This window comes from Pecten maximus, chromosome 1 (assembly GCF_902652985.1).
Source record: "Pecten maximus chromosome 1, xPecMax1.1, whole genome shotgun sequence".
NCBI classification, from domain to species: Eukaryota; Metazoa; Mollusca; class Bivalvia; order Pectinida; family Pectinidae; genus Pecten; species Pecten maximus.
Window position 1 is genome coordinate 12,252,900 of NC_047015.1, and position 134,277 is coordinate 12,387,176.

At 35.6% G+C, this 134,277-nt stretch overlaps 5 protein-coding genes across 5 annotated transcripts; 3 read left to right on the top strand and 2 right to left on the bottom strand.

Moving 5' to 3' along the window:
* Window positions 1–5,313: 5,313 nt before the first annotated feature.
* On the bottom strand, window positions 5,314–30,524 carry LOC117325191 (testis-expressed protein 2-like). The gene is made up of 8 exons (XM_033881216.1): window positions 30,483–30,524; window positions 26,418–27,725; window positions 23,365–24,261; window positions 22,349–22,572; window positions 21,936–22,025; window positions 21,194–21,403; window positions 18,735–18,855; window positions 5,314–10,635 (listed from the first exon to the last, which is right to left on the bottom strand). The coding sequence occupies exons 2-8, from the start codon at window positions 27,687–27,689 to the stop codon at window positions 10,540–10,542; spliced, it is 2,910 nt and encodes a 969-aa protein (XP_033737107.1). The 5' UTR covers window positions 27,690–27,725; window positions 30,483–30,524; the 3' UTR covers window positions 5,314–10,539.
* Window positions 30,525–30,756: 232 nt separating this feature from the next.
* Window positions 30,757–52,977, top strand: LOC117325197 (serine/threonine-protein kinase/endoribonuclease IRE1-like). The gene is made up of 22 exons (XM_033881228.1): window positions 30,757–30,937; window positions 33,809–33,917; window positions 34,205–34,241; window positions 34,617–34,762; window positions 35,621–35,749; window positions 36,471–36,513; window positions 36,977–37,035; window positions 38,076–38,135; window positions 38,582–38,771; window positions 39,197–39,278; window positions 39,650–39,761; window positions 42,008–42,267; window positions 44,826–44,946; window positions 46,690–46,780; window positions 47,240–47,369; window positions 47,644–47,803; window positions 48,077–48,270; window positions 50,134–50,275; window positions 50,563–50,690; window positions 50,959–51,082; window positions 51,230–51,297; window positions 51,527–52,977. Exons 1-22 carry the CDS (start codon window positions 30,866–30,868, stop codon window positions 51,722–51,724), a joined length of 2,655 nt encoding a protein of 884 aa, XP_033737119.1. The 5' UTR covers window positions 30,757–30,865; the 3' UTR covers window positions 51,725–52,977.
* A 12,445-nt stretch (window positions 52,978–65,422) lies between these two features.
* LOC117325198 (protein fem-1 homolog B-like) lies at window positions 65,423–70,005 on the bottom strand. The gene has a single exon (XM_033881244.1). It carries the CDS (start codon window positions 69,671–69,673, stop codon window positions 68,702–68,704), a length of 972 nt encoding a protein of 323 aa, XP_033737135.1. The 5' UTR covers window positions 69,674–70,005; the 3' UTR covers window positions 65,423–68,701.
* Window positions 70,006–70,010: 5 nt separating this feature from the next.
* On the top strand, window positions 70,011–80,082 carry LOC117325200 (intraflagellar transport protein 27 homolog). The gene is made up of 7 exons (XM_033881260.1): window positions 70,011–70,179; window positions 74,754–74,833; window positions 75,854–75,913; window positions 76,206–76,265; window positions 78,431–78,548; window positions 79,279–79,388; window positions 79,872–80,082. The coding sequence occupies exons 1-7, from the start codon at window positions 70,143–70,145 to the stop codon at window positions 79,971–79,973; spliced, it is 567 nt and encodes a 188-aa protein (XP_033737151.1). The 5' UTR covers window positions 70,011–70,142; the 3' UTR covers window positions 79,974–80,082.
* Window positions 80,083–89,657: 9,575 nt separating this feature from the next.
* On the top strand, window positions 89,658–112,844 carry LOC117325201 (ionotropic receptor 25a-like). Its single transcript, XM_033881274.1, has 14 exons — window positions 89,658–89,929; window positions 96,955–97,122; window positions 99,586–99,666; window positions 102,209–102,442; window positions 103,108–103,280; window positions 103,524–103,661; window positions 106,967–107,059; window positions 107,610–107,675; window positions 107,981–108,079; window positions 108,494–108,685; window positions 109,059–109,374; window positions 110,214–110,781; window positions 111,899–112,115; window positions 112,512–112,844. The coding sequence occupies exons 2-14, from the start codon at window positions 97,020–97,022 to the stop codon at window positions 112,674–112,676; spliced, it is 2,445 nt and encodes an 814-aa protein (XP_033737165.1). The 5' UTR covers window positions 89,658–89,929; window positions 96,955–97,019; the 3' UTR covers window positions 112,677–112,844.
* The last annotated feature ends 21,433 nt before the right edge of the window (window positions 112,845–134,277 follow it).

A 134,277-nucleotide genomic window follows, 5' to 3' on the forward strand; every position in this document is an offset into this window, starting at 1 on the left:
TTCATTCTGTTACCACAAAATGTTCATATGACAGTGAAAAGATACAAAATCTTACCTTAGACATTGACCCAGTGACCTTGACAGATTACTTTAATCCTGACCAGCTTTGCTTCATAATGTCATAACAAAATGTAAGTCAGTGAAAAGATATAAGATCTGACCATGAACTTTGACCCAGTAACCCAGTTATAAGTAATTCCAAGTCAAGGTTTATACAGATTCAGGTCAAATATTGACAAAATCCTTTCATTTCTACAGAAGAAGGATTATAAAGAATTTCCTGTATTTCCCCTATTGAGCCCTGTTCCTCAAGCCCTTGGGGCAACATATCCCCCTCAGGCCCCTTGGGGGCCAGACCTGCTGTTTACACAATATCACTTCCACTCTGCTTCAGACCAAATCCTTTCTTTCTTACAAAAGAAGGATTTTTAAGACCAATCGTTTATACAAAATTGGTTTCCCTTCACTCAAGCCATCCTTAAATAACCTTAGCTGTAGATAGGAATTAAACAACGCAAAACAAAACCGAAACCTTCCCCTAAGGATGCTTCAGATCAAATCAGTTCAAAAGCTGGAGCCGTTTCTGACTAGTAGCCAATTTTAGGTAAAGTTGACCAACAACAGACGCAGTGCCACAGCATAAAAATTGAAAACAAAAAACAAGTTCAGTCAGAAATGATTACAGACATTTTATTAGCAACAATATGACTCTGAATGACATGCTTAAATTACCTACTTGGCACTTAATGGTATTGTCACTGCTCTGACAGGGTAATAACTGGTTACTGTATAGTTGACAATGTTTAGGGTATCTGGTGTAAACGTTCATGAATTTGTAATCAGTTATTTTTCTTATTGATGTAAAATATGTTTATTTTAGTAAAAACAGTATTCAATTTAGGTCACTAATAATTTCATATTCTATTGCAAGTTCACATACAATTTTGTTTGCAATACAATACTATGAAGTGTTATATAAGTAAGTATCACTGATTACTGTTTAGCTTAAGTGATCTAGTTCAGTTTTCAAAGAAAAATATTTTTTCGAAATTTGAAAATCACAGATAAACGTGATAAAGGTTACACATTGTGTACATGTAATTTCTTTCTACCACAATTTTTATGAGATATTTCTTTACAAATGATGCATCAGATTCTCCAGTACTTTACATAAATTAATGGGCAATGTTTTGGAACTGCTCATTCATTAATTAGTTGCAAATGTATGAAAGCTAACAATTTGTTACATTTAACATCTTCAGGGTACTACACTAAAAGTTTCTAATGAAGAAACACAAAAATCGTCGGTTGTGAACATTGAAAATGTAAACCATTTAAAGAATATTGGAAGTTTCACCAATACATCTGCCTCTGCCATTATAAAGATGACCTGGGAATTTAACAGAAGCAATAGTGATAATTCAATTAAACTTCACTATCACTTTGATTATTACAAATGTACATACTTTGATGGCTAAATATGAGCAAAATGGAAAATGTACCAGTTATTCAAAATTCTAAATCAAATTGGACGCAGGCCAGTTTTCCTAAGCTGTAATGAATGTCTTATACATAAACTGGTCTGAAGTATGATAAAACTTGTTAAATCTCTTAAGTACAAGCTATTTTTGAATTCATGACATTGTAAAATCTAACCCCACCAAAACTAGGCAACTGAACAGTAATCAGTGCAGACATCACTAACACTGTCCTGTAATGAAAGTGATATGTGCAAGTCCCCAATATTTTTTTCTATATTAGAATCACTTTCTTGTGATGGATAATGTACATCAAGGGCAAAGAAGTACACATATTTAATGTTTATAGATACAAGCTGTTGGATTTTTCACGACTTTCTGAGAAAATGTAATATGATTTTTTTACCTAAGTTTTGCATTTTGATACTAGAATCTAGGTGTATCTGTGATAGATTGTGTTCATCATAAAAACCATTGGTGGCAACCGAGATTTGATTCTTCTGTTCCAATATACACAGTACTATTGCTTTGATTTTCTTTCTAAAATGATATAGCTCACACGCCCTCATTTAATAGCTTAATTGTCTGATTAAACATTTCATCGGTGTATAATTGTTTGATCCAAATAACCTTGTTTACCTTGTTAAACCTTGTTACACACTACCTCCTAACATACAAAGTAACTATAACCACTAACACCATGAACCACCTGTTAAGTATATAATGTACTGTCATGCTACATTTTCATATTCAGTTGCATTTCTGTTTGAATAGAATTTTGTCCATTTATCTCCCAGTTTAAATATAAACTTTAAGGTATTAAAAGAGTTAAAAATAACTATATGCTATCATTCTTCCAGTTTGTCAATTATTTGAACATACAGCTTATCAATTCAAATTAACTACAAAAATATATGATTAAATCTCCATGTTTATCATTAGAAACCACCTATAAAGCGGAGTTTCATTTATGATGAAAAGTTCCATAGAGAGCAAAGTTTATAAAAGAATAGTTTGCAAAACATCCTGTTTGTACCAATATAGAAGTTAAATACCATCTACGAGAAGAACTTCATGTCATTTTAACATTATAGGGAAGATAAATCAACTTTGAACAACTCCAGGTTAAATGTAACATCTGCCTTTACCTTATATTCTGGAATTCAGATTAACAAGCAATACATGGTGATACAATATAATTTATCTAACAAATATCTTAATAAAAGGCTTTTAAAGTAACAAAAGCTTACATAACTACTTTTAAATAAATATAATGGTAATTTGCATTGCAATACATTACATAAACTCAACAACATCTACAAACAATCAACATGTACAATAGAGTCTGTCCCAACAAACTTCTACGAGACTTAGAACATGGTCCAACACTAAATATGTCCTTACTTTAGAATGAACTGCATGGTCCCAGTAATGGTCTGAGAAAGTTTGTTCCTGGAGTGTTTCCAAATAAGTTTGCTGTCCTCACCGAGTTTTCAATGAACCAAAAGGCTCATGCAGATAGATACCCTGTCATGCCTTCAGGGAATAAAATATGTGTAGCAGCAATTTTTTTTCTTCAATATATCAACCACATAAAAATAAGTATTGATCATTTGAACAGAATAATTTCACAGAGAAAAAATAAAATCAAAAATTAAAAAAAAAAAAAAACAGCAAGCAAACATTTGCACATGTTTTGAATCTCTTGAGATCACATAGTACATCTACATTTTGATAAATCAATATAATCCGTCAAGAATATGAATATTTATATAATGAAAAACTATGTAACTTTGTACTGCATCTTCTAGGTGACTACCCTTCTATAAAGGTATGTTTGGACCCTATTGTCTGTGCTCTTACCATAATAGTTGCAACACTATCTTAAATTTCTATCTCTGCACAAATTTGACAATAAAGAATGTACTTTATTGTGCAGGACTCATTTGAAATAAATCCTAAATACATCTATTCAGTACATTGTCATTATAATCTGTTAACAATGGTACACCATGTACTATCAAATAAAAGTAGTTACATGTCATCTTATGAACAAAGATAAATAATACTAAACATTGAAGTTTGTTCTAAACAAAGAAGATCTCGAGTATCACTGATAAATTAACTGGCAAGAAGTAATTATGGCATTTACAGACTATTCCATCAGTTCCATGAAAACAAAAATCACTAGTGCCATGGAGAAATCTCCAGTGGATAACGGTTTGATGTCCAGGTTAAGATTTCAGTTTTCATCTTGTTGTCAATAAGTGTACACAACATATATCTATTTTCATCACACAAATTTGCTTTTCTCAATCTAATCATTAAAAGTAGCAGACTCACTCTACTTTCTTGATTTTGATTTTTTTCCCTTTTTTTTTTTAGTAGAAAATTGAGATCTCAAAATGTTAAACTTAGATACTAGAACAATGACAGGTTATAAATGGCCCGTAGTGTGGCTATATATCTCCCCATATTAATCAAGAATCTGCCCTTATTGCTGAAGTTGACATTTGACATTTGGACTTCAAAAGTAATTGCACATAGGAATCACAATATACATTATACACAATTTGACCTGAACCTTTCACCCAGTTACCTTGACCTATTTGACCAAATGACTTTGACTTTTGGTCAGTTGACTCCTTGTTGAATTCTGGCTAACTTTGCCTCATCATGTCATAACAAACAAGAGGCCCAGGGGCCTTAACGGTCATCTGACTCTAAATTAAAGACCCTTATAATATTGTAGTATGCATTCTCTGCAGGTTTAGTGGCACTGTTGGCCATGGCGGCCATCTTGGATTTCTGACCGACTTGAAAAATAACAACACTTGGTCAGGACCATCCCAGGATCATTTCTGGTAAGTTAGAGCTGAATCCCACTGATGGAATTTGAGAAGAAGTTTGAAATACGTGTTGCTCAGAAGAACCATGTTTGCGCAATCATGTTACAAAATGGCTGCCGTGGCTGCAATGTCAAAGTTTTTACGAAGCCGAAAAATAACAACACTTTATTGGCTCTCCTTCCTTAACATCCTCACCAATTTCCAGCTCAATCGCACCAGTGGAACTGGAGAAGAAGTTTAAAATGTGTTTTTCAAGATGGTTGCCATGGCGGCCATCTTGGATTTCTGACCGACTTGAAAAATAACAACACTTGGTCAGGACCATCCCAGGATCATTTCTGGTAAGTTAGAGCTGAATCCCACTGATGGAATTTGAGAAGAAGTTTGAAATAGGTGTTGTTCAGAAGAACCATGATTGCGCAATCATGTTACAAAATGGCTGCCGTGGCTGCAATGTCAAAGTTTTTACGAAGCCGAAAAATAACAACACTTTATTGGCTCTCCTTCCTTAACATCCTCACCAATTTCTAGCTTAATCGCACCACTGGAACTGGAGAAGAAGTTTAAAATGTATTTTTCAAGATGGTTGCCATGGCGGCCATCTTGGATTTCTGACCGACCTGAAAAATAACAACACTTCCTAAGGACCATCCCAGGATCATTTCAGGCAAGTTTCAGCTCAATCTCACCAGTGGAACTTGAGAAGAAGTTTCAAATGTGTTTTCAAAATGGCGGCCATGGTGGCCATCTTGGATTTCAGACTGACCCGAAAAATAACAACACTTGGTCAGGACCATCCAAGCATCATTTCAGGCAAGTTTCAGCTCAATCCCACTGGTGGAACTTGAGAAGAAGTTTGAAATGTGAAAAGTTTACGCACGGCGGACGGCGCACGGCGCACGGCGGACGGCGGACGGCGCACGACGACGGACGAAACATGATGACTATAGGTCATCCTGACCCTTCGGGTCAGATGACCTAAAAATGCTCATAAGTGAAAAGATACAAAATTTGATCTTGAACTTTGGGTCTGATAACCTTGACATGATATAGACCTTGATTTTTTTTACTTAGAGTATGAATTTTTGTGAACTCATCTTGACAAAATTTATAGTAAATTAATACTGAAGTAATCAGCAGAAAATTAAAATTGTACAGAATGATTTGCTATAGGGTCCTAATTACTGAATCAAACATAAATCACACTTTCTGATTGTTTCTACTAGAACTTTGCATATCTGAAATCAGTTCTTAAAGAAGGCATGCTTTGACAATTTTAAATTTCTCTTTTCCAAGTGTTTACTGTTTGATTCCATAACAAGAAGTCATACCTTAAAGATGATTTGAGCATGGGTTTTCATGAATAGACCAAAACCCTCAGATACAGGTATACAATGTATCAGAACCATTCACAGGCAGTGATTTATAATAATCTCCAGTTAAAACATTATCCCAAGGGTTGTTAAAGTTTTGTCAGCAGAATATTTCATCTTGAAACAGCACAATATTATTACTTTTTATAGGTATCTTTAAAAAACGTTTTATTTTCTCACCTTTAGGTGGAAATTTTAATCCACACACCAGTTATATGAAGTTTTCTGAGTGGAGGCCCATTTATCCTGACACCATTTATCCAACTGTCCATCCAGTTTTCATTGTCGCAGTACAAATTACAGTATCAGTAATTGTCAATAAAATGGATGAACTTGTCCATAACAATCATCATAAGGAAGAGAAATTATTGATCTTGCCCAATAATGATCATCATAAGGTAAAAGTTGACTTAATATGTCCATAATGACCCAGAGAAGGAAGCAGGTTACTTAACTCGTCCACAATGATCGCCATAAGGAAGAGAGGTGTCTACATGAACTAATGAATCACCACTGTATGGTGACCTGCTTTAATGCTGATAGGACTTTGAGTGACTAGACTTTAGAATAAATCATTCCAGTTCCTTCGAACATAAAATTAGATACATAATATAATCAGGTGTAGTACATTTATGGAAGATACAGAGACACCGGTAAGCAACAAATGTTAAATAATCATTTTTAAAACTTGAACTAGCATAAAAACAACAATATTGATGAGTGGTTGTACAGAGTATCCACTTCATAATAAACATTAACTTAATATACAAACTTTGAATTACACATTTTTCAGACAAAATAAACCATCATCAGGTGCATCATTTTTCCTTTTTCCGTACTGATAAATAAGTTAGCAAGAAAATATACTTTTATAGTTCACAAAACAAAGATAATATTATAAATAAAGAAAACATATAACAGTACATGTATTAACAAAGTGATTAGACAACAGACTTTATAAGTACTTCCATATTAAAATGTATTTTCTGTGTAGAGTTCCATTTAGAATCAAGGTGTTTTATGTAAATGTTGTATATATATATATAGTTTTAACAACTCTTGTTTAATTGATTTCTCTCCCTGGTTCAATAGATAAGGTCAAAGTAGGTAGTGATGTCATTCTCATAGTTGTGTTCCTATAATTATAATACTTAAGTCTTGTTCAGCTAAAATGATTCATTATTAAATTGGAACATAGTACATTGTATAAGCCAATTGCAAGTTTGCATTGTAAAGTTCCAAGCATGTATCCAACATGTCCCAAACTTTATACTGCTTTCTGCCAAAAAGCATATCCCATGGAGTTGTAGAGTACATGCTATTACACATGTAGGCAATTCTAAACTAAGGAATACAAAACAAGAGGCCCATGGGCCTAAATAGTCATCTAACAGACTACACTTACAGCATATTCACCCCACTTTCAGTAAAATCTCAATAAGATTCTGTATTCCATAACAGTAGTTTTGGTCAGCAGTGGGTAGCTACTTCTAGTCATCAAAATATATCTTATTAAGCCAAATTCATTTATGAAATGATGAAATGGTTGTAATCCACTCAAGCATTATTAGGAGGAGTAGACAGTGTTTTAAAGCATTTGGAGTCTAGCCCCTTTGTCTCAAGGGGTCAAATCAGCTTCATTTATATAAATTATGATTGCCCTCCGCCAATGATGTTTCAGGCCAAATTTGGTTGAAATCTGTTCAGGCATATGGGTAAAGAAGGGTTTTAATGTGAAAGTTTACACATGGCGGACAGTGCACAACGACAGATGAAACACAATGACAATAGTTCATCTTGACCAGGCTTCAGGTCAGATGACCTAAAAATAATATGTTAGTATAACCTCACTGTAATTTTGATTATACACGAGTACAAGGAACAACAATGGGCTTTAGGAACAAGAAACATGTCAGTTACATAATTTGTTTTCCCTATAAGTCACTAAATTATATAACTAAATCTGTCAGTAGATAAGTACAATTAAGTTCCATTCTATCTAGATGCACAACTAAGTTACAATGTACATGTAACTAAATGTGAAAATGAAATTCATCATATCTATATACATCTAAATGAAGTTTATCTAGATGTGCATTACCAATTTATTGTACCTAAACAATTACACAAATGAAGCCACAATGATACATGTTACATTTTATTAAACACCCACAATGAAATTATGGCCACCAGGGAAAAATAATGACTATTTATGAAATGTATGCCATATACAATGCTTTACTTTGCATACAATGTCGACAGTGTATTAATTGTGTAATTTTCAGATTGCATACTCCACCTGTCAATATGCATTATAGAGACACTATTCAGTACATATCACATCAAACAGCTACCTTTAAATCCAGCATAACCGGTAAGTACAAGTGGACTTAACTTCTACAATTCATCCCTACACAGTATGTGCGATGTGGCTGGGTGCTGTGAGCAATCTGTAGTTCCTCACCTCACAATACATTTTTATATGAAAAAATGAGCAAAGGGCCAAAGTTTTTACACAGTCCAGCATTCTCTATCCCATTATTATAAATGTATATTTAAGGGTCCACGACAAGTATACAAGTAATAAAAGGACACCTAAGTCAACATACTTCCATAAAAAATATGACATTTGTAGGTGAAAAATTTATTAAGATACACCCTAAACAAAGTCACATATTAAGTGACAATCTGATTTATGGCAAAACATTATCATCTCAGTATGTAGTAGAAAATTGGGATTAAATACCCCCGGTATGTTTGTTTCAAACTTCAAGCAAAATCTGCAGAATCTTTTTCACAAGGGATGAGATTATTATTGAACAAAGGGAATCGCCAATATCATTGCGGAAATACAGTGAATTGCCCCACCACATATTGAGGTATTTTTACCAATATATTTTTTTTCTAGTTCCTTGTTGAAACAAACTTTGAGACCATAATATTACATACATATCTGAAGGTTCCTGTGCATATTTGTTATATAATTTACACAACTAAGATAAAATATACATCAATACCAGTGTGACAGTGTATTGAGAATAATCGGGAATAATTGGGAATTCAGTTTGATGATACAGCCTATTATCTACATCTGATCTCAGACTCAAATATCACAGATGATCAAATTCATTATCTATTTGATTTATTCATAAATTCTAGCAATATGACCAGTTTTGATGTATCTTTTGACAGATGGTGGGTATCCTAATCAATTATTCATGATGAAAATTATATGTCTACATAATCCTACACTCAGTCTGATAACAGTATTCCATATGCTTAATATTCCATAAAAACAGTGTACCAGTTTTATAAAACCTACCTTTATCATTTCACAATGATAAAATGACCATGCTCATTTTACTATGAAAATACACTATATCTGTGGGGTCTGTATTAATGCTATCTAAGTCTGGCATACTACACCGAGAGGAAAGCTAGTAATGCAACCAGCCATACCACTGGTAATAGACTATCCTTAAATACCAGTTTTGTTACCCAGCTACTAGCAGCTTTATAATATATATATATGGGAAATGTATAAATCTACACATGGACTCCCCAACAATAGCGCTATGTACAGGGTAATGGTACATAAATGGCTGCTCAATGACACTTTCTGCTTTCAAGAATTCAAATTCTTGATGTGGATCAAAAAGTTAAAAGCAAAATGGATGTATTTTTTGCTTAGGACAGTATATTGCACTAAAAAAACAGTGTTATATACGCTATGTACAGTGCATGCTAAGATTTGGTGTAAGGGTACATGTATTGCTGGATTGTCCTTCAACAACATCTTGGTATACACTATATGTGCTTCGATCAGCTTTGTGAGTTGGTGTACGTGCTCGATACATGTATGACCCTAAATCTACAATAATTTTATGTACAGGGTAGTAGTGTATTTCACACAACAATGAAGTACAGTCTAGCATCAACAGTAGCACCAACACTGTAACATCCTTCATTTGACAATAATGGGATATGGCAAAAGTGAGTTAACATCAACATCAATAATCCATAGTACAAAATTAAAATTTGTATAACATAGTTAGAGTTGCAATTTATACTTAACATGTATTTCAAGCAAAATCCTAATTTCAAGTAAAAATTGATTTCTTGGTATATTAATTTTGTTATCTTTTTATATTTTACTTACAATAAACTTGAAAACACAAGCAAGCATACAGTTTAAAAGGACTGTATTATTAGATTATCCTGATACATTAAAAGTTTACAATCTGTATTTAGCCTTATAAACAAACCTGTCTCATCATTTTCTGGGAAAAATGATGGATGTGCTTAACTATTGACCGTGAAAGGTAACTTATTTACTTAATCTGCAAATGTAAGTCTTTTACCTAGAGACTTTATCCAGAGAAAAGAAACAAAATCTATTATTAACCAAGATGCATGCATGTACTTCAAAGCAAAAGATTCATGGTTTCCATAGAAACCTGTACATGGTTTTAACAAGCACATCCCTCTTTCATTCTCCATTGTGCTTATTAGGTTAAGATGGTACCAGTAATGAGACAGAAAATGTATACAAAATAAATATTACAATGTCTCTTGTACAATTCAAAAATTAACTTTGAATCTTTGTAAAAGCTTCATGGAAATAGTATCAGTTTTACATATGTAATGTTTGGTAAAGCATTACCATACACAAACTGGAATTTAACCTGTTAAAACACGTAAGCATATCACCTTTAACTTGATGTACAGCAATAACTTATGGATACAAACATATACAGAAATTATAATAAATAGGATATATTGCACAATATTGCATACCTACATGACATTGTGTAGGTTAATGCTGATTTCTGTGTGGGACTAAAGACTGTGGCCAGTAGACTCCACACCATTAGGGGTGTATGTAGTAAATGTTGGCACCTCCAGGTCATCCAAATTGGGGTATACAAATGTTCTCTGTCAGGAAGAAAAAGGAAAGTTTACAAGTAAAATTTGATGATATATAAGTGTTTCCTTTATATTATAAAGTAAATAATATAAACACTGTATGGTGAATATCTGTAGTCTCATACAAAACAGATAAAGCTGACAGACCTCGTTCTAGCTTTTCAGCTAATTATCAGAATTCTTTAGGGACCATTATGTTTGATAACTCATATCATTCTGCATGATGACATTTCAAAGGCACATTAAAAGTGCAAAGAGCAAAACGGTAACAGAATCAATACATCAAATACCACAGAACACTTTATACAAATTTGTTTTTACTCTGACGTTATGTTTTGATGTCTTTCATACATTCCACTTAAGATAGATTCCCACCATTTTCTACAGAATACAAACTATATCTTCCTGTTGACGTATTTCCTTCTACATTCATGTAATGAATATGTTGGCCTTTAGTGCAGGAAGTTAGGAAGCCATGAAACATGATATAGGAAAAGGATCCATTGTTTCCTATATCTGTGCAACTGAACGTGCTGCAGGGATTCTAAATGATCAATGGTACAGTCATTGTTGATCTATTAAATGCATTGTTGCATATGCTGAATTTGAACTACATTTCATGCTTCAATGACTACTTCTATAAATATTTGATGCAGAATAACTGCTATATCCATACCTGTATTTAAATTGTACATGCTACCACATAGATAGAGTAAAGACTTCCCCTCGAGTTCCCCGAGGGGAAACGTTCAACCACAGAGTCATGAAATACACAATTTTGGTGAAGCAACTTAATACCCTTCTATCTATGAGAGTACATTCTATTTGATTTTACCATAACTGTTTTTTAGAAGATTTTTGAATTTTCAGTCAATTTATTTGACCCCTTTTTACCCAATCCCTCAGGTCCCCGGGGTGAGGGACCATATAATTCATAATTAAGGTTGACCTTTGATCATGGAAGGTTTCTGCAATATTTCATTGAAATCGGTTCAGAGATTCCGGAGGAGTCAAAAATATAAATTGCTTATGTACGGACGACAACAGACAAAACACGATTAGAAAAGGTCATTTTAGACTTTCTCTCAGGTGATCTAAAACAAGAGGCCCATAGGGCTTGTATCGCTCACCTGGTTGGATTTGACCAAACATCAAAATAATGTTCATGTTCTATTTGTTAATACCTATATATGTTTATGTCAAACAATGCTATGGTTATAGGGAGAGGAAAGACCCCAGCGCCTATTCCTACATCATGATTGTGTTTATCTGCTTTATGCCCAACAATGCTATATATTGTTAATAGGTGGGGATCCCAATGGTTTCAAAGATATATCAAAGAAACTAAGTCCCTATCGATGGGGAAAGACTCAATGGCCTATTTTTAGATCAGGTTTGTGTTTAACTCTTTATGACCAACTTATGACCAACAATGCTACATATGGTTATGGTATGGGGATCTCAAGGGTTTGAACTAGTAGCAATTTAAAGGATTCACCTCAATTTCCCCTATTGGGCCCCATACCCTCTGGCCCCAGTGGAGCCACACCCTCCGTTTATACAATGTTTGATCCCCTTTGCCAATAGTGCTCCAAACTAGATTTCATAAAAATCCATTGAAGCGTTCAACACTTAAGTAGGGATTTAAAGGATTAACCTCAATTTCCCCTACTGGGCTCCCACCCCTCCGGCCCCAGGGGAGACACATCCTCTGTTTATACAACGTTTGAATCCCTTTGCCCAATAATGCTCCAGACTAAATTTCATCAAGATCCATTCTAGCGTTCAGGACTAGTAGGGATTTAAAGGACTTAACTCAATTTCCCCTATTTGGCCACGCCCCTCCGGCCCCAGGGGGGCCACACCCTCCGTTTATACAATGTTTGATCCTCTTTGCCCAATAATGCTCCAGACTAAATTTCATCAAGATCCATTAAAGCATTCATGACTAGTAGGGATTTAAAGGACTTAACTCAATTTCCCCTATTGGGCCCCGCCCCTTCGGCCCCAGGGGAGCCACACCATCCGTTTATACAAAGTTTGATCCCGTTTGTCAAATAATGCTCCAGACCAAATTTCATCAAAATCCATTCAGGCGTTCAGGACTAGTAGGGACTTAAAGGAAATGTTGACGGATGCCAGACGACGGACACTGCACCATGGCATAAAGCTAAACAAGAGGCCCAGGGGCCTTAACGGTCATCTGACTCTAAATTAAAACCCTTATATTATTGTAGTATGCATTCTCTGTAGCAAGTATATAGTGGCACTGTTGGCCATGGTGGCCATCTTGGATTTCTGACTGACCCAATAAATAATAACACTTGGTCTGGACCATCTAAGGATAATTTCTGGTAAGTTACAGCTGAATCCCACCGGTGGAATTTGAGAAGAAGTTTGAAATAGGTGTTGTTCAGGAAAACCATGATTGCGTAATCATGTTACAAAATGGCCGCCATTGCTGCCATGTCAAAGTTTTTACGAGGCCGAAAAATTAACAACACTTTGTTGGTCCTCCTTCCTTAACATCCTCACCAATTTCCACCTCAATGGCACCAGTGGAACTGGAGAAGAAGTTTAAATGTGTTTTTCAAGATGGCGGCTATGGAGGCCATCTTGGATTTCGGACCGACCCGAAAAATAACAACACTTGGTCGGGATCATATCAGAATCATTACAGGCAAGTTTCAGCTCAATAGCATTGGTGAATTTTGAGAAGAAGTTTAAAATGTGTTTTTCAAGATGGCGGCTATGGCGGCCATCTTGGATTTCGGACCGACCCGAAAAATAACAACACTTGGTCGGGATCATCTCAGGATCATTTCAGGCAAGTTTCAGCCCAACAGCTCTGGTGGAACTTGAGAGGAAGTTTAAAATGTGTTTTCAAAATGGCGGCTATGGCGGCCATCTTGGATTTCGGACTGACCCGAAAAATAACAACACTTGGTCAGGACCATCCCAGCATCATTTCAGGCAAGTTGCAGCTCAATCCCACTGATGGAATTTGAGAAGAAGTTTTAAATAGGTGTTGTTTAGAAGAACCATGATTGCGCAATCACTTTACAAAATGGCCGCCGTGGCTGCCATGTCAAAGTTTTTACGGGGTCGAAAAATAACAACACTTTGTTGGCTTTCCTTCCTTAACATCCTCACCAATTTCCAGCTCAATGGCACCAGTGGAACTGGAGAAGAAGTTTAAAATGTGTTTTTCAACATGGTTGCCATGGCGGCCATCTTGGATTTCTGACCGACCCGAAAAATAACAACACTTGGTCAGGACCATCCCAGCATCATTTCAGGCAAGTTGCAGCTCAATCCCACTGATGGAATTTGAGAAGAAGTTTTAAATAGGTGTTGTTTAAAAGAACCATGATTGCGCAATCACTTTTCAAAATGGCCGCCATGGCTGCCATGTCAAAGTTTTTACGGGGTCGCAAAATAACAACACTTTGTTGGCTCTCCTTCCTTAACATCCTCACCAATTTCCAGCTCAATGGCACCAGTGGAACGGGAGAAGAAGTTTAAAATGTGTTTTTCAAGATGGTTGCCATGGCGGCCATCTTGGATTTCTGACCGACCCGAAAAATAACAACACTTCCTCAGGACCATCTCAGGATCATTTCTGGTAAGTAAGAGCTGAATCCCACTGGTGGAATTTGAGAAGAAGTTTTAAATAGGTGTTGTTTAGAAGAACCATGATTGCGCAATCATTTTACAAAATGGCCGCCATGGCTGCCATGTCGAAGTTTTTACGGGGCCAAAAAATAACAACACTTTGTTGGCTCTCCTTCCTTAACATCCTCACTAATTTCCAGGTCAATGGCACCAGTGGAACTGGAGAAGAAGTTTAAAATGTGTTTTTCAAGATGGTTGCCATGGCGGCCATCTTGGATTTCTGACCGACCTGAAAAATAACAACACTTCCTCAGGACCATCCCAGGATACTTTCAGGCAAGTTTCAGCTCAATCTCACCAGTGGAACTTGAGAAGAAGTTTCAAATGTGTTTTCAAAATGGCGGCTGTGGCGGCCATCTTGGATTTCAGACTGACCCGAAAAATAACAACACTTGGTCAGGACCATCCCAGCATCATTTCAGGCAAGTTTCAACTCAATCCCACTGATGGAACTTGAGAAGAAGTTTGAAATGTGAAAAGTTTACGCACGGCGCATGGCGGACGGCGCACGGCGCACGACGACGGACGAAGCATGATGACTATAGGTCATCCTGACCCTTCGGGTCAGATGACCTAAAAACTATGGAATCAATGATAAAGAATTTAATGTAAATGTACTAATATCTAAACCATAAGACATTCTAGATCATTTTATGTTTGATAAACCTCTGACCTGTTCCTGTATTTAGTCATGGTCATTTATTGGGACTAGCTTGACAGTCCTCTTCACATTTGCCGTTTTCAGGCAACTTATCAATACTCAAGGTGATATAAGATAGTTTTGTTACAGATTTCCCAAAACATAACAGTAATGATATCATTATATTACTGGGTAGTTTCATAGGTTATTCACAAGTGCTTTCTATAAGTGTATGACCTTAAATGTAGGCAAAGATGAGCACTTATAAAATAAACAAACAAGCATGCTGGGCTTAAGATAAAGTCCCCAACTGGACCCGCACCCAGACGGGGAGGAAACCTTTAGTCCTCCGGTTTCTCCGGTAGGGGACTTAAAATACAGTGGTTACTCATTTATACAACACAAAGATCATAATCTAACAGCTTTTACATACTCAGGGGAAAAAAATGCAAAAAGGAAAATCAAAGTGTTGAGGCCACTTATAGGTGCTGTGCATGAGGGATTGAAAACAGGAGACAAGCAAATATTATATAAATACAAGAGATCCCAGAGGGATCTTGGCGCCCACCATTGAATGATCTTTATAGGTTCCATGTCAGATTGATCTTTTCTCTACTTTTCCCTTCCTCTAAGTCTTACTAATCTGTGTAAATTCAGAAACAGCCCTCTAGTACTTTTCAAACAAGGGGAACCTATATATAAAATTTAAGATTTAGCGATAATGGCTGTCTGTTGTTTTCGGATTGGTCCCAAAATGCAACACCAGGGACCAAGGGGAACCTACATATGAAATTTGAGAAAGATCCCTTCATTACCTTCTGTAAAATAGCGATAACAAACTTCAATTGTCAAAATACAAGATGGCTGCCTGTCGGGCAGGTTGTTTTCTGACTGGTCTCAAAATCCAATATGCATAACTAGGCACAGAGGGCAACCTACAAATGAAATTTCACAAAGATCCCTTCAGCAATTTCTGATAAATAGCGATAACAAACTTCAATTGTCAAAATCAAAGATGGCTGCCTGTCGGCCATGTTGTTTTCCTATTAGTCCCAAGAATTAGATGCAATATGCAGAACTACAGACCAAGGAGAACTTGCAAAAATGTTTGAGAAAGATCCCTTCAGTACTTTCTGAGAAATAGCGATAACAAACTTCAATTGTCAAAATCCAAGATGGCTGCCTGTTGGCCATGTTGTTTTCCGATAGGTCTCAAAATGCAATATGCATAACTAGGCACAAAGGGGAACCTACATATGAAATTTGAGAAAGATCCCTTCAGTACTTTCTCAGAAATAGCGATAACAAACTTCAATTGTCAAAATCCAAGATGGCTGCCTGTCGGCCATTTTATTTTTTCCGATTGGTCTCAAAATGGAATATGCATAACTAGGCACCAAGGGGAATCTACATATCAAATTTGAGAAAGATCCCTTCAGTACTTTCTCAGAAATAGCGATAACAAACTTCAATTGTCAAAATCCAAGATGGCTGCCTGTCGGCCATGTTGTTTTCCGATTGGTCTCAAAATGCAATATGCATAACTAGGCACCAAGGGAAACCTACATATGAAATTTGAGAAAGATCCCTTCAGTACTTTCTCAGAAATAGCGATAACAAACTTCAATTATCAAAATCCAAGATGGCTGCCTGTCGGCCATGTTGTTTTCCGATTGGTCTCAAAATGCAATATGCATAACTAGGCACCAAGGGGAATCTACATATGAAATTTGAGAAAGATCCCTTCAGTACTTTCTCAGAAATAGCGATAACAAACTTCAATTATCAAAATCCAAGATGGCTGCCTGTCGGCCATGTTGTTTTCCGATTGGTCTCAAAATGCAATATGCATAACTAGGCACCAAGGGAAACCTACATATGAAATTTGAGAAAGATCCCTTCAGTACTTTCTCAGAAATAGCGATAACAAACTTCAATTGTCAAAATCCAAGATGGCTGCCTGTCGGCCATGTTGTTTTCCGATTGGTCTCAAAATGCAATATGCATAACTAGGCACCAAGAGAAACCCACATATGAAATTTGAGAAAGATCCCTTCAGTACTTTCTGAGGATTAGCGATAACAAGAATTGTTTACGGACGGACGGAGGGACGGACGGACGGAGGGACGGACGGACGGACGGACGACGGACCACGGACGCAGGGCGATTTGAATAGCCCACCATCTGATGATGGTGGGCTAATAAAATGGCATGTGATAAGAAGGCATTTTCATTATTTTTAAGTGCATTCCTGAATCATTTTACTGATGATTCCTGAATCATTTTACTGATGATTCCTGAATCATTTTACTGATGATTATCCTATGTCATTTTAAGAAATTTTATTTACTTTAAAAAGGCTGTGGTTGCGTTGAATTTGTGATGAACAGTGAAGAATTACGTTTTTAGACCTCACTTGAATTGGCATACTATGATTAACCTTAATTTCTATTATCGATTAATCCACGACGTCCTTCATGTTTCTCGATAAACAACATCACGATTCCCTATATACAAGATTCCTGTGATTTATTTTCCCAGTTTTTAAATTGTACTCAATTTGCTATTTTTTTTTCTCTTCGTGTAATAACTGATCTGTATCCTGATTAGAAATCTCGGATATTTAATTTGTTCCCCATGAATTGGCCTACCTTATCTCTTCCTATGACTTGTTGAATCGCACGTTTATGTTAAATAATTTGGGCAAGCATTTCACTATCGACTGATTTAAAACATGCAACCTCTTAATTTATTGCTATCAGAATCTCTGTTGCGGAAACAAGCTAACTTTAGGTTTTGTTTCATAATCACTTCAACGAAGTCCACCAGCACGACCATTTTGGGGTGACTATTTTAACTATGGCCTATTTCTCGGAAATGACGAACCAGTGAAGTATTTGACTTTCATTTTAAGTATCGAATGTAAAACAATCGGAGATTTCACTTATCAATTTCCAAATGGAAAATCTGAGACTAAAAACATTATCCGATGGCCAAGGGCCATTTTTATCAACCCAAGAGCTCAAGGCAACTTTCCAATGTGGCATCAACTGGAGTGTAGACGAATTACCTCCCCTCGCACAAACCAGCAAGCAAGCGTAATAATTTGCACAGAAGATAGTTCGGAATACCAGGGATAAAACAGGTATGATTAAAGCTGTTTTTCTATAATTTATTTAAATTCAACGAATATCTTCAAACATATAAAAGCATGAATCATATTACTTAATCACAAACAAATACCTTGCAGAAGGAGACAAGATTGTCTAGTGTGTTGTTAGCATTTTTGGGAAAAATTATTTCCGGTCCCATCCTGAACTCATCCAGATTTATCTTTGAAATAAGCAACATTTCATTCCCCCGAGAGTTCCAAATGAATTGTTCTAGCAAAATTTGGGGATGACCGTTAAAGGATGCTGTTTCACAGCACCTAAACATTATGTTTAGCTATATCTAGATAGACATACTTAACTTACATGTGTTATATAGAAATACATGTGAATCACTCTATAATTCTAAAGGATTCGGGTAATCTGCAGGTGATCCACATCCATCACTTTTTAAGATACTATTGAAGAAACTAAGACAAAATTTAATACCCAAAACATGTAAGTAGATACTTCATGTTTCAAGTTTGATTTTACTATCTAATTATATAAGTGAGCATATCTAATTATATAAGTGAGCATTTCTATATAAATCTATTTATGATCTTTTTAAACCTACAAGTTGAAATACTGCCCATGTAACCACACAGATTATTCAATTCAAATGTAAAGTAAATCAACCTTACCTGGAACTCTGTGGACAGTTTTTTCTCAATCCACTCTGTTATGTGTGTGATGGTCAGTTCTCTAGCTCCAACCTTTGGTTTAGCGACCAGGTGTAGCTTGGGATTGCCTCTGAACCCATACCTAATACAACAGGGCATCACAGACTATAAGAATCAACTTATCAAAAATAATCTATTTATAGTAACAATGACCTCAAGATAGCTGAAACACACACTAGTACAAGAGATGATAACTGTGAGTAAATGAGTATGAAGTTTCAGGATAATCGGATCATTAAACAAGGCATCGCAAACGATACAAATCCCCTCGTGTGCTAACACATGAACTCTGACGCAAAATGGGGGGTGGGGTTATTGCAGGACATTGAAATAACATCAGTTGTCATTTGCACTGAACTGCAATAGACATGGATGGGCTTATTATCGGGCACGGGCTATCGAGGTATTGCCATGCTGGACCAATACATGAAGTTTGGTCAGGATCCATTCAAAAATGAAGTCGCAATAACGTCGACAAAGATTTTCTATAAATAGTAACGGTGACCTTGACCTTAACATTGGCGCCCTGAAACACGAACTTGTTTGAGGTATTGCCATGCTTGACCCATATATGAAGTTTGGTCAGGATCCGTTCAAAAATGAAGTCGCAAGAGCGCTGACAAAGATTTTCTATAAATAGTAATGCTGACCTTGACCTTGGCACCCTGAAACACGAACTCGTTCGAGGTATTCCCATGCTTGACCCATATATGAAGTTTGGTCAGGATCCGTTCAGAAATGAAGTTTCAAGAGTGCTGACAAAGATTTTCTATAAATAGTAACGGTGACCTTGACCTTGGCACCCTGAAACACGAACTCGTTCGAGGTATTCCCATGCTGGACCCATATATGAAGTTTGGTCAGAATCCGTTCAAAAATGAAGTCGCAAGAGCGCTGACAAAAAGTAAACATACGTACTTACGTACCTATGTACGTACTTACGTACGAACGGAACGCTATATCCCCTCCCTGACTTTCGTCCCGAGGGGATAATAAGTCCTAAGCATGAGGAGGACAAAAATCTATTTACATTTACCAGTAATAATTGCATGAAGTATCAGGGCAATTGGATCATTAATGAAGTCTGCAGTAAGGGGACAAAAAGGGGAAATAGCTATAGTTCCACGGAATTGGGCAGGCTCACATTTTCTGTAAATCTTATTGTACTGTATACATGAAAACAAATGTATATTACTAAGTAAAACTTTGTTAATAGAGGATAAAAATAAAAGTGATTAGGGGATTCACCAAAAAATTTATGTATCTGTCAAGATTTTCATGAGATATGTGCACCAGTTTTTTCAAAAATTTAGTTAAGTGCAGTCTTTGATCTTTAACTTTGAGTGAGGACCATCAAAATCTAATTTGGATTAGAATTTCATGCTGTGATGTTATGATGTGGATATGAACTATATATGTCCAGGAGATCAAGAGCTATAATGTACTTTCAGAGACAAGCTTTTTATTTGAAAAGTGGTTAAGTGTGACCTTTAACCTTATAACTTGGATGATATAATCTGGTGTAGAACCTGATAGTATGATGCTATGGTGTGAATATGAACTAAATATTTCCAGTGGTTTATGAGATATGATGTAGACAAAATTATCATGGATGGGCGTACATATGCACATGCAGACCCAAAATGTGATTACTACACCCCTTGCTAAAGTGAGGGGTATGATGAACAATAAATGTTTTGATTGGCCTGCAGGAGGGAAATTTTCAAATGTTGACAGACAGTTAGGGTCTCTCAGGCAGTAGCCACAGTCTGTCAGTGGGAGTGGGAGGAATGTTGATAGCTATGTCTGTATTCTTACCACAGTCTGTCAGTGGGAGGGGGAGGAATGTTGATAGCTATGTCAGTATTCTTACCACAGTCTGTCAGTGGGAGGGGGAGGAATGTTGATAGCTATGTCAGTATTCTTACCACAGTCTGTCAGTGAGAAGGGAGGAATGTTGATAGCTATGTCAGTATTCTTACCACAGTTTGTCAGTGGGAGGGGGAGGAATGTTGATAGCTATGTCAGTATTCTTACCACAGTCTGTCAGTGGGAGGGGGAGGAATGTTGATAGCTATGTCTGTATTCTTACCACAGTCTGTCAGTGGGAGGGGGAGGAATGTTGATAGCTATGTCAGTATTCTTACCACAGTTTGTCAGTGGGAGGGGGAGGAATGTTGATAGCTATGTCAGTATTCTTACCACAGTCTGTCAGTGGGAGGGGGAGGAATGTTGATAGCTATGTCAGTATTCTTACTACAGTCTGTCAGTGGGAGGGGGAGGAATGGTGATAGCTATGTCAGTATTCTTACTACAGTCTGTCAGTGGGAGGGGGAGGAATGGTGATAGCTATGTCAGTATTCTTACCACAGTCTGTCAGTGGGTGGGGGGATGTTGATAGCCATGGCAGTCTTACTTACCACAGTCGGTCAGTGGGAGGGGGAGGGATGTTGATAGCCATGGTCCCAGACAGTATTCGAACTTCAACCGTCAGTTCTATAGGTGTGTTGGAAACTTCTTCCATCTTCTTCTTGATATACTTGATCTCTGTAGCACTTTGGAAATATTTGGACTGTGTGATCTTGCCTAGATATCCCATGATCTTTTTGCTGGCTCTACCACCTCGTGCACTACCGACAAAATAAAAGCTATTAACATCATCACTGGTATATTTTGAGTATATGTAGTAACATTCTATTGAATAAGGAAGGTAGAGCCAACGTCAGTTCAGGTGGGTGGGTCCTTCAGCGGGGTGCTTCACTTGAACTTGGATACACAAGGTATGCAGGGCGATTAACAGAGTATATAAATATAAAGAGGGGGGAGGTTAACCGCAACAAGGACAAGTGTCACCAGGTAAGTGGGTTACTTATAATTTATTTGTCGACTAGTTTCGCCTCTATATGCGAGGCTTCATCAGGACCTTCAACATTCTATTGAGTGACATAGAAATAATACTTAAAACAATTAATATACTGTTTCCATATATATATATACATGTAAAAACAGTTATATTACTGCAGTATATTTAGTATAATTGTACATCAATTTGGTGAAATGTATACAGACAGGAACAAACCATCTAACAAACATTAATTCCCTAAAAAACCTATTTTAACATGAATAAATAATTCTATTTGACAGTACTATTTATAGACATACCCATCTTCTGCACTTGGTGAGGAAGCATCTTCTTCCTCATCACTTGAAGATTCAGCACTGTCTTCCTCGTCTTCATCTGTTATTGCTGATCTGAAAATGAACATAAAAAAGTTCTGCAGATTCCTAAGCTTCATTTCTTCACATGTTCACAAAATATCTTGCATTTAACTAGGTCTATGTCCAAAATACATTCAAGCACTAGCTATGCTGCATAAGAAGTTAGTTATGCACACACCATGCTTCGATTGACATTTAAACTTTGGTCACCAAAAATTGATCACAATAATAATAAGCGTTGTTGCACTCAGTGCAGCAGGTGCTTAAAAAGGGTTTATCTTAAATTGAAAACATAAATGATAATCTTTTGCATGCACAGGTAGAATAAGTTATAAAGGTACAATAAGTGTGCCTACCTTCTGGCTGACTCTGTCTCTTGTTTGTCAATTGGTGTCTTCTTCAGCCTCATAAGGTTCACTTTGGTCTCTATTGTCATTTGAAAGCCACCTTCATAGTTGACATCTATATCTACCCAGAATCCTTGCTCATCAAAGTAGGGTCGTGCTCCACGACGCAAATTTGGCACCTCATTTCCCAGGTCGATATTTGTAATCTTTAGCTCCTCTATGAAATATGGAATCTGAAATAAGCATGGGAAAACTGTGAAAATGTGGAACGATTATAGAGATTTGTTCAGAAATAATAATTCTTATGAATCAAATGCAGAAGAGTACAATTCTACATGCGGATGTCTGAAGATGAACAGACCTCTGACCATATATAGAATTTACCTACTTTAAACTGGTCTATGATATTCTAAGACTTACCAATGGCCAATGGTCTTTCAGTACAATCACTAGTTCTCAAAATTTGCCTAAATATGACATTTTACCCCAAATAACGCTCTTTCTGAGAAGTGAGAAAAAATACATCTGATTTGTTATAGAATTCATTCCAATTCGGCAATAAACTATATTATAAATCAATTGGAGAGACAATAAAGATTTCATATCTAAAAATCTAAGGTTAATATTCATGTAATACTACAATGCAATAGTATAATTTTTGAGAAACTGATCTTAAAAAGTCCAGATTCCCAGCATACATAACTTCCCAATAATAGAACCATAAATTCTGGATGTTATTATGTTAATGAAGAGTGTATTGAGGCTTTCCACTGTGTGAACTGACCAAGTTTGGTTATAGTTGAAATGATACCTTTGAGCAACAGATTTAAATACAAAAACTGCAGAGTGAAATGTTTATAACGGCCCTTTCAGCATTGGCATCATCACTGGATAGGTAAAATCATAGACTTAAACTTACCTTGAGACTTTAAAAATTATCTTTTCACGCAGGAAAAATCATAATACAGAAATCTCAGTATGTAGGGTTTCTATTTCAAATTATACAAAAATTATACAAAACTCACATGTATTTTACTTAATTTCCTCTGCAGTTTATCCAGGACTTTATCAATAAAATACTGCTCATGCAGGAAGTCCCAAAATATTCTATTGATGAGTGCATTTAGCCAGAGTATGTTGAAATCACAATCAATGGGGCTAACATATTCTGGAGTCCCTCGCTTCACATGAGTTGGGGTTGACTGGGAGTCTTTCACCTCCTTAGGCATAACCCTGCCCATGAAGCGTATAAAGTCTTCTAAGCTAGATTTACTAGACACAGGGATATCATCTGTTTCCTTAGTTGGGGAGGATGACCCTGACGACGTTGAATCAGTTGATTCCTGCCTTTTGTTCTGTTGTACACCTTCTGTGCTGTTGTTCCTGCTATGGCGCTGGGATTGGGATGATGACTTTTTAATGCACTTGCGTATGAGACCAAGATGGCTTGGGAGGGGCTTAGCTGCTGCAGCTGCAGTAAAACGTTTGTACCAGTCTTCCTTCTCCCTACAAGTCCTCGCAAACAGGAACAGGATTCCATTCCCACAGGTTTGCTCTGTTACAATTTCAAATCCTAGCTCAGAGTCTGGAGTCTCAGCAAGCTTTTGCTCATTCACCATAGCATGGTGTTTTGGGTCAGTACTTGCTAGGGCTATGCAGATTGGATATTTTTTGCTCCAAATACGTTTTTTCACCAGTCCTGGTGGCACCAAAAATACCTTGCTGCCCTCTAAGTTGTAATGTCTCTGATGAATGAACTGGGGTGTCGGAATTGGAGGTTCATCCCACATTGAACGCCTGGCAATGTTTGTTTTTGGCCGCCGCAGACGTAAAACTGAATTTTCTAGATCGACATAGATTGAATGAGTTTGGTTGATGTGATACTTTTCTGGGTTGTAGCTTGGAATTTCATTCATCCATCCCTACAATAACAATATTTATAATACTACAATGGTGTATTGTACCAGCATTTCAATTACATCATTTTATCATATGAGAGCTCTGTGCGTAATCACAATACCATTAATAGCATCTTAAGGCAATACATTTTGTACCAAGCCAGCTAGTCCAAGAATGCTGCATTACTTATCATATCTATGGGCATTTAAAACTATACAAGTCTGAAAATATCAAATACTGTTTTAAATCTTCAATTTACCACCACATAATATTGACACCATTCTACAATAGATATCCTCAAGACAACAATAGTTAACAGATCAATCTCATGGGAGTCCATAATAGTGAATATATCAATACAATTTCTTAACCTGTATATGATCCATATCAACATGGTCAAAGGCTTATATTCTGTAATAAATGCTCATTTGGAGCGAATCTGAGAATGAATTGTTTTAGAATGAGCCTAATACCAAGATAATTGATATTCAATCAACATTTGATAATAATTTAAATGTAAACAAATGTACATTCAACTACATATTCAAAAAATAAATGTTCAATTTTATATCTTTTTTGCAACAGTGACCTTGACCATTGTGGACCTTTAGGCCTGGAAATTAAAGCTATATCCAATAAATGGACTTTCTTATAAGAAGCACTGAATGAAGTATGGTCAATTTCCACTTTTCCTGACCTACAAATGTAGGTCACATACAGAGAAATTCTGGGCTAAAATACAGGTACACGTACGCGTGACACCAGTGATTCCAAGAGTACCAAAATTGATCGTCATGGTCCATGGCATGGGCACACTGTGCATTGTGAATGGTATATATATATGTAGTCAATCAATACCATAAACATTTTGTATATATATGAAATTAAGTAAAATTGACATTTTACACTACCCATCCATATATGTCTGTTGTTATTGTTATGTAAATTAATCATTTTGTGGTTTTTTTTTTATCTTTTTACTAATTCCTCTAATATTAAATATGCATTTAATGTGGAAAATATCTTTCAAATACGATCAAGAAAAATAAAAAAGTATTGAAAAAAATAACAAAATATGAAAAGATACATGTTGGTGATAAGCAGTGGTTCTAACATACATGTATCATGAGCTATGCAGTCTTACATATATATGGAAACGTGAAGTCTATGTTATTGGTTTAGTCAGTCTAGTTAATGCTTAATTAAAATATTATATCAACTACAGTTTTTCAATGTTTCGATACCAGCGCAATGGAAGACTACTTTTAAATTATAAGAATAGGATTTTAGTTGTCTTTTGGTACATAGAATAAAATTAGACACTGTAAAATTTCTGATGCGCTCCATGTAAAAAATGATTTGAATGTGGTTATGTGTGAAAAAAACTCAGAAGATCCTGATGATGCAACTATAGTAACACTGACCTTTTCATTTGACCTATGGGTCCCAAGCAAATACTTTCATTGAGTAAGTACTGGAAACACCTCATAGCATATGGCCCAACAGAATATACATTGACTGGCAAATCATGAGTAGCATTTTTAAGCAAAATTTTGGTTAGGTTACCCTTTTGGGCTATGCCCCAAAAAATACCTGCCAACTTATTGGAATTCCCAAGGGTGAGAAGAGTACATTTACAGCAACATTTTCAATACATATAGAGCACAACAAATATATCAATATACCAGATATACAAAATATTTTTTTTGTTTACAAAAATATTTCTGAGAATACCTTAAATCAGAACTTACTAATTCAGCTGTCTTAATATTTTAGTTTTTAATAAACTTTTGATTACACATTGAAAACTAATTATAAAATACAGTCAATTAATGTAAATATCACAATGATATCACACTTTAGCAGAGTTAAGCTTCCTATATGGAAAGTTATATTCTATTCTTAATTAAGTTTTAAATATTTTCCCCTATTCTAAAACATAAAATGAAAAAGGACTGCATTTAGTAGGAAGGTAGGAAAGTTGGCAGGTATGGTCTGTTTCCAGTGGTCCCGCAACCATTGCACAATCATTGCGCGGGGAACACTATGCTTCAGACTCAATTTGGTTGAAATCCGCTCAGGGTTGATTGAACACTGAGGGGCAGCATTTTAAAGGGAAGATTTTCAAATGGTGCATGACAAAGGATGAAACACAATGGTTATGAAAAAAAATGTGAACCTTATAAACTCCATCCTCTGTGACAACATCTTTCATTTCTGGAACGACCATTGGGGGGAGCTGGCTGACAGGTATTCTTTCGATTGGAGGCTCCAGAGTAGGAGGTTTGTTTAACCACAAGTACACTGCCCATCCAGCAGAGGCAAGAAATATACCCATCAACAATCCTGATAGATATGATGGGAGAGGCAAGATCCAGTAGAGGAAAATGAAAATGCTCCCTGCTGTTAATTTCCTCACTGGAACAGCAGTCAAATCTGACATGTTCACATGTCCTGTTGTCAATTTGGGTTTCTCATTACCAGACTGGAGATCTGGTTTCACAGAATTATTTGAAGTCAAATCCACATCTGATGCATCAAAAAATTCAGTTATACTTGATACCTCAATATCCTGATCAATATCTTCAGAGTGATTTTTTGTCATCAACTTTGACATTGATACTGGTGTTCCTGTTGGAGAATTTGATGCCTTAGAACCTTTGCTTTTCATTATTTTCTTTGAACTGCTATTGTTACGCTGACGGAGTTCATTAGATTGCACAGTTGTATCTGATAAAACATCCTTTGGTTCTGTTGTGTAAAAGTCTTCAACTAACTGAAAATCTGAAGTATCAGCAGGCATTTCCTCTGGAGTCGGAGGTAGTCTACGTGACCTTACCAGTACCTTTTTGTCCGATTCATCCTTGATCTGTTCATCTGAATTACTGTTTTTCGCTGTTTCAATGATCAACTTTTCTTCACCACTATCTGATACTTGGATTTCTAATCGTTTCACATCGTGTTTAGAAAGTATGGCATTTTGATCAACCATCTCTTCTGCTTTTTGATCAGTATCTGCATCTACAGGAGAATTGATTTCTGCAGATAGCTCCTCCCATTTTTTGGCTAATTTATCTTTAAGTCCTGAAGATATGTCAACAAAATTTTGCTTTATCCTGGAAACATTACTTGAAGTTTTGTCATCATCTAATGACCTTGACCTTTGATTCAAACCAAGTGTTTTTGATTCATTCTGAGGAGTTGAACTTGTAGTTTTTACAGGTGTTGACTCTTTTGATTTATCACCCTTTGATGCATTTACATCTGCCTTGTTCTTGTCCAACTTTTTCTCAAACTCTCCTGTTAAAACTGTTAAGTCCTCTTCATCTTCTTCATCTTCCTCTAATAGCTTGAAGCTTTTTTTGATGGAGTTATTTGATGCTGATCTTCTGGTTAAGCTCTTTGGAGCTGGCGGTCTCGGTGGAGGTACAGAATCTCGTTTCAGTGACATATTCTGGTGAAAAGTTTCTACTTCCAACTGGTAGTCCTACAAAAAAAATTAATTGATGAATTTAATCTGTGATATCAAATAAGAATGTTTTTATTTGCAAAAATTGGGTAATGCATTGAAAACAATGATGTACAAAGTTACAGTACACTTTCCAATATCATACCTGTTGTTGATTTAAACCATGCAGTAGAGACTGCCAGGTTTACCGACATTAAAGTCACATACTCCCAAAGAAATATATATAAATGATTACATTTTGACCTAATTGCAGTTTTTAGACTTAATATATACCTAACAAATTATCCCAAATCCAAAATTAGAAGAAAATGTGTATTTATGAAAGTTTACAGGAAATTCCCAAAAATAATAACTGGTACCGACGGACCAAGTTTCTGTGCAAATTAGTCCCATAATTCAACGGGCAGGTCATCAATCAGTACAAAATGGTGGACCGCCGAAAATGTGGGCCTGCAAGAATGTAAAAAGGGACTGGAACCGGCAAAAGCCCAGGCTTTCCTTAGGAAAAGAATTGATTCGTTGGAACTCATCAAAAGAATAAAAAAGGAATAGACGCAAATTCTGATTTTGCCGGACGTGCATCGGATTGCTGGTTAGCTTGTTTCGTATTCCTCGAACATTGTCAGCTTCATCGATCTGAATTTTATCAATGTTTTGTTGTATCTGTAGTGCCATATTTCAAAATTAATTAGATAGCTGTATGTTTGTTTATATTGATAAGTTATTATGAGAATATTTTGCTGATGTGATCAAATGAATGCATTATTAGGCAAGTTAATGTATACTCGATATGTAAACAACAGCCTGGCATGTGTGTAGTTTATGTGTAATGTACCTTGTTGTAGCCTCATTCTCGGCTCCATGACAAATCTTGCAATGAAAATAAATGCGACTATTTTTTATATTTATATTATCTTTATATGTTTATGACGCAAGGATTAAAGCCCCTGGTCTAGCATCCAATCCAGTGGTCATTTTAATGTTAGGAGAGCGTGAATGAGGATCTTGGATTGCCATTCATATATGTGTGCAACTAGAATTATTTGGGAGTGTGCGGCTTTAACAGAACTTGTATCTCACAGCAAATACTTCCTTGATCACAAACAGGAAGAAAGTATTATAATAGAGTTTTGTTAATTATTTAATCTAAGGGCCAGTCACAATAAGTGAGGTCCACTTTCTTCAAATAACCATGTTTCCCTGTTTGGCAGAGAAAAGAATTTTACACCTTTCATCCATGGATATTCGATGAATTTATCAAGATTTAATGTGTCACATTGCAGCATGGGACACAACAGAAATGTGCCAACATCATGACAACGAGACAACAGCTTGCCTTCCTATTCTTGCCCTACTTCTGTTCGCGTGCTACTTTCCCAATAAAAGAGGGCTAAATTTCAGGGGTGTAACTGCTGCGGTCATGATAGCTTTTCACCATATAAAATTGCCTTTTCCACAGTACAATAATGTTCTACTACTTGATAGAAATATAGTTAATCATTAGGATAAATCTATTTGAACAAATTACTGATGTAGACTGAAAGCCTCTATATATCCATATCTGAAACAATATCCATAAATCAAGTACATTCAGAGGTTAATCTAGCCCATTTTTACTACCGAAATAAGGTAGTATTCCCCACTGATGTTGTTTTCCCCAATGAATAAAAACAAATTCCCCATCAAGAAAAAATGTCATAAAACAGGGGAAAATTCTCCAAAACAGGGGATCTCCCCCAAATTTTGATGAAATATGTAAGAATTATAGCAAATAATAGCTGTCAAATGTTAAAATTTCAAGAATAATTCAAGACTCTATGGCCCCTTCATTTCCCCTAAATTTTATAATATGTAGTATTCCCCAAATCCTAGATTAGCCCCTGACATTATTAAAATGTATTACACCTTCTGTTATCATAGGCTTATAAAACTTATGAGCTCTAAATTGAATATATCACATTGTATCTAATTCATCATGTATACATGTATGTCCATACTATGAGTAAGTTGTGCACGAAGGATCCTCAGAAAATAGCTCTTGAGGCTAATGCTGTCTGCTTTCTTTTTTTTAATCATATAGGCCTAACCGACTTCAAATTTGTTTATCATGAACCATATAAAGTTTAATGTTATTTCAAGTAATCCTGGCTATATGTACATTTTGCTTCTGTTAGCCTTGATTGGAAATTAATTTGTTGTACTGTATGACAGTATCGTACAACACTGACAATCAAATGAATTAAAAACAACATCATCTCTTTTGGCACTACATCATGTAATGCTTAGATACCTAAAACGTCATTCTTCAATATAACCACATGCGACGGCCACTTTTATAGATAATTTAGAAACACAATACACAGTCATGATTTGATACACATTCATAAATTATGAAGTTCAACTTCAAGAGCAAATTAAATGTTACAATTGGTAATAATGTTTTTATCATACTGTAGCTGTATATTGTGAATGTATCCCTGTGAAAATGTACAATGATGTATAAGAATCACATAAATGTAGCTATGACAATTGATTTGTAACATCAGTGAGCAACAGATGTGTCGTTGTGCTTCATCACACCAATGACAGCTGAGCGATAAGACACTTGTTGTTCGGACCACCTGTCAAACATACGCATTTAGAGTTTTGGGATGTTTCGGACAGTCATTACTTCATAAATAGCCAACACATTTACACTATGAACATAATTGCCAAAAATTATGAATTGTTATTCATGTGGTGTATATAAATACACGAAATATTGTAAATTCTTACCTCACATGCGACTTTCGCACTTGCAGTCTGCTATTCACTTCCTGTTTATATTCCATTACGCAGCAAATGATTTTTAACCAATCGCCGAATAATACGTAATTTTTTGTCGACAATAATAAATAAAATAGGACACTATTCTATATTTTATTTGATGCAGTTTCTTCAATTAATTTAAGTTCTTAAAATTTATATGAAAACTGTTTTTTATTCGTTGAAATAAAGATTGTAAATAATAATTTTTACCGACGTGTTTTCATTTTTCCAGGAGTGCGGAACTTTCACGCCAACAACAATCCGACCACGAAATATTGAGAAATGAATGTTTGCATGTGCAGCTTTTTGGTACATGATCGAATAACAGATAATCAATCTGTGCCCTAATTATGAATCTTAAACAGTTTACCATCATCGTACTGGCAGTATCCGCTGTGTCGTGTGGAAGAAATACTCAACAGGTGAATTATAATGGGTTCATTATAATTAGCAGCACAATTATATTCATTTCCATACACAAGTTTACTGGAATGAAAACAAGTGCTACCTTAAAACGAGCATTTGATGAAACTCTATGCATACTTGATCAGTTTAATTTTGGTTGGTTGATTACTGGTTTAACCTCCCCTTTCACTGCGATTAATATGTGTTAGGCTAAGTGAGGGGGCAGGTGGACGGGTACCTAGAGTACCTATGCATACTTGATCAGTTTAATTTTGGTTGGTTGATTACTGGTTTAACCTCTCCTTTCACTGCGATTAATATGTGTTAGGCTAAGTGAGGGGGCAGGTGGCCCGGTACCTAGAGTACCTATGCATACTTGATCAGTTTAATTTTGGTTGGTTGATTACTGGTTTAACCTCTCCTTTCACTGCGATTAATATGTGTTAGGCTAAGTGAGGGGGCAGGTGGCCCGGTACCTAGAGTACCTATGCATACTTGATCAGTTTAATTTTGGTTGGTTGATTACTGGTTTAACCTCCCCTTTCACTGCGATTAATATGTGTTAGGCTAAGTGAGGGGGCAGGTGGCCGGGTACCTAGAGTGCCCCCCCCCCCCCCCCCCCAAGATGCTGAGTCTTGTCCTATCCACCTGGTACGTCCACAGAGGGCCAGACAGCTCCATGGGACGGGCATGGGCACGGCTAAGTGGTCCGATATCGAACTCCATATGAGATCAATGATTTGTCACTTGCTATTTGCAATTGTGTGAGAGTGAATATCCATTCTTAGCGTTTGATCGGGATACCAATACCAGGGACGTATAATATATTATTATATGTCCCTGCCGATACAGTATATCATTATATGTCCCTGCCGATACAGGTACAGAACCAGGACAAATGCACTCACACTCAATATTTTTACTAGTTTATATTTCATTCATTTTTACAAATTTTCAATGAATTATATGACTTTGTTTTTCAACAGATTTTATGGCATTTTCCCACACGTAGGGAATTATTTGCTCCTTCCTTATAATTACATAATATGTGTATAATTTAGTCAATGTTTCCTATCTGCTTTCAAGAGATATTGCATGTTACATTTTGGTTAAGATATAAGTAATGATTATCAAAAGCACCAGGATAGGTAAATTGGAACGACCAGACTGGGACTCAATTTGAGCAACCTGGCTGCCGGCACTGGTTCATATATTCGTCTATTTCAGGAAAATTGAATTAAGCAAAGTAAAAGACTGCAAAAAATATTTATGTGGTGAAAGAGCTTACAATTTTCTGCTAGTGTGTGGAATTTCAAGGCAATCCATTGGCAAAAATAGTCATAAAAATTCTTTGAAAATTCATTAAAATTTTGTGACTTTTCATTCTGGTATGTTAATACACCTAGATTTTTCAAAAGTCCTGGATGCACATGTAGTTGGCACCATGATTATATGGTTAACATTGCAGCAGTCCTATCAATAACCTACCTTGAAAAAAAAGGCATCATTTCAATACCCAATTCAAAAAAAGTTAGCAGGTCAATAAATTTATGCCGTCATAATAACTACTTTGTTAATGTATTGTAAAATGTTGCCTTAATAATCAAACACAGACCATGCTTACAGTAAGCTTGATGCCGAAAGTAGCAATAAGAAAAGTTGGCTGTAGTTTCTTCTCTTTGTCTTCCATGTATATAGTGCAATGTGCCTTAAGAATATTGTCACATTATTTGCACATGTCAGGCAATTATGGGTGTAACAATAAATTGAACTACTGTTTGATTGCGATTGTTTCCATCAGGATTTGGTGTAATTGATAAAAAATTCATCAGTTTGATAACAATTGTTGCTGAGCTATAGATATTTCTGATATTGAAGGAACTCCTCTTAACTTACCATGATTCCAAACAATGATATTCAGTTGCTATCACAAAATACACTTAGGTGCATGCACACATAGTGTCAAGTGCGGTAATCAATGCAGGTTTGCTCTCAGTCATCTGTGCTTTATAAACCTCTAGCGGCAATATGGCGGCAAATGACAAGTTAAAAACATAAAATGAAAGGGTGCCGAGACGGAACCTTTTAGATTCTTGAATAAGATGAAAGAGACAAAATAGGACATTTGCATCTTAAAACTTGTATGCTACCTTAATAATAAACAAATCATGAATTGCCATATAAGCTCAGGTAAGTTAAGTTGCCAATAGTACTATAACAATACTATTGCGATATAGTGTGCCACAATATTTAAACAACCACAATAGGGTTTTTTCCAATAGACATAGTATTGATAGTAGATAGTCTGACCTATCCACAATATAGTTTAAGTACAGTTTAAACAAGTTAATGGCTTTCTGGTCATTGACTGGAATGTGACTGTTGGATGAACCTTGCTGATGCTGTGAATGAAGAGCCAAGGCCTGGAAGAGCGTAGCTTTAGAACCTGTGACAGAATCATGAATTTACAAATGTACATTAATTTCTTGATTGATTTCATGTCTGTCAAAAATACTGAGTATGTACATACATTTATATAGACTCTGCTTTGAATAAAAGATGGATGTAATCTGCCAGTATTTTGGATAAATTGTCCTGAAAAATGCTGACGTCCTAGCTATAGAGGTATCTGTGTTAGTCTGGGTAAAATCACTGTTAATTTTGATAGGAAGGCATTCATGGTTCTGAATTCAATTGACGAAGACACACAAAAGTTTGATACCAGTAGAGTATGAGCTCTGTCAGGAATTTTTATTATGATAATTACTGAAACCTCTGTGTGTAGCTAATAAAATGTCTTATTGAGGTACAGAATCTGTCCTAGTAAGTGTTGGATCTAAATTTAGTCATGTCATTGAAATAATTTGTTTGAAATGATCTGTTTTCAGGCTAATTCATTGACTGCCCCGGATTCTGTGTTATTTGTGTCCACCTTGATAGGAAACTTCCATGCTGTTAGTAAAGTCACTGGCAAAGTGCTGTGGACTTTACGTGAAGGTTTGTAGTTCTTATGCGGTAGCTACACATGTACAGAGTATATTGAAAGAAGAAAATCAAGTGTAAAAACTAATGAACATTTATGTAACACTTTATAATACACATTTTGTAGATAAACACCTGTTACACTGTATGTTGTGTTTATATGATTTTTATGAAGAAAATAATAAGCTACTGAGTGTAGCAAAAGACATTTATATAAAATGACTGTTTTAAAAGCACAGAAATAGGGAGCTTGGTTTACCTTGTATGTAACACATTGCTATAATCTACTTACCTGTTTACAGATCCTGTCATTAAGGTTCCAACTGGAGTGGCAGCTGGGTAATTGCTTCATTTATTTGTTGAATTCTTCATTGATTTTGATGCTAGGACTTTGGTCATGGTTAATCATCTATCAGCATTGAATTTATCACAATTGGCATGGTTATTTGAACCTCAAACTAACAAACACTCATTATGAGGTGTACACTTTGCGGTGTTAAAACATCCAAGATTATTTCCTAATTTGTAACACTGAAACTATAAACCCACTAGCAAGATTCAATCTAGAAAAAACTACTTACATGCATATTCAGTTGTCATAACAAACAACTTCTTTAATTGAAAACATAATAAGAAATTACTGCAACTATAAGTTAGATAAGGAAGATTCTCATCATAGATCCATATATAGTATTTTCATGTTTTAATTTTCAGAAAGTTGACTTTTCTTCCTGACCCAAAGGATGGAAGTCTGTATGCATTAAGTGATGGTATGGAAAGGATCAAGAAGTTGCCCTTCACCATTCCTCAGCTTGTGACAGCCTCCCCATGTAAAAGTAATGAAGGAATATTATATACAGGTAAAAATGTGTAATAAGAATTAAAGGCAGATTTTGGTGTCATGTCAAAACAGCACATAAGAAACAGTTTGTCAGCTTAAGTCAGTGCCAATTACACTGTCCACAAAAAAATCTGGTCATAATATTCTTGCTATAATACAAAATTGAGGTCCATACAATTAATCAACTTTTTATGGGTTATTTCAAATGTCAAACAATTCTTCTGCCTAAAGGGGGTTGTATGGGCATGCTTATCTCTGAAGGTCAGGAGATAAGGTTGTTTATATTTTCAAATTGAAAGTTTATCTAGCTGTTGATAATCTGTCTACTGTTGTTGTATTGACCCAGAAGTGATATTTCCACTTTCATATAAATTGTTTAACGTATAGTTCTTTACATGTTTATCTTTACCTAGTAATATTTTTGTTACCATCTTTTCATATCCTTCAAATTATATTATCTTTACTACAAGAAATAGCCGTTATTTAGCCATGCACTGCAACATCAATAATACTCAGTATGTTACATCACTATGTAATGATATATATTGTTAAAATTTCCGATAATAGTTGACAAAATAGTGTCCAGGCATGTTGAAATGTTCAAACTCTGCCATCCTCATGGTCAGTTAAAAGGCAGAGTCCACGTCTGTCATATACTTTGATGTGATATTGGCCTGAAGTGTGCATTGATGCTTGTCTAACTCATATTTATTTTCTAATTCTTTCTGATATTTGGGTCATAACAAAATAACCGGTATGTCATAACGATAAGACTTCAGATAGCAAGACTTTTCTTCTTCTGTGTGGTATGCATGTGATTTCAAATGGTTGGCATCAAGATATTTTGAACCTTAATTTTGTTGACTTTGCTTTGAAGGACACAAAAAAGACACTTGGATTGCAGTTGATGCAGTAACAGGACAAAAGATACAGACCTTGTCAATGGATGGAACTCGGAAAGTCTGCCCATCAAAAGCAGAAAATGTCATCTACATTGGTAGAACTGGTAAGTCTGTCATGTTACTACATGTTATTATCGCACTATACACAGGGGAGGGAGGTATTGTGTTTTTGTTTCGCCTGAAGTTCATCACTTACTAAAATACAATTTTGAAGCCACATTTTTTGTATTTAATCATTTTCATCAGATGAAGTTTTACATTATCTTCATTTATTTAAACAAAGTGCTTAAACAAAAATCTCAAATCTGGACTTTGGAAAAAAATTCAATATTAAAGTTTTGGGGTTACCTCTTGCATATTAGGCTGTTTCTGACAAACTATAAAAGCTAGAGCAACCAAACTTGGGTTATAGATGTCTGGTGGGATGTATAGCTGAATGCATTACACAAGCATTTCTACAATTTTTGTTTTATGTAATTATGAAAATGGTTATTTTGTCTTTTGAAAACATGCCATTTTCCTGGTTTATGCAAGTTCTTGTCATAGTGTTCTAGGTGTGTTTGAGTGCATTATAAATTTGATAAGTAATGCAAAAATGAAGAAAATGCCATATTTTAGGATATTATCATTATCATGAGTTTTAACTTCAGTTTCATACACAGTTCACATACTTATGACTAACTTAAATCTAATCTTTCATCCTGCCATTGCCATCTGTATATTACTACATTGTATGGAGTAGGTTCATTGGTATTTATCAGCGTGTACTTTTGTCAAAACTGCCTCTGTTTGTTTGTGATGCATTTTTGTTTTGTTTCTTTTCAGAGTATACCATTACAATGTTTGATGCAAAGACGGGAACAAAAAGGTTAGGACCACACTACCCAAAGCCTATTACAGTGTTTTGTACTGTCTGTTATCCATCTGTATGTCTGTCAATCCAATACTGATAATTCAGTCACACTCTTTCAGTATTTGGCAATTTACATTTGATTCTCATTATACATTTTCATCTAAAGTACCAACTGAAAATGAGTCTCTAGCGTACCAGGTAGTATCAATGAGAGAGGAACTACTGGTATCAATGACAGAGGAACTACTGGTATCAATGAGAGAGGAACTACTGGTATCAATGAGAGAGGAACTACTGGTTATTGCTCCTGATATTTGTACATAAGGATCCTGGGCTCAGATCCCTCCTTTGTCTCTATGTAGCCATTGAAATTAAATTTTCAGATTTTCTCAAAACTAGTTTCAAGCTAAATCAAATTAAAGTAGGTTTTGTGTTTAAAGAGAACTTCTTCAGTTCAGATTTGTTTTTTAAATTTCAGATGGAATGCCACATTCATGGACTATTCATCACATGTTGCCAAAGATTCAATAGACTATGGTAATTAACTAAACAACTATCAACATATTTATTAGTTCAGTTTAAGGTTTACTGATAACTTCACTAAAGTTTCGACTAGAACTCTTGAAACACTTTCACTAGGTAAAACTGTTTAAACTTTTCTGGAAAAAAAATTTAGACAAGAGAACCATACTCTGGCTTTTGGTAGGAAAAGAAATACAAATAGAGAACTTTCGAAACATATGTATATATTAGAACAGGATAATATTATCAGTACGGCTGAAGGAGTCTGCTGGATAGCAGTCAAAAGCTTCTTGTGAGTAGAATTTTTATTGAGTGCACTTGTTAGAACATGCTGTTTATAAGGGTTACTATTTGCTGTATGTTAGATATTTAAAAGCCTAAAACATTTCCTGACTAATGGGTGTTTTCCAACCAAATGAATCCATAGGACTAGGAAATAAAAAACATACAAAGGAAGGGTGTTGACCCTCTTAGTACTGTCAGCACTAATGACAGAAAACAGGGGAAATATCAGAAATATTAATGTATTACTTACTTAATGATACTTTAATGATGTTTTCCAGCACAGGTGCCTTTTAAGAATCTTCATTTGACTCATAAGTGTTGTTGTTATAGTACTAAATTTCACTTCTGGTTGTTTTTCGTTTTGATTCCTTGTAGTTGGTACTTTATTTCCTGTCCATTCCAGTAGTCATCCAGTTTATTTTTGAAGCTGTTCAGTGTGTTTGAAGTTACTATGTGATCAGGCAAACCATTCCATACTCCTGTTGTTCTTATGGAACTTGAACTTTTTCATAGTGATGTTCTTGCATGTTTTGGAAATATTTTCAATAAGTTTGCCCATGTGCTAAACCTTTCTGAGGTATTGGACCACTTCCTTATAAACTGTTTACTGTATACATGTACATGTACTATAAAATTTATGAAAATACTGTTGCCAAGATGACTTAAATAGAAAGGTTAGAGAAGCAGATCCTTGAGACCTTTTCTTTTAGCTTTTGTGTGGTTCATTAGACTGTGCTGAAACCCGAAGTAATCGTTGCTTTTTTTTTCAGAATTAAAGCATTTCACAGCTAGTTCTGATGGCATGACTGTCACACTAGACAGCAAATCAGGTTAGTTAGATAAGGTTAGATAAGAAAGGTAATATCAAGTGGTGGAAGCTAAAATTGTACATTGTATGGTATTCCTGAATAACATAAAGATAGGTCAAATTCATTAAAAAAAACATATATGGTCATAAAGTGTTTAACTTTAAATCATCTCTTACAATTTAAACAAACAGTTTTACATTGATAGTGAAAAGCTATTTTCAAAGGGACCAGGTGTATTTTCAGTAGCTACTATTTTGTACAAGTGATGAATTTTGATTGGTAATAATTTTGAATTTGATGTCATATTGTCATTGGTTCCTGATTACTCTAACAGTATAACAGAAAAACCCAAATTCCAAGGCATTTGATTTTCTGTTTAATAGTTCTAGGAGTTTACTGTATTATATCTACAAAGTGTACAAATGAAATGTAAATTCCTGAAATCCATTTGATGCCAATCTATACAGGTGAGGTTCAGTGGTACATGGATTATGATTCACCTGTGGTTGCCATGTACACTATGAACCAAGATGGCGGTCTGCAGAAGGTTCCCTTCATGAGCTTTGCTCCAGAAACACTCGAACATCTAACCGGACAACTTTCATCCAATCACTGGAGACACAAGTTCCTGGAGCACGGACAAAAGAAAATCTTCTAGTAAGATATAGTTTATGTAGTCTTAAATACCAATAATTTGTATTTTTTGTGCCTAATGAACCATTTTGTGGTTTAAGCAACTAGATTCAGACTTATTTGCAGAGACAAAAAAAATGAAGAGTGTGGCTTTGAGTAACTGTTGCCTTAACTTAAAAGAGGTCATGTAGAAGTGGCAATATAGTTATAGATATAAATGACTAATTTAAGGTTAAACAATTGAAATGCTATATCTTATGTTAACGTTATGCTATTGTGAAATGCTATGTATTATTTTAATGTTATGCTATTGTTTGAAGCAAAGAAGAAATATAACCTAAGACTTGAATGTTGGCAAGGCTTTCTAGGTATATAATAATAATGTACTAAATGTTTTGAGGAGCTTTATCAGGGAGTGTATACACTGCTGTTGATCTGCTTGATTTCAGCCCCACTCTGTATGTTGGAGAATATGAACATGGCTACTTCGCTCTAACATCACTTGTGGATGAAAAGACTGTCACAATTGCAGTAAGTATATATTTTGATTGAAAGAAATATTAGATGAGGATCAAATGAACTAATTAAAAGCTAATTAGACTTTAGAAATTTGCTTGTGATATGTATCACTATGTTCACAGCAAAAACAAGCTGATAGTTTTAAGATTTAGCGTGTTGTAATGTTTTATTTGCTGAAATGTTTTTTGTTGAATGACAACTATTTCAAAGTCACATGGCTAAACTTGAAACAATTACTTCTCTATGACCTAACAGTCTGGGATGATACTATACACTGATGTAGAGGACTATCAAATCCTTCAAACACCCTACCAAGGAACACTTAAAGTGTTACTGTAGTCAGATAAGGTGATAAAAATGGTGGAATAACTTTGTTTTGTCAGCCAAAGGAGAAGGGACTGCTTTTGCTTGAAGGACCTACTATAGATAGCAATATGCATGAGCAGAGGATAAAGGCTTCAACTATTCGTCGAGGAGGACCTATTCTTATGATAGGCAAGTATTCTGGCTGTTAACGGTTTATGTCCTGGCCCTGTGCTGAAGGCCTACAATAGATTGTCCTGGCTCTGTGCTGTAGGCATACAATAGGATGTCCTGGCTCTGCTGAAGGCCTACAATAGATTGTCCTGGCTCTGTGCTGTCGGCATACAATAGGATGTCCTGGCTCTGTGCTGTCGGCATACAATAGGATGTCCTGGCTCTGCAGAAGGCCTACAATAGGATGTCCTGGCTCTGTGCTGTAGGCCTACAATAGGTTGTCCTGGCTCTGTGCTGAAGGCCTACAATAGATTGTCCTGGCTCTGTGCTGTCGGCATACAATAGGATGTCCTGGCTCTGCTGAAGGCCTACAATAGGATGTCCTGGCTCTGTGCTGTAGGCCTACAATAGGATGTCCTGGCCCTGTGCTGTAGGCCTACAATAGGATGTCCTGGCTCTGTGCTGTAGGCCTGCAATAGGATGTCCTGGCTCTGTGCTGTAGGCCTACAATAGGATGTCCTGGCTCTGTGCTGTAGGCCTACAATAGGATGTCCTGGCTCTGCTGAAGGCCTACAATAGGTTGTCCTGGCTCTGTGCTGTAGGCCTACAATAGGATGTCCTGGCTCTGTGCTGTAGGCCTTCAGTATGTGAGCTGGTTATCCTAGCTCCTCTATACAGTTGGCCTTCAGTGTGTGAGTTGAAAGTCCTGGCTCTAGGCTCTATACAGTTGGCCTACTGTATGTGAGTTTGATATCCTGGCTCTATGCAGTAGGCCTACCGTATGTGAGTTTGCAATTCTGGCTCTGTGCTGTAGGCCTACAATAGGATGTCCTGGCTCTATGCAGTAAGCATACAGTATGAGAAGTAGATATCCTAGCTCTATGCAGTAGGCCTTCAGTATGTGAGTTGGATATCCTAGCTCTATGCAGTAGGCCTTCAGTATGTGAGTTGGATGTCCTAGCTCTATGCAGTAGGCCTACAGTATGTGAGTTGGATATCCTAGCTCTATGCAGTAGGCCTACAGTATGTGAGTTGGATATCCTAGCTCTATGCAGTAGGCCTTCAGTATGTGAGTTGGATGTCCTAGCTCTATGCAGTAGGCCTACAGTATGTGAGTTGGATATCCTAGCTCTATGCAGTAGGCCTTCAGTATGTGAGTTGGATGTCCTAGCTCTATGCAGTAGGCCTACAGTATGTGAGTTGGATATCCTAGCTCTATGCAGTAAGCCTACAGTATGAGAAGTAGATATCATGACTATATGCAGTAGGCCTTCAGTATGTGAGTTGGATATCCTAGCTCTATGCAGTAAGCCTACAGTATGAGAAGTAGATATCATGACTCTATGCAGTAGGCCTTCAGTATGTGAGTTGGATATCCTAGCTCTATGCAGTAAGCCTACAGTATGAGAAGTAGATATCATGACTATATGCAGTAGGCCTTCAGTATGTGAGTTGGATATCCTAGCTCTATGCAGTAGGCATTCAGTATGTGAGTTGGATGTCCTGACTCTATGCAGTAGGCCTTCAGTATCCGAGTTGGATGTCCTGACTCTATGCAGTAAGCCTACAGTATGAGAAGTAGATATCATGACTCTATGCAGTAGGCCTTCAGTATGTGAGTTGGATGTCGTAGCTAGGCCTTCAGTATGTGAGTTGGATGGCCTAGCTCTATGCAGTAAGCATACAGTATGAGAAGTAGATATCATGACTCTATGCAGTAGGCCTTCAGTATGTGAGTTGGATGTCGTAGCTAGGCCTTCAGTATGTGAGTTGGATGTCCTAGCTCTATGCAGTAAGCATACAGTATGTAAGTTGGATATCCTGGCTCTATGCAGTAAGCCTACAGTATGAGAAGTAGATATAATGACTCTATGCAGTAGGCCTTCAGTATGTGAGTTGGATGTCCTGACTCTATGCAGTAAGCCTACATTATGAGAAGTAGATATCCTAGCTCTATGCAGTAGGCCTTCAGTATGTGAATTGGATGTCCTAGCTAGGCCTACAGTTAAAATTTAATGTCATTAATATACAATAAAAGCAAGAGGAATCTGCTTAAAACATACCTTAGGTATAACGTCATATTTGCTTATACAAAGTTGGTTGGTTAATTGTTATCTGATGCGAATTTATATGAAAATTACCATGTGTCCTGTCCTTTAATCTGGTACTGGTATTTACTAAACAGCCCTTCATAACAGGTGTTATAGTTCTAATTAACATTGTTAGTCAATGATTCATTGTGATTTTACCTCTTTATATCTCAGGTTATCATGAAGTCCCGGACAAATCCAATTCTAGAATCTCACCAGCATTTCAGATCACAGATGACAGAGATGAGGGAGAAGAGGAAGGGTACATCAAAGTGATCCCCGCCCCACCAGTAGTGGACAGTGTTACAGCCAACAACAGTACAGACCTGGACAGCAGTCTGCTGGCCAAGTATCTCGGCTCAGATATCAAGTTCTTAATTACTGTCGGCCTAATGGTTATCACCATTCTCACCATTGTCTACTATTTTCCTAAGGTAAACACCTGTTGTCAGATTCTCAATGTTACCAATTAAATTGTTTTGTATGGAGAAGGTGTAAAACAGAGGTTACAAAATATGTTATTTATTTCACTTGAGTTTACAGTTATTTTTCCAAAGTTACAAAAACACGAGCTTTATTTAGCTCATGTGTTTTGTAACTTTGGAAAAATAACTAACAAGAGTGAAAGAATTACTATATAAACAAACACAAGTTTGTGTGACCTGTTTCTACCACAATAGAAAAGCTATTCTGGGGATGAATCAACCTGTTTTGTGTCAACGTGTGTTCTTTTCACAATATCAGGTGGTGTGTAAGGATATGGCCTTAAGTGGAATGCCGCTGATTAATATGCAAAACTGACAATTTTGGAAATGTATGGAAATATTACATTTCAAATGATAGCAAATAACAAGTTTATTCTATATTTTTAAAAATATGATATATCATAGTTGTTCTGTAAATGAACAATACACTTGGTATTTCATAGATGTTCTATTCTTGAACAATAGATTTATCTAAAGTGCTGAAATTTAATTAAGTTTCCAGAACAATTTTTCATTAATTTTACATGCATGGACCTCACACTTCAGGGAATTGTTACCTCTATTTAACTTTTGATCTTGGTATACAGTACTAAAATGTATCTAAATTAATGTTTCCATTGGATAGCATGACAGATGTTTTATAGAAGGACATCAAAATTGTTGACTTGGAGTATTATGAGAGTAGTCTTTATTTAGAATATCTGATAACATGACATAATTACATATTAAAGTCACATTATATGCCATATCACTTACCAGAATGGGTATCTGTGTATCCCACGATTTAAGTCAAATCTAGTTGTTCACCTGTTATACCAAATTATACCGTGATTTTACTGCTGTCGTCATTAAATCATAATCTGGTACGTCATCATTAAAACATAATCTGGTACATCATCTTTAAAACATAATCTGGTTTGTCATCATTAAAACATAATGTGGTACGTCATCATTAAAACATAATCTGGTACGTCATCATTAAAACATAATCTGGTACGTTATCATTAAAACATAATCTGGTACGTCATCATTAAAACATAATCTGGTACGTCATCATTAAAACATAATCTGGTACATCATCTTTAAAACATAATCTGGTATGTCGTCATTAAAACATAATCTGGTATGTCATTAAAACATAATCTGGTACGTCATCATTAAAACATAATCTGGTACGTCATCATTAAAACAAAATCTGGTACATCATCATCAAAACATAATCTGGTACATCATCTTTAAAACATAATCTGGTACGTTATCATTAAAACATAATCTGGTACGTCATCATTAAAACATAATCTGGTACGTCATCATTAAAACATAATCTGGTACATCATCTTTAAAACAATCTGGTACATCATCTTTAAAACATAATCTGGTATGTCGTCATTAAAACATAATCTGGTACGTCATCATTAAAACATAATCTGGTACGTCATCATTAAAACATAATCTGGTACGTCATCATTAAAACATAATCTGGTACGTCATCATTAAAACATAATCTGGTATGTCATCATTAAAACATAATCTGGTACGTCATCATTAAAACATAATCTGGTACGTCATCATTAAAGCATAATTTGGTATGTCATCAAAACATAATCTGGTACGTCATCATCAAACATAATCTGGTATGTCATCATTAAAACATAATCTGGTATGTCATCATTAAAACATAATCTGGTACGTCATCATTAAAACATAATCTGGTACGTCATCATTAAAACATAATCTGGTACATCATCATTAAAACATAATCTGGTATGTCATCATTAAAACATAATCTGGTACGTCATCATTAAAACATAATCTGGTATGTCATCTTTAAAACATAATCTGGTATGTCGTCATTAAAACATAATCTGGTACGTCATCATTAAAACATAATCTGGTACGTCATCATTAAAACATAATCTGGTACGTCATCATTAAAACATAATCTGGTACGTCATCATTAAAACATAATTTGGTATGTCGTCATCAAAACATAATCTGGTACGTCATCATTAAAACATAATCTGGTGCGTCATCATTAAAACATAATCTGGTACGTCATCATTAAAACATAATCTGGTACGTCATCATTAAAACATAATCTGGTATGTCATCATTAAAACATAATTTGGTATGTCATCAAAACATAATCTGGTACGTCATCATTAAAACATAATCTAGTACGTCATCATTAAAACATAATCTGGTACGTCATCATTAAAACATAATCTGGTACATCATCTTTAAAACATAATCTGGTATGTCATCATTAAAACATAATCTGGTACGTCGTCATTAAAACATAATCTGGAACGTCGTCATTAAAACATAATGTGGTACGTCATCTTTAAAACATAATCTGGTACGTCATCATTAAAACATAATCTGGTTTGTCATTAAAACATAATCTGGTACGTCGTCATTAAAACATAATCTGGTAGGTTCACAGCTTCCTATCTACATCAGTCTAAAGGTCTTGTTTCTTTATGTGGTTTTCCTTTTTTATCTAGCAACAAGAGCTATCTATCAAGAGAATGTTGAGGGAACACCAGCTGATAGGCCAGAACCAAAAGTCGGCCCAAACCTCATTTACTGGAAGTGAAAACTCAAAACCTAGTGAAAAATATGACAGTAAGTCCTGGTCCAAGTATTGTGAGTAATGAAAGATATTGATAGATTTTAAGATATTTTAAGTACAGCTGGCTCAAACAGTAAAACAAAACACTTGTGCAATCAATTGATGTGCCCAGTCCTTATCTACTTTAAAGCTTTTTACCTCAATAATTTCTTCTGAAGAACCATAGTCCATTACAAACAGATTTGGCAGGATGAACTTCTGTGTGATATTTAGTTTAATGAAAGAACATGTGAAAAAGCATGACTCTGACCCATGTTCTTGGTTACCAGTAATTAATTCCTGATCAGGAATTGTACAAAGGTTTTAAAAAGAAATCACCTGGTATTCATATAGTCACTGGGTTCAGTTTTTTTAACTAGTGAACTGATTTCGGCTGTGTAGCTTACTACAGTTATAGGTTTTGGGAGAGTTCTGGATTGCAAGGTACCTTAAATCAGATAGATGTCTTTAAACTTTCTTGACTTGACCATTTAAATTCACTAGTCAGTTGATGTAAGCCATACTTACAAAACAGTTTACATAGAAACTTATACAGTCAAACCTTGTTAACTTGAACTGGATAACTCGAAGACCCTGTTTAACTTGAAATATTACTCTGGTCCTGGCCAAAACTTTCTTTTTCTAAGCAATATAAACTTAGATAACTTGAACTCGGATGTTCTAAGTAAAAAAAAACTTGGATAACTTGAACTCGGATAATCCGATAAAAACAGTTATCCCGAAGGAAAATGTTGGTCTCGATATCATAAGACCCATGTAAAATGGACCGGATAACCTGAAGTTGAAAACATTATTTTTAAACAAAATGTATCAACAAAATACTTACCGTACACCTCAGTATATTACAATTTAAGTATCCTTTTTTTGCTTCTGTTTGTTATTGAATTAAACAAACTGACTATTGTTACTGTAAAACCCATTTAAATTAAGATCCAACACTGTTGCTATTGACAAACAGCACTTGTATCAGCCCTTTGATGATTAAATTTGTGCGATAATTATACCAATGATCCCAACACTGTTGACTTGTCTGGGTCACCATGCGCGATCAGGCGGAACTTATCCAACACACCTGAAATCACAACTATGGCTAGATAAGGTGTGGATTATGTCCAGGACTCATACCAATCCAGTTTGTGAACATTGACATTGTGTTGATTCAGAACTGTGATAAGTGATTTAAGGTTATGGTTTTAAAACTGTTGGATCTTATTTACGTGACTAAACGTCATGATTGTTGTAAAAGATTGATGTGTACTAGCACACTATGTAACACATGGCCTGTGCTGTTACATCTATATATGTATTCGAATATTGGATTTTGATTACACTGTATGTGTTACAATAATATAATTTACATACCATGACAGAAATTACTTAAAGGAATATTAATTTTAAAATACTGAAATTGTGCGCTTCTTGTGTCTCATTCACTTACAAATGACATGTCAGAAACGAATCCAATCACAGGTATACTCGATTTCAAAACCATACAACAGTAATGCATAAAATACAACAAATGTATTAAACATATTGTTTATAATAGATAAAAGTTTGTTGTAATTATTATTTGAAATCAAATAGGCTTCTTTCTTTAAAGAGATTTGTCAAAAGTTAAATAGATACCAAAACGTCTACCTTGAAACTCAAGTTAAAGAGGTTTGACTGTAAATTGTAAAAAACGACAGTTAGTGATACATTTGATGTACACAAATATTTTCTTGACAAAATAACAGGTTTACCCAATGGCCATATCAAGGTTGGAAAGATAGCTTTTAACCCTAATGATGTGCTGGGCCATGGTTGCGAGGGAACATTTGTGTACAGGTAATACTTTGTCAGTCATTGGGAAGTATTCTGAGACTTGTACAGGAAATACTATGGTATGCTGATTACAATAATGACTCATTAATCCTACAATGAAGTTAGGGTTACATCGTAATCGTCCTGTTTGTCTGGACAACTATACCTTGACAAGTAGTAAACAGTTTTCAACAAAACTTGATCAACATAGATATGGTAAAGGTACCTTGTACCATGGAAGCTTGTTTTATTTATTTGTAAAATGTGTACATAGTATGTAATTTACTCATCTTTAATGACTGCAGAGCTATTTTGTGAACTCTTGTAACAGTTTTGTTTGTGTTCTGGTCAGAACTTGGTATACCTAAACTTTTACAAAACTTCTAAATCACTTTTACCACTTTTGAATTAATAGTATTTTTTTAATTGGAATAATTATGTTGGTATTTTAGAAAGCCTTACACTTTATCATGTATGTAATAGGGGCCGGTTTGACAATCGAGATGTGGCCATCAAACGACTACTTCCTGAATGTTTTACATTCGCTGACCGCGAAGTGGAGCTTTTGAGGGAATCAGATCAGCACCCCAATGTCATCAGATACTTTTCCATGGTATTACCTAACTTACATCAGATGTTAAATATAAGTTCACTTAAGATAGAATAATAAACATTAGTCTGTCAAATATAAGTCATCTCGGAAATAGTGTCTTTTGTATCCTGAATTTCTTTGCCTCAGTCTTTTTTATGTGATGTTGTCATTTATTAACCTTGCTGAAGGTCAATACAGTAATCTATCAACTTGAGGTAGCTATAGTTCACAAAGTTGGTTTGTTTAGGAAATTCTTGTAAAAGAACCCTGTTTTATTTTATTTTGTGTTTTTAAGGAGGCCGATAGCCAGTTCCGATACATAGCCCTGGAGTTGTGTGTGGCTACTGTACAAGACTTTGTGGAGGACAGATCTGCTTATTCTCAGATGCTAGATCCTCTGACCTTGCTATTCCAGGCCATGTCAGGCATAGCACATCTGCATTCCCTTGACATTGGTGGGTAGTTTCTCATATTGTAAGTGATATAAGTGTGAAGTCAATGAGGAATGCTTACATACCCAATTATAAAAATTGATGCTGTGTTGCATAAATATATAGACTAAATATGTAGAGGTAGTAAAGGCAGGAATAGTGTACGCTAAACCTGCTAATTATAATAAACAAGGTTGTAAAGAATGTGTACGTCAGTATTTATACAGGAGGGATGGTTAATTTTTCTTCCACCATAGTTGTAATAAAACATGTGATAATTGTGTGTTGACTATCCAGTGCACAGAGACATCAAGCCCCACAATGTGCTGTTGTCCCAGCCCAATGCTAAAGGTGAGGTGAGGGCTATGATCTCAGACTTTGGCTTGTGTAAGAAGTTGGCAGCAGGTCGAATTTCATTTTCCCGTAGATCTGGAGCAGCTGGAACAGATGGATGGATCGCCCCAGAAATGTTGGAGGAGAATAAAAGAGTGGTATGATTATATACTTTATCATATCCTCAGATTACAGTTTACATACCAACGTAACAGTAAGTTATCTCACTACGATATACAGTTTACGTACCAATGTAACAGTAAGTTATCTCACTACGATATACAGTTTACGTACCAATGTAACAGTAAGTTATCTCACTACGATATACAGTTTACGTACCAATGTAACAGTAAGTTATCTCACTACGATATACAGTTTACGTACAAATGTAACAGTAAGTTATCTCACTACGATATACAGTTTACGTACCAATGTAACAGTAAGTTATCTCACTACGATATACAGTTTACGTACCAACGTAACAGTAAGTTATCTCACTACGATATACAGTTTACGTACCAATGTGACAGTAAGTTATCTCACTACGATATACAGTTTACGTACTGACGTAACAGTAAGTTATCTCACTACGATATACAGTTTACGTACCGAAGTAACAGTAAGTTATCTCACTACGATATACAGTTTACGTACCAATGTAACAGTAAGTTATCTCACTACGATATACAGTTTACGTACCGAAGTAACAGTAAGTTATCTCACTACGATATACAGTTTACGTACCAACGTAACAGTAAATTATCTCACTACAATATACAGTTTACGTACCAATGTAACAGTAAGTTATCTCACTACGATATACAGTTTACGTACCGACGTAACAGTAAGTTATCTCACTACGATATACAGTTTACGTACCGACGTAACAGTAAGTTATCTCACAATGATATACAGTTTACGTACCGACGTAACAGTAAGTTATCTCACTACGATATACAGTTTACGTACCAATGTAACAGTAAGTTATATCACTACGATATACAGTTTACGTACCAATGTAACAGTAAGTTATCTCACTACGATATACAGTTTACGTACCAATGTAACAGTAAGTTATATCACTACGATATACAGTTTACGTACCAACGTAACAGTAAGTTATCTCACTACGATATACAGTTTACGTACCAATGTAACAGTAAGTTATCTCACTACGATATACAGTTTACGTACCAATGTAACAGTAAGTTATCTCACTACGATATACAGTTTACGTACCAATGTAACAGTAAGTTATCTCACTACGATATACAGTTTACGTACCAATGTAACAGTAAGTTATATCACTACGATATACAGTTTACGTACCAACGTAACAGTAAGTTATCTCACTACGATATACAGTTTACGTACCAACATAACAGTAAGTTATCTCACTACGATATACAGTTTACGTACCAATGTAACAGTAAGTTATCTCACTACGATATACAGTTTACGTACCAACATAACAGTAAGTTATCTCACTACGATATACAGTTTACGTACCAATGTAACAGTAAGTTATCTCACTACGATATACAGTTTACGTACCAACATAACAGTAAGTTATCTCACTACGATATACAGTTTACGTACCAATGTAACAGTAAGTTATATCACTACGATATACAGTTTACGTACCAATGTAACAGTAAGTTATATCACTACGATATACAGTTTACGTACCAATGTAACAGTGATATATCTCACTACGATATACAGTTTACGTACCAATGTAACAGTAAGTTATATCACTATGATATATCAATGTAACAATAAGTTATCTTACTACGATATATCAATGTTACTGTTATGTCATCTCTTTACTGATATTCTGTAGTTTTAAAGTAAAAACATAGTTATGTTTTTATATGTAATGCATTCTATACACATAAAGAAATGAAGTACTCATATGTATGGTATCTTACCAATAGGTCAATTTGTTTTCACTTGTAATGAGTATCTTTGTCCAAGCATTCTTTTATTGCATTTTGTAACATTTTATTTTGCTTTTTCAGACATGCAGTGTTGACATATTTTCTGCTGGATGTGTCTTTTTTTATGTACTCACTAAAGGAAAACATCCATTTGGAGACTCGTTACGACGACAGGCCAACATAATGGCAGGAGACCACTATCTAGACAGCTTACCTGTGTCAGGTAAGAAAATTAGACAGCCTACCTGTGTCAGGTAAGAAAATTAGACAGCCTACCTGTGTCAGGTAAGAAAATTAGACAGCCTACCTTTGTCAGGTAAGAAAATTAGACAGCCTACCTGTTCCAGGTAAGGAAATTCACCTTTAAGACTTGTCTTTGCAGTCAACACTACTCATATTGAAATGTATAATGTAAAGATGAATGAAAAATAGAAATATGAGAAATCTTAAATTGTTTTATGTCATGACTGGGCATTATGAAATAACAAAGCAGTTGTGCTGTACTTTCAGATTATTACACAAGACGAGATTTAATAGAATTAGCCTTGAGTTTTGAACCATCTAGAAGACCAACAGCAAAGATGATGTTAAAACATCCATTTTTTTGGAGCAGGGAAAAGCAAATGATGTTCTTCCAGGTACAATGTATTCATTTTTGTAAGATCACTTACAAAGGTACATATCCCAATTATGATGCTTTGTCGTGTTCAGTCTGGCCTGACCTGTCATCCCCATAAAATTAACCATAAATGAGCTCATTGAAAATAATGATGATATTGTAGGAGGACTTGTGTTTTGTAACTCCCATCATATGCCCTCCCATCCTCTGTCACCTGAGATTCCTATTACCACATTTATCCAACCCTAAGTAAAATTTGTGAACAAATGTGACATTTTATGTTTCAGGATGTGAGTGACAGGATTGAAAAGGAAACTGAACAGTGTGAGGTGGTACAGAAGTTAGAGGCTGGAGGGTCAGAAGTCGTCAAGAAGGACTGGCGAAAAAACATTACAGTAGAGTTACAAAATGGTAAATAATAACATAATAGCATGATTTTGCCATTAATTCCCTCGTATTATGTCAAATATGATTTCACCTTACAAATGAAAACGTTTACATTGTCCAAATTCTTGTCACAGGCAGAAACTGTACTACTGGTCCTAATTTGTTTTGTAGATCTCAGAAAATTTAGAACTTACAAAGGAGAGAATGTGAGAGATTTACTGCGAGCTATGAGAAACAAGGTTAGTATATGACATTTTCTAGCTTATAGTACTGAAACTTGTATCAACACCATCACATTGTATTGAACCTTCCTACATCGGAAACAAACTTACATTCCAATAGTCTTAACATGTAAATATAGACTTAAGTACAAACCCTGCTCATTAAGAAGTCAAAGTGTTGGTGTTGTATATTTATCCTCATTTTTACATTAATAATAGCCCAGAAATATTTGTGTAATCATTACAGAAGCACCATTATCGTGAGCTTCCTGACAATGTGAAGAACTCACTTGGAGCTGTACCTGACCAATTTGTGTTATATTTTACCTCACGTTTTCCAAGACTTTTAATTCACACTTACCATGCCATGAAGTGTTGTAAGGATGAACGTTCATTCCGTCAATATTACGACACAGACTTTACAGAAGCACAGAAGTTGTTGTAACAGTGTGTTTATCAAAATGTGTGGTGCTATCAGTGCAATATGTTTTTATTTTCTACAATTTTAATGAGACATTTAGTCGGGACTACATCTTAATGATACTTTTGTGCAGTGAATGTGTTAAATCAAAGAAACATACTGTTGACATCTATTACTTATATATGCCATTTTACTCTCTGTTTTGCTTTATTGTAAGATTTTTATTTTTTGATGAGTAATACTAGTGAAGTAAACATTTTCCTTCAGTACAAGACAAATCAGACACTTTGACTCGGATAACTTGAATACAAGACATTTTTTTTACTTTCAATTTTTGGCAAGAATAATCTTGTACATTCACACTATAGATATTTCTAAATACACTTAGTGTAAATAGAATATTTTCTAATAGAACCGCAAAATGTTGCTATCTCTCAGACATGTACAGATTCCATTACTTTATTGACATCTCCCAAAGACACAGCTCCCACATACAGAATTCATTACTGATGTCTCACAAAGATGTAGATTCCATTGTTTCATTGACATCCGTTAGAGACTCTGTTTCATTTACTGACATTTGTTTGATTCATCCAGAAATATTCTAATTTCTGAAATGACAGAATTTTAAGCCAAAAACATTGTTCTACTGCACATGCCACCTATTATTAATATGTGGTATGAATTCTCTGTCTCACTTGTCATAATGCTGTGCTGTTTTTTATTTTGTTACTTTTTAATTATCATCCAATCATTTTATTATAATTAGAAGTATTATAGAAATAAGGAGAATGTGTGTGAGAGAACTATTTATGTTAGTTGTTTTTGATGGATATGTGGATAATGGATACTTCTCTTGTGATTCAGTTGTTTTATGTTAAGTAGGTCAAGTAATATACAGTTGGTTTTACTGAAGCTTCAAAAGTTTCATATCTTAAACCTTTGCTGATCCCTAACTGATATAAGGGGGAAAAAATGCTTAGTTATTAAGTTATAAGTACATGGCTTTGTACACTACTAGTGAGGTAATTTTTTATTAGCCCACCATCATCTGATGGTGGGCTATTCAAATCGGCTTGCGTCTGTGGTCCGTCCGTCCGTCCGTAAACAATTTTTGTTATCGCTATTTCTGAGAAAGTACTGAAGGGATCTTTCACAAATTTCATTTGCCGGTTTCCCTTGCTCTGTAGTTATGCATATTGCATTTTGGGACCGATCGGAAAACAACATGGCCGACAGGCAGCCATCTTGGATTTTGACAGTTGAATTTTCTTAGCTCTATTTCTCAGAAAGTGCTGAATGGATCTTTCTCAAATTTCATATGTAGGTTCCTCTTGGTCCCTAGTTTTGAATATTGCATTTTGGGACCAATCAAGAAACAACATGGCCAACAGGCAGCCATCTTGTATTTTAACAATTGAAGTTTGTTATCGCTATTTCTCAGAAAGAACAGAAGGGATCTTTCTGAAATTCCATATGTAGGTACCCCTTGGTCAATAGTTATGTATATTGCATTTTGGGACCAGTCGGATAAAAACATGGCCGACAGACAGCCATCTTGGATTTTGACAATTGAAGTTTGTTATCGCTATTTCTCAGAAAGTACTGAAGGGGTCTTTCTGAATCTGTAATGTAGGTACCCCTTGGTCCCTAGTTATACATATTGCATTTTGGAACCACTCTGAAAACAACATGGCTGACAGGAAGCCATCTTGGATTTTGACGATTGAAGTTTGTTATCGATAAGGAATCTTTCTCAAATTTCATATGCAGGTTCCCCTTGGTTTGCCGTATTGCATTTTGGGACCAATCTGAAACAACATTGTCGACAGACAGCCATTATCACTAAATCTCAAATTTCATATATAAGTCGGCTTGTTTGAAAAGTACTGGAGGGATGTTTCTCAGTTTACACAGATTAGTAAGAGGAAGGGAAAAATAGAGAGAAAATCAATCTGACATGGCACCTATAAAGATCATTCAATGGTGGGTGGCAAGATCCCTCTGGGATCTCTTGTCATATTGAGGGATACATGTAAAATTGACATTGGGTAGGCATTATATTGGGGGATAATTATAAAAATGACACCAATGATATACATGTATGTAATTGACATGGAGTAGGCGTTAAATTAGGGATAATTATTAAAATTAACCCCAGACTCCTCCCTTGACTTCAGCCAATAGAAAGCTAAATCTGTTTTAGTATACATCTCATTATCTCTTGCAATTTGTTATGAATGGCTATGCCACTCTTTTCGATAAACTTTTAGTTGGTGCAATATAAACTGGCTGATCATGATTGTCCTGTATTTATCGGGACTTAGATATTACATGTAATGATAATATACATTGTACATATTATATGTAATTATAATATACATTGTATGATATGTTATTAATATATAAATATTTTTGCTATTTTCATAAAAACAGCAAATTGAAATTATTAATGACCAAAAATGATTATGAATAACTCTGCTGTATATATATGAATGTTATACATATTTTGCTATGTTAAGTATGTGTTTGTTGTACGATGTCTAACATTCCCCTACTGTGATAGACTTACAGGCCTTGTATGGAGATCAAAAGGGGCCTAATCCTTAAGGAACTATTGTCCTTGTCTTATAATCTTTATGTCTGTGTTTGATGTTTTGATGGCTCCAGTGTCATTTGGTAGTATTTCTAGTTTTTGAATTTTATTAACGAGGATGGTCTGTATGTTTAATATTTGGCAGATACTGACCTTGGGATAGAGAGTATGTTGATGTGGGAGAGTTTTGATCGTATAAATGTAGGTGGAGTTATGAGATGGTTAATATCTAACACAGTCTCGTACATGACAGTTTGTCAGACCTCAACCAAAGAATTGGTCCTAACATAATATACCTGATGTTCTTTTGGCTTTAGCAGCTTCAAAATTAGGGTTGATCTTTAGAGAATCATTTCAATTGCACAAGTGAGCACACCATACATATCTGGTGTGTTGCATGTGTATCAGTTTAAGACCAAGACAAAAGTAATAATGACTGAATGTTTGATTAGCAGGTCAAATTCAAAATCTGTCTAAATCAACAATATACCTTTTGTTCATCATCTTCATTGTTAGATACAAATGTACCTGAATGAAACTTCACATACATTAATGTCAAGGCATGTGTGCTGTATGTCAGGACTGGCCTTTTTGTCCAAGGTTGTATTTTGATGAACGTGTTACCAAGTTATTTAAAATCTGAATATTTTCTTGTTTTTTTCAGTGAGGAGTGACATCCAAGGCATTTTCATGTAACTCAGAAATTCAAACACATAATCATGACTTTACATGAATGCTTATCTTAAACTATGACAGATTTTGTTAGCCTTACTTATTTCTGTTTTAACTTGTCTCTAAACACTGTATAAACAGCACCAACACAACAGTTTAGGGACGGGGTTGCACCTGATGCATGTTACATCCCAAGTAAGTTTGAATTTGAGTCTATATCATGTTAGTTTTTGAGAGCATGGAATGGAATAAAAGCAAATTAAATATGGCATTATTTGATCCCTTTTTTTTTTTATTTTCTTCTTTTTTTCTTCAACATTCTTGTTTTCAATTAATTTTTTTATGACCAGAATTTCCTTACTTTGTACAAAGGTATCTTAAAAAAATATTTTAAATTACTTGCTAATACAAATAAACTGTTTTACAATATACATGTACAATGCATTTGCTAATATAAATCATTCCATTTGTAAATGTTTCATTTTCAGGCATCAAATAAATTCAAAATAAATCAATTATTGTTGGTTATTTAGCTCACATGGTAAAGAGGAAATAGTTCAAGGCATAAAAAAAAATGTCTCCTGTTTGAGAAGATTCAGAGGTCATGGTATTTGTCTAACAGGTACCCAAGATAAAGGACAGAAGTCATGGTATTTGTCCAACAGGAACCAGAGATAAAGGACCAAGGTCATGTATGTCAAACAGGTACCCGAGATTAAGGACCAAGGTCATGTTTGTCCAACAGGTACCCGAGATAAAGGACCAAGGTCATGTTTGTCCAACAGGTACCAGAGATAAAGGACCAAGGTCATGTTTGTCCAACAGGTACCCGAGATAAAGGACCAAGGTCATGTTTGTCCAACAGGTACCAGAGATAAAGGACCAAGGTCATGTTTGTCCAACAGGTACCTGAGATAAAGGACCAAGGTCATAGTATTTGTCCAACAGGTACCCGGGATAAAGGACAGAAGTCATGGTATTTGTCCAACAGGTACCCAAGATAAAGGACCAAGGTCATGGTATTTGTCCAACAGGTACCCGAGATAAAGGACCAAGGTCATGGTATTTGTCCAACAGGTATCTGAGATAAAGGACCAAGGTCATGTTTGTCCAACAGGTACCCGAGATAAAGAACCAAGGTCATGTTTGTCCAACAGGTACCCGATTTAAAGGACCAAGGTCATGTTTGTCCAACAGGTACCCGAGATAAAGAACCAAGGTCATGGTATTTGTCCAACAGGTACCCGATTTAAAGGACCAAGGTCATGTTTGTCCAACAGGTACCCGAGATAAAGAACCAAGGTCATGGTATTTGTCCAACAGGTACCCGAGATAAAGGACCAAGGTCATGGTATTTGTCCAACAGGTATCTGAGATAAAGGACCAAGGTCATGTTTGTCCAACAGGTACCCGAGATAAAGAACCAAGGTCATGTTTGTCCAACAGGTACCTGAGATAAAGGACAGAAGTCATGGTATTTGTCCAACAGATACCGAGATAAAGGACCAAGGTCATGGTATTTGTCCAACAGGTACCCAAGATAAAGGACCAAGGTCATGATATTTGTCCAATAGCTACCAGAGATAAAGGACCAAGGTCATGGTATTTGTCAAACCGGTACCCGAGATAAAGGACCAAGGTCATAGTATTTGTCCAACAGGTACCCGGGATAAAGGACAGAAGTCATGGTATTTGTCCAACAGGTACCCAAGATAAAGGACCAAGGTCATGATATTTGTCCAATAGCTACCAGAGATAAAGGACCAAGGTCATGGTATTTGTCAAACCGGTACCCGAGATAAAGGACCAAGGTCATAGTATTTGTCCAACAGGTACCCGAGATAAAGGACAGAAGTCAAGGTATTTGTCCAATAGGAACCAGAGATAAAGGACAGAAGTCATGGTATTTGTACAACAGGTACCCGATTTAAAGGACCAAGGTCATGTTTGTCCAACAGGTACCCGAGATAAAGAACCAAGGTCATGGTATTTGTCCAACAGGTACCCGATTTAAAGGACCAAAGTCATGTTTGTCCAACAGGTACCCGAGATAAAGAAGCAAGGTCATGGTATTTGTCAAACCGGTACCCGAGATAAAGGACCAAGGTCATGGTATTTGTCCAACAGGTATCTGAGATAAAGGACCAAGGTCATGTTTGTCCAACAGGTACCCGAGATAAAGAACCAAGGTCATGGTATTTGTCCAACAGGTACCCGAGATAAAGGACCAAGGTCATGTTTGTCCAAAAGGTACCTGAGATAAAGGACAGAAGTCATGGTATTTGTCCAACAGATACAGAGATAAAGGACCAAGGTCATGTTATTTGTCCAACAGGTACCGGAGATAAAGAACCAAGGTCATGTTTGTCCAACAGGTACCCGAGATAAAGGACAGAAGTCATGGTATTTGTCCAACAGGTACTCGAGATAAAGGACCAAGGTCATGGTATTTGTCGAACAGGTATCAGAAATAAAGAACCAAGGTCATGGTATTGGTCCAACAGGTACCCTATTTAAAGGACCAAGGTCATGTTTGTCCAACAGGTACCCGAGATAAAGAACCAAGGTCATGTTTGTCCAACAGGTACCCGAGATAAAGGACAGAAGTAATGGTATTTGTCCAACAGGTACTCGAGATAAAGGATCTAGGTCATGGTATTTGTCCAACAGGTACCCGAGATAAAGGACCAAGGTCATGGTATTTGTCCAACAGGTAGCCAAGATAAAGGACCAAGGTCATGGTATTTGTCCAACAGGTACCCGAGATAAAGGACCAAGGTCAAAGTATTTGTCCAATAGCTACCAGAGATAAAGGACCAAGGTCATGTTTGTCCAACAGGTACCCGAGATAAAGGACCAAGGTCATGTTTGTCCAACAGGTACCTGAGATAAAGGACAGAAGTCATGGTATTTGTCCAACAGGTACTCGAGATAAAGAACCAAGGTCATGGTATTTGTCCAACAGGTACCCAAGATAAAGGACCAAGGTCATGGTATTTGTCCAACAGGTACCCGAGATAAAGGACCAAGGTCATGGTATTTGTCCAACAGGTATCTGAGATAAAGGACCAAGGTCATGTTTGTCCAACAGGTACCCGAGATAAAGAACCAAGGTCATGTTTGTCCAACAGGTACCCGATTTAAAGGACCAAGGTCATGTTTGTCCAACAGGTACCCGAGATAAAGAACCAAGGTCATGGTATTTGTCCAACAGGTACCCGATTTAAAGGACCAAGGTCATGTTTGTCCAACAGGTACCCGAGATAAAGAACCAAGGTCATGGTATTTGTCCAACAGGTACCCGAGATAAAGGACCAAGGTCATGGTATTTGTCCAACAGGTATCTGAGATAAAGGACCAAGGTCATGTTTGTCCAACAGGTACCCGAGATAAAGAACCAAGGTCATGTTTGTCCAACAGGTACCTGAGATAAAGGACAGAAGTCATGGTATTTGTCCAACAGATACCGAGATAAAGGACCAAGGTCATGGTATTTGTCCAACAGGTACCCAAGATAAAGGACCAAGGTCATGATATTTGTCCAATAGCTACCAGAGATAAAGGACCAAGGTCATGGTATTTGTCAAACCGGTACCCGAGATAAAGGACCAAGGTCATAGTATTTGTCCAACAGGTACCCGGGATAAAGGACAGAAGTCATGGTATTTGTCCAACAGGTACCCAAGATAAAGGACCAAGGTCATGATATTTGTCCAATAGCTACCAGAGATAAAGGACCAAGGTCATGGTATTTGTCAAACCGGTACCCGAGATAAAGGACCAAGGTCATAGTATTTGTCCAACAGGTACCCGAGATAAAGGACAGAAGTCAAGGTATTTGTCCAATAGGAACCAGAGATAAAGGACAGAAGTCATGGTATTTGTACAACAGGTACCCGATTTAAAGGACCAAGGTCATGGTATTTGTACAACAGGTACCCGATTTAAAGGACCAAGGTCATGTTTGTCCAACAGGTACCCGAGATAAAGAACCAAGGTCATGGTATTTGTCCAACAGGTACCCGATTTAAAGGACCAAAGTCATGTTTGTCCAACAGGTACCCGAGATAAAGAAGCAAGGTCATGGTATTTGTCAAACCGGTACCCGAGATAAAGGACCAAGGTCATGGTATTTGTCCAACAGGTATCTGAGATAAAGGACCAAGGTCATGTTTGTCCAACAGGTACCCGAGATAAAGAACCAAGATCATGGTATTTGTCCAACAGGTACCCGAGATAAAGGACCAAGGTCATGTTTGTCCAAAAGGTACCTGAGATAAAGGACAGAAGTCATGGTATTTGTCCAACAGATACAGAGATAAAGGACCAAGGTCATGTTATTTGTCCAACAGGTACCGGAGATAAAGAACCAAGGTCATGTTTGTCCAACAGGTACCCGAGATAAAGGACAGAAGTCATGGTATTTGTCCAACAGGTACTCGAGATAAAGGACCAAGGTCATGGTATTTGTCGAACAGGTATCAGAAATAAAGAACCAAGGTCATGGTATTGGTCCAACAGGTACCCTATTTAAAGGACCAAGGTCATGTTTGTCCAACAGGTACCCGAGATAAAGAACCAAGGTCATGTTTGTCCAACAGGTACCCGAGATAAAGGACAGAAGTAATGGTATTTGTCCAACAGGTACTCGAGATAAAGGATCTAGGTCATGGTATTTGTCCAACAGGTACCCGAGATAAAGGACCAAGGTCATGGTATTTGTCCAACAGGTAGCCAAGATAAAGGACCAAGGTCATGGTATTTGTCCAACAGGTACCCGAGATAAAGGACCAAGGTCAAAGTATTTGTCCAATAGCTACCAGAGATAAAGGACCAAGGTCATGTTTGTCCAACAGGTACCCGAGATAAAGGACCAAGGTCATGTTTGTCCAACAGGTACCTGAGATAAAGGACAGAAGTCATGGTATTTGTCCAACAGGTACTCGAGATAAAGAACCAAGGTCATGGTATTTGTCCAACAGGTACCCAAGATAAAGGACCAATGTCATGTTTGTCCAACAGGTACCCGAGATAAAGGACCAAGGTCATGTTTGTCCAACAGATACCCGAGATAAAGGACCTTTAGTTACTTTCAATGTCACTAAGTCAATCATGTAAAATACCATTTCATCCAGATCTGGAAAATGCTAGAATATGGTATTTAGCCAACAGGTACCTGTGATGGAAAGCTTCACTTACTTTCAAGGTCTTATGATTCAAATATGTGAAGGACATCAGGTTAATTGCATTTGGCCAGGAAAACTGTGAGAGGAACGGTCGTGTGACCTTTCGCAATTGCCTTTTGCCCTTTTGTCATATGTTGATTTTTCCTAGTGAACACAAGAACTTGAATAAATGTGAACAGATTTCATGAAACTTGGTATGCAGCCTTATATCATTAAGATATTGGATGAGTTTGACAATCAGGTTATTTAATTTCAATCGTAATTTATAGAATTATGGCCCTTTGTAGTTTTATTGCCATTTGACCTTTTGAGCACAATAACTAGTAAATATGAACAGATTTTCATGAAATTTGGTATATAGCATAATAACAATAAGATCTTTGATGAGTTCGACAATCAGACAGATTCAATTGTAACTGACAAAGTCCCTTTGTAGTTTTATTGGACCTTGTGAACATGACTTAAATAAATATGAGCTGGAATCATTTTGATGAAATTTGGTACTATGTATATACAAATGTAGTTTTATATCATGAAGAGGCCAGATGAGTTTAACAATCAATGTTTCTTAGTTATGGTTCTACCATTGGATTTTGTGAGCAATAAATTTAATTGAGTTTTTTTATGAAATTTGGTATACTCTGAGCTTTATATTAATAGAATCATGAACAATTCCACATTGGGACCGATCTGGGCCCAGCTGTTCAAAAGATGATTAGCTTAATCACTTAGATTAGTGAAAATTTCATTTCTCATTTGTTGCAAACCCTGTGAGTATATCCTCTTGAAGTTATGCCAGTTGGAAGAGAATTGAGAATTACAGAATTTCATGAAGTTTTCACAAGCTAGTTTTACCAGAAATTAGTACATCAGGTTTTGAAAAATGTTATTAAAATGTGATTAGCCTAAACGCCTTTTGAACAACTGGGCCCTGATCGTAATTACTAATTATAGGTCAAGTGTAATGATAATGAGCCAGTAGGATGCTGGGATGAAGATTCAAATGAATGGCCTTCACCTTATTTGAAAGTCAGGGCTCAAATATGTCAAATTATCTATCGGTATACATATCAGAACTCAGGTGACCGATATGCTGTCATTGTTATGTCATTATGACATCAATGTTACAGAGAGATTTCTGACAATCATACCAGAAACAATACAAATGTCCACACACAAACAAATTTGCAGATTTTTTATTTTTCTCAATGAAATTAAATGGTCAACACAATAAACATGAAGCACCAGTTATTACAGAAACAATCTGCCTTCTACATTCAACAAGTAAACAAAATAGTGTCAGTCAAATTTTCCATACATTTAATTAAGATACAAATACCAAGATACATGCCCTAAATATGCCAAAGTTGTGTTTACCTTAAATGAAAAATCACATCTCTTTTGCCTTTCAAATTGCAATAAATAAGTGTTTAGATAGTGAAGGTTTTCTAGTCAAATTTTAATATACCAGGTATACTGATAATGATGCCAGAAGATTTTAATACATTGTTAGTGATCATGTGAAGCTCCTGGGATTTGACAACGTTATAAAATGATGTTTGACAGTGACGCTAATAAGCATTTTCACAAAGAAAGCAAATAAAAGAACAAATTTCTTATCTGGAATAACATTTAATATCTTATCAAAATAGCACCATTGAAAATAAAGAAAGAAAAGAAAGAAAAACACTATAAAAATCTTTGGTATCTACTCTGTTGTGAGAGCAATGATATTTGTGGTGTAAGTAAATTGACATTTGTGAAGAAATGCTTCCTGAAATCATCTTGTAGGTACAGTATTGGTACTGTGACATGATTTTTTTATCTAGAGTGTAACTGAAATATCTATTATAAAAGTTACAATTTCTGAAAATTCCATTCCACAATTGTTCACATACTGCAATACAATCTAGATTAATGGTCTTATATATGATTAACTAACACTACCAGTAAGTCGTGTTCACATGTTAAAACAATAGCACCATTGATGCCACACCAAATGCTAAAACTTTAAGTAGAAGTATGATTCACTGTGTTAAAATTCCAATCTAACACACTAAATGCTAACATGTCGGCATTTACCAGATTTAAGTAGAATTATAATGTAGGCAAATTGAGAGTTTAATACTAACATATTAAATATAAAATGTTAATAATGTATGTGTACTTGTTAAATGCTATCTTTAAATGAGAACACATTCTGTGGCTTTCAACTAAATATTTACATGAAAGTAAAAGTAAATATAAAGCAGTTGACATGGTTTGTACCATTAAACAGACTGTGTGATCCCTATACTACAGGCTATTACATGGTCTCTACCATTAAACAGACTATGTGATCCCTATACTACAGACTATTACATGGTTTGTACCATTACACAGACTGTGTGATCCCTATACTACAGGCTATTACATGGTCTCTACCATTAAACAGACTATGTGATCCCTATACTACGGACTATTACATGGTTTCTACCATTAAACAGACTATGTGATCCCTATACTACAGACTATTACATGGTTTCTACCATTAAACAGACTAGGTGATCCCAATACTACATACTATTACATGGTTTCTACCATTAAACAGACTATGTGATCCCTATACTACAGACTATTACATGGTTTCTACCATTAAACAGACTAGGTGATCCCTATATTACAGACTATTACATGGTCTCTACCATTAAACAGACCATGTGATCCCTATACTACGGACTATTACATGGTTTCTACCATTAAACAGACTGTGATCCCTATATTACAGGCTATTACATGGTTTCTACCATTAAACAGACTATGTGATCCCTATACTACAGACTATTACATGGTTTCTACCATTAAACAGACTAGGTGATCCCTATATTACAGACTATTACATGGTCTCTACCATTAAACAGACCATGTGATCCCTATACTACGGACTATTACATGGTTTCTACCATTAAACAGACTGTGATCCCTATATTACAGGCTATTACATGGTTTCTACCATTAAACAGACTATGTGATCCCTATACTACGGACTATTACATGGTTTCTACCATTAAACAGACTATGTGATCCCTATATTACAGACTATTACATGGTTTCTACCATTAAACAGACTAGGTGATCCCTATATTACAGACTATTACATGGTTTCTACCATTAAACAGACTAGGTGATCCCTATATTACAGACTATTACATGGTTTCTACCATTAAACAGACTAGGTGATCCCTATATTACAGACTATTACATGGTTTCTACCATTAAACAGACTATGTGATCCCTATATCACATGGTTTCTACCATTAAACAGACTAGGTGATCCCTATACTACGGACTATTACATGGTTTCTACCATTAAACAGACTAGGTGATCCCTATACTATGGACTATTACATGGTTTCTACCATTAAACAGACTAGGTGATCCCTATATTACAGGCTATTACATGGTTTCTACCATTACACAGACTGTAATAAAATGTGGTCAGCAGTAGTCCTGCTGTATACGTTCCTATCATATTATGTCTGTTCCCCCGAACACCATTAACAACCCAGGTTTATAGATAGGAAAATGTAATGTGGTCAGGCCATGCCCCATTGTACTATAGATGTTGTAATTTACTTACCAGGTATCTACTACTAACTATAAACTATGTGTAATTAGAACTATCTTAATAAGATTTCTGACTTTATATCTAAATTATCTAGAATAGTTTTGTTTGTCTATATCTAGTATTAATACATGAACAAGATGACTAGAAATGACAAAATTATCCCATTTACAATATAGTAATAAAATAAAACTTGTATATCTCTTCAATCGATATCATACACATATATAACAAAAATCAAACATGCAGTGGGCTAAAGCTACAAAATGCACATACAAATAAGAACTAAAACATAGTCTAATGGTAAAAGAAACATAAATCTTTTAGAGGCATAACATTGTTTTCACAGACACACACACACACACAACTTTTAAACTTTTAGGAAAAAAATATTATAAACTACCCGGTACCTCTCAAATGGTAATGTTTTAATTCCTGAAAGTATAATTTTTTTACAGGTTTTACACTGGATTTTACAGACTGCTTTACACTCATCATCGATAAGGAAAGTTTTACACTGGATGTTACGGACTGCTTTACACTCATCATTGATAAGGAAAGTTTTACACTGGATGTTACGGACTGCTTTACACTCATCATTGATAAGGAAAGTTTTACACTGGATGTTACAGACTGCTTTACACTCATAATTGATAAGGACACAGATCCTCTCACATTCAGGTCTGATTTCCTCTCAATCTTAGTAATACAAGAGATCCCAGAGGGATCTTAGCGCCCACCATTCAATGACCTCTGGGATCTTAGCGCCCACCATTCAATGACCTTTATTGGTTCTATGTCAAATGATCTTCTCTTCACTTTTCCTTTCTTTCTTCTTTTCCTTTTACTAAACCAGTAACAAGAAAAAGTGGAACCTACATGTTAAGTTTGAGAAACATCCCTTCAGTTCTTTTCAAGAATTCTGAATAAAGCAATAATTTTAATAATCAAAATCCAAGATGGCCAGCTGTTGGCCATTTCGTTTTTCTGACCAAATCTGTCAAATAAACTGGCACAACTAGGGGCCATGGGAAACATACACATGAAGTTTGAGGAATATCCTTCCAATACTTTTCATTAAATAGTGTTAACAAACTTCATTTCTCAAAATCCAAGATGGCTGCCTGTCGAGTCAGCTAATTGCCACCGTTCAAAACTGCCACTTCTTTGGCTCAAGAGAATTATATAAGGTGGTAGACTCCCCATATTCAGCATGTTTTTGACTTGTTAAACAATTTTTACTAGACATCATATCAGGTTAATAGGTAACACATCTGAATGAAATCCTTTAGTCTTAATATAACCCTACACACGATGATGTACAACAACTTAGCTACAGAACTATATAGAGGACAAACGTTTCACACACAGCTACTCCATGTAATAACAAACAGCACACAACTCCATAATCCTTCATCCAATTACAAAATATATACAAATTTGTATACTCGGACCATTAAAAGTAGTTATACACATGTACAAAATGGTTCTGGTTACTACAAAAGTAACAACTTAATTGTCTAAATCGAGTAAATCTACAGTGAAAACCAATAGCTCACATAAAAACAATACCATCCAAGATAGCAGCCAGTATTTAAGTCTATGACACTGAACATGTGACCAATTAAATGAATCGTAGAGACATTTTGTCAAATTCACATTTCATTCACCTGATTATCATTGAAAGCATTAATATTGAATATTTGTCACTATCACACTATTGATTGAACTTGTTAATTTACCTGTATACTGACAGGAAAATTGTTACATAGTATTATAACCTGATAAGAATATCACATTTAAACATTTTAAAAATAAAATTAGCAATGAAAAAAAAGTATTTCAGTGAATAATAATAATAATACAATTTGAATACATGTCCCAAGGTAATAGCATTGTACTTTCCAACTATAGCTACATGTATATGTATGAATTGGTCCCAGGTTTTTTGTTTGTTTGTTACATATGACTTTATCTGTAATACAATGTTTATATCCTAATTTTCATCAACAAAACAACTTAGTAAGATATAATAAGGTGGCAATGTCCAATTAGTGTCAAGAAAACATTTAAAACCAACAAAATTTAACATTTAAAATGTTGCAGAAAGTCCACTCAGCGAATCACAAAGGCTTCCATCCTTTATTTTGATAAAATTTGATGAGCCCAAAACAAATTTCCATACCCGACGAAATGACTTAAATCAATAAATATCTTGATTTAAATTTAAATGCAAATCATCATATCAACATGGACTTTATCACATATATTTCAAATAAAAAACTACAGGACTTCTCAACATGGGCAAGCAATATGGCTGGCTCAGCGCTGTACAAAAAAACCATTTGTAACTAGATATAAAAATTGTGTGAAACATTATACTTAACATCTATAAGACATGCATATACTAAACATCTATATATGATAAAATGTATACAAAATAGTGTTTTCAAGAAATTATCATTTCACTCAGCTTATGTAAGTTGTGTACCTGAACAATCAGAATATCAAATATACAGGCTATTAAAGTAAACCTTGATCCCACCTAAGAACATGCATATGGTGACTTTGATGAATATGTAACAATATATAAATATGTGCATTTGCTCAGTTCATACGTGGTATATTATGGACACCATCTGTTCAGATAAAGAAATGGCTCCACTATTGTATAATGTAAATTGGTTCTATGTTTAACATTTCTACTATCAATCAAAATGACTGGTGATGATGGGCTAAATGTTCATGTATACATGTGTCTCACATGTCAGCATGTTATTTTTTCCTTAAATCATCTTTACACGGGAGTACTAATTATGTTACATGAAACATCATCTTCTGGTACAATACAATGTTGCTACAGATTCAGATATCGCGATGTTGATATCAGCAAAGAACTGTGTATGTACGAAATCTGAACTACTGTATGTAATTTGGTAACAACACCAATGGAATTGGATCTTTTGTATTGATATACGGGTACTTCAACTCTTATTATGTAATAGGTTAAGCCCAATTTTACCAATACATTGTATGCTTATAATCATGACACAAATCCATAGAAAACACCTCAGCAAAGAGCATTTAAAAACCCCTTTTTTTCAAACTGATACCTTAAAACTACATAGTTAATAAAGTACTTCTTTTTTGATAGACAGGTAAGCAAATAGTAGAACATATGTACATCTCTGTATTGATGATTTGAAATTAAACTTGTAAAATGAATAAATTATACATTTGTATTTCAACAACATTTGTATACATGTAATAACCCTGGAATACAAAAAATGATTTTACCTAAAACACAATAAATGCCCATCACATATACAGCTATAGAGATACAAATGTATATATTTATATGTTATAGTAACCTTTATGAATGATGAAGGACTTAGTGCTGCCTAGGTTCATATCCAATGAACCAAAATGTAATTAAGTGATGTCACCTGTGACTAGTTATAAATATAAACCACCTTATCGATATTGGTGAATTTATCCTTATAATTAAGGAACAGATTATTCACCATTTCATTCAGAAACCAACTTAAATAGATACCTAGTGTAAGGTCCTTATAGAATAAGGAACCTACCATATACCAGGTATAGGTCCTCATGGAATAAAGAGCCTATATATACCATATACCTATATATCCTTACAGAATAAGGAACCTATATATACCATATACCTATAGGTCCCTAGAATAAAGAACCTATATATACCATATACCTATAGCTAGAATATAGGACCAAACCTACCATATATACCCTTAGTATAGGTCCATATAGAATAAGGAACCTACTATATCTATAGTATATATCCTTATAGCATAAGGAACTTAAAATACCTACCAGGTAGTTCATACAATACTAGCTTATAATATGTCCAGACCAGTCTAAAATTTGAAGACTGAACTATTGGTTTTGGGACTTTGCTATATTTTATATAAGCTTTTCCTGCATGACTCATTCAAATGCTAATTATATGTACCCAAATACACTACATTTTTGTCTCTTAGTAATTAAGACTTGCAAGAAAAAATCTTATAACAAATACTGAATACTGTAATTATAATTATATAAGCTCTTTGTTAAAAGGCATCACACAACTGCATACAATAACTGTCAAATTGACTAGCTTTTAATTTGGTTGTGCATGTAGCTACATGTAGCTTCTCTACAATTTCCAAAACACATAAATATTCATGTAGAGATTGGTCAGTTTTTCATGTTGTGGTCAATCAATGTAATGACAGTGAGTTTTCTCATGGCACATTCACATGGTAGAGAGATGATGTGTAAGGAGATACATGTGTGTGTATGTATGTGGAAAGGAATCCCTGGATTTCAAAAATGTTGGAAAGTATGATGGAATTCTTATTATCACAATGCATGCACCACAAAATATCTATACCAAGTAATTATCAATCATTAAAAAAAAATGTCCAGAAATTAAACACAACCATGTTTGCCTGAGCTGCAAAGTCTGGACACTGGCATTAGTATTGTTCGTAAATCCTTGGACAACATGATCATAAAACACAATATTGCTGGATGATTGAAAGGGTGAATGTGGATTTTTAAGAAATCAAATAATAGCTTTTAATTAAGAATTTGGTGGGAAAGATTCTGCAAATGTGATTAACAGTAAAAAAAAAATTGGGTAAGAAATAATTTTGTCACAACACAAAACATGACATTGATGTTTTGTACGTCATCAAAGGTACAGTTTTACTTTTTCAATCGTCATGATTTTAATTTTCATAACTCAAACTATTATGTTCATGTTGTATACAAAAATGACTAGCGCTTTAATTTGTAAATTCCATTAAATGATTTACAATCTTATAATACAAATAAACACAGGATACACTGTGAACATACACTCATCATTCTGCAGTCTACACAGGTATGTAATTACACTGTAGGATACGGGTACATCAATCTTACATATACAATACTCTGAGACTCACATATTGTTTCAATATAACAGGAAGTGGTAATGTTTCAATATTTTTCAAAAACCCTTTCCCATTACAGTTTCTGCTGATACATGATCTGATTTCCATCCGGCAGAGTTGTTTAAGACTAGGAGGGTTGTTGATTTCGGCATCCAATAGACTTAATATAGCCATATCATTGTCTCCATCCATGATTAAAGCCCTTCTCACACTGCGGACTTCCCATAAAGGGATACCTGCACACAAAAGAAGTTTGACGATTTCCATAGCTTTGTGCTTTGATGCCCAGAATAGTGGATTATGTTGTGCACTTGTGCCACCAATGGGGTATTTCGGACCTTGTAAATTGCTTCCATGGACAATAAGAGTTTTTGTAATAAAAGAGCTGACTCTATAGGTTAAGGCTGTGAGAAGTGGAGTTCGGTTGAACTGGTCGGTTTTGTTGACACTAGCACCATTTGAAATCAAATACTCCACTAGGTCTGGCATTTGCTGTCTGCAAGCTACCCATAACGCTGTGTGGTTATAGTTGTCAGCTGCATCAATGTCAGCACCAGCATTTACTAATGCAACCACTCCCTCAAGAAAATGCATTCGACATGCTGTGATTATTGGCGGTTCTACACGGTTTAGATGATCTTTGCTGCTTTTGTTTAGGTTCAGATTCTTACTCTTTTCATAGTGGCGCATCAACAGGTTAAAAATATCAAAGTGTCTCTTATAAAGAGATAATGATAGAGCTGTTGCACCCTTCACTGGTATGTTAAAATCAACGTGAGGATATGACAAAAGTATATTCCTGGCTTCTTGAGTGCTTCCTGAAGCAACTGCCATGTACAAATCAAATACCAAATGCGACTGGTTGTATTTGTTAATTGGATGAAAAGCAGTAGGTAATATGAGATGGTTTCCTCTCTCCATCGTTAAAGTGAAGTTGCGATCAACAGGTTTTTGCATTTTTACCAATGCTATTTTTTTTACTTATACTGTAATAACATTCAAGGCGTCACTGCTTTTTTATAATAGCACGTTACAACTTACACAATGTTGATGAAATACGATATCTGATGACGTCCTCCTCATATAGAACACGGCCGTGTAGAGTAACAGTAATCTATCAATCATACTTGTACTTCGTGGTAAGCAGAATGACATGATACATGTCTATACACAAAAGATTTCTCTTTTTTCTTCTCTGCAAATTTAAACATATTTCAATAACGATAAGGAAATGTTGCTCCTTCGATGAACTTTCCAGCTTCCCCAACTTCCGGTTTTATCAGGTTTATGTTACGTTGATTGTGATTGGTTTAAAAGTATTGACCAATCAAAAAGCGCAAATTAGTCGGTGTTCGGTTTTTGTATACTTTCCCGACCAAAACAACATTCCAAACGTGAACAGACACCAGCGAACACACGAGCAACGATGCCGGTCACGCTCAGAGCAAAATGTATAATTGTTGGTATGTATATTCGTTCTATATTAACTACAAACCGACGAAGGCAGTAATACATGTACCATATCTTGGTTTTCCAGAATTCCAGAAACTCAATCCTACAAACGAGCCCTCCCTCCCTCCAACAATGTTTCATTAGGCCTACTCGGTAGTCTCAACACGGCTAGACTCTTTTGACAGGCGCGTAGCAGTTCAAGAACATCAGATTATAAATGTCTGGCCAGCGGCCTCTCATGTTATTATGTTATAGGAGTACCCCCCCCCCCCCCCCCCCCCCCCCCCACCACCCCAAATACAGTTATTTTGCGCCCGGTCCCCCCCTAATGGCATATCCACATATACGTACCATCATTTCTGCTGCCGTGTCTTCTAGAATTCCATATACATACCCGAAGGCAGTAATACATGTACCATATCTTGGTTTTCCAGAATTCCAGAAACTCAATCCTACAAACGAGCCCTCCCTCCCTCCAACAATGTTTCATTAGGCCTACTCGGTAGTCTCGTTAAGATTTTGGTGCAGGTAATATACAATCATTTATGGATAAATGAGATTTTCATTTACCCCCAAACACCTCTTTAGTCCCAATTAAGTGTTTTCTCACAAGCCTGATTACCATGGCATTTTTGCCATAGGTGTTTTTTATGACGCCAAATAAAATCCTATTATACCGAAGCAACAAAACTCGGATATGGGCCATATCTCTGTTCTTCGGTTACTTCAGCTAGCTAAAGGTCTGTTTTTTTTTGTTCTGACACCAACCGACCTTTAGCAACCGAACCCTATTTGACACTGCAAGTTTCGCCCTGATTTTAGGGTGGAAAGAAAGAGAAGATAATATCATCAGTATTCATAAGTCTAAACTTGGTGACAACTTTGTGTGCTTACAGTTTAGGTAACATATATCCCATTTAAAGAGTCCAATTCACACAGAATCAATAATACTAAATTGACACAAAACACTTTGCTACACTATTCCACCCTTTCACGTGATCTATTTTAAACATGGAGGCATTGGTTGTAAAAAAATAGCAAGCGGAAAAAGTATCCAGTGCAAGCTTTTCGTTTGTTTTTGCTTTATTTTCCATTTTTGTATTTAATGGGCTGCCATTGTTACCGGAATGAAGCCTGGAAATGTAAATAATCGTGATTGTATGTCTTTGAGTGCTATTTTTGTGGATTTACTTTTTATATTTTAGTAATGATGGATTAAAATTAAAGGTAATAACATGACACTGTAAAACCTTAAACGTAAATTAACTGCTTGATATGGTCAAAATCCTGATTTTGAAAATTTTACATTCTGTGCAGTGTAAATCCGTCTTTGTTAGAGGTTACACGGCGCCTGTCATAAGTTTCTCGCAGTTATCCTCTAACATTGTTGAGTATTCTTCGGTGTTCTATTCCATCAGTATACAAAAATTTCACACTTATGTAAAAAATGATGTATTCTTGCATTAGATATAACAGGTTTTGGGAAATGATAAGCTTTCTTGATTTAAACTACATATATATACCTGGCTGGTATGTATATACATGTAAGAAGTAAAAAAAAAAAAATAATATTTGGTCTTTTTGGTCGATTGTATTCTGATATGGGTGGTTAGTTGCACTGTCACTTACAAAATACTGAGTCAACAGTGTGAAAATTTGAGCAGGGGAAAGTGAGGGGCCTAATAGATGGATAAACCATCAATGAGAATATTAATTTAGTTAATATGTTATTAATACTTTGAGTGGTGGGCAATTGTATCTGCATAAAATTACAGGGGAGTCTCGTTACACCAGTAACCAGATCCCTCACTAGTAGGGGTCCAGCTTGTTTTACAACTGGTACAGTTGTGTAAATAAAGAGTCAGCTGGCATCTGGGACACCAACATTGCATTAAGCAGGTCTCACCCTTATCAAATAGCAGATGACTTAATTTGGTTATGTGTAATCTGTAGGGTGACACCCCCCCCCCGGTCAGCAGACTGTTGTTAACTTGTAGTGTATAGTGTAGTAGGAGGACCACTGCACTGTTTAAGTTTTATATATTATAATAACTACAAAAAATAATGATATTGCTTATTGTTATTTCACTCTATTATAATTATGTATTATGCTAATAAATCATGGTCTGAAGTACTAGTCAGTATAATTTGTTGCTGTAATATGTTTTTTATCTCTTAAGTCAGCATTTCTGCCAGAAAATTGGATTGATATGAAGCTAAATGAGTGTTTCGGGACAAATAAATAATCCATTTATCCCCACATGTAAGATGTAAGGTAGATGTTATGTCACGTGTCGTCTGATTTTATTATGTTTGCAACAAATTCTTAGTGATACCAAACAGTGTTAGAGAATTCCATGTTTTCATATATAGTAGTGTATACATGTGCTCTGGCCCCCTACACCAGACACGATGTCCAGGCCAGGGGAAACTTGGGCTACATTTGAACATAACTCAGTTAATTAAGCTAATGAACAATTATTGCAATAAGTCCAAAAGTTGTTTATAAACATCCCCAGAGCAGATGTATTTTTATCAGAATTTTTTTTTTGTCAGCTTGGTAAAGCTATTAATACCTTTTATAGCAATATTTAGCTACTGCATATAATAGCAATAAATTAGCATGTGCCAAGCTATTCAGAATTTTCTGACGATCTTGCTATGCAGATATATCAGAAAATAAGCAATTTTTCCAACCCACCCTCGGTTGGCATTTGAACATTCCCCCAATTTCCTTCAACCTAAAACATGAATTATATAATATAAAGGTAAGATAATAAATATATTTTACTCACTCATCATCATTCACTAAAATATGCATCTGTATACTTTGCCATATTGTTTTCAGAAAGTTTCAAAGCTACCAACATAGTTTAAATCTGACCTCAGAGGGTTTTTTTGTCAGATCTGTTTACTTTACATTGAAATCTAGATCTTGTGAGATCTTTTGTCCTGGTGATGGCGGCCATTTTCAAAACTTTGTTGTATATATTTAGTGAATGATGATGATCAGTGAGTAAAATATGTATGTAAGCTAATGCAATATTATCTTATCTTTTGATTGATGTATACATTTTTAAAGTCAGGTTGAAGGGAATGGTACAAATTGGCACAAGGCAGCTTTCAAGGCGATATTAACATCAGAACCCTTTGGATTAATGTCCAATTAGCAACCTGCCTGCTCTGGTTCCAAACTGATGATTTTGTAGTCCCCTACTGATAAAACCGGGGAAGGGGGGGGGGGGGGGGGGGGGGGGGGGTGAGGAATATATATAGGTTTCCTCCTCAGCCGTCTGTGACAGGCCATCCTCTCAGATTTGTGCAATTTTCTCATGATAAGCCATGATTCAAGGTATGTTGGTCAGAGTTGGTATGTAACTTCAGTATTAGTAGCTACAGATCAATTAAGTTTGAGTTTCAGGGTTTTTTGGTCAAGGTCACTATTAATTTAGTAGGGGTCAGCTGTAGGGGACTTGCTTTACAGTGTAGCAATACTCTCAGAATGCTTTTTTTTTTTCATTTCTAAATATTTTATTGTTAGAACAACAGACTTAGCTTATGTAAGTCCTTTCCTAAATATTTGATAGATCTAGATTTCCAGTATCATATTAAATACATAATGGATCAAATTGTGTTGTGTAGTAGGACAATATGAAAGAAGTTACTATCTATATATTAAGTGAAATAACAAAAACAGCACACACTCACTTGCATGCAGTGATTTAATAGTATTTGAATTGATAGAATTTATACATACATGTTATAACTTACTAATAAGATATTATTTGTAAATTATGAAGTGTTTATATATATATACTTCTTTGCCCCATATAATCATTACAAGTAATTTGTATCCTCCATACATTTATGTGAGGATCCAGTGTTATCTGGATTATACTGTTTATATTACTTCTTTGACCCATATATATATATATATATATATATATATAGAGGTTACACAACGAGTGGTTGTTGGATATGGAATTTATTCCACACGAGTAAGTTATTTTTTAAAAGTTACAAAAGACACAAGCTTTAGCGAGTGTTTTTTGCAACTTTTAAAAAATGACTTACGAGTGTGAAATAAATTCCATATCCAACAATTTCGAGTCGTGTGACCTGTTTCTACCACAATAATATCGGCTTGAATCAAAGGGAAACGTGACCAAGTATAATTTTGCGTATGCAAATAAAGTGTACCGGTGACGTTCGAGACCCGGTGATGTTGTGACGTCATTAGATTATTGATGACGTCAATAACAATTGCAGCTTGGGTCAAAGTTCACCGTGTTAGCCAATCAAAATGCGTACAGAGTTTATACCACGTGTGGTATAAACAGATTGTTAATCAACAGTTGTAATGATTAACTGATGGTCTGAGAGTTGAATAACACGGGGTATTGTGGTAGAAATATATATATACTCTGAAAAATGATTTTGTGGTTGCTATGATTCATGCAGCCTTGTCTCATCAGATGTTGCTTCAGTCTGACAGATGCCTCCACTTTCTGTTGATAACTTGTGTCACAAGAATATGTATGTATACAACTAATTACTCCATAATTGTTAAACTGAACTGTTTCAGGTGATACAACTGTTGGAAAAAGCTCTCTTTGCCAGATGTTTCACAGTGATGGGTCTCACTTTGCAAAGAACTACACAATGGTAATTTTATACGTAAAAACAGGGTATTGGTCGGTATATATGTACCTGACTACCTGTATATACCTTTCTATACTGTGGGTGAGAGTATTGGTCGGTATATATGTACCTGTATAAACCTTTCTATACTGTGGGTAAAAGTATTGGTCAGTATATATGTACCTGTATATACCTTTCTATACTGTGGGTAAAAGTATTGGTCAGTATATATGTACCTGTATATACCTTTCTATACTGTGGGTGAGAGTATTGGTCGGTATATATGTACCTGTATATACCTTTCTATACTGTGGGTAAAAGTATTGGTCAGTATATATGTACCTGTATATACCTTTCTATACTGTGGGTGGGGGGTATTGGTCAGTATATATGTACCTGTATATACCTTTCTATACTGTGGGTGGGGGTATTGGTCGGTATATATGTACCTGTATATACCTTTCTATACTGTGGGTGGGGGTATTGGTCGGTATATATGTACCTGTGTATACCTTTCTATACTGTGGGTGGGGGGGTATTGGTCAGTATATATGTACCTGTATATACCTTTCTATACTGTGGGTGGGGGTATTGGTCGGTATATATGTACCTGTATATACCTTTCTATACTGTGGGTGGGGGTATTGGTCGGTATATATGTACCTGTATATACCTTTCTATACTGTGGGTAAAAGTATTGGTCAGTATATATGTACCTGTATATACCTTTCTATACTGTGGGTGAGGGGTATTGGTCAGTATATATGTACCTGTATATACCTTTCTATACTGTGGGTGGGGGTATTGGTCGGTATATATGTACCTGTATATACCTTTCTATACTGTGGGTGGGGATATTGGTCGGTATATATATATATGTACCTGTATATACCTTTCTATACTGTGGGTGGGGGGGTATTGGTCAGTATATATGTACCTGTATATACCTTTCTATACTGTGGGTGTGGTATTAACCGGTCCTAGGACTAACTTTGAAATATCTATGCGACTAAATATTCAAATGCATTTTAATTCCATTTACAGACTGCTGGTGTTGAGTTGCTGGTAAAATCTGTGAATATTCCAGAGACCAGAGATTCAGTGGTATGTACCGTAGATCAGGTTATGTTAACAGTACATTGTACCTTGTATAACATAATGTTGTAGGAATATAAATACAAAATTACTATAATACATAGTACATGTGTTTAACTAAAGTATTACATTGGGTGACAGTTGTGAAATCTACCAGTACAGTGTTCTACCAGGTGTAACTACTGGGTAATATTTTTTAGCATTTTTAAATTGGAATTTGATGATGACATGAGCTTTTTCAACAGTAAAATTTGATTAATGTGTTGTGTTGTGTGTTGAAGTGAACTTCTTTATTTTAAAGGAGCTGTTTTTGTACGACTCTGCTGGAAAAGAAATCTTTTCAGAACATGTACAGAAATATGTAAGTTACAACCATTGATGAAAATCTAGTCCGTTATTCAATTGCATATACCGTATATTGAATTTTTTTTTCTGAAACATGCACTCCAAAAAAGTTAGATATCTTTATTTTTTGTTAAGTACAAGTCAAACAAATCACATATTCAGTAATCTGTTCCTGTACAGCCTCAGGCCAGTCAAGTGTCCTATTTAGGACTGGATCATGTGGTTAATTTAGCAATCTCTGGTGCATAATTTGGTCTCTAACTGGAGAGTTAGCATTTGTAGACAGAATATCTGTCAATCAAACACTGTAGATCTCCAGTTTGGAGAATCCGTCAAAACTGGCTATTTCTCTTTGAACTTAGTTTATTCTGAACGCAGGCAATAGCTGCCTCTATATTCAGATCATAATCCATATATATTTAAATATAAGATATAAAAGTATTTTTTAATTGTGACATTAGCATTATTGTGAATCTTCTTTCATCGCATCCCAAAAATTTATCCAAACAGTTTTCAAAAGTTAGTAGATTTGTATTGGTTTTATTACTTAAGATCTCATTACAATTTAAGGTACTTACGTAAATCCACTCTGGTATAGATAAAAACATTAGATAAATTGAAATAATTTGTTTATATAAAAATCTTGTTAAATATTCTATTAAAAAGTGCTATAAAGTATAAACATCAAAAGAGTTGTGATAACATTCTTAAGGCACTGATCATAAAATCATAGTGTGTGTCATTCATAAAAAATGTAGAGGGCATAATGTACAATTGCAACTATATCAAGTAAATCTACAGATAGATAAGCTTTGGATTTTAAATGGTTTGCTTGTTGCTATACCAGAGGAAGTCTGATGCATAGGATGATTTACATTGTCAGGTTAGCAGGCCTGAACTCCCTCAATTCTCTGAGAATGGTGGCGATGAAATCTAATTATAAAACAGTGCACCTTCAACATTTAGCTCTAGTCATGTGCAATTTTCTTTGATAATGTGACTACCTAGTGTCATAAAAGCTGTATGTTATATTTGCTTTCTCAATGGGATCATCCAGGTGTTATAATGGTTGTTTATATATATATTAATGTTTTCTCAGTGGGACCATGTGTACCCTGGTGTCATAACATATGGTTGTTTATATATATATATTAATGTTTTCTCAGTGGGACCACCCTGGTGTCATTATAGTTGTTTATATATATATTAATGTTTTCTCAGTGGGACCACCCTGGTGTCATTATAGTTGTTTATATATATATTTATGTTTTCTCAGTGGGACCACCCTGGTGTCATTATAGTTGTTTATATATATATATTAATGTTTTCTCAGTGGGACCATGTGTACCCTGGTGTCATAACATATGGTTGTTTATATATATATATTAATGTTTTCTCAGTGGGACCACCCTGGTGTCGTAATGGTTGTTTATATACATATTTATGTTTTCTCAGTGGGACCACCCTGGTGTCATTATAGTTGTTTATATATATATTAATGTTTTCTCAGTGGGACCACCCTGGTGTCATTATAGTTGTTTATATATATATATTAATGTTTTCTCAGTGGGACCACCCTGGTGTCATTATAGTTGTTTATATATATATTAATGTTTTCTCAGTGGGACCACCCTGGTGTCGTAATGGTTGTTTATATATATATTAATGTTTTCTCAGTGGGACCACCCTGTGGGTGGTCGTAATGGGTTGTTAATATATATTAATGTTTTCTCAGTGGGGGACCACCCTGGTGTCATTAAAGTTGTTTATATACATATGTATTGTTTTCTCAGTGGGACCACCCCTGGTTTCATTATAGTGGTTATATATATAATAAATGTTTTCTCAGTGGGACCACCCTGGTGTCATTATAGTTGTTTATATATATATTAATGTTTTCTCAGTGGGACCACCCTGGTGTCATTATAGTTGTTTATATATATATTAATGTTTTCTCAGTGGGACCACCCTGGTGTCATTATAGTTGTTTATATATATATATTAATGTTTTCTCAGTGGGACCACCCTGGTGTCGTAATGGTTGTTTATATATATATTAATGTTTTCTCAGTGGGACCACCCTGGTGTCGTTATGGTTGTTTATATATATATTAATGTTTTCTCAGTGGGACCACCCTGGTGTCATTAAAGTTGTTTATATACATATTTATGTTTTCTCAGTGGGACCACCCTGGTGTCATTATAGTTGTTTTTGATGTGACAAACGAGACATCTTTCTCAAGTTGCGCGAAGTGGTTAGAACGGGTGCGATCACAGAAGCCAGATGTACACATGCCAGGTAAGTGTTTCCATATTCAATTATACATGTATATTCATTGAAAATACTAATGCATAGGTCACCTGCACCTGAGACGAAGTCTCAAGTGACATTTTCTAATCACCTTTTGTCATTCATCTTGCCAAAGGAAGTCACATTTTTGACGGTCATTTTTAAAAATTTCTATTGGAATTCATTCTAACTTGGTTCAAACCAGCAGCATGGGATGACAGTTTGATAGCATGCCCATGTTGGTCCTAACTGATCCCATGGGCTGATGGACGGGACCAAAAAGGGTCAAATTAACTTAATTATTTCAAAACTCAGGTGACAGCTAAGGCCCATGGGCCTCTTGTTAAATATATTACATCTATAGATGTTTTAATGCTATGTAATAATTTTCCGTTATTCTGATTAGGACAATGAAATAAGGTCTGTTAAACAACCCCAGTAGACAATTACTGTCAAAATAATATAGATTGGAATGTCCAGTACCACAGCTATATCGATGGAAGGGAGACAACTATAACTGCTGTAAATTTTGAGTGGAAAATACATGGTTAGGGAAAGATAATGTAAGGATGATGATATAGGGATCTAAAATAAGATATATGTGGTTATTGGTGGGTCACAGAAAGTCTCTCAAATTCCACCTATTTATTTCTGGTTAAGCCCTGCAATGATTTTTTAAAATGTGATTTTCTGGTTTTACTGAAGCAGTTATCCATATATTAAATGTTCTGTTGTACAGGAGTTCTGATAGGAAACAAAATTGACTTGGAACAGAGACAGGTGATCAGCCCAAAGGCTGCCACACATTTTGCTGAATCGAATGGCCTGAAATACTTTGAGTGTTCTTCTGTAAGTAAATAAACTTGAGCTGTGAAAAGCATATAAAATACTTAATTATAAATATCCTGTCAATGAGAAGTTTATTGTCACAAATCATACTGTCCAGTAGTCCAATTACTATACAATGTGTTACTGGTGATAAGTTCAAGACAGGGCACACACATTATGTACAGTTTGTATGTTAGATGTTCTCAATTCTCAAACTGGGTAAAGTTTAATATCCACTATATTTATTTAAGTGTATTTTGTGGGTAACTACTGGGTAATTATTTCATAAATTAATGCATCTCTGAAATGGTAATTTAAAAAAAAAAAAAAAAAAACATAGAGGTTAGGCCTAAAAATGTTTCTGATTATACAGCATATGGTTTATATCATAAACAATTAACTACATTTCATATTGATGGATGATTTTCTAGTTTAAAATAATCTTCTTATGCAATCGATTTTGTGCAAAGATGTTAAATGTTTGTCTTTTATTTTATTTTACAGAAAGAATTCCAGAATGTGGAAGCGCCATTCTACTATATAGCCAATGAATTCTACAAAATCTATCAAGAACGTATTGAACATTTCAAGACACTATCCTTATGATAGATCTTCATTTTGAACAAGAGACTTTTGAAATATTGTACTCTATACATTCCTCCGTCCATCTGTTAAATAGATTTTTTATGTCCAAATAAAATTAGTATGCAACATATTATTGTGTCCTTTACTTTTTGAAAACATATAATATTATGACAGTAAACAATGACGAGATATCTATATACAGAGCATAAAGGCTAGCCAGGGATTCATTTTGTATTCACATGTTCCTTGTTAGTGAAAATAAATACATATATGAATACAAGTACATATGAATGAATATAGAGCAGTGAATGTAGACTGGCAAATTTGATTTCCTCTTAAAAAGATATTGGTGTCACTAAAGAAAATATAGATTTGATAAGCATATATGTATATAAAAGTAAACAAAGTCCATGATGGAGTTCTATGGCAAACAATGGAATTATATATTGGTTTAGTGAGTCGCAAACATGCAAATCAAATCTGGTGCCCTCATCTCGAAAATACTTAGAAATGATAGAAAATGTTCAATGTCGAGCAACAACACAAGAACCTGTGCTAAAAGCCTTATACAGCGAGATTATAGAAAGTAACGGATCACAGAAAGTACCAGATAACAGAAACTACCAGATTACAGAAACGACCAAATTACAGAAACTACAGAAACTACCAACACTAGCATTTAGGAGATAACGTGGCGACATAGAGGTCTAATATTGTCAATCAGGGAAGGCTCTTCAATACGTGGCCATGACTTGTAAATAGATCTGTATAAAGCTCTTGAGAATGAAATTAGAATGCGTTGTTTACACAAAGAAATGTCAAGGTATGGAACAATCTTCCTTCCAATGTTGTATAGATTACTGGAAAAAACATTTATCAAAATATCGTTTTAAAGAAAAAATCAAACTATGAATAGTACACCTTTAAAAGTAATATTTCTATTTCATAGCTCAATGTCAAAGGATCGATCGTGAAATCATACTTTTTAGAATAAAAAATTATGTAGTTATGTATAATTGAGGTTCCTAATTAGTCAAAATAACCTGAAAATTGGTCTGTAACGGTTTTAAGGGATAGCAAATACCATTGTGCTACTTCCAAAACAGTAGATGTCATTTGGTCACCAATGATGGGTAGTGGGGTTTTAAGTTAGTCATCGGATTAAGTTCTAGTTTGAATTATGAATGGTTTTGAAAAGAATTTATAACATTTTCTTCTATTGTTTTGCCCTAGATGTGCAATATTACGTTCAGAAATGGCTTACCCAGTAGTTTATCGATGGGTTGAAAGGTGATGTTGCCTCATCTACAGAACCTATCCCCTTCAATAATAAGGTGATTTTGCTTCAATAATGATATTGTCTGTGATTGTATCTTTGACCCTCACACATTTTTCTGAATGCTTGAGAGGATATCGATCAAATTTTATGTTAAACATCACTGAGCGGAGGTAAATCATTTCTTAAATAAGTGATGTTTCTTCAGGCCAGAACAATATTTAGTACTCCTGAAGTGTAAAATAAGTGAAAGCTTGCATTGAAATCGTTAATTACTCCTCCAAAAATAATCCAATATTGTTTGGAAGATCATTTGGGGATGGCAATTAATATGCCCCTGGAGTGAGGAGGGGAGGGATAGGACCCAGTCTCGACCAAACCTGATGTGAAACATCTGTGTGACAGGACAGATATTTCTTTAATAACCAGTTTACAATTATTGTTGCATAAAACGATCGTCACCTGCCGCCGATTAAATTTTGGAAGCACCATAGATCTTGATAGCAATGAAAAGATGTCTCATTTTAACAATAATGTTTAGCAATAAACAGTACAAAGACGCGACACACAACCAAATGTAAGCTGTTAAACCGTCAGTATCTGTTATGTCACATTCGTCCCGAACCTCTCGTGTGTTCATCCTGGTATCACCAACATAGCCTCACGACTCCTGGAACATTGTGTTTCCCATGCTGTCCGGCATCCCCACATAACCTCACAACTCCTGGAACACTGCTTCCCATGCTGTCCGGCATCCCCACTTAGCCTCACAACTCCTGGAACATTGTGCTTCCATGCTGTCCGGCATCCCCACATAACCTCACAACTCCTGGAACACTGCTTCCCATGCTGTCCGGCATCCCCACTTAGCCTCACAACTCCTGGAACATTGTGCTTCCATGCTGTCCGGCATCCCCACATAACCTCACAACTCCTGGAACACTGCTTCCCATGCTGTCCAGGGGCCCTACAGAATACCTTCGCTGCCAACAAATGTAAGGTTCACTGGTAATACAACTGAGTGGTCATCCACCAAAGTGGTGATCATGCTCAACAAAACCACCTAAGTGCTGACCATGCTCAACAAAACCACCCAAGTGCTGACCATGCTCAACAAAACCACCCAAGTGCTGACCATGCTCAACAAAACCACCCAAGTGCTGACCATGCTCAACAAAACCTAGCGGTTGGACTACTTATATCCATGTATCGTCTTTATCAAGACGCCAACCTTGCTCGAACTATAAAAAAAGTTAATTTTTCTTGACTGTATTATGAACGTCGCGAGATTTGGCTAAACCCATCCTCATTTTGAACTAACGCGGATACTTCATCAAATTATTAATGCCACGAGGGGTTGAGTCAACACGTTCCTAGGACACAGAATGAAGAATTGACCAGTAAGTAATTTAATATTCGGACCTTGGAGTTTATTTTTCATTTTGATATATCGGAACGCGTCAAGGACCAGTGACTAAGCCAGTCCGTAGCCATAATACCGAACTACTCGGCAGTTCATTGAACAGCATTACCATCCTTCACCATAACTCTGCCCAAGCTGGCATACCGCCGTACCTTTCATACAAGGGAAACCATGTAATTATTTGCAGTTAATTCTTAATCGATTCCGTGTTTTTTCACTTTGAAGAAAATTAAGGCTGCAGCAGTTGAACACTCAACATGTTTTTATTCTGGTCTGCTTCCTCATTATACTATGGTCAAGTTGTATACTACCATCTATTCTAAAACGTTACAAAAAAAAATGAAAAAAACTCAAACTGAAAGGAGGACAGATAGAAGTTTTGAATCACATCCCTGCTTCAAGGACTATACACTTATCTTCCGAATCCATAACAACATTTTAAAAAAGAGCCCATGTTCTGCTGTTGATCCCCATTGATTAAACAGAAAACTCGATATTCAAATTAAAAGTATTAGCTATAAAGATCAGTTATTAATGACCTAGTGATATAGTTCACGGTTTAAAACTAAATGTTCAAATTTAAAGTATTAGTCATAAAGATCACTTATTAATGTTGATTATATTTGTTTTATCATACTGACATTAACGTATATAGCTTATATTTGTTTTATCATACAAACGCTATCGTAGAATGCTGATATTTGTTTTATCATATAAATATTAAGGTAAATGGCCTATTTTTGTTTTATCATATAAATATTAACATAGAATGCTTATAATTGTTTTATCATACAAATTTTAACGTACATGTAGATGGCTTATATTTGTTTTGACATACAAATATGAACGTAGATGGCCTTTATTTATTTTATCATACAAATATTAACGTAGATGGCCTGTATTTGTTTTATCATACCACTACTAACGTAGATGGCTTATATTTGTTTTGTCATACACAAATAGATGGCCTTTATTTGTTTTATCATACAAATATTAACGTAGATGGCTTATATTTGTGTCACCTATTACCATTTATAGGGATATATATAATTGGGAATCATAAAGACTTTTTCTGGTTATGCAATACTTTTTGTCAGAATATCGTATCTATGATACCGAAGACACCAAATTGAAATGTAGCACATTTAATATAGGAAATATAGAAAAAAAACAACCTTGGGATATATATACATAGATGTAAACTGGTTTCTTTTGATGTGGTAAGTCTATACACTAATATTCCACATGAACTTGGTATAGAGGCTGTTAAATATTGGCTAAATAAGAAAAGGGAAAAGATTGATTCCCGCTTTAGTAATGATTTCATACTTAAAGCTTTGGAGATTGTTTTGAAACGTAATGCCTTTTACTTTGACAAAGGATTTTTCCAGCAGATCAAAGGTACTGCTATGGGTACTAAAGTTGCCCCGACATATGCTACTTTAGTTTTAGGATATCTAGAGGAAACTCTTTATTCTAAAATTGAAACTACGTTTGGAGAAACTTTTACTGAATATGTCAAGAATAACTTTTTAAGGTTTCTTGATGATTGTTTTATAATATGGCCTCCAGGTAAGGACGTAGATGAATTTCGTCAAATGTTGAATACTCTTCACCCATCAATTCGTTATACCATGGAGTGTAGCGATACTTCGTTACCATTTTTAGATGTTTTAATTCAGATAGATACTTATGGAAGACTTTCTACTGATTTGTATTGCAAAGCTACTGATGCACATAATTATCTTAATTTTAATTCAAATCATAGTAAACATACCAAGGTGAATATTCCTTTTAATCTTGCCTCAAGGATTATAACAATTATCAGCGAGAAACAGGTACAAGATATTAGACTTAGTCATTTGAAACAGTATCTTACTTAAAGCTCAATGCTATCCAGTTGAGGTGATAGAACATGGTATAAGAAAGGCTATTGAAAAGGGACCGTTTACATCCCGTGTACGCACAGAAAAATGTAACACAAGATTGATTCCTTTTGTTTCACCTGTTAATCCACGGAATTTCAATGTGTATTCATTGATAAAAAACAAATGTGAGGAGTTACAGCAAAGCAGCAGCCGTATGAAAAAGATTTTTGATAACCACACTATTTTACATAGTAGACGGCAACCTACACATTTGAAGCAAATGTTAACACGTTCTAGGTTTGATAATTCTGGTTTAAGTCCCGGGGTATCAAAATGTAAGACACCTTACATACGTATAATTTCAAAAATGGCTTAAATTTTACAGTAAAAGCTAATATGAATTGTAAATCAAAATGTGTTATATATGCCGTTATCTGTTCCAATTGTGGTGATTTTTATATTGGTCAAACTAGTAATGAACTTAGAACAAGAATGACTGTACATAGGCAACAAACTAAGACCGACTCGTTGCGAAATTTACATGTTAATAAGCATATTCATGATTGTGCCGGTGATCATTTTAATGTGATACCTTTATACCAATTACATTCGACTGGCACGGTTTTATTAGAAAAGAAAGAGGACCAAATTATAAAAATATTAAAACCAAGCCTCAACAGGCCATAGAAAAATTGTTATAAATGTGTAAAATGGCGCCACAATTTTAGCTTGTTTTGAAACATTGTACATGTATACCATTGTGACATCACATTATTTATGACGTCATTAAGTTGTCTTTTCAAAATAAACACTTTCCTGATGAGCAGCAAGAGCTGCGAAAGCGCTTGAAAGTCAGTCGTCGAGTTTTTTTATTATTATATCTTTATTCTTACTTTCACATGGAAACAAACTATTTTTTCACTTTACATGTATATATATATATATATATAACAATTTAACAAGCCTTATTGTTCACACTGTTTGAATTACTTCTTTGCCCCATATATATATATGTGGGGCAAAGAAGTAATTCAAACAGTGTGAACAATAAGGCTTGTTATATATATATAATTGAAAGTATATAATGTCCTTGTGATGGATATACATAGTAATAATAATTAAAAAAAAACACAAACCAGAAATACACTAGCGCTTTCACATTGCTTTGGAGCAAGCTCTTCAGGTGTAATGAAAGGATTTATTTGTGACGTCATCACTGTGTGCCATAGTTACGTCAAAACAACATAGATTGATGACGTCATAAAAGACAATGATCAAAAGTACACATGAATACAAAATTGATGACATCAAAATAAAAAGATACACAATTAGAAATCATGTAATGGAAAACAACTGTTTTTAAAGTAACATTGATTTGGAATTACACAGAAATACATTTTGTACATGAGTTAACATATTTTCTTTTGATTCTCTTTCTATAGCATCCGAGCTAGACATTTGGTATATTGGTAAAACATAAAACTCACTTTTACAACATTGGTACATATGTTTACTAACCGTTAGAAATCTTAGATTGTCTGTTCTTATTTGCTGTCTATGTACTGTCATACGTTTTCTAATTTCGTTGCCCGTCTGGCCAATGTAAAATTCTGAACAATTTTTGCAAATCATAGCATAGATAACATTTTTAGATATACAATTCATATTTGCTTTGATTTGAAATTTAAATCCATTTTTGAACGTAAAATTGGAACATTCTATGATACTTTCACATGTACCACATCTAGGTCTACCACATTTAGATATACATGGAATTTGCTGTTCAGAATCAAACTTTGAACGGCATAATTAACGTTTCAAATTTCTTGGTTGTCGCTTACAATTTGTGTCTTTTGTACAATAGTCAGAAAATATCAATTGAGGAGGCGCAGGTGATATAGAAGAGGAAATACTTCTTTTTTTTGTATTTATTTTATTTTTCAAGTTTTCTTCTGCATAGTAAAATACAATAATATAACCCATACACTTACACTCGCACATAAGATCATAACCACATCACATCATCATCATCATCATCATCATTCAATATACATGTATCATCATTTTCAAGCTATACAACTGTACATGCGCTAATTAATAATTATTTCACATATAATGATATATAATTACTATCGTCATCACACCTATGCATACATAATTTGGTCAAGAGGAAATACTTAGTCATCGTAGATATATGCCAATTCATCGATTACAGAAAGGGAGAGAAAAGGTCGGCCTGATATCTAACATACAAGAATGTACTTGACTTTGCATCGTGACCATGACGAGCCATAAACCCGAGAGTGTTTTCACCTTTCTCCGAGTGATAACCTGTAACCGGCACCCAATCACAACATAAACAGCCATCACGAGACCACCGGGAAAGATAAGTAGCTGATGGCCTACTCTAGATAGGTACTTTGCTTTGTCCTTCATAAAGTATACACAAACGCACTGTGATAAACGTTTTATGAACACAACTTTCATGATTTTTATGAAACTCTTCGTGTGTGTGATGGCCACATTTTATTGGAACTTTATAAAGCATATTGAAAAAATTCACTATGGTGGCAAGAAACATTACCTATGAGCATTTAAAATACGACACGAAATGTTATAATGCTTTAGAGAATAGTACATCGTGCAGTGACTTCATTTTGGAAGCGAAATTAAATGCGGAAGAAAAAAGATCAATTGAATGTTGCTTTATTTACCATTAAGACTAAAGACTACGGAGACTATAACAAAAGACCACCGGGTGTTAATAGAACGCACAGTACAAGAGTGTTTGCGGAGGGGGGTTGGCGGGTATATTCAGATGACAGATGACATGAGTTCTTCCTGTCGACCACCAAAATTACTGTCTAAACAAACAAACAAAAAACAAAACAAAAATAGACTATCTTTCTCAAATATTTGTCGCGTAGTCATTCTATCAGATTCTGCTTGTAACCAATCGCTATTTGTTTGAGGATATGATTTTCAGACCCAGGTTTTGTTCCTTAACTTGGTGATATCTATTCTATTGGAATATCAGCTAAAGAACTGTTATTAATTCAGTTAATGCTTTTATATGCTGTATGGACAGTGCTAAGGACTATTGATACAACTGGGATAAGTTGACAAGTATATATCAGGACTTTCTTGTTGAAATTTCTATGAACAACCTTGACAAATCTCGTAAAAGTGGTCATGTCACAATAGGAGCTGGTGGTACACTCGTGGGAGCTCGAACCCCTCGTCCTGTTCAGAGATGGCCGCCGTTGTTTAAATTCGACAGCTTCTTTCACGTTGCGTTTAATGAAGTGCTCCCCCGAATCCATTCCTTTGACTATGTCGGGTTTGATGTTGTGTCCAGTGTTATAATAGTGTTCGTGGATGGCTGATAATGATCTGGAGAGGTGTCCATCCGTATGTATACAGGTTTTACTGCTTCGCCCTCATAGTCATCATTGTAATAACCATGCACTTTTTCAGTGTGTCTGGCTTGTCTCTGACGTATGTAAGATTTTGTCTTAAGGTGTTCTATGATTATGTTTGTCTTTTAAACTCTGTGAAGCCCTCCGATGTTCCCTGAATGGACGGAATGCCTATGTTAACACTTTTTTCACTTTTCGTTATGTCCTTGTTGTCCTTGTCTGCTTTCAGAAATTTTTAAATATCCATTCAGGGTAGCCATTGGAACGAAGTGCGGTTTTACTAACATGCTCGGCTTCCTTAAGTCTGTCCTGTCGTCCTCATCAGCATATTAGCCCGATGTAAAAGGCTTCTTACCACTGACCTTTATGTTGCAGATGGTTATTTGAATTAAAGTTCAATATATTGGTCATTGTGAGTAGGTTTTCTGTAAGCTTTGACTTTGGTAGAATCATCGTCATTCAGACTTATGCAGGCGTCATAGAATGGTCAAATACCATTTTTTCCTGCTGTGATGTAAACTTAATACGTTGGTCTATAGAGTTGAAGTGATCAGAAAATCCTACTACCTCATCATCCACATACCTAAACCACATTGATGGGGGATTCTTGACAGACCTTAGAGCTAGCTTTTCAAAGAGCTCCATGTAGAGATTAGCTACAATAGGAGAGACTGGTGATCCCATAGTTGCTCCCAGTCGTTGTTGATAGTAATTGCCGCCAAACACAAGATATGTACTGTTCAAACAATCTCCTGGGGAATCAGATAAGATCGGAATACTCGTAAACAGAGTGGATACATCGTAGGATACTAGTTTTTGTCCCGGTGGTACTTCTAGTCCCGAGATCCTTTGTACTAAGTCCACACTGTTGATGATATGGTATTCTGTTTTTCCTGCCAGTGCTTCAATGACCGAGGCCAGATATTTAGCCGTTTGGTACGTAACACTTCCTTTGTTGGATACGATAGGTATCAAGGGTGAACTCTAGATCGTGATCAGCCATCCACGAACACTGTAATAACTCCGAACACAACATTAAAACCGACACAGTCAAAATTATAAGTTCGGAGAGGCACTTCATTAAACGCAAGGTGAAAGAAGCTATAGAAATTAAACATTTCTGAACAGGGACGACGGGCTCGAGCTCCCGCGGGTGAACCACCAGCTCCTATTGTCACATGACCACCCAAGGTATAGTAAGGCTTGTATAAAGTGTTAACGACATACAACATATTATCGCAATGCCGCAGTCAAGTACCAATTAATAAAGACCATATTATATACTTAACAGAGCGATATTGTAGAGAGTGACACTGAGTGTACATTGGTGCATGCTGATGCAAAAGTCTTGGATAACTGAATTATATCTTCTTTAAAGTAATATGAAATTGACATTTGATAGACTAAAGTAACTGCACGACTGCACGTTTGCCAATTCATTCAAGTGTACAGAAAATAAATATTTAATAAAATGGCATATAAGGAATGAGACATCACGTGATTACTAACGTTACTGCACGCGTGCCATGTGTCATTTCATTCAGGTTTGCCGTGAATAAATATTTAATAAATAGCATACACTGTATATGGAAAGAGACATCACAGAGTTGATTGGAACCTTATTGATTACTATTAGAAACCGAATATCCATTTACACCAATATCGAAATAGTATTACCATTGTATATGAAGTAGGAAGCTAATGTCCACACTTTATTGATTTAATGGGCTGCAGAAGTAACATCAGAAAGGTTTAAATGCTTCAGGCACTATGTCCAATTAATCCTTCTCTGTAATCCGCCATCAATTTATATAAGGTTATGTACAACCAGATTCGGTAAACAAAGTGCCTTAACTGGATCGATACCGTGGGAGTAAGTAGCTCGGGAAAAGCTGGAACGAAATACCATAACAATGTTTTCTGTTCTTGGTGGGACGTCTTATCATCCAAAATCGTACACAAACAACCTCTGATATCATCGCTTCGGACACGTGAGTTTTTACCCTAGGGACCCCATGCACGCCAGTAACGTCGGAAGGATATGTTCTTTTCCTCTATATTTGTTTTTGTTTTACCGCTTGTTAGCATATTGTTTTAACAACTTTTTAACAGCTGATTTAGTATATATGTTTATAACCGTTCATTTGATAGAGTACACATGTATATTACTGTTCATTTGTTTTAGTACATAGATGTATTACTGTTCATTTGATTTTGTACATATGTATGTTACCATTCATTTGCTATAATGTTGAAATGTATTATTTGATGATGTCATATTAATTTTTACTGGCATCTTAAATTAAATTGTAAACTTATTACACCTGTAATTTTCCTATTAATTTCTGCGGTTGATGCTACTATTCAGTTCGGTATAAACGTGTCTCCTTATTGGCACGAGGTGTTTTAGTAATAAGATCATTTTGATTTTCATTCTGTTATCATCTAATATTGTAAAACTCCATGGATTGACCGTTCAATGGTAATGCTGTAATTATGGTACAAGTATATGGTAAAGAATGAAGTGTAGTAAGGGTCGATAACTCGTTATCGTTCCTTACGGAACGTAATGATAACTATGAGCTAATTCGCGATTTTTGCCGGCTATTGTAGCGATTTGGGAGCGGAAAAAATGGCACATGCAGGCTTTTGAACCATTGTAAAACTCGGCTCGATCTAACGTTAGGTCTGGATGTATCTGGTATCCCTATGGAAATTCGTATTTATGAGATATTTTGGGTCAAACATGTCAAAATCGTAATTTTGACTAAGAGGTTCTGTTTAAATCGCCCTAAAAATTCCCCCAAAAATCCAGCAACATACATAATGTAGATATCGTCAGGTTAAGTATGACTGCTTCATTACCAGTGAATACTGTTCATAAAAATAAAATAACTGGTGTAGGTTAACTTTAGGCTAGTGTTGTGTTTACCTGAGTCTGACTCGTTGAGCGTTTGTCACTTATACGAGGGAACATACTTTATTTGTATTTCCGGCCGAACAGAGGCAGTTATCGTCAGGTGGAGGCAGTTATCGTCACCGTCAATATTTTCATGCGTTTTGAAATGTTTCTTGTTATAAACACAAAAAATATCATGTCTACGTTTAAGAACATGCATTGATCAACAAAAAAAATACATTTAAACCGGGCAAATATCATTGTCGGAAATGTTTTGGGTTTCTGCACGTGCTGCCCAAGCTTTCAAGCACTTTGCAACAGTGAACATTACATTCAGCATCGATGTTACGTATGATAATCACAGGTACTTGTGATTATCATACGTAAGATTCACTAAAAAAATATCGTACCTCGGCCTTATAAAGTATTTATAAGGCCGAGGTACGATAATTTTTTTCAAATTAAGCATGCGATTGTAATACAATAATTTACTCGTCTATAATGAAACATTTGAATTAGAAATATCATAATCATGTCCACAAGTACCTGTGGATGGACTGGGTCGGCATACATGGTTATCAATATTAAAATCATTACGGATCAACTGGTTTTATATTTGTTTTGCGCGAGTTATCTTGATGATGTTTTTTAAAACCAACATTAATATCAACAGGTCTGTTAAAATTGACGTATGAAATTATTTACACCTGTAGTTTGGTCGGCTTGTCCGCATATAAAGGAAAACCATAGAATAACGCCATCCCGAACTCATCGGGTCTTGTCGCTGAAATGATTCCCCGAGGAGTTCCGGATGGATTAACACCGGGGACTTCACGCCGCTTGCTCGTTCAACTCCAGGCTTTAGCTGCACTCCAAATGAGTTGTATTACATCATGTCATATTAAAAGTGACATTTGAGGTTACAGCTGGTCTACTATGACCACATTTGTTGCTTTACAGGATCAGTATTCATCGTCAACCCAGACCAGCGTTCAATTCTTTTCGATAACAAATCTAATCTCGTACCAAGTCGTCGGCTTCCAGTAGGTCTAGTGTAAATGTTACGTGTTCATTAACGTTTTAGAGACAGGCGACTTTTAAATATTTAATATTTAGGGCTTTTCACCAAAAGTGGTGAAAAGACCTATTGTTTCTGTTCTGTTTATTATTATTATTATTATTATTATTATTATTATTATTCTTCTTCTGCATTTTATTTTGTCACACAAATTGTGGGAAAATGGTAAAAGGTATGCCAAGTCAGTTATGCCTATTGTATATGGCATGAGTTGAAGGGGTGACAGCAACATCTTCAAGTAGGTCAAGAAACCAAGATGGCCGCCATGACGTCATATCTCATTTTGCTTAAGTGGCCATAGCTCCAAAACGGTAACAGTTAAAATAATTTCAAATATATATTATTGTAGGACTAATCTGGGGCCAACTTTTAATAATGCATTGTTTTGAGGTCAGAGGTCAAATGAAAAAGCTCGCCTGAGGGTCAAGTTAGTCTATTTTTAGAAAATCTTCATTTTTTCTTCTTTTTCAAAATTCTTTCGAAATATGATGCAGAATGTCATTCTAATGAATTTGACGTTTTCAGTTTTTCTGTGACACATACGGTTTCTGTTGTACGCCATTTTGAATTTCCCCCTATATATTTCAATAGAAAAGTGTGTACATTTCAAACTTCTTCTCAAGTTCCACCTGTGGCATTCAGCTCAATCTTAGCTGAAATAATCCTTGGAATGTCCTGGCCAAGTTATGTTATTTTTTAAGTTGGTTTGAAATTCAAGATGGCCGCCATGACGTCATGTATTGAAAAGTTTAAAATGGCCATAACTCTAAAAGTATTCATTTTACAAAGGTCATGTAATTATGTTATTTGTAGATAATGACTAGCGCTAGCTTTTACTCACCAAAAATTTTAAGGTCAGAGGTCAAATAAAAGAGTTCGCTATGGGGTTAAATTAGTCCATTTTTAGAAAATCTTCATTTTTCAATCTTTTTCCAAAAAAAGTTCTTAGTATGATGTAGAATGTCATTCTGATAAATTTGACGTTTTCAGTTTTTCTGTGACACATACGGTTTCCGGTATACGCCATTTTGAATTTTCACTATATATTCTATATTAAAAATAGTTTTACATTTTAAACTTCTTCTCAAGTTCCACCTGTGGTATTCAGCTCAATCTTAGCTGAAATAATCCTTGGATTGTCCTGGCCAAGTTATGTTATTTTTTAAGTTGATTTGAAATCTAAGATGGCCGCCATGACGTCATCTATTAAAAAGCTTAAAATGCCCATAATTAAAAAAGTATTCATTTTACAGGGGTCAGGTAATTATGTTATTTGTAGTTAAAGGCTGGCTCTAGCTTTTACTCACTAAAAGTTTTAGGGTCAGAGGTCAAATAAAAGCGTTTGCTATGGGGTCAAATAAGTCTATTTTTAGAAAATCTTCATTTTTTAATCTTTTTCCAAAAAAAGAAATTTAAGTATGATTCAAAATGTTATTCTGATGATTTTCATGTTTTTTGGTGTTTCGGTAACGTTTACCATTAACGCGGAACGCCATTTTGAATTAATTTGGCATCAGATATATAACGGCATCTGAGATATAACGTTAGTTGGACGAGGGTAGATAACTCGTACAAGGCTGTACGAGTTACCTCCCCTCGTCCAACATTTGTTGAAACGTTTTATTTCAGATGCCAGATTAATTCAAAACTAGAATGCGGATGACCTATCAAGTGTTTTTAAATAGTTTTTTCTTACCTTTTGAAATACCAAGCCTTTAGGTCATTTATGCTAAGAAGGTGAAAAGCCCGTCAAATTGTTAACCAACAATTTCTAGTTAAATTTTTTATTGTTTGTTTGTTTAATGAAATTACTGTGTCGTTAGTTGATGTTTTGATGTCTTGATCAGCTGATATTTGTTTATGTTGAGGAGCAACGACGTTTCGAGAATCATATCTCATACGATGACACGAACTTTCAAATAACTACTGTTCCAGTACACACTAGCAGTATCTTGAACAATTCTTTTTCAGTAGAATTTTTTTTTCTCAAATTTTTAATGAAATATTTATATTCTAATACTTTAAATTTTGAAATTAAAGTCTCTGACCTGCCCTTTATTGAGATGGTTCTTAGGACCATGTCAAATTATATCATCTTTTGCATTAATAAATAAATGAAATAAATTTTCAAATATATTTAAACCCTTCACTGTTATGCACCTCTAAACCTGGCACGTCCTTAAATGAACTTGGTTGTTAATAGGACTTTAAACCAAATACACCAAGTTTATTAGTATTATATATATAGAAGAAGTATAGAAAAGTTTGAACAGTTACCCTGTAGAAGAAAAGGGAAGCTGACAACCAGGCCGGTATTTGCTGTCGTGGTTGTGTCTTTTGGCAAGACCACTTTACCCTATTGCTCTGGCAGCATACAAGGAGTTGGACGACTGGTTCGCCCGTTGTCAGTATAATGTGACCGGGTGGGGTGTCCTGCTGGGTGTCTTCGGTAGTATGCTTCAGTGAGGTAGCACTATAAATCGGCAAAAGTTCTGGCCTATCACAAGGAGACTTAACACGAACATACCGCAGCCTCCCAAAACACACATACGCACTCACCACACGCATGCATGTCGCACGCACGGGAGGCCGTCCTTAAATGACCTTAGCTGTTAATAGCACGTGAAACAAAATAAACCAAAACCAAACCAAACTTATTGCTCTGGATGGCATGCAATCGGCCTCTTGTATGTTGTTCAGTCAGGTAGTCACCAACTACTACAAGGAGACCCAGCCTCAGACTTAAAGATGCTACTTATTTTTCAGAAACCGGACAAGCTGGTCTACACTGCTACCTTACAAGAAGTTTAAATAATTTATTTGCAAAGAAAATATTATTTATTTTGCTTGATAAGCTTCATTTTCATAAATTATTGCTCCATTTCCTGGATGGCATGTGGACAGACAGGTCTCCTGCATGTTGTTCAGAGGTAGTCACTAACTACTACAAAGAGACCCTGCCTCAAACTGACTCAGCTGACTATTCAAAGGGTGATAAACAAAGCTAACAAAGCAAATATATATAAGAGTATGAGATAATTGCAACTTCATTTTCAGAAACTGGGCAAACTGGTGTACCCTGCTACGTGATAAAAGGTTGAAAAAAGATATTTAAAAATAAAAACATGATTTCTTATGCATGGTTAAGCTTCCTTTACATGAATTATTGTTCAAATTCACATAAAACAATTTAAAACTTTCTAATTTCCTAATTTTCATCTGTGATAGAAAAAGGGAGATAACTTGCTCACCTGTTCTTGATATTAAATTACCTGGGTAATTATAATGTACCATTCATATTAATGCTTTTGTAGATATTTTCCTAAAGTTCTATTCATGATCGATCAATTATCGATATGATGATGATTGATTATGAACTTATTAGTGATTCCCAACACTACTGAAGAAGTTGCAAAATTTTCGAATAAAAAAAAAATAGACAATCTTCCAATTTGCTCAACATGGACCACTGACAAAGACACTGATACTGACTTTAAACTATGGGGAAGGTCTCGAAATATCAATTTAATGAAATGGCTATGTCAAACAAACAAACAATTTTCCTTCTCTCATTTGTATCATTATGTTCCACTGGGGAATTCATACAAAAATGGGATTTTCCTCGCGCAAGTGTGATTTATTAACAATTTTCTCCAAGATTAATATTGGGGCGAGCCAATTACCATCAAATCTTGGATATTCCTATCTGAAAGAGTTAATCCTATCTTTTTCGAGGATATTTGTCCAAAATATTGTCTGACTGCAATGAAATTTGGTACAGTATATAGGTACATCATGGGACACGGTTACTCTTGTAACCTCACTTTAACCTTTTTTTTAAAAACAAAATGACTGCCATTTCCCAGCCTCTGATTGGTCCAAAATAAGATATTGTCCAATTTTGATGAAATTTGATATGTAGGTACATCATGGGACACCGGTCCCTCTGGTCACCTCATTTTCACGTTTTACCAAAATGGTCGCCATTTCCTGACCTCTGATTGGTCCAAATTTAGATATTGTCTGATTTTAATGAAATAGGGGTATTATGGGACAGCAAATTCAACTTTATAGGTTTCATTTCCTTGGCAACAAGACAGTTTTACTTATTTTTGTTTAACGTCCTATTAAAAGCCAGGGTCATTTAAGCACGTGCCTGGTTTTGGTGGTGGAGGAAAGCTGGAGTACCCGGAGAAAAACCACTGACCTACGGTCAGTACCAGGTAACTGCCCCACGTCGGTTTCGAACTCGCTTTCCTGAGATAGACAGCTAGTGATAAAATGTTGGGACACCTTAACCACTCGGCCCCGCGGCCCAACCTTTACATTAACACAGTCTTCTCATTGGTTGAAATTTAGATATTGAGCGATTTTTGATGAAAACTGCTGAAACAGAGTTATCGCCCCTCACTACGCTTCATTCTTTCTGTGACATCCTTCATGTGTCATCCAACTAGTATATTGACATCTGCCATTTTGTAGTCCATGTAATTTTAGTCTGGTATATTGACATCTGTAATTTTGTAGTCTATGCAATTCTAGTCTGGTATATTGACATCTGTAATTTTGTAGTCTGGTATATTGACATCTGCCATTTTGTAGTCTATGTAATTCTAGTCTAGTATATTAACATCTGCCATTTAGTGATTTGTCAATTTCATTTTTACTCGAGGTAGCCTGATATAGCGATGACTTGAACGATCGATTTGATGTCCGAGTAATCATAAGATCATCGGTGTTGTGTGTTTGGATGGTTTCTGTTTTTTTGTAACTCTTAGCTTTCACTGCTACCACTCCTTCACAATTACATCACTCTAAAACAAAACTGTTGCGTTTATTTATAGATTGGTGTAAACTTTATCACAGAAATTCTTAAAGTCATAAACAACACCCCAAAGCACACGAAAACAACAAAGGAGACATATATGAAGTTCTTATACCAAAACCAATCGAAGTGAGACTGCTGCTGTCACTGTGTCTGCTCCACACATTCAGCTGGAGTCAATACTGATCAGATTTATTTTTCTTTCCTGATTTAGTCTGAGAAAGACATGTAATTGAGCTGTGTGTTATGTACCTGAATTGAATCAAAACACAAGAGAAGATGAAGAATGTAAGACACTCAGAATTTTCTACGATGATGAAGACAAGCGTGTGGATCTTGGCAATAGTAACGCTACACTTTCTTGTCGGGTGCAAGTCACAAGGTATGTACATTTACACAGACTTGTCATTGCAGGCTTATGATGACTCAAGTTGTCAATTCTCATTTAAAGATGCTACAATACCGGCAGTGTATACACTTACTGTAACACGGATGTATAAAATGGCTGCCATGGTATAGGAGTAGATATAGATTATAGTTTATAGAAATAACATCATCAGCAAAAACGTGATAATTGCGTCCTAAATGATCATTTATATAGTGGAATACGATAAAAATACTTTGTGATGCAATAAATAACTATTCATTTGGAACATAAAAGATAACAGAGAAGTTAAATCTTTTGGAAGATTGTATACGTGATAGCGGAAAGTATGTAACTTTTGGTATTGTATAAAAAAGGATGTTCCTATTTTCAATCGATCATAATTACTTTGTGGACCGTGTGACATCTTCAAGCTGCCTAATTAACCACTATGACTAAAATATCTACAGTATTAGAAATGTATATTCCCAAAATAGTTGATTGACTTGTTCATTAAAGGGACTCTATAGGTATATTTCGCTCTTTTTCTGGAGGCATTTGCTTTTGGTAAAGTGTAAAAATACTTTAAATTAAACTGTATAGACAAAATTAAACCATAAAGATTGTAAGCTTCAAACATTCACCGATATCTGCTGTTTCGAGCAGAGTTAGTAGAATGACCACGTGATTTTTTGGACCCCGTCTGAGGAAAATGTAAACATTTTTTCACGTGAAGTTCACTTGCAAAATCTGTCGCAATCATAGTCCCATAGCATAGCACACTTGAAAAATAGTATGAGCATATCATTGGTTTATATGCAATGCTGTAGTAATACACTATAAAAATCTTGGTCCAATTTACGAATGACCAAACGTTTTACTTCTCAACAGTCCGTTTGTTCACAGATGTGTTAACATGTTCTTTGATTTATCGGTACAACGAGTACATAACCTACACCCAAGACAGCTATAGCTGTTCGTACACACATAAAGCGATATATTGTTTACATAGTGCATCAAATATATAAATATCATCACATCCATTTGAGAAGTAAGAACGTCACAAGTATATGACAAACCAAGTTGTCATTTATTCACGGAGTAATGTTGATCCAGCATTATATACGATATTTTATATAATATATTAGACATCACATATACTTTATAAGATATCTTATGTAATAGATTAGAAATTTCATTTAAATTTCTTTATAAGATATCTGACATAGATATTGCATATGATATCCCATAAAAGATTATAAGATATCACAAAGACATTTAAATGGGATATATTATTTATTCATAATCTTATATATTATAGGATATATCTCATAAAAGATGTAATATATCTTATAAAGGCAGATTAAATGAGATATCTTGTATCATTCGTTGTAAGATATCTTATAAATGAAAATTAAATGAGAAATCTTATATAAATCATTTATAAGATATATTATAAAGAATGAAATTTGAATATTGAGATAAGGATACCTCCCCCACTCGGTGAAGGAACCGAGAAAATTGGAACATATGAAGCTGAAACTTCTTACTATGGTTTTGATACATATTTAAAATTGTTATATTCATAATCTTTTATCGTTTGTGTGAACTTTTATTTTTGCCGGTCTAGCGAGAGTTTCGTTATTTATAAGATATCTCGTAATTTTTTCTTGATAAGATATCTTGTATATTATAGGAGATATCTCATATGAAATATAAGATATCTCATATGAAATATAAGATATCTCATATGAAATATAAGATATCTCATATGAAATATAAGATATCTCATAAAGAAAATAATATTTTGTATAATATATATGGTATCTTATAAAAGATATGATAATAAATATATCATAAACATATAAGGTATCATATGAACAAATAAGATATCTTATACAATTTGGTAAAATACTGGATCAACATTGCTCCGCGGATAAAATTGACAACTTGGCTTGCCATACAAGTACAATGTTTTATTTTGTTTCATTGCACGGTCCTTATCAGCACAAAATGACTGCATTGTTTAAGATAATCGATGTAGTACATACTAAGACTATAGATGTCATATAAAATGTCACTGCTGGAATTCTCCAGTATCATCGTGTTTCAACATGATGAATCCGCGTTATTGTTAAGCACGGAAATGATATAGTTCACTCCAGTAGAATCCGCCCCCAACGTCTTGCAATTATACTTCATTTGCCCCCCAATCATGCTATCCAAAGCTCGAGAGAGGAAATCTGTGTAACATAGAGACCGGACTATTACGCCAGGTATAAATCTATTTAACTTGTCGGAATGCTATACCTTTATTAGGTAATTTGTTTCACTGATAAATGTACTTTTATTTGATATTACACCTAAACAAATGATTACATCAATAACACTGCTGAACGATTAAGGTCTAAGGTTTAACGTATCATAGTTAATATCTCCTATTTCATGTTTGTACCTAATGACACAAACCTTTTTTCGCAGTTGCTGATTTCGATGAGCGGGATGTCAGTTTGAGCGTGAACAAGAGTGAGCCTGGTATAGTCCAATATTACAGACCACGGGGTATGTCCGACCTCTTTATGTGTTATTATTTATAGTGAGCCTGGTATAGTCCAATATTACAGACCACGGGGTATGTCCGACCTCTTTATGTGTTATTATTTATAGTGAGCCTGGTATAGTCCAATATTACAGACCACGGGGTATGTCCGACCTCTTTATGTGTTATTATTTATAGTGAGCCTGGTATAGTCCAATATTACAGATCACGGGGTATGTCCGACCTCTTTATGTGTTATTATTTATAGTGAGCCTGGTATAGTCCAATATTACAGATCACGGGGTATGTCCGACCTGTTTATGTGTAATTATTTATAGTGAGTCTGGTATAGTCCAATATTACAGATCACGGGGTATGTCCGACCTGTTTATGTGTTATTATTTATAGTGAGCCTGGTATAGTCCAATATTACAGACCACGGGGTATGTCCGACCTCTTTATGTGTTATTATTTATAGTGAGCCTGGTATAGTCCAATATTACAGATCACGGGGTATGTCCGACCTCTTTATGTGTTATTATTTATAGTGAGCCTGGTATAGTCTAATATTACAGACCACGGGGTATGTCCGACCTCTTTATGTGTAATTATTTATAGTGAGCCTGGTATAGTCCAATATTACAGATCACGGGGTATGTCCGACCTCTTTATGTGTTATTATTTATAGTGAGCCTGGTATAGTCCAATATTACAGATCACGGGGTATGTCCGACCTGTTTATGTGTAATTATTTATAGTGAGTCTGGTATAGTCCAATATTACAGATCACGAGGTATGTCCGACCTCTTTATGTGTTATTATTTATAGTGAGCCTGGTATAGTCCAATATTACAGATCACGGGGTATGTCCGACCTGTTTATGTGTAATTATTTATAGTGAGCCTGGTATAGTCCAATATTACAGATCACGAGGTATGTCCGACCTCTTTATGTGTTATTATTTATAGTGAGTCTGGTATAGTCCAATATTACAGATCACGGGGTATGTCCGACCTCTTTATGTGTTATTATTTATAGTGAGCCTGGTATAGTCCAATATTACAGATCACGGGGTATGTCCGACCTCTTTATGTGTTATTATTTATAGTGAGCCTGGTATAGTCCAATATACAGATCACGGGGTATGTCCGACCTCTTTATGTGTTATTATTTATAGTGAGCCTGGTATAGTCCAATATTACAGATCACGAGGTATGTCCGACCTCTTTATGTGTTATTATTTATAGTGAGCCTGGTATAGTCCAATATTACAGACCACGGGGTATGTCCGACCTGTTTATGTGTTATTATTTATAGTGAGCCTGGTATAGTCCAATATTACAGATCACGGGGTATGTCCGACCTCTTTATGTGTTATTATTTATAGTGAGCCTGGTATAGTCCAATATTACAGATCACGGGGTATGTCCGACCTCTTTATGTGTTATTATTTATAGTGAGCCTGGTATAGTCCAATATTACAGATCACGGGGTATGTCCGACCTCTTTATGTGTTATTATTTATAGTGAGCCTGGTATAGTCCAATATTACAGATCACGGGGTATGTCCGACCTGTTTATGTGTTATTATTTATAGTGAGCCTGGTATAGTCCAATATTACAGATCACGAGGTATGTCCGACCTCTTTATGTGTTATTATTTATAGTGAGCCTGGTATAGTCCAATATTACAGATCACGGGGTATGTCCGACTTCTTTATGTGTAATTATTTATAGTGAGCCTGGTATAGTCCAATATTACAGACCACGGGGTATGTCCGACCTGTTTATGTGTTATTATTTATAGTGAGCCTGGTATAGTCCAATATTACAGTTCTCTTTGTCATCATCATCATTGTTAATAATAAGTTGTTGTTGTTTTTTTTTAAATAAAACAATCCTGTTTTGAAAAGCCACTGAAACCTTACAGTTTACATAGATATTCATATTCAATGATCTGTGTTTCATTGGGGCCTGAAACAGGTAGTCTTTTAGACAGGTTTTGTTATATAGATGTGACCTTAAGATAGGTATTGTTACATACAGGTAACCTTAAGATAGGTATTGTTACATACAGGTAACCTTAAGATAGGTTTTGTTACATACAGGTGACTTTTGATAGGTTTTGTTACATACAGATGACTTTTTGATAGGTTTAGTTACATACAGGTGACTTTTTTTTATAGGTTTTGTTATATACAGGTAACCTTAAGATAGGTTTTGTTACATACAGATGACTTTTTGATAGGTTTTTTTACATACAGGTGACCTTTTGGTAGGTTTTGTTACATACAGGTGACTTTTTGGTAGGTTTTGTTACATACAGGTGACTTTTTGAAAGGGTTTGTTACATACAGATGACTTTTTGGTAGGTTTTGTTACATACAGGTGACTTTTTGAAAGGTTTTGTTTTTTACAGGTGACCTTAAGATAGGGTTTGTTATATACAGGCGACCTTTAGGGCAGGTCTCAATTTACATCTTTCTATCGTTTTATCAACAACATACATTTACCGTTATACCCAAGTATACCGAAGACATAATTTACTACCAATTATTTTTTTAGAACGCTCTCCCTTTGTGGTGTTTGTCTATGATCCGAATGTCGGACCCGGATGTCTGGATGAGTGGGGAGGATCCGTTGTTGTTTGCCTATATGGGCGATGTCCGCTACCTTCAGAGCACGTAATACGCCTTTTGTCTCCCCAACTCAGATATGGTACCTTATTGACACGCCTATTGACCAGCGAGTCGGATCGACATAAGGAGCTCATCGTCCTCAACGATGTCGACATGCAAAGTGTGTATGATATGTTGTTAATACTTCAAGGGCTGTAAATATGTAATCCTCAAATAAAGACAGCTGCACAACTTAACAAAGACATCTATTATTAACTAATTCTCATTATGGAGTGTTGGTTGGCCAACAACAACGTTTGATAAATAACATTATGAATATTTTCTTGCGAACGTCATCATTTAACATCGTCTTGTTACCGTTTTGTGTATTTGAACAAGAGCATATGTCTAGAGAGAAAAAACAGACTTTTATATGTATAAACAGGGATGTCTGCATTCATAGACAAGTTGTTCTGGAATTCGTAGATACACATGTAGAATTACGACCTTTAATTATAATAATTACAAAAAAAAGGAACGCCGATTAATTTTATTATTTTGCAGGAAGAAAACATAGTTAAATGCTTGGGTTTTTTTTCAAGTTCATATGTTCATATTGGTCGTAAACGCCTTTATAATTGTTTCGTTCGTATTGATTTACAAATATTGCTACTGTACTGCTATATAATGACCTCCGTTTGTTGTTTAAATATACAAGTGTATAATCCTTATTCGTTTAATTCGGATTACTTTAACGTCTTATAATAACACCGCGTAACATTCTAGTCTCCTACATGACGTCATATAGACAAGTTGTATTTTACTTTGTACATTGTTTTCCTGTAGTCCCTTTATCGGTCCTGTTGGAACACGTACAGTCCGTCGATGTAGTCATTGTAGATATCAAATTATCGGATGGGAATTTTCTGGACTCACTACGGAAAGTTTTGTCTCGCTCGGATTCACGGAAATTCATCTTTCTTGGAACGCCATCTTTGGTTAAGAACGTCACAACTTTGGTAATATATTATCAAGATAATTATGAAAGAAGAAATACATAGCATGGTATAGTTTAACTATTAAATCGGGATCTCATAGGAGTGTCACATTACATGGAACGAATCACTTGTATATCTTTGTTCTTTTACTAGTTTTTGCAGTGCTTTGATTGTTAAATTTTATTACTGAAGCTTTAATGATATGATCTGCAATGTTTCAGCACAATGTTCAGAAATAACTTAGAATGTGTTATATGTTCGTAGATAACGGAGCTGACGGCGTTAGTAGCCGATACCATATGGCTCTTACTTGATTCACAGGGCATTGTTCCTCTCTGTTCCAATTGTGACAGTACTATCAACCTACTTCGAGATGACTATATACCACAAGTCGAAACAACTGTAAGTTAACATACACCGTAAAACGACTGTAGGTTTACATACACTGTAAAACGTCTGTAGGTTTACATACACTGTAAAACGACTGTAGGTTTACATACACTGTAAAACGTCTGTAAGTTTACATACACTGTAAAACGTCTGTAAGTTTACATACACTGTAAAACGTCTGTAAGTTTACATACACTGTACTACGACTGTAGGTTTACATACACTGTAAAACGTCAGTAAGGTTTCATACACCGTAAAACGTCTGCAGGTTTACATACACCGTTAAACGACTGTAGGTTTACATACACTGTAAAACGACTGTAGGTTTACATACACTGTAAAACGACTGTAGGTTTACATACACTGTAAAACGTCTGTAAGTTTACATACACTGTAAAACGTCTGTAGTTTACATACACTGTACTACGACTGTAGGTTTACATACACTGTAAAACGTCAGTAAGGTTTCATACATTGTAAAACGTCTATAGGTTTACATACACTGTAAAACGACTGTAGTTAACATACACTGTAAAACGTCTGTAAGTTTACATACACTGTAAAACGTCTGTAAGTTTACATACGCTGTAAAACGTCTGTAGGTTTACATACACTGTAAAACGACTGTAGGTTTACATACACTGTAAAACAACTGTAAGTTTACATGCACTGTAAAACGACTGTAGGTTAACATACACTGTAAAACGTCAGTAAGGTTACATACACTGTAAAACGTCAGTAAGGTTACATACACTGTAAAACGTCTGTAAGTTTACATACACTGTAAAACAACTGTAAGTTTACATGCACTGTAAAACGTCTGTAGGTTTACATACACTGTAAAACGTCTGTAAGTTTACATACACTGTAAAACGTCTGTAAGTTTACATACACTGTAAAACAACTGTAAGTTTACATACACTGTAAAACGTCTGTAAGTTTACATACACTGTAAAACGTCTGTAAGTTTACATACACTGTAAAACGACTGTAGGTTTACATACAATTTACTACGACTGTAGGTTTACATACACTGTAAAACGTCAGTAAGGTTACATAGACTGTAAAACAACTGTAAGTTTACATACACTGTAAAACAACTGTAAGTTTACATACACTGTAAAACGTCTGTAAGGTTACATACACTGTAAAACGACTGTAGTTTACATACACTGTAAAACGTCTGTAGGTTTACATACACTGTAAAACGTCTGTAAGTTTGCATACATTGTAAAACGTCTGTAGGTTTACATGCACTAAAACGTCTGTAGGTTTACATGCACTGTAAAACGTCTGTAGGTTTACATACACTGTAAAACGTCTCTAAGTTTACATACACTGTAAAACGTCTGTAAGTTTACATACACTGTAAAACGTCTGTAGGTTTACATGCACTAAAACGTCTGTAGGTTTACATGCACTGTAAAACGTCTGTAGGTTTACATACATTGTAAAACGTCTGTAGGTTTACATACACTGTAAAACAACTAAGTTTACATACACTGTAAAACGACTGTAGTTTACATACACTGTAAAACGTCTGTAGGTTTACATACACTGTAAAACGTCTGTAAGTTTACATACACTGTAAAACGTCTGTAAGTTTACATACACTGTAAAACGACTGTAGGTTTACATACACTGTAAAACGTCTGTAAGTTTACATACACTGTAAAACGTCTGTAAGTTTACATACACTGTACTACGACTGAAGTTTAACATACACTGTAAAACGTCAGTAAGGTAACATAGACTGTAAAACGTCTGTAGGTTAACATACACTGTAAAACGTCAGTAAGGTTACATACACTGTAAAACGTCAGTAAGTTTACATACACTGTAAAACGTCTAAGTTTACATACACTGTAAAACCAATGTAAGTTTAGATACACTGTAAAACAACTAAGTTTACATACACTGTAAAACGTCTGTAGGTTAACATACACTGTAAAACGTCAGTAAGGTTACATACACTGTAAAACGTCAGTAAGGTTACATACACTGTAAAACAACTGTAAGTTTACATACACTGTAAAACGTCTGTAAGTTTACATACACTGTAAAACGTCTGTAGTTTACATACACTGTAAAACGTCTGTAGGTTTACATACACTGTAAAACGTCAGTAAGGTTACATACACTGTAAAACGTCAGTAAGGTTACATACACTGTAAAACAACTGTAAGTTTACATACACTGTAAAACGTCTGTAAGTTTACATACACTGTAAAACGTCTGTAGTTTACATACACTGTAAAACGTCTGTAGGTTTACATACACTGTAAAACGTCTGTAAGTTTACATACATTGTAAAACGTCAGTAAGGTTTACATACACTGTAAAACGTCTGTAAGTTTACATACACTGTAAAACAACTGTAAGTTTACATACACTGTAAAACGTCTGTAAGGTTACATACACTGTAAAACGACTGTAGTTTACATACAGTGTAAAACAACTTAGTTTACATACACTGTAAAACGTCTGTAAGTTTACATACACTGTAAAACGTCTGTAAGTTTACATACACTGTAAAACAACTTAGTTTACATACACTGTAAAACGTCTGTAAGTTTACATACACTGTAAAACGTCTGTAAGTTTACATACACTGTAAAACGTCTGTAGGTTACATACACTGTAAAACGACTAGGTTTACATACACTGTAAAACGTCTGTAGGTTTGCATACACTGTAAAACGTCTGTAAGTTTACATACACTGTAAAACGTCAGTAAGTTTACATACACTGTAAAACGTCTGTAGGTTACATACACTGTAAAACGTCTGTAGGTTTACATACACTGTAAAACGTCTGTAAGGTTAAATACACTGTAAAACGTCTGTAGGTTTACATGCACAGTAAAACGCATGTAAGGTTAAATACACTGTAAAACGTCTGTATGTTTACATACACTGTAAAACGTCTGTAAGGTTAAATACACTGTAAAACGTCTGTAAGTTTACATACACAGTAAAACGTCTGTAAGTTTACATACACTGTAAAACGTCTGTAAGTTTACATACACTGTAAAACGTCTGTAAGTTTACATACACTGTAAAACGTCTGTAGGTTTACATGCACTGTAAAACGCTTGTAAGTTTACATGCACTGTAAAACGCCTGTAAGTTTACATACACATACAAGAAATGCTCGTATTAATTGTCTCTAAAGAAAAAAAAACTCTCATGAAATGATTACATTGCAATGTAACCTAGCTGCACTATCAATATTGAAATAAATCCCAAATCTACGTATACCATATAGTTTAATGTCATTATACTTATAGTGTAAATTATTATCATTATTTTTGTCAGATTGAGTCTGTTGTTCGCCGAATGCTCAATACGTCACATGTTTATACCAACGAAGGGATTGATCCGTTGTTCCTTACCTCCGAATTGAAACAGGTAAGTTAAACAAGTATAATTAGGCAAGATAATTATGTAAATCGACAGTGTGCTGATCACTTAGAGTAAAGCATGTAAGTAAAATGTAAATACATTGGAAGAAGCCAGAGGAATCTGTAAATTAATTAAACAGGTACTGTATAACTAAAATGTAAATACATTGAAAGAAACAAGATGGATTTGTAAATTAACTTAACAGGTACTGTCTGTAAAATATCAGTACATATTTGATTGGGAACTAAGACAGCAAGCAATTCAGTAATACTAATGTTTATAGGGGAGGTGAGCGTATCTAGACCTTAGATACAGCCTATTGTTTAGGACACGCAGAGTTCATTGTAAATTAAATATTTCATCGGATTCTTAAAATGCTTCAAACATTTTATCGTTATGACGATAGGATTCCTTCTAAAACAATGCATTTCAATATATACGTTCATATTTAGGCAAATCATCGTGATGAACATCTGTCTCCATTAACATAAATTATGTTTCACTAAGAGAGTGCAGAGCAGTGTGTTGCTGCTCACCGTTTGTAATGATGTTTTAGGCTTTGACCACCGTCCAGCATGAAATAAAGATATTCCAGCCAACTTTGAATGGAACGTTTGCTCAGGTAAATATTCACCTTTACATTATATCAATCTGTATTTAACTAGTTCCACGGTGGTTTATACCATACAATCTGTACTTAAATTCAGTTCTTGATTACCTATCCATCACATGCATGTAGATATAAAATGTAAGCTTGGCGTTGTACGTTACCCTAGACACTGTTCTCGGTGGATGCAAACACTAAAAGGACTCACAGACATGAAAACGGAACTCTAATTCTAACTTAAAATCGATAATTTGTAAGAAAACTTTTCATTGTCATCAACACATCTTTTTAACAGATAATTCAGAAATATATTGTTTTAGGTGGGCGTATGGAATGACCTCACAGAAACATCTGGCAGACTGCCTGTCAACTCTACAACAAATAACAGAAAGCTAGCTCTTAGAGTTGTGACTGTCCATGTACGTATAAGAAGCTGGAGAAAAACATGACAATTTTAACGAGGAGCTTATACAGTGACATATATACCTGATATCTATTTGAGAAAGAATACAGATATGTCGTTTTCACGTTTTATATTTTGATTTTAATATATTTAATAATATATTTTGTTTGAATGTCTGCAAAACACATCTATCTATCAATCTATCAATAAGTAAATTTTTAATATTCAATAGATTTGTCACTGATCTGCCCACTAAAGAAATTGAACCAAAAAACCTTGATCAACCATGATTTTAAATGAGAGCCAATGGGGTCGCTGCTCTTAGCGGGGGCCAGGCTAGTGATACAAAATATAACTCAGACGTCATTTCTTGTTTTGGCGATTCGATAAGATTCTTTTTCACAATTAATGATTTTGACTTTTGTTTCAGCGCCCACCGTATGTATTCAAAGACACGTATCAAGGTGTCACCTCATATCGCGGTTACGCGGTAGAATTGTTGAGCAAGCTCGCAGAAGAGTCTGGGATACAATTCATTATAAATGAGTGTACCATCAACCAACCCTTTATAGAAGCCACTGTATTCACCTGGAATGAATGTATTGAGGATGTAGTTACCGGAGTAAGCAATATTTGGTTGTATAATTTTATTTTCATTGTTTTCCTACCGTCATTTGTTTAAATTCAATGCAAATGTATAAAATGATCTATCTGGCTACAGAAACTTGCAATTTTGTCTACAACGGAATGACATTTTGTCATAGGGTCAATGGTATTGGCCTGATTATAAGCATTGGTGGCATTTAGGAACAACTTGGATATGAAAATAGATTTCCTTTATTTGTAAAAAAAAAAAAAAAAAAAAAAATTAACGCACCAACGAAAAATTACTACTAAAGTAACAGCCAAGTACCTGTACAAATTTATAATAGGTCGAAGTCAGGACTGTGGGGGAATGCATTTTAGATGATGATAGTGTTTATTTAATATTTCAGAGAGCTGACATGGTCATCGGCCCAATTGCAGTCACCAAGGGACGAGAAATGATGGTTGACTTCATTTTGCCATATATTCAGTACGATGGGGTTCAAATGCTTACGAGAGCGAAAAAAGGAAGACGCTTTGACTTTTTAGAAATATTTGACCACTGGTCAATGCTTGTTTGGCTGAGTTGTTTTATATTCACCTCGGTTTCACTGTGGATTTACGAAAATATAATAAAAAAGCTGGAGAGAAAGAAAAATCCTGATGTCAAGTACTGTTCATTCCAAGACGTGGTTTGGTTTATCATAACAAAGGCAGATTTTGAATGTAAGTACGTCTACTAAAGGAACCACAACTGATATTACCGTGACGTAAGTACCTAACTAAAGATATCACAACTGATATTACCGTGACATAAGTGCCTAACTAAAGATATCACAACTGATATTACCGTGACATAAGTACCTAACTAAAGATATCACAACTGATATTACCGTGACATAAGTACCTAACTAAAGATATCACAACTGATATTACCGTGACATAAGTACCTAACTAAAGATATCACAACTGATATTACCGTGACGTAAGTACCTAACTAAAGATATCACAACTGATATTACCGTAATGTGATCACTCGTATAATTTGTCTATGATGTGATCACTCTGGTAATTTCTCTGTCATGTGATCAATTGTAATTCCTCTATTATGTAACCCCCCCCCGGTGTCTATATGGCGCGATCCCTCTATTTCCATATCATATTATACTGTCGTTATTTATATACTATGTGACCACTGTCCTCTCTCATTCTCAATAAAAGACTTCATTAATTATTGTCTGGCCGGAACTCTAGGAATTCACTTGTGTATTCAGTGCAGCAATCAAAACGCTAATATCCGAGGTAAAATAATTTGCCTTGCTGTGAAATAGTACTCAAAATAATAATAAGAATGTTCGGACGAGGGCAATTATATAAAAAAAAAAAGTTAATCTAATATGTGATCAAAATAAGATGACACACTTTGCTTTACTTGTGTAATGGTACATAAAATAAATAATGGGACATTTATCAGAAATAAGAAACATTATGCTTTTCTATGCTATGCTGAATTTCGACAGACTAATATAGTTTGACAGTATAATTAAGTCGGTCTTGATTTGCAGGTGAAGGTATTCGTTTATCTCGGACCAGTACAAAGTTAATGGGTTTCGGCTTCTGGCTGCTGTCCTTTATCCTACTGTCCGCCTTCACTGCTAACCTGGCATCCTTCATGACCGTTTATCGTATGGACGAGATACAAGTCAACACTATATCGGATTTAGTAAACAAAAAGGATGTCAAATTCTCTGTTGTGTGGGGGTCAGATGAAATGGTGTATTTCGAGAACATGATGAAAACAGAAGAAGCATTTCATGATCTATGGAAAAGTTCTAACCTTTACCCAGACTATAAGCAATATGCCTTTAATGAAATTGTCTGGGACTACCCGGTCAGAGACACTTTCACGAAAATATGGCAAAGCATGACAATTACAGGATTCTTCAATACTACGTCCGAGGCTCTGAGAAGGGTTGCTGAAGGAAATTTTATTCTTTTGGCAAAGACAGACACTGTGAAATATTTAATATCACAGAATTGTGATGTGAAGTCGCTTGGGTCGCCCATGGGCTATCATCCTGTTGGATTCGCACTGAAGAAAGATTCCAGTCTTATATCAGCAATGTCAAACAGGTAACTTACCGGAATACGAACTCCGGTTTATCGTTGCAATATCACATGCATTTCTACATTGAATACTATACGGTAAATTGTTTGTGTATTTGATTTCCCTTAATGGCCAAGCTAATTCTTCGTTATAATATGTCCGACAATAACACCCGGGGAAGCTAATTATGATCATACAGATAGACCATCAACTACAGCACGCGACCATACACAAGTGGAACATAAGTAACCACATACGACTATACCAAGGGATATAAGTCACCACATACGACTATACCAAGGGGATATAAGTCACCACATACGACTATACCAAGGGGATATAAGTCACCACATACGACTATACCAAGGGGATATAAGTCACCACATACGACCATACCAAGGGGATATAAGTCACCACATACGACTATACCAAGGGGATATAAGTAACCACATACGACTATACCAAGGGGATATAAGTCACCACATACGACTATACCAAGGGGATATGTCACCACATACGACTATACCAAGGGGATATGTCACCACATACGACTATACCAAGGGGATATAAGTCACCACATACGACCATACCAAGGGGATATAAGTAACCACATACGACTATACCAAGGGGATATAAGTAACCACATACGACTATACAAAGGGGATATAAGTCACCACATACGACCATACCAAGGGGATATAAGTCACCACATACGACTATACAAAGGGGATATAAGTAACCACATACGACTATACAAAGGGGATATAAGTCACCACATACGACCATACCAAGGGGATATAAGTCACCACATACGACTATACCAAGGGGATATAAGTCACCACATACGACTATACCAAGGGGATATAAGTCACCACATACGACTATACCAAGGGGATATAAGTCACCACATACGACTATACAAAGGGGGATATAAGTCACCACATACGACCATACAAAGGGAAACATAAAATCTCATATGACTGAAAAATGGAATCATATGTCGCCTTATATGATGATGTAGAGGGTTGTGTCAAACCACAAGCCCATAGCATTTCTGCTTTAAAAATGCTTTACAAACATGTTTGATATCTTATTTGTTGATTAACGTTGTATATAAAGTTCTTCTATTCTATTTCAATACAGTTTTATGGAAATACAACAAAGTTCTGACGTGGAAAGTTTGAAAAGAAAGTGGTGGGAGAATGGAGATTTGCTCTGCGACACAAGTGAAATAATACAGGAAATAGGGTTCACAGAAATCGCTTATTGGTTCCTGACTCCGGTGTTTGGTATAAGCCTAGGGATCTTTGTCCTTGGAATGGAACGCATCGTCCGCTACAGAATCAGTAGGAAAGCGAAGGTAAATATAGAAAAATTATACATGAGGGTGAAACCACTTTTACTTACCTTTATCATTTATCATTCTGGGCCATATTGTCAATTAGATTTATCTAAATATGTAACCCTGTATAGATGAAAGATATTATCATTTTTCTTATTCTAGATAACTGGAGGACCAATTATGTATCGGAGTACCAATCAGTCTTTAGTTGATATCTCTGTCTATGTTTCCGTGTCAGTAGAAACATTTATTTTGATAATTATATTGCATAACATGTTTCTTAACAAATTTACAATTTTGCTCAATATATAGTGTTTTCACTGCTGATATTGGTAAAAAAATTCTTTAAACAAGCTTACCAGTCTGATGGCATCGATATATTTATACTGTTATCTATGTTTTATTTTGAAACAGAAATACACAGTCCGAAATGGCTATTCACCCACACAGCATTTTCGGGACAACGATGATGAGGGCAGTAGACAGGATGGAAGGACAAAAAACAATGGGTTTTGTGAAAATAGTCCTAAACATGTGATGACTACAGGATATGTCAACAAAGGCATGTCATATCTATAATCTCTTAAACTTTTACTAATGTGTCTTGTTGTGTAAATATTCTTTTACAGTTATGACATGTTTTTATTCATATATATAATAAGAAAAAAAGTGTGTGTCCATGTGGAGTTGGTAAATGTTTAAATATCTATATATATATAATAACAAAGCTCGCCTAACAACTTACAAGCAGTGTTCGTCCTTTTCCGTGCTTTTCAGGCAAGACATATTTATATATATTCATGTTCAGCTGATTGTTGCTTACAACATCAGTCACACATCCAGCTTGCCCATTAATCAATAAACAACGTAACACATATGTATAGATTGAAATGGAAGTTTATTACAACGACATTTATAATCCAATTCCAAAACATTATATACATAACATAAGGTCATTACATCATTACTACCTCATTCCATCATGTTACATATTAATGTAAGATAAACATTTATAATTGACTAATGTAAGTGAGGGGGAAAATGGTCCCTTAACGTAAAAACAAAATACATACACTTAGCATAGTAACAAACGACATACCCTTAGCATAGTAACAAACGACATACCCTTAACATAGTAACAAACGACATACCCTTAACATAGTAACAAACGACATACCCTTAGCATAGTAACAAACGACATACCCTTAACATAGTAACAAACGACATACCCTTAACATAGTAACAAACGACATACCCTTAACATAGTAACAAACGACAACCCCTTAAAACTAGTAACAACGAATACCCTTAACATAGTAACACCTTCATCCCTTAACATAGTAACAACTGCATACACTTAACATAGTCCAAACTACAAATACCTTAACACAATAACAAACTACATACTCTTAACATAATAACAACTACATAACACTTAACATATAACAAACTACTACCCTTAACATAATAACAAACTACATACCCTTAACATAGTAAAAAACTACATACCTTAACTAGTAACAAACTACATACCCTTACCATATAACAAACTAAAACATACCTTAACATAGTAAACAACACATCCCTTAACATAGTAACAAACTACATACCCTTAACATAGTAACAAACTACATACCCTTAACATAATAACAAACTACATACCCTTAACATAGTAACAAACTACATACCCTTAACATAGTAACAAACTACATACCCTTAACATAGTAACAAACTACATACCTTAACATAATAACAAACTACATACCCTTAACATAGTAACAAACTACATACCCTTAACATAATAACAAACTACATACCCTTAACATAATAACAAACTACATACCCTTAACATAATAACAAACTACATACCCTTAACATAGTAACAAACTACATACCCTTAACATAATAACAAACTACATACCCTTAACATATAACAAACTACATACCCTTAACATAATAACAAACTACATACCCTTAACATAGTAACAAACTACATACCCTTAACATAGTAACAAACTACATACCCTTAACATAGTAACAAACTACATACCCTTAACATAATAACAAACTACATACCCTTACATAAGTAACAAACTACATACCCTTAACATAGTAACAAACTACATACCCTTAACATAGTACAAACTACATACCCTTACATAGTAACAAACTACATACCCTTAACATAATAACAAACTACATACCCTTAACATAATAACAAACTACATACCCTTAACATAGTAACAAACTACATACCCTTAACATAGTAACAAACTACATACCCTTAACATAGTAACAAACTACATACCCTTAACATAGTAACAAACTACATACCCTTAACAGTATAACAAACTACATACCCTTAACATAGTAACAAACGACATACCCTTAACATAGTAACAAACTACATACCCTTAACATAATAACAAACTACATACCCTTAACATAGTAACAAACTACATACCCTTAACATAGTAACAAACTACATACCCTTAACAGTAGTAACAAACTACATACCCTTAACATAATAACAAACTACATACCCTTAACATAATAACAAAACATACAACCCTTAACAAATAACAAAACTACATCCCCTTAACATAAAAAAATACATACCTTAACTAGTTAAAAACTACATACCCTTACAACTAATAAAAAATACCCCAATAATAAAACTACAACCCTTTAACATAATAACAAACCACATACCCTTAACATAGTAACAAACAACCTTAACATAACAAAACTACAAACCTTAACTTAAAAAATATGACCTTAACTAAAAAACAACCCTAACATAATAAAACTAACAACCCTTAACAAAAAAAAACATACCCTTAACATATAAAAACACATACCCTTAACATAATAACAAAAACAAACCTAAACCCTTAAATAAAAAACACATACCCTTACATAGTAACAAACTACCATTACCCTTACATAGTAACAAAACACACCCTTAAATAAAAAACATACCCTTAACATAGTAACAAATACATACCCTTAACAAGTAACAAATACATACCCTTAACATAATAACAAACTACATCCCTTAACATAGTATAACAAACTACATACCCTTAACATAGTAACAGACTACATACCCTTACATAGTAACAAACTACATACCCTTAATCATAGTAACAAACTCACAGCCCTTAACATAGTAACAAACTACATACCCTTAACATAATAACAAACTACATACCCTAACATAATAACAAACTACAGTACCCTTAACATAGTAACAACTACATACCCGTTAACATAGTAACAAAACTACATACCCTTAACATAATAACAAACTACATACCCTTAACATAATAACAAACGACATACCCTTTACATAATAACAAACTACATGTCCTTAACATTGTAACAAAGCACATACCCTTTACATAATAACAAACTACATACCCTTAACATAGTAACAAACTACATACCCTTAACATAAGTAACAAACTACATACCTTAACATATAAACAAACTACATACCCTTAACCTATAACAACTACATACCCTTAACATAGTAACAAACTACATACCCTTAAAATTAACAAACACATCCCTTAAATAGTAACAAAACATACCTAAATAAAACAAACTACATACCCTTAACTATAACAAACTAAACCCTAAAACAAGTAACAAACTAAACAACAACATACCCTTATATATAACAAACACCACACAAATATAAAAAGAAAACCCTAACATATAAAAAACACCAAACTTAACATAATAACAAACACAACCATACCCTTAAATTAAAAACACAACCAAACTTTGACAAAAACAAACCATACCCTTAACAAGAACAAAACATCCTTAACCTATAACAAACACATACCCTTAACATAATAACAAACTACATACCCTAACATAATAACAACCACATACCCTTAAAAATAACAAACGACATACCCTAACATAATAAAAAAATACATACCTTACCATATAAAAACAACTAACCCTTAACATTTAAAACACTACCTAACATAGTAACAACTACAACCTTAAAAAAAACACACCCTTAAATATAACAAACTACATACCCTTAACATAGTAACAAACTACATACCCTTAACAGTATAACAAACTACATACCCTTAACATAGTAACAAACTACATACCCTTAACATAGTAACAAACGACATACCCTTAACATAGTAACAAACTACATACCCTTAACATAGTAACAAACTACATACCCTTAACATAGTAACAAACTACATACCCTTAACATAATAACAAACTACATACCCTTAACATAGTAACAAACTACATACCCTTAACATAGTAACAAACTACGTACCCTTAACATAGTAACAAACTACATACCCTTAACAGTATAACAAACTACATACCTTAACATAGTACAACTACATACCCTTAACATAGTAACAAACTACATACCCTTAACAGTATAACAAACTACATACCCTTAACATAGTAACAAACTACATACCCTTAACAGTATAACAAACTACATACCCTTAACAGTATAACAAACTACATACCCTTAACATAGTAACAAACGACATACCTTAACATAGTAACAACTACATACCCCTTAATCATAGTAACAAACTAACACCTAACATATAAAACACAACACCCTTAAATAATAACAAACGACAGACCTAACATAAAACAACTACAACCCTTAACATAAGAACAAACTACTACCCTTAACATAGTACACGAAACCCCTTAACTTTAACAAACTACATACCCTTAAAGAAAACAATACCCATTAACAAATAACAAACAACAACCCTAACATAATACAACTACAACCCTTAACATAAAAAAACATCCCTAAATTAACAAACTACATACCCTTAAAATAACAAACTACACAACCTTAACATAGTAACAAACTACAAACCCTAACATAAAAAAACATACCCTTAACATATAAAAACATAACCCTTACATAAAAACAAACCTACCCTTAAACAAAATACAACCCTAACATAATAAAAATACACACCCTTTAAACAAAAACACAATCCTTAACATAAGACAAACAACCTAACTAAAAACAAAACCCTTAACATAAAACAAACTACATACCCTGAACATAAATAACAAACACATACCCTTAACAAATAACAAACTACTACCCTTAAAATAAAACAAACTACAAACCATAAAACAGAACACATACCCTAAACAAAACAAACACACCCCTACCCTAACAAAACTAAACCCTTAAATAAACAAACCAATATAAAAAAAACCAAAACAAACAACATACCTAACAAAAACAACACAAACCAAATAAACCTAAAGAAACGACAACCTAACATAGTAACAAACGAAACCCGTAAATAAAAAAACACAACCCTAAAAAAACAAACCAACACCCTTAACATAAGAACAAACACATACCCTTACATAATAACAAAAATACCCTTAACATAGTAACAAACTAACTAACCCTTAAAAAACAACACACACCCTTAACATAAAAAAAACTATACCCTTAAACACAATAAACCAAAATAACAAACCAACAACATAAAACAAACACATACCCTTAACATAGTAAAAACACCCTTAAATAAAAAACCTCATACCTTAAAAAAAACAACATACCCTTAAATAATAACAAACACAACCTTAACATAAAACAAATACATACCACAATAACAAACTACATACCCTTAACATAAGAACAAACGACATACCGAAATACAACAAAACAACCAAACACATAAAAACAACAACCGGTAAAAGAACAAAACACAACCCAACAAGAAACAAAACATACCCGGAAGGCAAAAAACAAGCCCCAACAAAACAAACAACACAGACCCGAAAAAAAAACACAACCCTTAACATAAAACAAACGACATACCCTACTAAACAATACACCTAACATAACAAGCACAACCTACAGAAACAAATACAACCCTTAACAGTATAACAAACTACATACCCTTAACAGTATAACAAACTACATACCCTTAACATAGTAACAAACACCCAACATAATAACAACTCACACCTAATACAAAACAATCCCTACATAAACAAACACACCCTTAACATAGAAACAACCATACCCTACATAATAAAAACACATACCCTTAACATAGTAACAAACTACATACCCTTAACATATAAACAACTACATAACCTTAACATAGTAACAAACTACATACCCTTAAACATATAACAAACTACATACCCTTATAACATAATAACAAACTACATACCCTTAAAATAAGTAACAAACTACATACCCTTAACATAGTAACAACTACATACCCTTAACATAGTAACAAACTACATACCCTTAACATAGTAACAAACTACATACCCTTAACATAGTAACAAACTACATACCCTTAACATAGTAACAAACTACATACCCTTAACATAGTAACAATCCACATACCCTTAACATAATAACTACATACCCTTAACATAATAACAAACTACATACCCCTTAACATAGTAACAAACTACATACCCTTAACATAGTAACAAACTACATACCCTTAACATTACAACAAACTACATACCCTTACATAGTAACAAACTACATACCTTAACATAGTAACAAACTACATACCCTTAACATAATAACAAACTACATACCCTTAACATAGTAACAAACTACATACCCTTAACATAGTAACAAACTACATACCCTTAACATAGTAACAAACGACATACCCTTAACATAGTAACAAACTACATACCCTTAACATAGTAACAAACTACATACCCTAACATAATAACAAACTACATACCCTTAACATATAACAAACGACATACCCTTAACATAATAACAAACACAACCCTAGCATAAAACAAACTACATACCCTTAACATAATAACAAACTACATACCCTTAACATAATAACAAACGACATACCCTTAACATAATAACAAACTACATACCCTTAACATAATAACAAACGACATACCCTTAACATAGTAACAAACTACATACCCTTAACATAGTAACAAACTACATACCCTTAACATAATAACAAACTACATACCCTTAACATAATAACAAACTACATACCCTTAACATAATAACAAACTACATACCCTTAACATAATAACAAACTACATACCCTTAATATAATAACAAACTACATACCCTTAACATAATAACAAACTACATGCCCTTAACATAGTAACAAACTACATACCTTAAGTAGTAATACCCAAAAAGTTTGAGTAACAACGTTAGATGCTTATAATATGGACATGTTCAGACCCAGTTTAACAAGATATGTATATCAGATAAAATTGACATAATTCAAAAACACTGGGAAGAGACAAAAGGCAGTACAATAAATCAATCGTCTTAGCGGTGATAGAAGAAGGAGGTGGGTATGCAAATAAAAAACGGTGTTACCTTTGGCCTTTTTCTCAGTGACGCAAGGTGGTTTAGTCACGTGATCTGTACATCTTAAGACTGCACAGTGCAATATCGGAAAATCACGTGACATACCACATTTACATACAATATTCACATAGAGAGTAAATATATCTTTGCATAACTCACATAATTATAATATTTAATACATTAAAATATACCCGCAAGCACAAATAATAAATGCAATTAAATAACTGATATTTAATCGCTTATTTATCTCCATTATAGCGTGCTGAAACAATAAATGAATAATGCTTCATTGTTCTATACGGCATATAAATCAGACTGCACTATAACACAGTATACTTTAAACATATATTTGCTTCATTACAACACAACATATTGATGGATATTGATGCACCCTTTTTCTGTATCAAATGCGCTTATACGACACATTTGACCTAATATGTGAGAACTGAATGTTAGAACAAGACGTTAACATAACACATCTGACCCACTAGGTGAAAACTGAATGTTCGTATCAGACGTTTTCATGTCACATTTGACCTGCTAGGTCAGAGCTGAATGATTGTACCGGACGTTTACATGTCACAGTTGACCTGCTAGGTCAGAGCTGAATGATTGTACCGGACGTTTACATGTCACAGTTGACCTGCTAGGTCAGAGCTGAATGCTTGTACCGGACGTTTACATGTCACAGTTGACCTTCTTGATCAGAGCTGAATGATTGTACCGGACGTTTACATGTCACAGTTGACCTTGATCAGAGCTGAATGCTTGTACCGGACGTTTCCGTGTCACATTTGACCCTCTAGGTCAGAGCTGAATGCTTGTACCGGACGTTTCCGTGTCACATTTGACCCTCTAGGTCAGAGCTGAATGTTCGTACCAGCACGATATACTAAGCATGTCTTCCGGACCAAGTCATTACTAAAGTCTTCATAGACTGTGAACCACATTGGTTATCAGGATCTTATTTAAACTTCTGAGATTTCAGTATCGATATTGATTTCTTTCATGTTTGGAAATTTCCGTTAACTTATTCTCCAATGTAACATAAAATATATTCCTACTGATTGTTTTTGTATCCATCATAAACTGAGACATACCAAGTATTTCCGCTAACTCCAATATCCCGCAAGATTAGAGATTCTTAAGACTGGAGATAGGTATTTGAGATATATATATATATATCGGCACGCCGAAGAAGATGAAATATCTCTAAAACAATATCGTCAATCTGCCTATATACTGAATCACAAATAAATTAGCGTTAATCAGGAGGAAAATATATCGGGTTATCTCTCGACTCATACAGAACTAGACAAAAAGTCCATACTACTGGGCAGGATCCTATCAGTTTTCAAAGTGTTGATTACATCAAGATGTCGACAGTTTCTATTTTGTAATTTCTGTTGTTTTGTTTGTGTGTTCACCGATCTAGATTGAAATACACGTTACAAAATGTCAATTTCTTTGTGCATGGTAACATTCTCACCAGACATTAGCGCAGTTTTCTAACGAGCACCGACTCATGATAAAACCCATTGTAATTATATATCACTTTGATCGATAAATGTCATTGCTAGTAATGATTTGCGATATGTAAACTACATTCCTTGTAGTTGCTACAATGAAAGGCCTGTTTATAGACGTACAGACACCAAACAAAGTTTTCGTTTGTTGGTAAACCAGCATATGGTCGATATGTTACTAGCAATTAAGTATGAAAGAAACAGCTCAATTTTTATTTGATAGAAAATACCAAAAAAAGTAATCATTACTTCAAATAACATAACAAAGCTTAAGACAGTATTATTTACACGGTAAACATATGTCCAAGTCACCAGTTTGAGACGAGAATTAAAGGTATATTTTAATCGCGTGCAAGTCACCAGTTTGGGACGAGAATTAAAGGTATATTTACATGTGTCAAAGTCACCAGTTTGAGACGAGAATTAAAGGTATATTTTACACGTGTGCAAGTCACCAGTTTGGGACGAGAATTAAAGATATATTTACACGTGTCCAAGTCACCAGCTTGGGACGAGAGTTAAAGGTATATTTACACGTGTCAAAGTCACCAGTTTGGGACGAGAATTAAAGATATATTTACATGTGTCAAAGTCACCAGTTTGGGACGAGAATTAAAGGAATATTTACACGTGTCCAAGTCACCAGCTTGAGACGAGAATTAATGGTTTATTTACACGTGTCAAAGACACCAGTTTGGGCCGAGAATTAAAGGTATATTTGCACGTGTTTCAGTCACCAGTTTGGGACGAGAATTAAAGGTATATTTGCACGTGTTCCAGTCACCAGTTTGGGAAGAGAATTAAAGGTACATTTACACGTGTCAAAGTCACCAGTTTGAGACGAGAATTAAAGGCTTATTTACACGTGTCCAAGGCACCAGTTCGGGACGAGAATTAAAGGTATATTTACACGTGTCCAAGTCACTAGTTTGGGACGAGAATTAAAGGTATATTTACACGTGTCCAAGTCACCAGTTTGGGACGAGAATTAAAGGTATATTTACACGTGTCCAAGTCACCAGTTTGGGACGAGAATTAAAGGTATATTTACACGTGTCTAAGTCACCAGCTTGAGACGGGAATTAATGGTTTATTTACACGTGTCAAAGTCACCAGCTTGAGACGAGAATTAATGATTTATTTACACGTGTCAAAGACACCAGTTTGGGCCGAGAATTAAAGGTATATTTACACTGTCCAAGTCACCAGTTTGGGACGAGAATTAAAGGTATATTTGCACGTGTTCCAGTCACCAGTTTGGGAAGAGAATTAAAGGTATATTTACACGTGTCAAAGTCAACAGTTTGAGACGAGAATTAAAGGTATATTTACACGTGTCAAAGTCACCAGTTCGGGACGAGAATTAAAGGTATATTTACACGTGTCCAAGTCACCAGTTTGGGACGAGAATTAAAGGTATATTTACACGTGTCCAAGTCACCAGTTTGGGACGAGAATTAAAGGTATATTTACACGTGTCCAAGGCACCAGTTTGGGACGAGAATTAAAGGTATATTTACACGTGTCTAAGTCATCAGCTTGAGAGGGGAATTAAACGATATCAATCTATATTGACACGTGTCCAAGTCACAAGCTTGAGAGGGGAATTAATGGTTTATTTACACATGTCCAAGTCACCAGCTTGAGACGGGAATTAATGGTTTATTTACACGTGTCAAAGACACCAGTTTTGGTCGAGAATTAATGGTATATTTACACTGTCCAAGTCACCAGTTTGGGACGAGAATTAATGATTTATTTACACGTGTCAAAGACACCAGTTTGGGCCGAGAATTAAAGGTATATTTACACTGTCCAAGTCACCAGTTTGGGACGAGAATTAAAGGTATATTTGCACGTGTTCCAGTCACCAGTTTGGGAAGAGAATTAAAGGTATATTTACACGTGTCAAAGTCAACAGTTTGAGACGAGAATTAAAGGTTTATTTACACGTGTCCAAGTCACCAGTTCGGGACGAGAATTAAAGGTATATTTACACGTGTCAAAGTCACCAGTTCGGGACGAGAATTAAAGGTATATTTACACGTGTCCAAGTCACCAGTTTGGGACGAGAATTAAAGGTATATTTACACGTGTCCAAGTCACCAGTTTGGGACGAGAATTAAAGGTATATTTACACGTGTCTAAGTCATCAGCTTGAGAGGGGAATTAAACGATATCAATCTATATTGACACGTGTCCAAGTCACAAGCTTGAGAGGGGAATTAATGGTTTATTTACACATGTCCAAGTCACCAGCTTGAGACGGGAATTAATGGTTTATTTACACGTGTCAAAGACACCAGTTTTGGTCGAGAATTAATGGTATATTTACACTGTCCAAGTCACCAGTTTGGGACGAGAATTAAAGGTATATTTGCACGTGTTTCAGTCACCAGTTTGGGACGAGAATTAAAGGTATATTTGCACGTGTTCCAGTCACCAGTTTGGGAAGAGAATTAAAGGTATATTTACACGTGTCAAAGTCACCAGTTTGAGAGGAGAATTAAAGGTTTATTTGCACGTGTCCAAGTCACCAGTTCGGGACGAGAATTAAAGGTATATTTACACGTGTCCAAGTCACTAGTTTGGGACGAGAATTAAAGGTTTATTTACACGTGTCCAAGTCACCCGTTTAGGACGAGAATTAAAGGTATATTTACACGTGTCCAAGTCACCAGTTTGGGACGAGAATTAAAGGTATATTTACACGTGTCTAAGTCATCAGCTTGAGAGGGGAATTTAACGATATCAATCTATATTGACACGTGTCCAAGTCACAAGCTTGAGAGGGGAATTAATGGTTTATTTACACATGTCCAAGTCACCAGCTTGAGACGGGAATTAATGGTTTATTTACACGTGTCAAAGACACCAGTTTTGGTCGAGAATTAATGGTATATTTACACTGTCCAAGTCACCAGTTTGGGACGAGAATTAAAGGTATATTTGCACGTGTTTCAGTCACCAGTTTGGGACGAGAATTAAAGGTATATTTGCACGTGTTCCAGTCACCAGTTTGGGAAGAGAATTAAAGGTATATTTACACGTGTCAAAGTCACCAGTTTGAGACGAGAATATAAGGTTTATTTGCACGTGTCCAAGTCACCAATTCGGGACGAGAATTAAAGGTATATTTACACGTGTCCAAGTCGCCAGTTTGGGACGAGAATTAAAGGTATATTTACACGTGTCCAAGTCACCCGTTTAGGACGAGAATTAAAGGTATATTTACACGTGTCCAAGTCACCAGTTTGGGACGAGAATTAAAGGTATATTTACACGTGTCTAAGTCATCAGCTTGAGAGGGGAATTTAACGATATCAATCTATATTGACACGTGTCCAAGTCACAAGCTTGAGAGGGGAATTAATGGTTTATTTACACATGTCCAAGTCACCAGCTTGAGACGGGAATTAATGGTTTATTTACACGTGTCAAAGACACCAGTTTGAGACGAGAATTAAAGGTTTATTTGCACGTGTTCCAGTCACCAGTTTGGGAAGAGAATTAAAGGTATATTTACACGTGTCAAAGTCACCAGTTTGAGACGAGAATTAAAGGTTTATTTGCACGTGTCCAAGTCACCAGTTCGGGACGAGAATTAAAGGTATATTTACACGTGTCCAAGTCACCAGTTTGGGACGAGAATTAAAGGTTCATTTACACGTGTCCAAGTCACCCGTTTAGGACGAGAATTAAAGGTATATTTACACGTGTCCAAGTCACCAGTTTGGGACGAGAATTAAAGGTATATTTACACGTGTCTAAGTCATCAGCTTGAGACGGGAATTAAACGATATAAATTTATATTGACACGTGTCCAAGTCACCAGCGTGAGCATGGGCATGGGCTCCGAGGATAATATGTAAACATATTGTTTTGTTACATGTGTAACATATCTAAAAATTAAGATCATTTCCTTTGATAAATGATTCCCACTTAATTGATTTATTAAGTAAATAAGTTAAAAAAAAAAAAAAAAAAAGATCTATTAATTGAAGTTGTTGAACGATTTGGTCAATATTTTCCAACCAGCAATTCTTTTTTATTCCGATATTTTCTTGCTTTTAGCTGAGTATTTTGTATCGTAAAATGCATTGTTAGTACGGTCTAAATGAGGATATGTTTTTCATCCCGTAATAACGATATTGAGTGTATTGCATTCAGGAAGTGGTCATTAAAGCTTAACAATGCCCAGTCTATTCCTTAAAAACATAGACACCTTAATGGCCAGGACTATAATTTCTAAGAAAATGACAATTACGGAGAAATGGATTCACTTACTTATCCAGAACATAGGAATATTTACGAAAATGGCAATACCAAATCAAAAATCGATAGAACGAGAGCACGAATACACAGCGAACACTACTAATGTACACAGAAAGTAAAATGGTGTGTTCAGGAAGGGTAAGTATTCTCTACTTCATGTGCGACACCATACATGTAAATATCTATCAAACTGAAATGAAATCTGAGGTAGTGGCAAACAGAATGTCGAATTCCGTATCGCAGAAGGACATATTTCGCATGGAGATCATGAATAAAAAAATGTTATGATTTCGGACAAAATTTCATTTTCCTGGATCAGGACCCCGTCAGTAAATACATGTATAACGCAATACTAAAACACTCGATTTATTTTTTGATCTAAAATCCATATATTTTGTATTTTCCCCTTTTAATCTGATAGTCATATGTTTTGTATTATCCCCCTTTGATCTGAGAGCCGTATATGGTTTTTTTTTTCACCTTTTGATCTGATAGCCATATCGTTTGTACATTTTTTTCACCTTTTGATCTGATAGCCATATCGTTTGTACATTTTTTTCACCTTTTGATCTGATAGCCATATCGTTTGTACATTTTTTTCACCTTTTGATCTGATAGCCATATTTTTTTGTATTTTTGGCATTTTCCTCTTTTCATCTGATAGCCATATGATTTGTATTTTTTTTGTATTTTCCTCTTTTCATCAGATAGACATATAGTTTGTATTTTTTTGTATTTTCCCCTTTTGATCTGATAGCCATATGATTTGTATTTTTTTGTATTTTCCCCTTTTGATCTGATAGCCATATAGTTTGTATTTCCCCCTTTTGATCTGATAGCCATATGGTTTGCATATTTAGTATAACATGTATCATTCATTATGATAATAGCAGTGTTGTTTTGTACCAAAGACTCGTTGCTAAGTAAAGACAATCATATAATGGTGCACCAATTCCAAATCCCAGTTTGCATCTTTTTGCTTAATCATTTTTATCATTCACATAGCGTTATTTTTTTAAAGAGAATGCAAACTCATTGATTTGTACCAATGACATATATAACAATATATATTTATTTATCGAATATTAATGTTATTCTCACTAATTGTATTCGTAAAAGACTGGACATACCCGAGCTACCAAATTGCAGGAATAATGTGTGTGATTTACATAAAAGGCCTTATATAGAAATATAAGGTCCATTTATATCCATGGTACCTATAGCACGGTTTACCCTCGATGATTTACACTGTCACCTGCGTATCACGTCTTAATACATAGCGACAAGGTTGACAAGATTTGAAATATTCACATGCACTTAACGGTCATTATGAAATTAATGTGATTGAATTATATGGCTGATACACATCCGCATCCATTATATGACATACTATATTACCAATCCTCGCCTCCTATGTATCACGTGTTATGCCTCTAAGCGTCCCTGACCAGTACTGGAGCGAAAGAGGTTCGAAGACGACACGAAACCGAAAAAGGGCATGCAATACAGACCGGACAGGAAATACGGACAGGGCAGGAAGTACAGACAGGACAGGAAATACATATTGGACAGGAAATACAGACAGGACAGAAAATACAGGACATGACAGGAAATACAAACAGGACAGGAAATAAAGACAGGACAGGAAATACAGATAGGACAGAAAATACAGGACAGGACAGGAAATACAGACAGGACAGGAAATACAGACAGGACAGGAAATACGGACAGGACAGGAAATACAGACAGGACAGGAAATACAGACAGGACAGGAAATACAGACAGGACAGGAAATACGGACAGGATAGGAAATACAGACAGGACAGGAAATACGGACAGGACAGGAAATACAGACAGGACAGGAAATACAGACAGGACAGGAAATACAGACAGGACAGGAAATACAGACAGGACAGGAAATACAAACAGAACAGAAAATAAAGACAAGACAGGAAATACAGATATGATAGGAAATACAAACAGGACAGGAAATAAAGACAGGACAGGAAATACAGATAGGACAGAAATACAGGACAGGACAGGAAATACAGACAGGACAGGAAATACAGACAGGACAGGAAATACGGACAGGACAGGAAATACAGACAGGAGAGGAAATACAAAAAGGACAGGAAATACAGACAGGACAGGAAATACAGACAGGACAGGAAATACAGACAGGACAGGAAATACAGACAGGACAGGAAATACAGACAGGACAGGAAATACAAACAGAACAGAAATAAAGACAGGACAGGAAATAAAGACAGGACAGGAAATACAGATAGGACAGAAAATACAGGACAGGACAGGAAATACAGACAGGACAGGAAATACAGACAGGACAGGAAATACAGACAGGACAGGAAATACAGACAGGACAGGAAATACGGACAGGACAGGGAAATACAGACAGGACAGGAAATACAGACAGGACAGGAAATACGAGGACAGGAAATACAGACAGGATCAGGAAATACAAACAGGACAGGAAATACAGACAGGACAGGAAATACAGACACAGGACAGGAAATACAGACAGGACAGGGAAATACAGACAGGACAGGAAAATATAGACAGGACAGGAAATACAGACAGGACAGGAAATACGACAGGACAGGAAAAAACAGACAGGAAGGCAGAATATACAGACAGGCAGGAAATACAGATAGACAGGAAATACAACAGGACAGGAAATAAGACAGGACAGGAATACAGACAGGACAGGAAATACAGGACAGGACAGGAAATACAGACAGGACAGGAAATACAGAAGGACAGGAAATACGGACAGGACAGGAAATACAGACAGAGAAGGAAATACAGACAGGACAGAAAATACAGACAGGACAGGAAAAAGACAGGACAGGAACAGAGACAATACAGAAGGACAGGACAGTAAATACAGACAGGACAGGAAATACAGACAGGACAGGAAATAACAGACAGGTACAGTAGGACAGGAAATACAGACAGGACAGGAAATACAGACAGGACGGGAAATACAGACAGGACAGGAAATACAGACAGGACAGGAAATACAGGACAGGACAGACAGAAATACAGACAGGACAGGAAATACGACAGGACAGGAAATACAGACAGGGCAGGAAATACAGGACAGGACAGGAAAAAAGCAACAGGAAACAGAAGGACAGGAAATACAGACAGGAAGGAAATACAGACAGGACAGGAAATACAGACAGGGCAGGAAATACACACAGGACAGAGGAAATACGGACAGGGACAGGAAATACGAAGACAGGAGCAGGAAATAAAGACAGGGACAGGAAATACGGGACAGGAAGAATACAGAAGGGCAGGAAATCAAAGGACAGGAATACAGACGGACAGGAAAATACAGGACAGGACAGGAAATACAACAGGACAGGAAATACAGACAGGACAGGAAATACAGACAGGACGGGAAAATACGAAGGAAGACAGGAAATACAGACAAGGACAGGAAATACAGACAAGACAGGAAATACAGACAGGACATGGAAATACAGACAGGACAGGAAATACAAACAGGACAGGAAATACAGATAGGACAGGAAATACAGACAGGACAGGAATACAGACAGGACAGAAAATCAGACAGGACAGGAAATACAGCCAGGACAGGAAATACAGATAGGACCGGACAGTAACTACAGACGGACAGGAAATACAGCACAGGACAGGAAATACAGACCGGACAGGAAATACAGACAGGACAGGAAATATAGACAGGACAGGAATTACAGACAGGCAGGAAATACAGGACAGGGCAGGAAACGGACAGGACAGGAAGGAAATACAGACAGGACAGGAAATAAAGGACAGGACAGGAAATACAAACAGGACAGGAAATACGGACAGGACAGGAAATACAGACAGGACAGGAAATACGGACAGGACAGGAAATACAGACAAGACAGGAAATACAGACAGGACAGGAAATACAGACAGGACAGGAAATACAGACAAGACAGGAAATACGGACAGGACAGGAAATACGGACATGACAGGAAATACAGACAGGACAGGAAATACAGACAGGACAGGAAATACAGACAGGACAGGAAATACAGACAGGACAGGAAATACAGACAGGACAGGAAATACAGACAGGACAGGAAATACGGACAGGACAGGAAATACGGACAGGACAGGAAATACAGACAGGACAGGAAATACAGACAGGACAGGAAATACGGACAGGGCAGGAAATACGGACAGGACAGGAAATACAGACAGGGCAGGAAATACGGACAGGACAGGAAATACAGACAGGACGGGAAATACAAACAGGGCAGAATATACAGACAGGGCAGGAAATACAGACAGGACAGGAAATACAGACAGGACAGGAAATACAGGACAGGACAGGAAATGCACACCGAACAGGAAATACAAACCGGAGAGGAAATACAGACAGTACAGGAAATACAGACAAGACAGGAAATACAGACAGGACAGGAATTACAGACAGGACAGGAAATACAGACAGGACAGGAAATACAGACAAGACAGGAAATACAGACAGGACAGGAAATACAGACAGGACAGGAAATACAGACAAGACAGGAAATACAGACAGGAGAGGAAATACAAAAAGGACAGGAAATACAGACAGGACAGGAAATACAGACAGGACAGGAAATACAGACAGGACAGGAAATACCGACAGGACAGGAAATACAAACAGAACAGAAAATAAAGACAGGACAGGAAATAAAGACAGGACAGGAAATACAGATAGGACAGAAAATACAGGACAGGACAGGAAATACAGACAGGACAGGAAATACAGATAGGACAGAAAATACAGGACAGGACAGGAAATACAGACAGGACAGGAAATACAGACAGGACAGGAAATACGGATAGGACAGAAAATACAGACAGGAGAGGAAATACAAAAAGGACAGGAAATACAGACAGGACAGGAAATACAGACAGGACAGGAAATACAGACAGGACAGGAAATACCGACAGGACAGGAAATACAAACAGAACAGAAAATAAAGACAGGACAGGAAATAAAGACAGGACAGGAAATACAGATAGGACAGAAAATACAGGACAGGACAGGAAATACAGACAGGACAGGAAATACAGACAGGACAGGAAATACAGACAGGACAGGAAATACAGACAGGACAGGAAATACGGACAGGACAGGAAATACAGACAGGACAGGAAATACAGACAGGACAGGAAATACAGACAGGACAGGAAATACGGACAGGACAGGAAATACAGACAGGACAGGAAATACGGACAGGACAGGAAATACAGACAGGACAGGAAATACAGACAGGACAGGAAATACAGACAGGACAGGAAATACCGACAGGACAGGAAATACAAACAGAACAGAAAATAAACACAGGACAGGAAATACAGATATGATAGGAAATACAAACAGGACAGGAAATAAAGACAGGACAGGAAATACAGATAGGACAGAAAATACAGGACAGGACAGGAAATACAGACAGGACAGGAAATACAGACAGGACAGGAAATACGGACAGGACAGGAAATACAGACAGGAGAGGAAATACAAAAAGGACAGGAAATACAGACAGGACAGGAAATACAGACAGGACAGGAAATACCGACAGGACAGGAAATACAAACAGAACAGAAAATAAAGACAGGACAGGAAATACAGATAGGACAGGAAATACAGACAGGACAGGAAATACAGACAGGACAGAAAATACAGACAGGACAGGAAATACAGACAGGACAGGAAATACGGACAGGAAATACAGACACGATAGGAAATACAAACAGGACAGGAAATACAGACAGGACAGGAAATACAGACAGGGCAGGAAATACAGACAGGACAGGGAATACAGACAATACAGGAAATATAGACAGGACAGGAAATACAGACAGGACAGGAAATACGGACAGGACAGGAAAAACAGACAGGGCAGGATATACAGACAGGGCAGGAAATACAGATAGGACAGGAAATATAGACAGGACAGGAATTACAGACAGGACAGGTAATACAGACAGGGCAGGAAATACAGACAGGACAGGAAATACAGACAGGGCAGGAAATACAAACAGGACAGGAAATACAGATAGGACAAGAAATACAGACAGGACAGGAAATACAGACAGGACAGAAAATACAGACAGAACAGGAAAGACAGACAGGACAGAAAATACAGATAGGACAGGACAGTAAATACAGACCGGACAGGAAATACAGACAGGACAGGAAATACAGACCGGACAGGAAATACAGACAGGACAGGAAATATAGACAGGACAGGAATTACAGACAGGACAGGAAATACAGACAGGACAGGAAATACAGACAGGACAGGAAATACAGACAGGACAGGAAATACGGACAGGACAGGAAATACAGACAGGGCAGGAAATACGGACAGGACAGGAAATACAAACAGGGCAGGAAATACAGACAGGACAGGAAATACACACAAGGCAGGAAATACACACAGGACAGGAAATACGGACAGGGCAGGAAATACGGACAGAGCAGGAAATAAAGACAGGACAGGAAATACAGTTAGGACAGGAAATACAGACAGGACAGGAAATACAGACAGGACAGAAAATACAGGACAGGACAGGAAATACAAACAGGACAGGAAATACAGACAGGACAGGAAATACAGACAGGACAGGAAATACGGAAAGGACAGAAAATACAGACAGGACAGGAAATACAGACAAGACAGGAAATACAGACAGGACAGGAAATACAGACAGGACAGGAAATACAAACAGGACAGGAAATACAGATAGGACAGGAAATACAGACAGGACAGGAAATACAGACAGGACAGAAAATACAGACAGGACAGGAAATACAGACAGGACAGGAAATACAGATAGGACAGGACAGTAAATACAGACCGGACAGGAAATACAGACAGGACAGGAAATACAGACCGGACAGGAAATACAGACAGGACAGGAAATATAGACAGGACAGGAATTACAGACAGGACAGGAAATACAGACAGGGCAGGAAATACGGACAGGACAGGAAATACAGACAGGACAGGAAATAAAGACAGGACAGGAAATACAAACAGGACAGGAAATACGGACAGGACAGGAAATACAGACAGGACAGGAAATACGGACAGGACAGGAAATACAGACAAGACAGGAAATACAGACAGGACAGGAAATACAGACAAGACAGGAAATACGGACAGGACAGGAAATACGGACATGACAGGAAATACAGACAGGACAGGAAATACAGACAGGACAGGAAATACAGACAGGACAGGAAATACAGACAGGACAGGAAATACGGACAGGACAGGAAATACGGACAGGACAGGAAATACAGACAGGACAGGAAATACAGACAGGACAGGAAATACGGACAGGGCAGGAAATACGGACAGGACAGGAAATACAGACAGGGCAGGAAATACGGACAGGACAGGAAATACAGACAGGACGGGAAATACAAACAGGGCAGAATATACAGACAGGGCAGGAAATACAGACAGGACAGGAAATACAGACAGGACAGGAAATACAGGACAGGACAGGAAATGCACACCGAACAGGAAATACAAACCGGAGAGGAAATACAGACAGTACAGGAAATACAGACAAGACAGGAAATACAGACAGGACAGGAAATACAGACAGGACAGGAAATACAGACAGGACAGGAAATACAGACAAGACAGGAAATACAGACAGGACAGGAAATACAGACAGGACAGGAAATACAGACAAGACAGGAAATACAGACAAGACAGGAAATACAGACAGGACAGGAAATACAGTTTGCGCACGTGAACAATCCTTGTTGTTTTTGTTTCTGTGTCCTATTTCCAATTAATAAAAAAACACAATGCAACGGTAGATATTGGTCTGAGGAATGAAATATAAACTTGCCGTATTAATACCATGAACAGCAAACGTACCAGTACAAAATCTATGGTACAGTGGTGTTTCATAGCTTCGACTTTGTATTGTTTACCCAGCGGAGGTCGGTAGCCGATTGTATTTGAGATCGTTGATTGACTATAGCCTGCTAGTATTCCCATCATCACACACCTGTCCGCTCCAGCCGCCAGCCCGCAGGATATCGTACCTGTAAGTACACCTTTCTTTGATAGATTGCAGTTTCCATATTCCTGACATTTTGTAGATATCTTTGTTACACGTTATTTGCTACTTGATCTGATTTTCATTGATAATGTTTAAAACATCAGCTTTCATAAGAGTTGCGTCAAATGTGACACAGCGACGCCATCACATTATTTCAACAGCAATGCCGCTTTGTAAAAGAAAAATACCTCTGAAAGTATCACGATCAGGATTAATCCACGGAACAGATTAAACGCTTTTTAGTGTAGTAATTTATGCAATATAAATTCTACTTTAATAATACCAATTCAAAATATGATATTCAACATTCAGGGTTAGGTGTCATGAACTGTGTTCAGTATATTGGTGTTAATGTCTTCTCTTTAGACACATTCATATACATTAGAGTTAAGAACATGCTATCATTTTTACATTGAGGTATGCAACTAAGAAGTGCAAAATCCATGCTACCGGACATGTTGTAGTACTTGTTGTAGTGCCGATGAGAACATATATACATAACATGTATTTAAAAAAAATTATCTGTAGGATGAACCACGTAAACACCTCCATCCTCCATTATTTGATATTAATCACAATCACTAGAACCTAGATGTACCTCTATCTGACTGTGATGATGTTATCACAATCACTACACTCTAGATGTACCTCTATCTGACTGTGATGATTTAATCACAATCACTACACTAGATGTACCTCTATCTGACTGTGATGATTTAATCACAATCACTACACACTAGATGTACCTCTATCTGACTGTGATGATTTAATCACAATCACTTCACCCTAGATGTACCTCTATCTGACTGTGATGATTTAATCACAATCACTACACTCTAGATGTACCTCTATCTGACTGTGATGATTTAAT

Coding starts and splice junctions, on each gene's coding strand:
- LOC117325201 (XM_033881274.1), top strand. CDS start 97,020: ATGAAGAATGTAAGACACTCAGAATTTTCTACGATGATGAAGACAAGC. Junction 102,443..103,107: donor CAACGATGTCGACATGCAAA/GTGTGTATGATA, acceptor GTTTTCCTGTAG/TCCCTTTATCGGTCCTGTTG. Junction 110,782..111,898: donor ATATCAGCAATGTCAAACAG/GTAACTTACCGG, acceptor ATTTCAATACAG/TTTTATGGAAATACAACAAA.
- LOC117325198 (XM_033881244.1), bottom strand. CDS start 69,673: ATGCAAAAACCTGTTGATCGCAACTTCACTTTAACGATGGAGAGAGGA.
- LOC117325191 (XM_033881216.1), bottom strand. CDS start 27,689: ATGTCACTGAAACGAGATTCTGTACCTCCACCGAGACCGCCAGCTCCA. Junction 22,573..23,364: donor GGAAATTAAGTAAAATACAT/GTGAGTTTTGTA, acceptor TGCTTATTTCAG/ATTCCATATTTCATAGAGGA. Junction 18,856..21,193: donor CCTCCCACTGACCGACTGTG/GTAAGTAAGACT, acceptor CTGTTGTATTAG/GTATGGGTTCAGAGGCAATC.
- LOC117325200 (XM_033881260.1), top strand. CDS start 70,143: ATGCCGGTCACGCTCAGAGCAAAATGTATAATTGTTG. Junction 78,549..79,278: donor GCCAGATGTACACATGCCAG/GTAAGTGTTTCC, acceptor TCTGTTGTACAG/GAGTTCTGATAGGAAACAAA. Junction 79,389..79,871: donor AATACTTTGAGTGTTCTTCT/GTAAGTAAATAA, acceptor TTTATTTTACAG/AAAGAATTCCAGAATGTGGA.
- LOC117325197 (XM_033881228.1), top strand. CDS start 30,866: ATGAATCTTAAACAGTTTACCATCATCGTACTGGCAGTATCCGCTGTG. Junction 39,762..42,007: donor AGGACCTATTCTTATGATAG/GCAAGTATTCTG, acceptor TTTATATCTCAG/GTTATCATGAAGTCCCGGAC. Junction 42,268..44,825: donor TTGTCTACTATTTTCCTAAG/GTAAACACCTGT, acceptor TTTTTTATCTAG/CAACAAGAGCTATCTATCAA.